Consider the following 144,179-nt stretch of genomic DNA (forward strand, 5'->3'; position numbering starts at 1 on the left):
CTGGAATATAATTCAACTATGTTGGGCAACCGGAACTGTACTCATTCAGAGTAGACGTATGCTCTCTTCCCATTTTCATTCCCCTTGAGCATCCATCCTCTCTTACTTAGGTTCAGTATACCCCCCTTTTGTTTTAAGCTTGCTTTTACTCACAGCAAATATGGGTGCAAACTGTCAAAGATCTGTATTCTGTATTGTTGACTGCCAACAGCAAGGCGATCCCATCTTTTATTTTCTTCTTCCATGTGTGATTTTTAAGAGCTTTTTTTTTTTTTTTTGGTGCACTTAACATTATGTGTGCTCAGTACTTCCTTTATTCATCAAACATTTATTAAGTTCCCTACTTTAGAACAGGCACTCTGTTGAGTGAAGGACACATAAAGACACATTTCCTTCCTTCAAGGAGACCATGACCTAGTGGAAGAGACAGACAAGTGGACCTATGTCACTGGCAATTAACAGCTTCTCTGCAGAGTACAAAAGAATGCCACCTCATACAAGCTGTATGCTCCCAGAGGAGATGAGTGCTGGGATGCTTTTTGTGGCTTTGTCCTTCGTAACATCATTCTCGTTATGCCATGTGAGTCGCCTATATTTATCCTGAGTTCTATGACCTTCTTCCAATCTTTGTTTCAAGCCTTCCTGTCTTTTTAAAATCACATTTATCTGAGAGCTACTCATGTAGTCAGATGGCTCTCTTCAGGATATTGATCCTTCCCTTACTCATCAGAATAATTTGTGATTGCTGAAATAAAATTTCATTTGTGATCATTTTTTTTTACCTTGTAGAAGCCTCATAATACATTGTGATTCATATTTCTCATGTTTATCTTGTTGACCAACAAATTCAGGAAAAAAGTACCCTTCTCCATCCCTTCTAACATCCGTATTCTTTTCTCTAATATTTTCCTGTGCGATAATTACTAGTGTCACTGGTGCACTACAATATAACAAGTGAACAGATCACACAGGGGAAAATGTTGGCAATGGATTATAAAGAAAATAAGCACAAATTGTTAATAAAAATGTATTACTGTCCCTAGTGTGAAAAGAAAATATGAAGAGTGAAAGATGCTTTTGGATTGTTAATCTATGTCTTCAAGTTTTGATCATGATTGATCATAGAACTGGTAGTGATATCTTAAGCTTTTTATTGGCTAATTTGTATCTATTTAACCCTTGAGTAATCTGATATTCTCCTTTATTTTCCATGATATATTTGCAGCATAATATATTTCCATAATACATTAGAAACTCAAGCTTCTAGACAAATCATATAGAAGCCTTTTGTATCTTGTGGCTCTACCTATGTCATCTGAAGTCTTCATAGACAGAAACTTTTGAAGATATTTAATAAAGAAAAAAATCACTGAAATTCTAAGCCAACATCTTCTTTCATATGTCACCACAATTTAAATTTTAGAGAAAAATAACAGCTTTTTCACCAAATAATAATAGTGAGTATAGTATAGTAATCTGGATCCATCTACTTACTTTCTTTCAAATAACTGAAAGAGCTTTCATGAATATTATCCCATCCCGAAGATGGAAGTATTGGTTTTATGGTCACCATATTTTCTCTTCAAACAAGCCTATGACATTCCTGTTCTTATTTTGAAATTAAGTAACTGTCCTATCTTCTATAACAAAAAATGACATAATATTTTGCTTTTATCTCCTTTTACTTCCCATACATGTTGGTACTTAATATCATCATATGCCTCATAATATTTCTCAGAGTGTATCACCATCACATTGTTAAAAATCCTTCCACAGGAACCAATCTCTCTTAAAGAATTAGCTTTTAGCTCTCTGCATTCTCTATTTTGCTTATTATCTATTTGAGCCATGTAATCTAGCAAAAGTAACTAAATGACATAAAAATCTTATTTATCATAAGTTAATTATATATAATACAATTTATATATTTTACATTAGGAAGTATATAGTATAACTCATTATACTATATACTTCCTAATGTAAAATATAAATGTAAATGTAAAACATGTAAAATGTAACAACATAACTTAGGTTTGTTTTTCTATACCCCAGAGGACATACAAAGTCAAACTTCCACTTTGCTTTGGTCTAGTCCCTTTTGACAACTTATCTTCTCCCTTAACTGTATTAAACATACATGTGATATCTGGGGAAAAACCAATTTTCTATCTACCTTCTGCCCTGATGGAATCTAGCCAAGGTGTGGAGGCTTCACCTCCTAAATAAATTCTGGGGCATGTTGTCACCTAAATCAGAAAAAAGGAAGTGCTTTTCTGAGTTTGAAAACTTACAACTTTTCTAATCTCATTAGAATGTATTCTGTTTGAGAACAGGCAAAGAAGGGGTGGAAGATGACCAAAGAAGCTCCAAAAAGAAAAGCACTAAAGCAAGCAATCTGGTGTCATTAATGTGAGAGCTGTCAGGAGCATAGCTTGTAATAACAGGAACAGATAGTGCCTTTTTCAAAGCCTGAACTTAAAGCTTCAAAAGTAAGCAGGGAAATGACATTTACATTGAGATGTAAATTGCGGCCAATGACACTGTTCATTTATGTAAGAAGAGTTTATTTTGGTGTTTGGAAATATAAATTGAAATCCTGTGTTTTCTCTTAGAAGGACTTACTGCTTAGAAAGTAAAACTTAAACTTGTTCCTGACACATCAGGAAAATGTAAAGGCCATTTTATTGCTGAAATGTATTAATGCAGGGCAAAGGTAATTCTGTTTAAGAGGAAATCTAAATTAGTAAGATTATTTCTAAGTTCTCTTGGAAAGGCCATTGCTTTTGAGGCAATGGAAAATCTATAAAACAGCAAAGCCTCCCACAAGAAATATGCAGACTCATCTCTGTTATCCCTGAACATTAGGTAAACAGCTTCCCAACAGTGTGCTCTAGGGACAAGTGATGCATTTCCAAGAACTAAGAGAATGAAAGAGAATTTGAAATGCTATTTAATTTCAATTCCTATCTCCTGGCACAAATACATTATGGATTTTTTTTTTCCCATACAAATTGCCAGAGAAGATGATTCTTTAATCCCTATTGTATTGTATCAAAGCAGTCACAACCTTTATCATAAGAAAGTTTCGAAGATCGATCCTAACCCCAACTCCTTCCACTTAATACATTGACTAAAACCTTCCTCTGTGGAAACCCAAAATGATGATTAGTTACCATATTCTGTGCATTTGAATTTGCCCCTTCAATAACTCTCCTCATGATTCTATCAGAGCACCCATCACCTTGAACAAAATGGACCCCTTCTCTCTCACCTGCTGTATTGGACACTCTGAGGCCAGAGAGTGAGCCTTCACAGCGCCTAGCTCAGTATCTGGAGCACAGTCCGCATTCAATAGAGGTTCAGTTGCTATGTTGTTTGTTATGTCACATACACGATATTCAAGCTAAATATTTTCAAGCATTTCAGATATTAAGTGGAGTTATTTCTCAAACCTTTCTGGAATTCAGCAACATACTTTACCAACAGCACCACAATGAATGTTTTGTGGTTACAATAATAATGCAAAATATAGTTTGTGAGTTGCTTTGCCATTAGTTTTAAGACCTGTCAGGTTGTCATGTTATTCTGTCTACATTACCATCTTTGTGGATGACTGATATATAGACCATGATTGACATAATTTGGGGGGAAAGTAAGTGCTGTTAGGTACAAATCATACTGTTCTTGTGGTCCCGCCCCAACCTTCTGCTATAGGCCCTGGTTATGTTGGAATAAAAATGATCAGGGCAACTTGAATAATAAAAGAAGGCAAATATGAGTAACAGCAATAGTTAAAGAAGATAGAGATAATGTCAAAGCTACTTCTAGAAGTCATATTCTAATTGCTTTAGAGATGATGGCAATCTCTTACTTGGCAACTAATCAGACCACCCCCTTCCACCACTTTTCCCAGTTGCACATCCTGTGAGGCTTTGGCAAATCTTGCACCAGCCTTACCATACCCTTGTTGTCCATGCTAAAACAAGGGTATTCTGAAATAACGTGGAATTCTCCCAACTCTAGCTCCAACATGATCAAGATTATTAGTTCATTCATTCAACTAATATTTTTTAAGTCATTGTCATACATCAGATGTGTTTTGGACACTAGACAATTCATTAGAAAGGCCTTTTTTTTTTTTAAATTCTTACTACGGAGCTTATAGTTAATACAGGCAGACCATAAATATATACTCAACAAATACACAGTATATTAGATGATGATAAGTACTATGAAGGAAGATAAACAGGCTAAAGTGACCATATAAATCATTGGGTAAAATAGGAGATTTTAAACATAAGAGGAAGGAAGAGTTTTTATAATAACACTAGTAGACATAAACCAGAACTGCCCCATGCAACCAGGGCATGTAGTCACCATAGTTGAGGGACATGAGAAATATGAAGGGTACAAGAAAATGGCTTAATTTCTAGGATCTAGAGACCTGAAAATTAAGTAGCTAGCACAAGTTGGGTTGCAGAGACTGTTTATAACTGTTCTCTGTAGTAACTCATTTAATCATTACCATAACATTATGAAGTAGGCATTATTATTATTTTTATATGATGGGTTGGGAAACATATGCATATAGATTCAAGAGCAGGATTTTCCAAGGGACCCTTCTCTCATTACCCTCTGGTTCTCTTCCTCTTCTGGATCCCCTTCTCCATTTGCCTGAAATACCCAGACCCACGATTTTCCTCTCAAGGCTTCTGCATACAATTGAACAAGACATACAAACATGGTAAATTAAAATAAAGATGCTGAATTCTGGCCATAATTACTGTGCATGTGAAGCTGGGGAATACACTTTTCATGGGTCCTCTTTGGTATTTAAATTCTTTAGATAGAACCTAAAGCCTTTGTGTTTTTGTCACAAAACTATGTGTTTGTCTGTTCATTTTTTTATCTCCATATCTTTCCACATTGAGATTTAACACATTGCTTTCAATAACATATGCATTGTTTGTCATTTTTAAGTTGTGTGTGTGTGTGCTTCAAGAAATTCTTTCATATTTTGAAAGACTATGTGCCACAAAAGTAGTCTGATATAGAAATATTAAACTTAAAAAAAGAAGAAAATACAAAGTTTTGTTATATAAATATCCTTGTGCAAACCATGGGTATTAATGGGAATTGGAAGAAAAATAAAAATAAAAATAAAGTAGATTTATTAGAATTGCAGGGTTGTGAGTAATTTTTAATGAGTTTTCATTATTATTAGAAGATTGCACAATAAATAGAATTTTTTTTAGATCACTGAACACAAGACTTATTCATGTCTAAGAGTCACCAGAGAGGCAATTTATAGTCCTTAATTTTCTAGAGGCTATATAAATTACATGTTCCACTTTTATATTATACTTGGAATGGTTTAGGGTCTTATTTATCAGTTAACCATTTCAAACTTATATAGCATAAGTTAGAGAAAGAGAACACAGCCGAGTAGAAAAATTGTTAAAGTGCTCTGATGAAATCGGTAACAAGTGTAGACTCTGAAGAAGTAGTTTAATAGGAACCTATTTCAAATAATACTCTATGATTTGATATCCAGTCTATTCATGGATTTTGAGGAGTGTCTGGAGAATTTCCTGGTACCCAGAAGAGAGACAGACACATGATACTGGGATAAATAAATGTCTCTGATAGTTCTTCACTGATAAAATTTGAAGGTTATCTGTACCCTACAACTCAGTTTTATATTAATCACTCTAAAGCTATAATAGCCTTTATATAACTCTTCAAGTTGAAGCTACATAAATAAATAAATATATAGTTTTAAAAATTTCAGTTTAAATATATTCAAAATGGCCATTATTTAAATAAATAACATATTAATAAATCTGTATTATAGCTCATATAATATATTAGTATTTAGTATGTATGTCAAATCACTAATTCTTTTCAAAAAGGAGTAATTTTTTAAAACAAGCAAGGTTAATTATAAGGCTGAAATAGAGAAGTGAGAAATTTTACATGCATTATCCTTGCATAGAAACTATAAATTTTGCCATTCAGTATTTAGAAAAATAGCTCTTTGGCTTTGATGTTTTAAAAAACACTGTATGCATATGTTCATTTTTTTCAAATGCTGCCTTATCAATATTGTATAGGAAATTGAGAAAGTGCTTTCCACCAGTGTTTTATTGTGGAAGATAATGAATGAAAGCAGATATTGACTTGGGAATGGAAAGGTCACTGCAAGATATGTGTATGTGAGTGCTCTGGAAAAGGAATAAAATGGGATATACTTATATATAGACATCAAATATTATTTGGTTCAAAATGTCCATTAAATTTAAACAAATGTTATGCTAGGCCTTGGGATATGGCTTTTAAGGTGTCTCATTTTCCAAATATTACTAAATTTTGTCAGCTTCAGCAAGGCAAATAATGCAAACCTTCAGCAAGATGAATAATGCTTAAGCATCCCCCAGCTCCACAGTCCTGGGTAAGTCTTAGGAAGTTAGGAGATAGGAAGACTAAGCCCCAGTCTGAAGCTGGTTTTTTTCATCTGGCCAAGATCATGGAGGGACATTCTCTGAAGGGACTTCTTCATTTCAAATAAACTTTTGAGAACAATGCTCTCCTTAGAAAGAAATCTACCCGTACTCTTAGATTGAGTAACTCAACCATAGTTAAGCTCTTGTTCAAAAAAGATTATTACATCCATTCTGAATCTCTTAATCAGTCCTTTCTACATCAGAGCCTGTGATTGGGGAATGAAGGACTAGGGAATGAAAGACTAGGGAAGGAGGGTGTAAAATCGCCTCCATTTCTATCTTCATTTTTTGAGTGCAGACTTTTTCTCAAGAGTTAGTACAGTTCTATTAGGACAACGTTAAAATATACCCCAACCCAGAATCTCAAAACCAATTATCATTTGGTTGGCACTTTTACTAGAATGAAGATTAGCACAAGAATAACCATGGGAATGAAGTCCATAGGAACAGGTCACAGTGCCACTGTTTGCCATTGGATCCATGTGTTTGAGGAAATGATTTACACATGCATCACTGCTTTACAAGACATTTTTCTATAGAATTAACAGTGATGTTATGAACAAATTGAGCTAAATTGCTAGTAAGCAAGCAAAATAAAAAGTTCAAGGTAAACCAATACTTTTGATGTAATAGGAGTAAAAACGTTCCAATGCATTTAACCTAAGTATGTAAGTTTTACTAACAAGAACATTTGCTTAGTCTTTTCTATTAGGTTTTATTGCTAAATTGATTGTGAAACTATAATAAAACCTTGCTGAGACTTTATAACCAAATAAAATGTACTGATAAATGAATCACCCATCACATAATGCATAATGGGTGGTGGCAACTACTTTTTAAAGACCTAAGCAGGGACGCCTGGGTGGCTCAGTTGGTTGGACGACTGCCTTCGGCTCAGTTCATGATCCCGGAGTCCCGGGATCGAGTCCCGCATCGGGCTCCCAGCTCCATGGGGAGTCTGCTTCTCCCTCTGACCTTCTCGCTCATGCTCTCTCTCACTGTCTCTCTCTCAAATAAATAAATAAAATCTTTAAAAAAAAAATAAAATAAAGACCTAAGCAAATATATTGATCAATAAATAGACAGCTATTTCCTAAACACTGTATTAGGCACAACTGGTATCATAAAAGAAGCAAATATATTCAACACAATCTATAATATTGAGTACATGTTATAGAAATATCTCTAATACCGCAAGAAATATGAGCGACATGTGATGGTAGAAATAACAAACAATAGAAGAACTCATGATACTTGAGTAGGAAAACAGATTTAATGATAAAGAATGCACCTGAGATAGACAATGAAGGATGGAAATCAGGAGAGGTAAAACTAGAAAGGAAATTCAGTAGGGGATACTATGCACCATGTCCTCTGACAGTTGACAAACTGGAAAGAAATTGTTACAGTTAAAAAAAGACTAATGATTTACCTTAGCATAATTAAGGAACGTGGGTGAAAGAGGAAGACAAGAAGTCTAATATGGATATTAATAGGCACCAAAGGGGAAAGTATATGAAGATATATATGACTTCATTATGAAGAAAGAAATGAAATTAAAACTGTACTGAATATCCCTCCTTGCAAACATTATTTAGCAAAAATTAGAAAATGTGATAATACCAAATATTGGTGAGAATGTTGGGGACCAAGCATGCTAGTACATTACTGACGGAAATATAGACTAATGCAGTTATTTGAGGAATTGATGAAATAACACTAGCAGGATCCTATCACTAAGAAATTCATTCCTAATTTCATACCTCAGAGAAACTAGTACACAAACACCATGTAATCAAATTGTTGTTACTATTGTGGTTGTTGCTGTTACAATATTCTGACAACAGGGAGTTGAAAATAATGTTTCATTTTGTTTTGTTTTGTTTTGTTTTTTAAGATTTACTTATTTATTTGGGGGGGGGAGGGCAGAGGGAGAGGAAGAGAGAAAACCAAGGGGACTCTACCATGAGTGTGGAGTTGGAGATGGGGCTGGATCTCAGGATTCTGAAATCATGACCTGAGCTGAAACAAAGAGTCTGATACTTAACCAACTATGCCACCCAGGTGCCCCTAAAGTAATGTTAAGTGTCTACATAAGAAACTTAGTAGAGAACTGAATAAAGTAAAACGTGATGGAAAATTATCTGAAACATCTGAAATATAATACAACCATTCTGATAAATCTTACATATATATCAGTAAGTTTAAACAAAAAGAAAAAAGATCAGATTTCTAGTACAATCCAATTTATGAAAATTTAGACATAAATGGGCATGGGCAAGATGGCAGAGAAGTAAGAGACCCTGTTTCAACCGGTCCCCTAAAGTGAGCTAATTATCTACCAGAACACTCTGAACACTAATTTATGTAAACTTAAACTACTTACATATATAAAATAATATTATATATAATTTTCCCAAGATACATAGAGATAGAAAGCAAACACAAGGAGTAGTTACCTATAGTAGGAAGAGGGTAGACTAAAGTAGGATTCTGAGTTAAAAAAAAATAAAACTAAAACAGAGATTTGCAGAGACGAAGATAAAAGATGAAGATGGAGATTTAAAAAGGGAGCCATAAACTGGGTAGCACTCAACTCTTAATACACCAGGCCCCCCTAAGAAAAGCCAAATGACCAGCCTCTATGTTTTCTTGTCATATACTTGTAACTCTCTGCAAAAGTAACCAAATTTGGTTTGACATTAACTTATATTTTTAACAAGTACTTTGTAAAACATGGCTTAAATTAGCAGGATTATAAACCTAGAAATTTTGTGTTTTTCTTCCCTTAATATAGATCTGAGAAAAACGGGGAGATGGGCTAAGTTCAGAACATGCACTGTTTAGGACACAAGGGCTCTGGGCCAGAAGATGCTAAGAGTAACAGGTCAAAGCTGAGGGGAAGAAAATTTCCCAACTTCTTCCACAGAATATGGATGAAAACAGATTGAAAGAGTGAGAAGAAAATTTGGGGCAGGTAAATCTGTGCCATTCTAGCTCTTTCCACATGAGCATTGGAAGTTAATTGTGAAGATCCTTGACAGCTGACAAAACATTATCTTTCAACTCTTAGCTGCAAACTCTTGTAGTATGCTTGATTTAAGGTATAAATGGAGGTTTCTACAGGTTACTCTTCACCTGCATGGAGCCGGCATAATTAATGAAAAAGGAGCTTTTATTTTACCTTTACCCATCCTCTTAAAAAGAAAACAGACATCACTAAAAAGGTATGGAAGGAAGTAAAGACATGTAATAAAGTCGGTATTATTTTTCCTTCATGTCCCCATATGGTAACTCCTTTATGTAAATCATTCTTTTCTTGTCCAGCTCCTTTGTGGAGTCTCAAAAAAAAAAAAAAAAAAAAAAAAAAAAGACCAGACCACTGGTGGAAGCAGCCACCACATGATGGTTGCCCTAAAGGAGGCAGGATTGCTGCAGGCTGGTTGAACCCCAAAATGATGATGGAGGCTTCAGATCCCAGCTTTATTAAAATCAGAGGAACTCGGGCTTTAATGTGACTCCAGATCTGTATGCTGCCTGAGCACTGGCATGGAAACCCAAGGCAAGTTCTTCTTCCAGCTCCTCCTCTGCTCAGATCCACCCATGGCATTCTGTGGGCTGTGTCTCTCTCCCCTTTAAGCCCTATCTTGGGCTCTTGGCCTAAAATTTCATCCTCTACCTCAATTCCCAAAATAATCCCCCCATTCTTAACATACTGATTCTATTATAATCATTAATGTCCCAGGTACCATTCTGTTTCTGTGGTACAAGTCTGCCCTTTGATTTTTCTCTTAAAGCATGCAAGTATTTGGGGAGTTGTGAAAATACTGGGTTGATGCTTTCATGAAGGGTTAAATAATGGCTAAATAAACATCGAGGAAACTCCAGAGTCTAAGGTCTTACTTTGTTTGAGAATTGAAGTGGAATCTTCTTTCCTTGTCTTCAAATGATATGAACTTGATTTGGTCCTATCACATGAATGACCAGAATTCACAACACTGCTTGAGAAGCCTCTCATCGTGTCACTAAGAAAAGGGAGTGTCAGGACACTATATGAACTCAAAATGTCACAAAAAGTATTGTGATTATTGACTTTCATGTGAGTTGCTTACAATTTTACACCTAATTACTGTGCTGTACAATAATGATTATGTAGACCATTAAATGTTTCATTAACATTTTATGTCTTTTATTTGATTAGTACAGCAAAATCTACTCATGTGTGCTCCATGTTCAGTTTATTAAATATACAACATAGTTTCCTGCCCATAGAGTTTGATTTCCCCTAGTCTATACAGTAGGAAATGTAAAAAATATGTAGTCTTTTTTTTTTTCCTTTTGCCTTTTTATGCCTTGTTTTGGAGCACAGAGAAGAAACCATTAGAGTTACCAGAAATTTCATATGAATATAACACATTAAAAGCTGACTTAAAACATTTTGAGAAAATGAATAATTTGAGTATTGTGATAAACGAATTGAGTCTTTTGGCATCTCAGCTCTAGGACTTGGTGACATATCTCGATATATCAAGATTCATTTTGCCCTCATATCTATGCCCTCATTCTGAGTTCAATTAATCTGACTGTGTGTTAATTGGCAGCATACATTCTCAATGATGACAATAAAGAGAACCATGTCCTTCTAAGCAATATAAAGTAACCTAGGCTTAAGAATTTTATAATAATTTATTCATTCTTTTTAATAAATCTGAAAGAACTCTATTGTACAGTTTGAAACATTTCATGTACTTGTTAAAATGTTGATTTCACGTAATTGATTTATAATAATAAATTCAAATTCAGGCTCAATTTTCAGTCTTTTTTTTTCCTATTAGAACCACTCCAAACGTTGCCACATATAAACCATTTTAAGAGAGTAATTTCAATTGAGATTAAGGAATTTGCACAGTTAAATTAATAATTCAGTGGAGATTATATTTGAACTCTTAGCTGGTAAAACCTAGTTCTCACTCAGCTTTCGAATTTCCTAAAGGGCTTCAACAAATGGATCTCTAACCCTCTGCTCATGCCCATTGTTCTAAATCCCTTTATATAGCAGTTATTTCGTTATTCTGCTTTGCTTGCTTGTTGATATCTTTAGTTTCTCTACAATAGTTTTAACAGTTTTTTTTAAACAGTTCCAGATCTACACTGACCTTTCAGCATATTCATACAATCTCACTTCCATTAATATTTAATTTACATGAGAATTTATTCTCAACTCTCCCACCAGTTTGAGATATTTTTCCCCCATCTTTTTTTTTTTTTTAAGATTTTATTTATTTGGCAGAAAGAGATCACAAGTAGGCAGAGAGGCAGTCAGAGAGACAGAGGGAGAAGCAGGCTTCCCGCTGAGCAGAGAGCCGGATGTGGGGCTTGATCCTAGGACCCCGGGCCTGAGCCTAAGGCAGAGGCTTTAACCCACTGAGCCACCCAGGCACCCCTCCCCCATTTTTGACTTGGCTTCTTAGAGTAATGGAATGAGGAAGTATGTGATTTATTGTAATTCTAAGACATCTTATCTTTCTTTACCACTGTCACATATATTATAATGATGTAAATTCCATTTGTTGCAAGAATATGAGAACAGTTTGCAAACAATGAAATAGAGCACTTGAAATTTAAAAAATAATTATAAAAAGTATACACACAGTGCATTTCTGCCAAGTTTGTCATTCCCAAATAACAATATGAAAACATATTGAATTATCCCTTTAAAGATAAGAAAATACAGTCACAAGAAGATAAAGAAACAGTATAAACAGACTCCCCTTAAAGAGCTTTAAGTAGTGAGCAGCTCAGCATTAATCAGAAAAACAAGGGGGCTTGATCACTGTAATGGTTAAATTTATGTGTCAACTTGATTAGACCATGGTAACCAGTCAAACACTAATCTAGATATTTCTACAAACCTATTTTCTACGATGTGATTAATATGTACAAGCAGTTGAACTTAAAGTAAGGTAGCGCATGGGTGGGCTTCATCCTGTAAGTTTGAAGTGTTTAAAAGACAGAGGTTTCCTGAAAAAGACAGAATCTTGCCTCAAGCTAGCAACATAAAAATTCTCCCTGAGTTTCCAGCCTCTGACTGGAACTCACAACTGTAACATCAACTCTTACCTGACTCACCAACCAGCCAGCTTGCCCTATTGATTTTGGACTTGCCACCTGCCATCTCTGAAAATGAGGTGAACTGATTCCTTAAAATCAACCTCTCTCTCTCTGTCTCTATCCCTCAGCCCCATCCTATTTCCATATTGGTTCCCTTTAGAATTCTAACACAATGGCCACTACAGAATCTTCCAAATTTTATTGTAAAAAACAAATAAGAGTCATCCATATCACAGGCAAAAATTAAGATATAATAAGATATGTAATAAGATATGTTCTCTCCTTAAAAGGTTACCCCTCACTTGTGATCAAATCATTTTCTGGGCAGAGGTCTCAATTAGAACCATCATTAACAAAGGGTCATTAACACAGGTATTGGTAATTGTACCCTGAAAGTTGATGTTATATTAATAGAAGAAATCTTGTGATGTTTGATCAACCCATGGTACATTTTACTTTCCTGAAAATTTCCCTCCCATCCTACAGTTAGACCACCTCCCATCATATTTGCATTGTGTGAAACCCACCTTTAGTCACCACAGACTGGACCAAAAACAGACACCTGATTCAGGCTGGATTCACCCTATCTTTCTCTCTTAAGGATCTGCAGGTAGGTTTCAAAGTCTATAGTCTCTGTAAGTCTTCTTGGGAATGGAGAGAAACCTGGTTTAAGTAAAAGAAGAAAATAATGAAGCAAATATTTAATAAGAAGTAGAGACAGTAATATCTCAAAAGCCAGAATAATGAAACTAAAATGCTAAAAGTTAGTAATTTTTTATTGTACTTAATAATTATATTTTGTAAAGATTGAATCAATAAAAAACAGTTTCAGTTCCTGAGGGGATTAGAAATACATCTTTCTTCAAGGTCCATGAAATATCTCAGTAAACTTATACTAAATCCTTTCCTACTTTTCATCCTTTTCCTATTTTTTTTTTTGTTTTCTTCCTCTTCAAGATAATTTGAGTGGCTTAATCATAAGAACTACAATTAAGATAGACAACCAGTTTCCTTTTAACAAAATTAACCATGACTTTTTTTTTTTTAAAGATTTTATTTATTTATTTGACAGAGAGAGATCACAAGTAGGCAGAGAGGCAGGAGAGAGAGAAGGGGAAGCAGGCTCCCTGCTGAGCAGAGAGCCCGATGCAGGACTCGATCTCAGAACACTGAGATCATGACCCGAGCTGAAGGCAGAGACCCAAACCACTGAGCTACCCAGGTGCCCAACAAAATTAGCCATGACTTATATCATTTGTTGTCTTCCTTTTTTTTCTTAACCATTTTGAAGAGATAAAAATCAATGCCTTATTTTTAATCCACCATCATTTTATGAATCACATCATCATTTTTCCTAATAGCATTGAAAGTATTATCTAACACACACACACACACACACACACAACAACTCAGATGATGCCAGTGAAGGTTTTGATATTTACTGATTGTTTTAATTAAGATCTTAAGAACAGAGAATCACAAGTCAAGCTGTGAAAAGTCTGGAATTGATTATATCATGAAACAGCTGCAATAGTCCAAAACACACTGAGAAAATGATTCAAAATAATTAGTAAAAAAAATTTATCAAGGAAAAAAATGTGATAAGAGCTTAAATTGGTAGCATTTAAGGTAGGAGTTAGATATGTGGTAAATTGGCAAATATTTCTTATGTAGTCCTCTGAAACCATCCAATCTTAGCCAGTGTTATTCAATCGAGAAAGCACCCTTATTATGGGCAGTGAAAGAGCTCCACAGGAACAGACCAATGAAGTGTAGAGTTACTGCATGGCAATTTTGGAAACCCATACATTTTTAGGACAGAAAGCCAAATACCCTTAGCAATTATCCAGCTTACCCATTGTTTCAGTTTAAGCAAGAAACTGTATGTAGAGGCCAGCTAATACTGACCCGGGCTTCCTCAAAATAGAGGTTTGGGTCAGGAAAAATCTCTCTGTCCCTGTCCCTGACATATGGTTTTCTTTTATGACAAAAGTTCAGAAAAAAAGCAAAATCTTGACTCTTTCCCAGAAAATATGTTCCACCCCAGAAGCAATAAAAGTATTTGTACAGCATGTTACCTGAGAGAATATTTAAGAGCAAAAAATAAAAATTATCGATTTTACTACTCGAGAGAGTAAGTGATATAATGACACTAATGTATATAAAGTGTAGGAATGAATAGCTTTAGGTAGTTAATTTGTCATTTCAGATGTGTGTGACAAATTTTCAATAAGCCAATAAGATCTGAACGTTTCTAAATAATAATTACACTGACGTCAGATATATTTAGCTGATTAGCATATCAAAATCTCTTCAAAGTAATTCATAAACAATGCACCATTTCATGGGCTGAATCTGAGAAGGAGAAATTCAGATATGTTTACTTAAAAAGCATCTTCTTTTTTTTAAACAATTTTATTTATTTATTTGACAGAGATCACAAGTAGGTAGAGAGGCCGGCAGAGAGAGAGGGGGAAGCAGGCTCCCCACTGAGCAGAAAGCCCAATGCGGGCCACGATCCCAGAACCCTGAGATCATGACCTGAGCCAAAGACAGAGGCTTAACCCACTGAGCAAACCAGGCACCCCTAAAAAGCATCTTCCAAAGGGGTATCTTGGTGGCTCTGTCAGTTAAGCATCTGCCTTTGGGTCAAGAGCTGATCCTGGGGTCCTGGAATTGAGCCCTGCTCAGCAGGGTGTCTGCTTCTCCCTCTCCTTCTGCCCCTACCTCTGCTCATGCGTGCACTCTCTCTCTCTTTCAAATAAATAAATAAAATTTAAATAAAGTATCTTCTAAAAGTATTCCTGAATGTATTTCGCTGCTTACCTGTTTTAAAAATCTTTGTATTTATAGGGTATTTGTGACTTACATGTAAATGAAGATGTCCATTACCACACAATTCCACTGAATAAAAACTTGTTCCTTGATATGGATTTGGTTGTTTCTTTGTAGCAAGGCAACTGTGGCATCAAGCATTTCTTGTGCAACTCACAAGAGCTTAGTAGTATTTGAGTCTAATATAAATATCCTTATAAATCCTAAGTGAAGGAAGTCAGTCTCAAACTCTTGGTCCAATCACAGTGGTCGCTGGTTGAATGAAGGGCACTGCTGAATACAATACAGCATCTACTGTGCAGACCTGTCCTATGCACTCACACCCATCCTCATGGGCCCACAGGTATCCCAGGGAAATCTTCAATTAAAAAGGAAAATAACTTAAGAGGGTCGTTCACATAATGCTTTCTGTGAGATATAAGAGCAAAGAAACAAATGATTACAGACACAGGAGAAATGGGTTCTCTTCAATGGTATAACACTGGCCTTGTGCTAGGCAACTCTATATAATGGGGTGTTAGTGACAACAATAGTGGTGGCATCAGGGTCTGATGACTGGCTTAAGTGTAGGTGGTAGTCGTTGGGGCTGCAGTGTCTCTATCTTTGCTACAGCAGTTTCCTTTCATTGAAGTTTCTTGGAAGTATAGCACAGGCTGGGAGATTTTCGGGTGCTGCATTGTAGCAGCTTTCACCACTTTGATGACAGTAAGATCCAACGTTCAGATGACTCACTACGGGACCAGCAAGAAAAGGCAACTCAACAGCCAGCCGTAGTGGCAGGAATGAAGATTCCTCCATAAGGCTTGTGGAAAACAAAGCCTTCTGAATATACTTCAGCCTTTAATTAGTAAGTCTGATCCTTTCATTGGCCACAGGCACTTTCCCAACTCCCCACCACATATGTGTCTATGATGCTGTTATACTCCTTCAATGAGCACATCACACTTTCACTTGTTTAGTGCCTGCCTCTTCTCTTTGTTCACAATTGGCAGGAGAACATTTATCTGGTTTGTCTTGTTCACTGCTGTTTCCCCAGAGCCTGGCATATAATAGAGGCTCAAAACCTGTTTGTCAGATTAATAAAAAGGATATACTGGTGGGGCCAATCCCAATATCCCTCTAGTTCTTCCATATGCAATGAGCAAACAAAGCCACTTTCAATATAATAGAATGTTCTGTGGCACATTAATAGGGGTTGAGCTCTATCTCTTAATTAGGCATAGGAAACCCCTGAGAAACTTAAACTATGTCCCCAGTCAGGCTTATACACATGTGCATATTGATGGCCAAGATGGTACTAGAGAGGACAATGGTAGAACTAGAGCTAGTCAGATGGTCAGGACACCCAACTTACCCATGGGGTAAATTCACCCTTAACCCCAATGTTCCCTTGGCCCTTATATACATGGACCTTACATAATGACAATTACACAAATTGCCCCCAGATCTGTTGAAAAAATAACACAGAAAGATGGTGACAGAAAACGCTCACAGTGCTAAGTGAGAAGCTCCCTGCCTTTCACAGTTCTTCCAGGGACAGAACCAGCTATATGAATGTCTTCAAGATTTAAGAGTCAGATCTTCATGAGCTCTTTGTACAGCTACCTCTCACCCTACCTCTGGTGGCATCAATATTGTTTCCATAATCTGTGTAAGAAACCAACCTCTCTTGTCTTGAGCATATTTTTCCCTGCAGCTCTCTCAAGTGGCTACTTGCTGATGTTCTAACGTACATTGTGGATATTACCGCAACAGAGATGGTTTTTCCTTTTTTATTTATAAACATAGAAGCAATGGAAAGAGAATTTACATACTGTCCCTAAGTCACACTTCCCAATCTACCTGAATCTAGAACACAGACTCATGTTTCTCTTGTCACAGAGATGAACTCCCCTGCTTCTTCCCTGGATTCCAATATCTCTCACCCATTTGTCCCTCCTCTTATCTTCTTGTCCTCAGTAAATGATATCTCATCTACCTTCTCAGGCTCCTTCTGGTCCTTGACACCTTGTTCTCCTTTACCCTACAGATTCCAATCCAACAATAAGCCCTGTAAGCTCTGTCCCTAACTATATCCCTAAGCATTCACTTTCTGCCACTTCCACTGCCCACAGTCTAGCCCAACCACCATCAAAGACCCCAGCATGAGAGATTCCTCCCGGGTCTTCCTCATGCTGATCATGACTCCCAGGACTTATTTTTCATACAGCAGCAGATATTTATGGTATTCATCTGAGCAGACCAGTTCACTGCTCAAAACCCTCCACTGACCTAACCCTTCCCCATACTGAAAGTGTTAACCGTTCTGCATGGACGACAAAGCCATACGAGAGCTCATCCCTGTTTTTATATGTATCAACAATATACAATTCTGATCCACAGATTCATTTTAAAAACATAAAGCTTTTTCCACTTCCTCTACCTCTCATTTCTGCCTCAAGCTCTTTCTTACCACACTGCCTAAAATATTCAGTCTAAAGACCTTAAAATGACTCATTTCTCCAGTTTACCCAAGGATTTTATTTCAATGTTAACATATTCAGAGTTCAATCAGAGAGGCAATAAATAATTTTTTTTTTAAGAGAGAGTAAACTTGTTAGAGAATGGCTAATGTGATTGTGGAGCTGGTTTAGTAAGTCTAAAGTGTGTAGGGCAGGCTTTCAGAAAGGGAAGATCATGAGTAGACTAACTCCACAGGCATGAAATTGTTGTCATGTTGCTGAGAATTGGTCTTGTCTCTTAAGGAAAGACTGATTTTAATTCTCATTCTAAGGCCTCCCAGCTGATTAAGTCAGGTCCATCCATAGTAATTACTTACTAAAGTCCACTGATGAACAACTTTAATTACATCAGCATAATTTCTTTACAGGAGCATCTTGATTACTGTTTGGCTGAAGAACTGGGGGCAGCAGCTTAGCTGCTTAACATATCACAAAACCATCACAGTCATCTGTTCAGAGAGACCTTCCATAACATCATGGCCAGCCATATCAAGACCCTGCCAATCTCTTCATTCTCTGTCACCTGTTTTCTTTTTTCAGAGCATATATCACAAGCTGACATTATGTATTTATTTTATGATTCTCCAGTAGCTTCAAAAAATCAGAGACTTGGTTTCTTTCACTACTCTACTGTCATTTTTTTTTAAATTAATGAATGAATAAACTGATGACATGATCATAATAAATATTCTCAGAAAGGGGGTAATTTTTCAGAGTATGATGCAATTCTCTACTCAAAACTCTGTTCTCATTGCTTAGCAATGAGTATTGTTTGAACTTTTATTAAAGGACTTATTGGTAAGAAGAATATTTAAAGGTGTTTTTATCTATAACCTGAAGTTACACAGTGGGGACTGGTCATGATACGTTCTATCTTAGTCTAAAATGTTTTAAAGGAACTTGATTTCTAATGTATGATTATTTCACTATGATCAGGATTTCTGATTTTTTTCTATAACTCAAATCTTAGTGACTCTTTTGACCATGAAAGAGCACCTTTTGTAGGTATAGAAATTAACAATGTAGTTTTTAGTTAAAAAGAAAGGAAAAAGGAACAAAAATAAAAGAAGGAAGGAAGCAAGCAAAGGGCCTAAAACTAATTGATGGTCCATTTCAATTGTTTTGTTTGCTTATTTTTCCCTTTAGAGAAAATCACATTGCTTTTTGTAATCTTTGCATCTTTATTTCAAATAAGTGTCTTTAAAGGTAAAAAAACCACTGTTGTCAATAAATTTTATATTATTTGGTCACCCACTAAAAAGAATGATTCGTTCTAAAAAAGGTTGAGTTGGGGATGTGATGTTAATTCAACTAATTTGTAGCATATACCGAAATTCTATTACATGACAGGCACAAAATAGGTAGTGTGAGGGATTCAAAAAAATGGCCTCTGCTTACCTGGAACTCATATTTATTACATGTATAAATTTTCCTCTGGATTTACTAAGCACAAATTCCCTTTGACATACTTACAGTTGTTTTGCAATTAACTTTAGCCAAATAAATAAATAAATAAATAAGTCGTCACAGACCCAGTTAAAACATGTATCTTTGCACAGGGGCCCTATAAAAACCATTGTTGATGTGGTAGATTAGAGTATAAAAAATCAACGCCCAAAGCAAAACAAACAAATAAATACTGAGTCCCTTGAAAGGAAAAAAGCTGTGGGTATACTGAAAATAAATACTTTATCCACCAATTCTCTGAGTGGATAAATGGATGAATCATTCTCAGGGAGCAGTAAGTTGCGTCCTTTCAATGGTACAGTCTATCTCTTTCAGGCCACTCAAGATCTATTCAGAAAAGGAGGCCGCTATATATAAAGTACACCACACAGGAAATCAAAGCTCCTCCATATCTCACTCACCAGGAAGATCTGGAAGATTGAGAATTGTTCCAGAAGAAAGCACCTTAGACAACAAAAGTCTCCCTGAATCATACCCACTGTGGGAAACGGGAGATGTTAAGAAAAACTCCTTTGAGACTATCAGTACACAAAAATTCTTAGCAGAACAAAAGTCAGGGTTCTTAGAAAAAAAAAAATATTCTTAGTGGTCTAACACCTTGCATCAAATTCCCACTAAAAGAATTTCAAAGCTTGCATGAATGCCTTCCCAAAGCCTCCTAATTGCTACTCTCTAGATGGAAGGTTCTTAAAACGTTGCATTTGTTGCATGCTTTCAAATACAGACATTTTCCTCTAAGCCAAGTTTTCATACTGCAAATTTGGTATGATGTGATCAATTAATGTTTTAAATTATCATCAATTTCTACCATATAGAATGACATCATAAAATCTATTCTATTCAGGGGTTCATAAGAAAAGACTCTTATGCAAAACTCAGAGGCAATCAAACAGTCATTCTATCAATGAGATTTATATTAATCTATAATGATTAAAAATAAAATTATCATTGAAACTTCCTGTGAATCACTGGCTAGCCCACATATGATAGTGGCATTTTGCTACCATTAAGAAAGAAGCACCAACAATTTTAAGCCCTCTTTCCTTTTATATGAGATCCACCAGGATAAACACAGGTTATACATAAAATAATTCTAGAAACACTAACAGAAAATGTTTATCAATTTGTTGTAGAGGACTTCCCTGATCATCTGAATTGTAATAGTGGATATGCATTGAGAACTCACTAACTTTCTTTCCAGTTACTGCTTTAAGAAATTGACATACATTTATATATTCTTTCTATCCTCATTTAACTCTATGAAGCAAACAATGTGTTATTATCATTTCATAGGTGAGAAAACAATATACAACAAAATCAGGCAATTTGCCCAATATAACAAAGCTTGGAAGTGGAGGAACTAGATCCCAAACAGATTTCAGAGGGTAAATTCTTAATCACTATATAGTATTTCTTTTATAAGGCCACTTAGGTGTCCTCATTTTATTAAAAAAAAAACCTTCATTCATAACATTTATCACAACTTATAATTATACTTTCAGTTGTTTTCATTGATTTTGTATCTGTTTCTCCCTGTGGTTTCTGGTACCCTGGGCTATATCTATTTAATGCAGTTTCAAACATCATCACAAAGATGTATTAACATCTTAATAAATATCATCACAAAGATATATTAACTATGTGAATGAATAAATGAAGAGACAAATGCAAAAAAAAATACTGAAAATTATTTTACCTAATGTCATTTTTCAATCAAAACAATTGCAAGCAAAACTTCCTTGGATGTCAATTAACCTAGGAATCTTTTGTCAATTGATAGTCATATTAAGGGACACATTTAAAGGGATCTCATGGCACCTATCAATTACTGTCTATATTCAATGAATCACAGCTCTGTTCCCCTGCCAAAATAGAACTAATGCTTCTTCTTAATTACAAGGCAAAATTCTTATGATTTTATATATTACCTGCATACAGCTTCTATAGCTCTTCAACCTGCACTACCCAGACCTCTTTCCTTTTCCTCTTAGCAGGTAATCTACTGAATTACATTTACAATGACTCAGCTCCTCAGTCCACATCAGAAACATTGTCATGATGATATTGGCCTCAATATAGAAGAAATATATATGTTTTATATATTCATCAAAGATATAAAGAGAAATTGGTAGTGGTGTTTAAAAAGAGTAAAAAGCATAAGAAAGTAAAAACAAGAAAAATATGAGAAAAAAGTAAGACCTTGGAGATATCAAAGGAAAAATTTCCTTCTGATCTGCTTAAGCTAATCGGTGACGTTTTTTTTGTTATTACCAATTTCCCAGATCCTCACTTTTCATGATTTTTTTAAAATTTGAGGTTATCCTGTGTTCTTTAATATACTGCAAATGCCTTAATGTTAATGGAAGAAACTATCTTCTATATATGTAAAGATGCTTAAACACTGGGAAAGTGGTCAGTTCTCATGGCAGAGCCATGTACATACAATATCCATACATATACCTATGCATACAACACTTATCTTGAGGCCTGTACATGGTGGGTGTATAGGAGGAATACTGTGATATGCCTCAACAGCAAATAGGAAGAGACAGTTCACAGGCATGGGGGACTTGGGTTGCAGTGAAGGAGCTGTGAGGGTGAGACAAAGAGGAAGGTGTTCTAGGTGCTCCTGAGAGAGAGAGAAACATGTATAAGACAAATTTTAGAAATACTTCTGTATGATTTATCTGCATTCAACTTTTGAGAAAACCTTTAATAATTTAATATCTCAGTTATTCTCTGACGTCTTTGAGTTCAAGCTGCTCTTTCTTACTTTTTTTTTTTTTTTTTTTTTTTTTTTTTTAATGTAGGCCCCACGTCCAGCATAGAGCCCAATGTGGGACATGAACTCAACCCTGAGATCAAGAGTGAAATGCTTCACAGACTGTGCCACCCAGGGGACACTGGCTGCTCTTCACTTACTATAGAGTTTGGGCAGTGAAGAAGGTGGGGAATTATGTGTGATCTACCTGTGGTTTCACCTCATAAAGCTCAGGCATCTCAATAGTGTTTTTGGATTCAACAAATTACTTGGAAGTAAAGAAGAGTAAGAAAGCTGGCCTGAACAGAAACTCATAAGTTCTTATTTTTCTTAGCAAAAGCGGAGATATCCATGTAAGATAACTCACTGTCTTTTTATTTAGATTATCACATAAAAAAAACTACACTGCATTCCAGACTCCAATGTTTAATAGAAAGATGTTCAGTAAATATACAAAATGAAAGATGATCATTGAAAATAGAATATAGTATTTTATTCAAAACACAATAGATATATAAAATCAGAAAAAGAAGAATTTTCTATTAACAACCATTAATAACAAAACAGAATTAAAGGAGTTGAGGCAAATTAGGCCTTGTTGGGATAAAATTCAAATTCAAATCTATATCACCTAGTTGATACATACCCCTAAAAGCAACTTGCTTTTCTCCCATGATATGATAGGTGATATAATAAAACTGAATAAATTTGAATAAAATTAAATAAAATTGAAAATTATATATGCATAATTTTAAATCATATATTATAATATATAAATATATTATATGTAAATATATATTTATAAGCATATAAATATATATTTATATTTTATATATTTTATTTTGTTATGTATTGTATCTATTTCATATATTAAATATATAAATATATATACAATTTTATATATATATATATACACACAAAAAAATTTTTAGTGTGCTATGCTGAATTGATACAGTGTGAACTGATATAGTGACAGATTTGTCTCTTTCATTTTGGGGAAAGGAGTAGGGTTTACCAATTATAATAATCATAATGAAGATCTGGCTCAGTCCCCAGTATCTCCCAATCTGAGACCAGACTTTAAAGCCTGTGACCTGTTGCAAAGTTCCAACCTTTGTAGAAAGTTTATCAAATGGAAGTTGATGTGCACTGCTGCCAATATCTTCTACTTCCTTGTTTTAATCAACAAGACCTGTCTTAGCTGAAAAATGACCAAAACCTATTTATTAGCCAATATATTGAATTACTGCTTTCTCATTTTTAGAAATTGTCTTAGATCATTTAATTATCCTATAGATCAAAGGTTAGCAATCTATGACCCACGGATTGAATACCATTTACTTAAGGTTCAAAAATGTGTTTGTAAAATCATTTTGGCAGCAAACATCTCAGAAGCAGAGGCTCTACTACTCAATTTGTTTATACCTAACGCTATTGAAGTACTACGCATATGAAGGGATTCCAAAATGATGTATATGCAAGCGTCCCAAAATTTGAATTACATTATTTTCCTAGCTGAGGAACTTAGCTTTCAGAACACAGAAATACAGCTCATGCCTTGTCATTTGTTACATTTAGGCATGCCATTGCTGTGCAGTTATTCTGATGGTTCAGAAACAGAGACTCCCAAATAGAGCATCCTTAGAAACAAACACATTATTGCTTGGGAAGAATTCTGAGGATAGGTATGGTTTAGGCAAGAGATCAAAGAGTGTGGATATATGTCAGTGATGTATGTCCGAGCAGAGCCTCCATGTTACACCGTTCTGTAGCACAAAAGTCAAACTGAAATTTTGCTATAGGGGGAACAATTTGCATAGACTAAATGTAAACTGCATTCACGTTTTGCCTCCTGGATTTGTTCAACTCTGCAGCAGCATCAGACAGCCCACCCTGGATTTTCTCTGAAAGCCCACCACAGGATTTGCAGTTGAGGCGCTGAAGCTTGTTTCAGGCCTATGAAGCCAATTCCTTCTCTGAGTTTGGGATCAGGCCGCCTTAACACTGAATCTCAAGAGTCCTGAAGGTCACCAGCTTACTGTGCCTTGCTTTTGCTGATCCAGCACTTAGAATTTTCATTTCCATTTTGAAACCAATAAATCAGCATATCTTGCCAGAGGAGTTTTAACCTCTTAAGATGCAATCAAATTGCTCAGTCAGAATGACTCCTGAAAATTGATCTGCACATTGTTAAGAATGGAAGAGAACTTTTCATGTTTCTAAGGAATACATATTGCTGATTTACAGAATAATGTTAGCTGGATCCTGCAGAATTAAGTAATACTATTGTAATTAGAAAGATCTGAGATTATCTGTTCAAAAGAGCAGAAAGTTATCTATCAGTGATACTGGCCAATTATATACAGTTAGATAACCAAGATAATCAATGTGTTTGCTGATACACTGTTATGTAATTATCTTCATGTCATTTTGAATGTTTACTGTCTTTGATCATTGTTAAGAACCATAAAAAAAATGTGACTGTAATTTCTGAAGTACCATCCTTATTGCTTTATATAACGTACCAAAGGCTTCGAAGTTGCTTTTGGTTTTTATGGTGTTTTGGGAGGAAGGAGCTGCATGATTTCATTATTTTTATCCTGTTTTTTCTAGTTTGACCCAACAAACTAGCAATAGATAATTTTCTCCAAAATTAGGTCTTCGACTAAAGCAATTTAAATTTTAACAGAATAATTTTCTTATTCAGTATGTGTTGTAAAGCAGTAATATTATTGATGTATCGCTTCTCACTTTTTTCCATCCCAATCTTGTCCAATTTCTTTGGTCAGGGCTGCCTCAGCCTCACAAGGGAATCCTAAAGAGATCATTCATCTCCCTGCTTTAACAGTGGGAGGGAGTTGAGAAATGACCACCTCTTGAGACCCTACATCTCCCTTTAATGAAGCAATATCTATCTAATTAATTTAATCAGACTATTACAAAGATTAGCAAGGTAGCATGTCCCAAGTGCCCTGTGTTATTTAGAAAAAGTTTTTATGTATATGGAAGGAACCGCATGATTTTATGCATTATTCCCTCAGCCCTTAAATTGACTGGTTTTTAGCTTCATTGCCCAGAATCAAGTGAGCATAATGTCAGTGTAAGACTCAGATAAAAGAACATGTGAATCAGCAACCACTAAAATCACTAAGTAATACCCGCAACTTATGAACATGAAGAATCAGTCTGCTGTTGGAAGTCTCAGAATGACATTTTTTTTTTCTTGCAGAATTTAGTACTAATTTCTCCCTCTTTTTAACTGCTGGATGTCATATAAAATGTAATCTGTGCATGTTTTCCTAAACTAGCAAAGCAGTTGGTATTATTTCTTTCTTTCTATAGAAAGAAGTGCAAACTTCCCCCATCGTAAGTGGGGTAATCAGGTCAGTTCAGTGGGACACTCTTCGCCTCCAAATTTTGCATTGTTGTGAGCAGAAAATAATAACATGTTTTTTGCTACTATCGTTACCACCAACTCATGTTCTGTTTAAAGGCAATTCTTGATAAAATGTAAGTGGGTAAAGGGAATAGAATAATGAAAGGAGTCATTAAAAGAGGGTTGTGAGCAAGTCTAGTAAGACAGCTGCAATGCATTAAGTTGTAGTTTAATTATTTCAAAGTTTTCTTCAGAATACTTAAGGGAGAATTGGAGGGATATTGGAGAGGAAAGGCCAAGCTGTGTTAGGCATTCTGAATAAAAACATAAGATTCTCTACCTCCATTATTTTTCCATGTGTTTTCTGTAGCCCATGGGGGAAAGAAAGGAAAGAATGTTTACTGCTCCCATCTTTATGCCCCAGTTCTCAGTTGCAAAAGCAACAAAAAACACTGTCCCTTTGAGCTTAATCTGTAATTATGGTATGGACTCTTTCATGAAGGACATATGAAAAAGTCTAAAGAATAATTTTCTAATATCCCTTTGCCCAGAAATATCTTCATCTCATCAGAAACTATGCAAATTCCTTCTTGATCCCTCCAGAGCTGCAGAAGTTAAAGCTGATATTAGGAGAAACTTCATTCTTGTTCACATTTATGAAACTTTGAAAAAGCCTACATATGAAAAGAGAAATATCAGCACTGGGTAGGGGGTTAGCTCTGACTGGTTCCCACAAGCTAACTGTTGAATGTTCTGGAATTTTATAAGTCAACTGTGAAGCCACTGGTAGCTTTAAATTGGGCTTGGTAGGAATATTTACACCATGGAAACTAATAAATGCAACATAGCAGCCCCCTCGTTGCCCAACATCCCTGCAAGGTAGGAAAGCTGAAGGGACTCTATTTTAGAAAGGCTCCATTTCTGCTGTTTTTCCTGCTCAGCCCCATTTACTCATGTTCCATATTTTGCCTCTGAAGAAGACAAAGAAGCTATGTTTACACTTCAAGGAGGAAGCAAGAAATTTAACCATTCTCTGAGTTTTGTCCTAGGCCCTAAGACCTAAGAAGAGCCAGATCCCCAGTATGTTCCAGGACACTAGCTTCAAATAGACTTCAGCTAACACTAGCTTCAACATCTGCACCTTTAGTAATTTATAAAATAACACCTATTATTCACCTGACACTTGCTTTGACTGGACACAAGTGTGGATTCCTGAAGAAACATGTACCCTACTCTTTCCCTGTGTTAACCCTTAGCTCCAAGCAACGATGAGACTCATTCTTCTCTCCTCTCTGAATCTCCCAGACACTCCATCTGCTGCTATTCTCTGTCACTCATGCTATTCAATAAACTGTTTTCACTTCCTCTGGATCGCATGTGATTTTTATTCCGTGTGAAGCCAAGAAACATCTTGGGTGATCCTGTGGGGCCCTCGACAAGATTCTTAGACCGAGCCTGCCTGGATCACCAGCATGCTGGAAAGAGGCAACTGGAATAATATTGGCCATGCAGACCTTATGTACTTTAGTAAAGACACTTGCATGTAAGAGGATTAGTGTAAATACCTGTTACTCCTATAATAATCACCACAGAAGCTTTCAGAAAGGAAATTAATAGCAGGATGATGCAGAAGAGAACTAAAAAAAAAAAAAAAGTCTAAAAAAACTTAAAAATGCTCTTCAACCATGTGTGATCAGTACCCATCCCAAGATAGAAAACTTCACCTTTAAATACCACCATGCTTAATTGTCTTAATTAAATGTTGTACACAAGTGCATGTAATTTAACCAAATTTTCTCCCCATCTACCCCCACCTCCAGATAATTCTCTTAGTGGTGATCCACACCCCAAATCTCAAAAAAATCCTTTTAGGTGTTACTAAAGCAAAATGAACCTGAACATTCTAGAAGTCACTGTCTCAGGCTTTTGTAGACAAGAGCCTAAATGCATGCCTGAGAAAATTTAGTTTGGTATCTATTCTCATGAGTGGACAGTAGATTTGAAATTAGATTTAACTAACTGTACAACCAATACAGATTTGAAATTAGAGTTAACACTTATACACTGCTTACTATGTACCATAAGTATTAACATACTAAGTGCTTCTAAGAGCTCGTGAAGTAACTACTGCTATTTTACAGATGAAAAACAAAAATGAACAAATAAAGAAATAAAAGCCTGAGTCACAGTAAAATCACCTTGCTATCTCTCAGCAATAAATTTGGAATAAGCTATGAGTCCTGGTCTGGCTCCAAAAGGTAAGAACTTAAGCATTACACCAGTGCTCTTCAGGGAACCATGATGTTTGTGATATTCAGAAGTTCTATTGCTTAAGAATGTTCCCATTCAGTTTTTCTTTTTACTAGAATGCAAGGTGTATTATATTTTTCTTTCTTTTCTATAAAGAATATTAATTTATATGTAAAGATTTTGATATTTTCGTCAATGGCTATGATTATTATACTCACCTGTATAAATGTGAATATACTCTAATTCAGTCTGATTTAATAAAAGATTAAGAATTTACCAGAAACTAAGGATGCCTAGGTGGCTTAGATGGTTAGGTGTCTGGCTTCAGCTCAGGTCATGACCCCAGAGTCATGGGATCCAGCCCCACATCAGGCTCCTTGCTCAGCGGGGAGCCTGCTTCTCCCTCTGCCAGCCACTCCCCCTTTTGTGCACTCTCGCTCTCTCTCCTTCTCATACACAAATAAATAAATAAACAAATAAAATAAAATCTTTATTTTTTAAAAGATTTTATTTTATTTATTTGAGAGGGAGAGAGAGCATGAGAAGGGGAAGGGACAGAAAGGAAAGCAGGCTCCCCGCTGAGCAGGGAGTCCAATGTGGGACTCGATCCTGGAACTCCAGGATCATGACTGGAGTCAGAGGCAGTCGCTTAACCAACAACCACCCAGGCACCCCTAAAAAAATCTTAAAAAAAAAAAAGATTTGCTAGAAACTACACACTCTACTGAGACTTATGAAAAACAGAAAAGCAGTATAAACAGTAATATGATATCTGCATCAGGCTTCATTACAATAGAAGTTGACGGCCAGCACTTACACATTTGAAACATTTATAGACTGGAAAAAGTTAAAATACATTGCAGTGCTTCCTCCAGGAAAGTTCATGTAAGAGACAATATTAAATCTATGTGCAATAAAGATTCCTATTTAAAAAAGACAAAATAACTAGATATTAGCAAAACAGTCGAGAAATAAAATACCACTTTGCTATTACAGAGTCACATAAAGGTGAATAAAATAATTTGTGATGATAATCAAAAGACATTCTAAGGAAAGTTGATATTGAGGGAAAAAGAAAATCTGGACTAGATAAGAAATCAAAAAAAAACATTAAAATCTTGGATGATTGAAAAAGAGAGGTGCATAATGTAAGAAGAAAAAAGAGCTGTAAGTATAATACAAAGCTGGGGTTACAAGGGAAAAATTTTAAATTAGAAATCCAAGAAGTACCAGCTTTCTTTCAGTGGGCTGACACAGCTAGGTCAAAAGCACTGACAACTCTCAGAACAGACAAACAAAGGGTGCTTGGGTGGTTCGGGTGGTTAAGCATCTGCCTTCACTTGGGTCCTGATTCTGGAGCCCAGCTCATCAGGGAGTCTGCTTCTCCCTCTGCCCCTCACCTTGCTTGTGTTCTCTCTCTCTCAAATAAATAAAATCTTTTTTAAAAAAAGAAAAAAATAGACAAAAAGCGTGTATATTCAGTGAAAAAGAATATTTTAGAGTAATATTGATGAAAAATAAATTTTGGCATTAGATACCTTTAATGATTGCTTTTACTCTAACTTTAACTTGAATTAAAATAAAAACGAGATGATTGAATCTAAAGAATTATAAAATCAGTTTCTTAATTTGTGTCCATATTACTGGAATGATTAAAGAGATACTAGGCATTCAGAAGATGAAGAAAGAAATCAGGACCCATAGAGTCATTTTTGAGGAAGAAATTAACTCAGAAAAAAAATGATGGAATTGAAATATACTAAAATATTCCCAATTAATTAGGAAATGTATCCAATACTCTTTGAAAGCTTAGGGGTATACACAAGAGAGTAAGGTCAGAATGAAATGTATGGGAAGAGAAATTCTAGAGGAATCAAGCAATTTTCATGAGGAGAATGGATGCTTTTTGACCCTGTAAGGACATTTATTGGCAAATTGATAATAGAAAGCACTGGTGAAATCCTGAAACCTATTATTAAATTGACTTTTATTTATTTACAGTTGTATGTACACATTGATTAGGATAATGGCATAATGTATTTGTTAAAGTAAGCAACTCTAACCGTTGCAACAAATAAATTCTGAAATTTCAAAGGCTTAATAAAAATTTATATCTTACACGTGTGATTTAACACAGGTCAATCAACCTTCCTCTGCTTTGTACTTACACCATCTGTGATACTTGGCCTCCAGAGTCACCACAGTAGAAGAAGTCTGATCTGGAGATATATGCAGAATTTTTTGTTGTTGTTTTGTTTTTTTTTAAGTTCAGGCCAAGAAATAGTACACATAATAACTGTACACGTCTTACTGGCCAAAACCCAGTCTCAGTGGCACAACCTAACAGCAAGGATATACAGACTTCCTCTGGGCCCAGAAGAGAATAAAGTAAAGTAACAAACAGCATCTGCCAATATATATTATTTAAGATGTAAGAAACAATAATAAATTTATGCCTGGAGCTCATTCTGCTTTCACTACTTGTGACTCAAAAGAGAAAATCAAGAAATGGGATAAACTGGAACAATTATCACCAGTGTCTTCACTATGAATCTATAAGATCCCTGAGCAGAGCAGTGTCTGAACAATGGGTGATGAGCCAGTCTTTACAAAAGAGGAGTGCTAACTATTAACATAAAACACACACACACACACGCATGCACGCACGCACGCACACACACGTGTGCACACTTTCTATAAATCTGTTAGGTTCTGTGTCCCTGTACCATTCTATGTGCTCTTTTAAGACTTGCCAAGAAGCCATCCGATGTAGAATTACCTGATTATTGAACATAGAAAAATATACCAGAAGAAATAAGTTGATGTCCTCTTTAGGATTCTTCAAAATTTGTCTCCAATCTGCACTGTTTTCCTACCTACTGCTTAGTTCTTAATACCTCGCCTTCCCATATTCCTCACACTTTTATTATACAAAGAAATTTACCTTTAGGATGATGCATTCATAAATCTGAATAATTCATGGCCATCAATTTATCCAAGGGAGAAAAAAAAAGCCTGATGTAATTACAGGTCTCTCACCCTTTAGAAATGAGATAGGTAGTACACAAACATGTAAATGTATTTGTATGTTTTACTGAGAGGGAAAGAGGGAAGGAGAGGGAAGGGGAAAGGGAGGAAGAAAGGAAGAAAGGGAAGAAAAGGCTAACTTGGAAGATCAGACAACTCTATCCTCCATAATAATTGAATCACGGATGGACCCATTATCCAGAAGCCAATTTGGGTCACACCAGGAAATTTTTTGAAACTATCAAGAAAGACAGAGTCTCTCGCAGTTTGCCAACCTGAGATAATGTAAGACAGTAGATAGAGAAGGCTCTTGTTCCATAATATATAGAAAATTAAAAATGAATTCAACAAAAGTAAATAAAATAGCTGAGAGATGAACAATGAGAGAGAGAAGGGAGAAAAGACAGAGGGAAAGGGAGAGAATCTGAATCCTATGATCTGTCAAGACTGAAGCCATTTCTAAACTTTTTAGTTATTAAGCTAATAAATTCCTACATTATGCTATCTCAGCAATTCATATAAAGGATTATATGATAGATGCATATCTATTTAAGAATATTTTTAAAGTTTACAGGAAAAAAATGTACATAAGCAGAAACAAAGAATGAAACAAACTGAATTTTAAAAAGCAATACTTAAAGAAGTTTCTTGTGTCAAGTAGTACTTAAAACGCCTTGTATTTATACAGCCCTTTTGTACTTAAAATTTTTCCTCTAAGTTATTTAAGCTTAATATAATCATCTAATAGTTATTACCGTCACAGTCTACAAGAAGCAAACTCATGGCTCACAGAAGGAAAATGATTTGTTCAAGGTTATGTAATAAGAAATGGAACAGTAATTCAATCCGATGTCCTCATTCCCACTGTATGAATACAAAATGTTCATCTTATTGCTGAGAGCTGTGAACTCTAAGTTAAACGTAATAACATACAGTTAAGAGAATTTACTTCCACCTCAAATAAAAAAGTTATAGAGAAGAAGTCATCTTAGTTGCCTTGGTCTGAGTTCACCTGAAAGCAGAGCCTGAGGTAAGGACTTGGGTTCACATATTTTATATGGGATGTGATCCCAGATTGCTAGAGTAAAGGAGAGGAGAAAAAGAGACAGGGAAGGAAAAACAATACAGGAGAAATTATTGTGCAAGTCCTCAATGTGGGCATCTGGTGCTCAACCTCACTTGTGACCACCTGATAAATCTTATTGTAGATACTCAAAACTTGTGCCTGAAGGATTGGAAGCTGCAGCATTTATCTACCAAGCCTGATTCCTACAGTTTATAGTGGCCACACTCTTGCTGCATGAGCTCTTCCACCAGCTCCCTGATGCCATCCTGCAAGTGGGCCAAGTGGTTATCCCTGCTGCTTAGAGAAAGACTAGAGGCAGAGTTGGGAAAACCTCAGCATGCTAGTGAAGAGCCCTCACAGGTGTCAGAGGTGGGACAACCAACATCTGCTACAGTCTTTCCCAAAATAGATTAGCATTAAAATCAATGTGCTATCATTTCCCTGATATTTGATATGAACCCAGAAACGACAGAGAGAAAGCACAATGAAAAAACCTATATTAACTCTCACAGAAAACAGATAACATATTTTTCTTCCTAATCAATTAGAGTTTAGCATACATCTCTCCAAAACAATGTGCAGTTTCCAAGAGATTCAATCTCCAGCTTAAGTGGTAAATAGAATTATTCATAAGGAAATAATGAAAATGAGTAAGGAAAGGATCAAATTATTATACATAGATACAAATATGTATCATTTCTGTCTTAATTAGAAGTTCTAGGAGCGCCTGGGTGGCTCAGTCGGTTAGGCATCTGCCTTCTGTTCAGGTTATGATCCCAGGGTCCTGGGACTGAGTCCCACATCAGGCTCCCTGCTCAGTGGGCAGCCTGCTTCTCCCTCTCCTTCTGCCTACTATACACCCTGCTTTTTCTCTCTCTCTCTGCCAAATAAATAAATAAAATCTTTAAAAAACTAAAGATGTTCCAGCAGATATCACCACTAAATATGACTAATACCTCATAGACTAAATTACCTTTAATGTATACATCAGGAGGATAAATTATTTTGGGCACTAGACAAAAAAATATGTAAATATATCTGAAGAGAAATATAAGGATTTATCACATTTTTATGGTGTTACATATTAAAGACAAAATAAATTGCTTAATGTTAAATTCGAAATTTGTACAGGAATAAAGTTTATATAGTTTCAAAAGAAATTGGGATTGTAGAAACATGTCTTTCTATTTAAAATATTTCATTTTTCTTTTATAGTCTTTTATAGTCTTTTTTTTTTATTGATTTGACAGAGAGAGATCACAAGTAGACAGAGAGGCTAGGCAGAGAGAGAGAGAGAGAGAGGGAAGCAGGCTCCCTGCCGAGCAGAGAGCCCGATGCGGGACTCGATCCCAGGACCCTGAGATCACGACCGGAGCCGAAGGCAGCGGCCCAACCCACTGAGCCACCCAGGCGCCCAATAGTCTTTTATAGTCTTAAAAAAGCCTTTCTTTTATAGTCTTTCTTTTATAGTCATAAGCATCAATACTTCCACAATATTATTAGTATTTGCAAAAAAGTTAGGACAAAACAAATAATTAGAGATTTCTATTGGAAAGTAATTTATTAATACTTAAAACATTTTCTGATGTGATGTTAACAATGACAGTTACTCAAATTTCATTTCCATTCCTTACTGAATTATGCTCCTATAGACCTCAGGAGTTGATATTCAAGATCGTATAATAACAACTAGAAATCATTTAGACATACCTCCTATGATAATTTTACTTGAAATAAATTAAACAAAGCAAATCATAGGAAAACTATTAAGTGGAAGTAGCATCTAAAATGTTATAAAATTTTTAATCGAAATGCTTGAAATGAGAATGATGTTATGAATGTTTCCTACTAAAGTACAAAAGCCTCACACAAAGATTATAATTCAAAAAATAAGAAAAATAAGTATATTTCCAATATATTCAATTATATCTGTATAGGTATTATTAATATATATTTTTAAAGTATAAATAAACTCTACTGACATATAATCTATATTCAACAAAATATACCCACTTTGAATGCAGAGTTTGTCAAGGTTTGACAAATGTATTCCAGTAACTACCACACAGTCAAGGTACAGAATATTTCTATCACTTCAAAAAAAGTTCCCTTATCTCCTTAGCTAGTCAGCCTCAAACTACTATACCATGACTGGCTCTAGGCCATCATTGTTATATTTTTTTGTCACTGTCCATTATCTTTGACCATTGAAAAATTGTATACAAGTAGAATCATGTGTATTATAATATCTTTTGGCCTGCTGATGTAAGGTCCCAAACATGGAATAAAAATAGGCTGGGAATTACTGTCCTCCTCATTGAAGAATGAGCTAGAGCATGGAATTTCCCCTTGGGAATGGCCCATCAGAAGCTCTTAGGGTATACAGGTGTCAATAGTGATGATTGGTTGCTTGTTCCAAGTTTTCATTTGGTAGATCTCCCTTCCACTTGGGGAGACTCTGAATAAAATAAAGTTTGCTTCTAAATCATTATAGTATCTATTTCTCTTTAAAGTCCTTGTTTTAAAATCTGCCAAAATCTAGACATTGTTCTTTCTGGAATAGACAGTACTTTGATCCATCTATGCACAATGCACAAAATACTTCATAGCATCTACAGGCAAATCTGATCAAAGGGAATCACATAACAATGCATTTCCTGTCAAAATTCAAACAACATCCTAACATTGCCCACACAGATATCAGTTCTCTGCCTGAAGAGGGGAAATTTCAGTTTTGTCAGGGGATCCTGTACTCTGAGCAATAGTTGCTTGATAATGATGATCAGAGAGAAGGCAAAGGGGGGCTGAATGAAGGTGCAACAGGTGGGAAAGTAGTAATCTTAACCTAGATTTTGCTTGGGTCAAGTGTTTGGGCCTCTACTTACCTCCAAATCTGCTGAGTTATATACTTGCAAATTCTCATTTTACATTATGTGTGACTATTTTTTCCTTAATCTAGTGGGGACAGATACATATATAAAAAGGGCAAGCCATCTGAGTTTCTATATAAATGAATTTTAAATATGGAATCAGCATATGTTATTTATTCTCCCTCACTGAAAACATGTAAATGTCTTAGGGGAAAGGTTGCAGTTAACTTTGAAATATCTTAAGAGTGATGTTTATCATGTTAGCATCATATACCCCCCCCCAAAAAAAAGGAAAAAAATCATTATGGGATCAGGATAATGGAATTTCAAGACAATTTGGAGAAGGCACCACCCAAGTTTTCCCATAATAATCTATATGGTCATTCATGTAAGATGAGTATTTTGTCTTAATACTGGAGGACCTCTCCAAAACTTTCTTTTCTTTTTTTTTTTTTAAATATTTTTCTTATCTATTTATTAGAGAGAGAGAGCATGAGAGGAGAGTCAGAGAGAGAAGCAGACTTCCTGCTGGGCAGGGAGCCAATGTGGGATTCGATCCCAGGACTCCAGGATCATGACCTGAGCTGAAGGCATTCACCCAACCAACTGAGCTACCCAGGCACCCCAAAACTTTCTTTTCTTAGATTTTATTTTTTAGGGTTGGTTTGCAGTATTTCTCCAAATTGCTATTTGTGCAATAATTTAAACCTACATTTCTTAGGAGAATCTGTTGAATTGTGTCACTGTCATTTAGTTTGAAGATCTCTGTCCCTATTCATCTTGATCTTGCCCTTCCTCCTCTGAAAACACTTACTATTTCCCCTGCTTAGATCCTCCCTTTATCTCCTCTTTTCAATGCAACACAAGGGTCGTTGTTAAAGTCCCATGAACATATAGTTAGGCACAGGAAAAATGTGTAGAAGAGAACAGAAAAAAAATTGGAGTCATTAGCATGCATTAAGAATAAGGAAGCTTGGGGCGTCTGGCTGGCTCAGTGGCTTAAAGCCTCTGCCTTCAGCTCAGGTCATGATCCCAGGGTCCTGGGATCAAGCCCCACATCAGGCCCTCTGCTCAGCAGGGAGCCTGCTTCCCTTCCTCTCTCTCTCTCTCTGGCTGCCTCTCTGCCTACCTGTGATCTCTGTCTGTCAAATAAATAAATAAAATTAAAAAAAAAAAGAATAAGGAAGCTTACTTACTCATGGAGACTGAGAAGAATAATGATGATAAGAGAAAAATAAAACTAAAGAGTCATGTAGGCAAGTAAAAGACATCATTAGAAAAGTGGTAGCAGTTAAGATTGGTGAGGTATATGGCACCAGATCGTGGATGCCCATCACTCCAGGCTAAGGAGTTGGATGTAAACCTATAGATAATGGACAATTGAACTTTTTGGGCAAGAAGGCAGTGTGAAAAAATACAAAGCTTTCTTTTAGAGAGATTGATCTGGAAGATGCTTGTAACATGGATTTTATATGTATAGACTTTCTTATATCACTATTTCATGTGCCCTAAAAAGCTTCAGCTGAGTTTGTTGTGTACATGTATGTTGGCATAAATTAACTTTAATCTATTCTTTAAGAGCAGTTGGTTAATTTGAATGATCCTAAGTAGGGATACTCACTCCAGAGCTTGTTGGTCAGCTAGTTGGAGTTCAAATTCCAGAACTGATTATAATATCTTCCATTATCTTTAGCTCCAACTACTGTAGTGGGTTTGTTAACCAATATGGAAGATGTTAGATATTAGAAATACTTTTGCATTGGTGATATGTGTAATTCAAGGTATCTTGATTTGTCCAGTACCTTTCAGAACAGTACCTTAGTACCAATACTGTTGATTCAACCCTTGGTTCAGACATTTAATGAAGGATTCAATCACTATATTCCAATCAGGCAACTAAATTCTGCTGCTAGAAGATTATCCATAATCCACCTTTTGTGTGGATTCTCACCAGAATGCCTAAAATGATGAACTACACTCCACTAAATTTATAAGAAAAAAATATTACTGTTTTTGACATTATTTCCTAACAGATTTTTCCATAAGTAGCAATAATCTGATACTTGTCTTTATCATGATTACTAGCAGGTAGTAGCATTTTTAAAAAAAGCAAACTGTGGCTCTCACTTAACTATTAGAGATGATTCATATCTATTTTTAAAAACAAAAACAAAAAATCAAAGAAACATTGATAGTTGTGAGTGGCCACATTGGCTTGAGCCTGCATGCAACAAAAGGAAGGTGCAAGGCCAATCTTGAAAACACATCAATAGTATCTATGAGAGGGAAAGATTGTGAACTAGTTATATGTGGGAACAGAAATATTTGAAAAAGACTAAACTCAAAGTCTCTGCAAATTTTAAACAAAAGCAATTTAACCTCAGATTTCATTAAATTTTTCTATTTAAGAAATATATTTTACTCAATAATATCAAATTAAGAACATTATTATAAAATGCAAAACACATGTATCTTGAACTTTATATAGTAATTTTGATTAAAATAATAAGAATTAGAAAGTGGAACTGGGAGAATAGAATAATTAAACAGAAAAAATAATTGGGCCAGGAAAAAGAAAAGTGGAATTTAAAAACTTGCCAGTGGTTTATCTAGAGGCATATTACAGGCCCTCTGAAACAGTATCTAGCACTATGTGGGATGACGGAATCTCACTGTGTTATAAAAACACAGCTGCACATCCTGTTCTATATAAAATGCTATGTGAGGGTGACAGATTGTACGTAGGTGCAGTGTGTACTCAGTTTGTTCTAATAAAGGACAATTTTATGTTTTGCCATTTCTAGCATAGTTTAGTCCATTCTGAAAATTACTCTCTATCTTCCCCCAAAGAACAGCAAGAGAATTTTAGACTAAAATATTTTTTAAAAAAAAATATGTAATTGTAGATTTAGAAAAAAAGAAGGTAAATATTTATCTCACTCTATATGTTTGTCCCTTAATGAGCCTTTTCTCCAAATTCTGATTGGTTCTATGGTAAGCAGAATAAAAATTACTTATACTAGACGATTCCAAAAATATGAAAAAAAAACCCTCTTGAATGCAAAACATTTCTAAAGTACTTAGTGCCACTATTATTATGTTTTGAAATGGAGAAATTAGCTGAAGCTATAGTTCAGCATATAAAAGTGCTGCCTGGAGCACAGTAGGTATCAGTGAATCACGTTAAATTTAAATGTACATATTGGAGCAAGAAGTAGGGTAAAAGATAATCAGCTCCTATTTAAAAATCAGTACAGATTAATTTGTTGCATTAGCAACAGTTTGTTTCTAGGAGAACTAGCTTCAAGAAACGCAAAGTAGGATGCAGTATGTCTGAACCTTGTACAATGACACAGGGGTGGCAAACTGGGCAGGTGGAGTCAGGGAACTGCCAAAAAGCTAATGGGTATGACCCAACTTCATTAGTATCAAGTTTGAATTATCACAATACTAGAAAACATTGCAAATGCTCACATGTATTTTGTTATTAACATTTACTTATAGAAAGAAATAAAATGCTTGATTTGCAACCATCTTGCTCAAGTCCACCTAATCATGTTTAAAATATTCCAATTCTAGTTAGTTATTGAAGATTAATACAAATTCACTTTTAGCTTTTAATTTTTCTTTATCTTTTAGCTTCCTATTGGTAGGAACTTATTAATTGAGTTCAGAAGTCACAGTTAATTTTTGTAAGTAGGATCTGGCAAGTCAGTTCCTGGATTTTATATAAAGATAAGAAAAACTTTTATATCTATAGTTCTAGAATAAAAATTCTGACAAAATAGACATTCACTCAATAAAGACAAATTTTATAGTGATGGGTCTTTCTCCTTCCTAACTATAGAGCAAAGAGAGGGTATCTTTCCAAAACAAGGGCATTTAAACATGCCAGAATACTGTAAATGTAAACAAAAAAAAGAATATACATACATATATATATATGTGTGTATGTCCTATTCATAAGCATATCATAAATTTTACTATTAATAGCTTATTTAAATAATGAAAAACACAAGAGACTTCAGTAAGAACAGTGATCTCTGAAAGATGAAACACAAATAAGCTGAGTCCTACAATTGCCCAGCTTACTACTAGGAAAATGTCCAGGCTGCAGCAGAGACAGAAGGAACCCAGAAAAGAGCCAAGAAGACTCCCTAAGGTGAGGACAAGAAATGTGGCTAGAAACCAGAGGGCAAAGAAACACAGAGGACAGAGATAGACAGAGGAAGAACTTGAGTCATCTTCTGAGGCTCATCCTCAAACATTCAGGGGCATACTGACTGATCTGTGCAAAGACGCAGGGAAACCACTTGAGACCAAGGAAAGGGCTGACCCAAAACATTAGAGTAGTAATTTTCCACTGGGACAGTTTTGCCCTTAAGGATATGCTTGCCAATATCTCCAAATATCCTTGTTGTCACAACTTGTAGGAAGGGTGCTACTACTATCAAGTGGGAGAGGCCAGGGATGCTGTCAAACAAACTACAGTGGACAGGAGAGCCCCTCACAATAGTGAATTATCCAGTCTAAAATATCAATAGTACCAAGGTTGAAAAACCCTGTATTAAGGAGAGATGGAGGGCTCATGGAGGGCTGGAATATCCCCATACCTCTTCAGTAGAAAACCTCCTAATTCAGAGTATCAAGCAGAAAAGTGAGCAATGAGATAAATGTACCTAAGATCAGATGTTGACCTCATTTCATCTAACAAAACATAAGCACCCACCAACAAAATCTTAAGCCATTTCCAAGTAACTTAACCACATTGTAAAACAAATCTCAATAATATTTTCAGGCAAACAAAACACCCAGCACACAAACAAGATAAAACATACTATGCTTGAATCCAAAAGAAAAATTACAGAGCATTCAAAGAAATACAAATATATGACTCATGAAGAAGAGAAAAATAATTAATCAAAATTATCTCAGAAATGACACAGAGGATAGTATTCATAGTCCAGGAATCAAAACAATTATTATAACTGAATTCCATACATTCAAGAAACTAGAGTAAAGACTGAACATATTAAGTAGGGATGATGATGTAAATTTAAAAAAATAATTAAAAAAATAAAAGGCCCAAATTGAACTTCTAGAAATGAGAATAAAATTTTGATATAAAAATTATACTAAAACGGATTAAAAAGAGTCCTCGTAGGAGAAAAAAAAAAGTGACTATGAAGACTTAATAATAAAAACCATCAGGAATGAAACACACAGAGAAAACTGACTTTAAAAAAAAAATGGGGGGTGCCTGGGTGGCTCAGTGGGTTAAAGCCTCTGCCTTCGGCTCAGGTCATGATCCCAAGGTCCTGGGATCGAGCCCCACATGGGTCTCTCTGCTCAGCAGGGAGCCTGATTCCCTTCTTTTCTCTGTCTGCCTCTCTGCCTCTTTGTGATCTCACTCTCTCTCTAAAAAAAAAAAAAAAAAAAAAAAAAAAAAAAAAAAAAAAAAAATGAATAGAGCATGAGTTGAACTGTGGGAAAATTTTATGAGGCCAAATATTTTTTTAATTAAAGACTCCAAAGGAGAGGAGAGACTGTGAGAACTGGAAAAAAGAAAATTGAAAAAATTCTGGTTAAAATGTTTCAAGACCTGACAAAAAATAAAGGCTCGTATATCCAAAAATTCTCAACAACCCCCAAGCACAAGAAACAAAGAGAAAGATACACTAAAGCGTATCATCACTGAATTGCTTAAAACCAATGATAAAGAGAGAAATCTTAAAATGGGCAGAAGATATGAACAGACACTTCTCCAATGAAGACATACAAATGGCTATCAGACACATGAAAAAATGTTCATTATCACTAGCCATCAGGAAGATTCAAATTAAAACCACATTGAGATACCACCTTATACCAGTTAGAATGGCCAAAAATAGCAAGACAGGAAACAACACGTGTTGGAGAGGATGTGGAGAAAGGGGAACCCTCTTACACTGTTGGTGGGAATGCAAGTTGGTGCAGCCACTTTGGAAAACAGTGTGGAGATTCCTCAAGAAATTAAAAATAGAGCTTCTCTATGACTCTGCCATTGCACTACTGGGTTTTTACCCCAAAGATACAGATGTAGTGAAAAGAAGGGCCATCTGTACCCCAATGTTTATAGCAGCAATGGCCACGGTCGCCAAACTGTGGAAAGAACCAAGATGCCCTTCAGCAGATGAATGGATAAGGAAGATGTGGTCCATATACACTATGGAGTATTATGCCTCCATCAGAAAGGATGAATACCCAACTTTTGTAGCAACATGGACAGGACTGGAAGAGATGATGCTGAGTGAAATAAGTCAAGCAGAGAGAGTCAATTATCATATGGTTTCACTTATTTGTGGAGCATAACAAATAGCATGGAGGACAAGGGGAGATGGAGAGGAAAAGGGAGTTGAGGGAAATTTGAAGGGGAGGTGAACCATGAGAGACTATGGACTCTGAAGAACAATCTGAGGGTTTTGAAGGGGCAGGGGGTGAGGTTGGGGGAACCAGGTGGTGGGTATTAGAGGGAGCATGGATTGCATGGAGCACTGGGTGTGGTGCAAAAACAATGAATACTGTTACGCTGAAAAGAAACTAAAAAAAAAAAAAAAAAGCAGCCAGAGAAAATAATCGATTAAATACAAAAGAACCAAGATAAGGATGATGGAGGAGTTCCCATCATAAATAGTATAAGATAGAAGACAGTAGGAAAACACATTTAAAATACTAAAAGAAAAGTACAGTCAACCTAGAATTTTACCTAGAGAGCATAACTTTTAACTATTTTTTTAAAAGATTTTATTTATTTATTTGACAGACAGAGATCACAAGTAGGCAGAGAGGCAGGCAGAGAGAGAGGAGGAAGCAGGCTCCCCACTGAGCAGAGAGCCCAATGCAGGACTCTATCCCAGGACCCTGGGATCATGACCTGAGCCGAAGGCAGAGGCATAACCCACTGAGCCACCCAGGCACCCTGAGAGCATAACTTTTAAAATTGAGGGTGAAATAAAGGCCATTTCACACAAGCAAAAGCCTACAGAATCTATCAATTCCAGAATGATATAATCAGTAACACTGAAGTCCTACAAGTAGATGAACAATGTTACAAGAAGGATGCCTGAATAAGGATTGAAGAACATTTGTTATAGAAATTAAACGAGTTGCTCCATTAAAAAAAAAAAAAGGAAAAAAGAAAAAAAGACTTAAGTTTCCTTAAGGAAAAATCAGCTATTTAAGCAAAAATAATACCAGAGCACAGTGGGATTTATAATACATGGAGAAATAAAATATATGGCAACAATAGCACAAAGGCTGGAGATATAATATTTTAAATAAATAATTTAAGTAATATTTTGAATCTCTTATTCTATAATAAGAGCTTTATAAAAGTACCAGTGAAGTAGTATTGTATGATTCCAAAGTATGCATAAAGATGCATAGTCTAAACTCTCAAGAATCACTAAGATAACAAGAATTTGTTTTAAATTAATGAGTTCAAAATATTTTTTTAAAGTAAAATAGTTTACTATAATCTAAATAAGAAAACAATAAGTTTATGTTAAGGCAACAGATCAAATGTAATCATAAAAAAAAATCCTCAATTATTCTAGAAGAAGGCAATTGTTTCAAAAGGAAAACAAAAACATATAAAAAGGATAATATATAATAAGCAAGTGAGATTTCCACTAGGAATAGAATATTGGTTAGATATTTGAAAATTAATCAGTGCATGTCACCACATTTACATATATACACATGACATCTCAATAAGTGGGTAAAAAAAGGGAGTAAAAAAATACTAAACATTCGTTCCAGATTAAAAAAATATACATATATGCAAGCAAACTAGAAGCAAAACAGAATTTTCTTGACTGGGAAAGAACTTTTACATCTACAGTTAATATACGTAATGGTAAAAGATTAAATTTTTTACCCCTACAATCAAGAACAAACTCTCTCCGGTGCTTGGTGGCTCAGTCACTTAGGCATTTGCCTTTGGCTTGAGTTGAGATCAAGTCCCACACTGGGCTCCCTTACCATCATGCTTTTCGCTCTATCCCTCTCCCCATTCATGGGTGCTCTCTCTCTCTCTTTCTTATAAATAAATAAACAAATAAATAAATAAACAAGTAAAATCTTAAAAAAAAAAAAAAAGAATAAATCCTTTCAACCTTTATTCAAAATTTTACTGGAAATTCTAATTAGTGTAATAGAGCACAAAAAGGAAATGGTCGCCATTGAGATTTGAAAGAGAGAAGTAAAATTTTTTATTTGTAGACAGTATAATAGTCAATGTAAAAAAAAAAAACTGATGAAATAGACAAAAAAGCCATCAGTGAATTTTAGAAGAATGTAGGACATAAGATCAATTTCAATGGAATTCAATAGAATTTCAAAAAATTTCATTGTATTTCTATAGATCAGTCACAATAGAAATAAAAAATAAATGACACAATAGCATTTACAGTAGCATCAGAAAATATGTTATGCTTAATGATAAATCTGACAAAAGATGTGCAAGACCTGTGGACTGAAAACTATGAAACATTACTGAGAGAATCAAGAAGACCTAAATAAACTGAGATAGATATTCATGTATTAGAAGAACTAATATTTTTAAGATGCCTATCTTCCCCAATTTAATCTATAGATTAACATAATTTCAATTGAATTCCCATCAGAGGTTTTGTGTAAATTGACAAGTTCTTTCTAAAATACAAATGGAAGTAAGAAGTACCTAAATGTACATAACCTAACATAACCAAAATAAAAAGAAATAAATAAGTATTGAGAAAAAAAGACTGAAGGACTACCAGATTTCCAAAATTATTATAATGCTATAAATTATTATAGTCCAGGTATTTTGGTACTGGCATCAAGATACACAAGATCAATAGAACAGAAGAGAGGGTCTAGAAATAGATTCCAAAATACATGAACAACTGATTTTTGATAAAGGTGAAAAAGCATTCAGTAGCGAAGTAATAGTTTTTCTAACAACAAATGGTGATAAAAATTGGATAGCTCTAAAAAAAAAATTATAATCTATACCTTGAGATAAAAGTAGTTCATAAACTTAGTGTAAAATCTAAACTATAGAGGTAAACAGAGAAAAAAAATTCAGTGATCATGATTAGGAAATGACTTTTTGAGTCATTTTTAAGTCACAGCAACAAAAGCATGCTTCATAAAATAAAATATTGGTATGTTGGACTGCATAAATATAAGAACTTCTGCTCTGTAAAAGACACTGTCAGAAGAATGAAAAGACAAGCTACAGACTAGGAGAAATATACTTGCAAAGCATATATCTGATAAAAGATTTGTGTACAGAATGTATAAATAATACTTGTGAATTGAAAATAAAATTTCAATTAAAAACCGCACAGAAGACTTGAACAGATACTTAATGAAGGGAGCTACAAATTAGCACATGAATGGATGTTTAACATCAGTAACCATTAAGGAAATGAAACATTAAAACTACAAGGAGATACCTTTACATTCCTATCATATGGCCTATAACACCAATGTAAGGTAATGGTGTGGAATATAGAGAAAGCGGAACTAGTTCCTTTGCTGTTGGAAATAATACAACCATTTTGGAAAACAGTTTGGCAGTTCCTTAAAATGATAAACACATACCTACTGTATGACCCAGCCATTAGCCCTAGGTGTTTTCTAGAGAAATGAAACATATTTCCACACAAAGACTTGTACACAAATGTCATAGCAAGTTATTTATGGCACCCCCAAACTGGAAATGACCCAAATATCCATCAACAGGTGAATCAATAAACAAATTGTAGTATACTACTTCAGTGGAAATCTATCCAACAATAAAATTAATATTAATTAATTAATATAATGTAATCAATTAATTAATTATTAATTAATAAGTGATTAATATAAGCCACAACATGAATGATTTCAAAATAATTTGCTGAGTGAAAGAAGCCAGACAAAAACCAGTACCTACTATACTTTTTTTCTAAAAATCTAGAAAATATAGGCTAGTCTATATGCTAAACAACAGCAACAAAAACAGATCCACGATTGGAAATGAGGAATGTGTGAAAAGAGCTAGGAGAAGGATCACAGAGCAGTATGAGGAAATTTAGAGAGAGAGTGATGAATATATTCATTATTTTGAGTGTGGTTTTATACATACACACATATTTTACAGTTAAACCATGTGAAGTTTATTGTATATCAATTACACCTCAATAAAACTGTTATACAAGACATGCTTCCAGCTTCTGTAAAATAACTGCATAAATCTATAGAATTTCCTATGAAAGCATCTTGCTGCATAGCTCATGTTCCCTTCAAACTTACAGAAAAGAATGAATTAAGAATAAAATTATGTGGCAGAAAATCAAAAGATATAATTTAAAATATTTTTTTTGCTCTTGAAAGAAACCACAAACACTAAACAACAGAACAATAATTCCTAGAATATTGCTGAGTTCAAAATCACAGGAAATAATATAAGAGAGAAACATTAAATCTAACTGCAAATTGATCAGGTGAATAGAAACGCAGAATCAAGAAATGGTAAATTTCTTAACATGTTGCTTTTTTTCTGCCTTAAAGTGAAGATTGCCTAAGTACAAACTGAAAAAAACATACTTTCTACTGCTAGGAAAACTTAATCATAGTCATTTAGAAGTAACTAAGGAAGGGGTTGGAAAGAAATGAAATGTTTAGACCTATTCAGAGGGTTCTCTATAAACAGCCAATACTCACAGGTCCTAAGGAGATCCAAGCACAATGTGAGCTGCCTTATAAATGTCCGAGTAGTGAAGAAAACTTCCTAGACCATTAGTCAATTTTTGTGCAACAAAATAAAGATCATTCCTAAATGGAATGACACCCTGGAATTGCTACAAATAAAATATCTAGATGAATTCATAAAGCATTCGTAAGTGCTTTAAGTCAGGGCCAGGGAGACTGAGGTCTCACTGTTTTTGTTGTTGTTTTTGTTTTTTGTTTTTTTGAACCAATGCCAAACACAGGTATATTCGTGGTACTCAATAACTCTTGGCTAAACTATGTGGTTTGTTTTTATCTATTTATTTTTATTTTGGAAATCATAGCAGAGCCTAGTTTTTGGCAAATCAAGGTCTTACATTGGGCAATATTGGTATAATAATTAATAATAATAATAAATCATTTATCTTCTCTGGCAGCATATTTCTAATCTTCTACAAGTGATATTAACAAAGTAAATACAGGACAACATAAAAGAAACCAAATACAATAGCGATATCACCAAGACAACCAGAATAGAGAATTTAGTTCATTAAGATAGAAGCTAACAAGCTTAGAGTTAAAGCATGATAGAAAAGCAATAGGGGGCACCTGGGTGGCTCAGTGGTTAAAGCCTCTGCTTTTGGCTCAGGTCATGATCCCAGGGTCCTGGGATTGAGCCCCGCATCGGGCTCTCTGCTCAGTGGGGAGCCTGCGTCCTCTTCTCTCTCTCTACCTGCCTCTCTGCCCACTTGTGATCTGTCAAATAAATAAATACAGATCTTAAAAAAAAAAAAAGCAATAGAATCATAGAGATGGCAAATAACCTCTGAATTAGTAAATCAATCTGATGCAAAGAATCAAAGGCCTTTCATAATTCCAAGGTGTTACACTACTGAGAATAGCAATAATACAGAGCAAGGGAATAATGCAATAGTTAAAACTAGTCAGATGAGAAACTAGGGGATCTTAATAATAAATGGCAGTGGAATTGTTAAAGCACAAGGAATAGCAAAGAAATTGTGCAGATATAAGATCTGATGAAAGGTTGCCCAGCAGACAAGGGGACTGAAAGATTGGTAAGGAGAGTAAAGGATATCAGGCTGGGTACTACTTTTCAGGAATATTGGGTGTGGTGCTCAGATGCATATTAGTTTAGAGGGTGAGAGTTGATTAAGGATCTGAAGTAATTAACTTTTATCTTGACCATTGAAACATATGTAAAAATGAATTGCTTAGATGCATTAAAAAAAAAAAAAAGTAAGCAGCCAGAAACTGGGGAGACCAGAACCGTGATCATTTCAACATATCTTCCCTATCTAATGCCAAAAGCAGCCATAAAATAGTTTTTCATCACACTTTGTAATAGTTTCCCAGGGCTATCATAACAAATTACCAAGAACTGGTGAATTCAAACAAGAGAAACTTATTTTCTCACAGTTCTAGAGTCTAGAAGCACAAAATTAAGCTGTTGGCAGGACCGTCCTCCCTCCCGAGGCTCCAGGGGAGAATATGTATTTTGTCTCATCCAGCTGCTGGAGGCTGCAGGCATTCTTTGGCTTGTGGCCACATTAGTCTACTTCCTGCTACCAGGGTCACTCTGCCTCCTCCTTCTTTCTGCTTCCTCCTCCATGTGTCTGTTTTATTACGGATATATGTGATTGCATTTAGGGCCCACACAGATTATCCAGGATAATCTCTTTGCAAGCAAGATTAAGAAATACCTTTTTTTTTTTTTTTCTATCTTATGTGTGTGATACTCCTAAATTCTGGGAATTAAGACATACCTGTTGGGAGAACTACTATTCAACACACTATGTACTACCTCTCTGAAAAAAATGTGTATATATAATAGGATATATAGCCGTAATTTACAAATAACAATAAAATACATAATACTTTTTATTGTAAACTCTGTTAGTTGATTTTCATGGAATGCTTTCATTGATTTTTGCTGAACTCATATCCTTGGCCAAACTACAGTTTCAATTCACAAAGAATGTTGGTCAACATTTTAGTTTATATATATATATATTTTAAAGATTTTATTTATTCATTTGACAGAGATCACAAGTAGGCAGAGAGGCAGGCAGAGAGAGAGGAGGAAGCAGGCTCCCTGCTGAGCAGAGAGCCCGATGTGGGGCTCGATCCCAGGACCCTGGGATCATGACCCGAGCCAAAGGCAAAGGCTTTAACCCACTGAGCCACCCAGGTGCCCCAACATTTTAGTTTATATTAATAAGATGAAGGTAAAATAATGGAGACAAATGTGGGATCTTTACTCATTCACCAATGCAGTGGGCAAATTTTTATTGAATTGACTAACAGATTTTTAATTCTGAAAGGATATCTCCTCAAACATTTTTATGCTAGTCATAATGTAACAGCTACAGACAGCACATATCTTGAAGTTTAATCTGCATTATTAACATTTTCTCCATAACTTTCTTAAGTCCAGACAGTCAACAAAACAATAAATCAAGTCCTGATTTGTGGCATTTGATGATTTCAATAAATATTTCAATATTTGTTGTAAGTATTCCTACCATGATTGAATTCAAACTGCTAATATGAAATCACTAAAAGCAGAGTTGGGAAGAGATATTTGGTAGCCTGTAATTATATAGTACTTCCTCCATTTAGATACCATAATATAAGAGTATACCTTGTAGTACAGAATCAGATACATAATATTATGTATACATAGAGTATATATAATAGTACAATTGATTAAAATAATTAAGAAATTATAAACTTTGATATTTACTTTGTTTTCAATATAGTTTTTAAATTTTAAGTTTTAATTTTGATTTTTAGTAATGGCTATGTCTAACAACTCATTTGCAATATTCCTGAAAATTGAAGTTGGCTCTCACCCATTATTATGAGTTGGTTTCAACATATCACATGATGGGGAAGAATCAACAGAAACATTTTCAAATTTTTACATCAGCTAAACTGAAGTTAATCAATGTTTACCACTTTTAGTCAGAGTAAATGCATTTTAGAGTCTTCAATCTTTTCTAGGATTATTGATACAACCCCCACTCAGAGCTGGCTCCAAAGAAAAACACTAAGTTTTATATTAAAGGTCTTAATACTTCAATTATAACAAGCAGAACAGGAAGCCAACTTTCCTGCTCTATGTTTGGAAAGTTTCAGCTGTGCCTACTGATGAGTCTCCAGGTAAATTTCCTAAGAGAGAGCTTACTGATGAATTCTAATTATGCCTAATTTCATATTCACCAACAAATTCACAGCTTTATTGTGTGGCATTAGGCAAGTCACTTCCTTTTTCCTGGCAGTTTCTTAATCTAAAAAATATGGATGTCCTACCCCACAAGGGTATAGTAAAGTATAACAAATTAAAAAATATTACATACCCAAAATGCAATTGCACCATTAAAAACAGTAATTAAGAAAATTAGTAGGAAACTATGACAACTCCTTTGGAACCAAGCCATTAATTTTTAAATAAGGAAAGAAGAAACATAAAGGAACAGCCTCATCATGATCTTTTATAACTTCTCTCTTGGGAGAAAGGAATCATGCAACAGTTACTCCCTCACAGAGGAAAGTAGAGAGAGGCATGTGACCCCAGCCTGTTTCTATTATGCTAGCATCTGCAATCATTAGGTTCAAGTGGCATTTTAAAAAACTATTTTCTGCAGAAGAGTCCCAAGGAAACAATAATTATCATTTAATGGGATTCACAGTGGCACAATAAATATCACTGCTCTTCCCCACCTGAGTTCTGAACCAATTGAGAAAGGCAGATGGGCGCCAAAATATCTTCTTTATTACTGATTATGGAGAATATGGCTTTTATTGGAGAATAAGTGGGCTTTCTTAGGATGAACACGACAATAAAATAGACTTACCCACTACAACAAAGGCAAAGGGGGTTCACTACATCCTTCTGTCCCAGAATGAGGCCCTTGATCACTTAGAGCATGGGGGATTTAGACAGGATATCTACTTCCTCAGAGAGAAGGGTGGGAGGAGGGGAGAGAGAGGAAGAGAGAGAGAGAGAGACCCCCCCATACCTAGCTTCTCTTTCTAAGTTCACCCAGCAGGTAAGTCTCTCCTCTTTAGTGGGGGATAAATGGATGACGAGGAACACCAAGATCCAGATTATTATGTTAAAAGAGCTCCCTCTATAGGAAGGAAAGTTCAGGAGTAGAGAAAGCTCATCTTTCCCAACCCTATCTCACAATCACTCAAAATTATTGGTGTAGGAAAAGAGAAAGGGGTAGGAGTTGTCCATGGGGTATCACCCAGCACAGTATCTGGGATCAAGGAAGAGGGCATTTCCCCTTAGTTCACCTCTAATCAATGCCAGACTCAGTACGAGGTGCTCAGAGAAGTCAAGCAACTTAAGTAAGGTCACACAGTCAGCACTGGTATTTGACTAGATTACATGCTCTTTCAATGCAGAAATTATACCTTGATAACTATTTAATTACAGTAGCTTAATAACAGCTTGACACATTGCAAATGTTTGTGGAAGGAAAGAAGGAAAGAAATTCAAACCCAGGTCTGAATGCATACTCCTACCACTCTACATTGCCTTGGTGTAATATGATAGCTGGGCTTTGATGACTTCTAGAGTCTTATTACTCAGAAAGGAGGTACTCTTGAACGATCATATTCTTATTCTTCAGAATAGTAATTCTCTCTAAAGGCAATGTGCTCAGTGTTCCAGCTAGCTCAAACATTGTACTGGCTGTATGCTGAGATGATATATAATCTCACGGATCCTCAAACCAGACTGAGAAAAAAAATAAATTGCACCTAATACATAATGGTGTTTATAATCATACTTAAGATCAGCATGTTCTGCCATAAATAATAATGTAACTACAAGCTTTCATTAGCATATTTTAGGCATTTTTTTCTCAACATAATAAACAAGGCTAAGGTTGTCATTCTTTTGCTGTTTGTTAAAGATTGTTCTTACAACATTGACAAACATTGATATATGGGATTTATCCATTTAACTTATATATTCAGGAGATGATTCTCCAACATGTCCATAGCTGTATAAGCAAACAATAAATACTATTAAAAAAAAATCACAGGAATGGGCACCTGGGTAGCTCAGTCGGTTAAGTGTCTCACTACTGTTTTCAGTTCAGGTCATGATCTCATGGATCATCAGGCTCCATGCTCAGGGCAGAATGTGCTTGGGATTTTCTCTCTCCTCTCTTGCTGCCTCTTCCCCTGCTCATACTGCCCCCCTCTCAAATAAATAAATAAATCTTAAAAAGAAAAATCACAGGCAATCCATTGGTCAAAAAATTTAGGTAAGCAGAAAAGTCAGTCCTGGAGCTCAAGTAGTTTTTCTCCTGTTTACATTTTCTGGGAGTTAGGGGTCTATTTACAAAGAAAAACTAACCCCTCAGTATGTACAATGAGCTATTTAAATATTAAAATGAAATTTCAAAGTCCTTCATATTAGAGGAACAGATACAAAATCACCTAATCAGTAAATGTGAATCTCTCCTTTTTTGAAGTTTCTTATATAGATGTGTTATTAGACCTGCATTTCAGAGTCTACTCTGTTGATGACTAGCCTCACTACCTTCGACAAACAATAGCTCTCTTCTGGGTCTCAGTTACAGTTTTTGATCATAAGGTCGCTAATCGTGAACATGGTTACAGGCAGACCAAGGCCCAGACCAACTGACCTCTTAACTTTCATAGCCTTAAATATCAATCTATGGTGACTATGTAAACAGTTGCAATTTCAGACAAGTGGGATCCAAGGCAGTTCAGTGGCAAAACTGCCATTCTCATCCAGCTGCCCTCCTGCCCCCATAGCAGCTTCAGAAGCAGTCTGCCTGGCCCTGATTAGTGTGTCAGCTGAGTCAGCATCTGCTGCAGTGGTATGAAGGATTACGACTACGTGAGACCTGCTCCTCCAGCCAGGAAAGCCAATCTCCTTCAGGGCAGTAACACTCCACAATCAGCCCTGCATTGCAATTCAGCCTCCATAAAACTTATCCAAGTCCTCTTTAGTCTGTCGATCCCCCTCAGTAATAGTCTCCCATTCCTGCTGTAATAAAGGACCGCCAATTTAGGGGCTTAAAACATCACAGATTTAATTTTAGTTCCTTAAGGAAGAAGTCCTTAAGGATTATGCTATAGGCTGTACTATAATCAAGACGTTAATAGGGCTGTGTACGTTTATGGAGGCTCTGGAGGAGACACACACCCTCTCCCAAAGGCCACCCCCAGTCCTTGGCTCATTTACACCCTTTCCTCATACCAGCTACACCCTTGCTCCCCGGTTTTTCTTTCATAGTCATGCTGCCCTCTAGCCACAGCCAGGAACGACTCTCTATTTTAAGGATCTCTGTGATTAGACTGAATTCACCTCAAAATCAAGGATTATCTCATCTCAAATCCCTGCTCTTACTCACATCGGCAAAGTCCTTTTTCTCATTGTATTAGTCCAGCGTCTCCTGAGCCAATGAAGTGTGTGTGTGTGTGTGTGCGCGCGCGCGAGAAAGAGATTGAGAGAGAGAGAGACAGAAAAGAGAACAAGAGAGAAAGAGACTTGTTTTAGGAATTTGTGTAATACAATTGTGTAGACTGGCAAGTCTAAATTCTGCAGGATAGACAGGCAGGCTGAAAACTGAGGGAAGAGCTAATGTTGCCCCTGCACTCCAAAGGCAGTCTGAAGGTAGAATTCCCTCTTCCTCAGGAAACTTCAGTCTTTTTCTCTTAAGACCTTCCACCAATTAGGGGCATCTGGGTGGCTCAGTGGGTTAAAGCCTCTACCTTCGGCTCAGTCACGATCTCAGGGTCTTGAGATCAAGCTCCGCATTGGTCTATCTGCTCAACAGGGAGCCTGCTTCCTCCTCTCTCTCTGCTGCCTCTCTGCCTACTTGTAATCTCTGTCGGTCAAATAAATAAAAAATCTTAAAAAGAAAAAAAAAAGACTCCACCAATTAGATGAAGTCCAACTCTTATGGAGGTTAATCTACTTTATTAAAAGTCCACTGATCTAAACGCTAATCTCAACTGAAACAACAACATCTAGACTGGTGTTTTTAATCAAATATCTGGATACTGCTGGCTAGCCAAGTTGACACAAAATTAACCATCAGGATATGTAAAGTAAGATAGTCATAGGTTCCAGGGATTAAAACAGAGATATATTTTGGAGGAGAGAATATTATTCATTTCTTCTATGAAACTTCCCATAACCATTCTAGTCCTTACTTATTAGATTGTGCCTTGCACTCTTGGTGTTTATCTCCCCCATTATTAAGTAATTCACTCATTACTGCCTTTTTCAAATCTGATTGTTTTAAATGTGCTTTGATAATTTTTTTTAAAGATTTTATTTATTTATTTGACAGACAGAGATCACATGTAGGCAGAGGCCAGCAGAGAGAGAGAGACAGAGGAGGAAGCAGGCTCTCCACTGAGCAGAGAGCCCGATGTGGGGCTCGATCCCAGGACCTTGAGATCATGACCTGAGACGAAGGCAGAGGCTTTAACCCACTGAGCCACCCAGGTGCCCCTGTGTTTTGATAATTTTAAACTTCCTGAAAGAAGACTTTCTGTTCTATGTGTCCTGGGTCCTCTCACTCTTTCCCTATCACATTTACACTGCAGAGTATACAACAATTACCATGTTTCTTAATTATCTCTTTAAAACCAGACATGTTTTTCCCTTTCAAGACACTTTAAGTTGTATCTTTTTTTTTTTTTAACCCAAACTGAGCACCAGAAAGATCAAGTGAACACCAAAGGTGACATGGAATAAGATAAGCATTCAGGATCCTACAGGCACTATAATCAGTCAGTACTCTTTCCATCATTTCGAGTTAAATTCTTAGAAGTAAAAATCTTTCAATAATCATTAGATAACAGATAAGGATATTGTACATAGGTATGTATTTCCCGTGATTTATCAGTATGAAAGAATACCATTTTCATAACAAGTTTCATATATAATTCTGAAAAAAATTAACAAGAGAATATAAAGAATATTCTAAATACCAAGAGACCCTTGTGATTCAGCATTTTAAGTTTTGTTCCTTTAAATTCTTATTGTTATGTACTGCTGGTTTTTAACATGGGTTAAATTCAATGTAGTTCACAGCAATGAAGTCTTGGTGAAGTCCTCTGATTCTCTGCCAATATTTCCGTGATATCCAGCATAAAAAGAGAACCTGCTGACCATCCATGCCCACTGAAGAAAGTTTTTGGTTCCTTTGCAGTTGGGCCACTGAAATTTGACTGGTATTAAGGAATTTTCTGGGACAATATTTAAATACCACTGAGGTTAATCACCAATTCTTCAGGAATTTATAGCTGGACTAAGAGGTAAAACAAGAAAAACAAAACAAAAGCAACACACACACACAGTTTCTAATTTCCCACAGTGAAAAAAAAAATTGATAGAATTGAGTTTCTAAGTGAACTGGATTTGACTTGAGGACATAGAGCCCTTGTTCAGTTAAAAAGTGATAATGTCTTCATACAAACACAATCTGAATTTAAAATTCCATAATGTATTGAGGCAAATAATATTCACATTTGCTATGGATGGAATGTGTTCCCCCCAAATTCATATATTGAAACCCTCCTTAACCCTCAAAGTGACCATAGCTAGACATAGGGTTTATTTTGGAGGTAATTAAGTTTAAATGAGGCCAGAAAGATGAGGTCATAATCTGAAAGGACTGCAGGTTTGTAAGAAGAGGGTTATTAAGAAGAGAGTTTCTCGGGGCGCCTGGGTGGCTCAGTGGGTTAAAACCTCTGCCTTCGGCTCAGGTCATGATCCCAGGGTCCTGGGATCGAGCCCCGCATCGGGCTTTCTGCTCAGCAGGGAGCCTGCTTCCTCCTCTCTCTCTGCCTGCTTCTCTGTGATCTCCGTCTGTCAAATAAATAAATAAAATCTTAAAAAAAAAAAAGGAAGAGAGTTTCTCTTGCCCTCTCTGTCATAGAAGGACACAGTGAGAAGACAGCTATTTACAAGCCAAGAAGAGAACATTCACCAGAAACCAAAACCTGCTAAAAATGTGGTTTGGGACATCCCAGCCTCCACAATGGTGAAAAAATAAACTTCTATTGTTTAAGCCACCCAGTCTATAGTATATTGTTATGGCAGCTTAAGCAAACAAATATAACATTTAATTTATAAAATGGCTTCAGTGGAAACCTGCTATAATTAATCACAACAATTTGTGCAATGTAACTCTTTCTCCAACAGTAATAAAGAAATCTCTAATTAATAAAACAGGAGAGGATATCCACTGCAAAATATAAATTAGACACGATCTTAAACCTTTCACAAAAATTAACTCAAAATGGATCAGAGACTTACATGTAAAATACAAAACTATGAAACTTCTACAAGACAATATCGGAGAAAATCAAGGTGATCTTTAGTTTGGCAATGATTTCTTAGAAACAATTCCTAAGGCACGATTCATAAAAGGAAGAATCGATAAATTGGACTTCATTACAATTAAAAACTTCTGCTATGCAAAGCACACTATTCTCAGAATGAAACAAGCCACAGACTGCAAGAAAAATCTTTACAAAACTTTCATCTAATGAAGGACTGTATTCACATACATACTGTTAAAAATTAACAGTAAGAAAACAACCCAATTAAAGTGTGGGTAAATTATCTGAACAGACATCTCACCAAAGAAGATATAAGGAGGCAAATAAGCATATACAAATACATTCGAAATGTGTGTCATTAGGGAATTGCAAATTAAAACAGCTATGATATATCACTACATACTTACTAGAATGACCAAAATCAAAACACTGACAACACCAAATGCTAGTGAGGATGTGGAGTAACAAAAACTCATCCATTGCTGGTAGGAATAAAAATGGTACCACCACTTTGGATGGTTTGACACTTTCTTACAAAGCTAAACACAGTTGAGCATATCCTTGCTATGTGCCCAAATGAGGTGAAAACTTATGTCCACAAAAAACCTGACATAAATATTTGTAGCAACATTCTTCATAATTACCAAAACCTGAAAATAACCAACATGTCCTTCAATAGGTAAATGGATAAGCAAACTGTGGCACATCCATATAATGGAATATTATTTGGTGCTAAAAAAAGAAATGAGCTATTAAGCCACAAGAGACATAGAGGAACTCTATATGAAAGAAGCCAGCATGAAAAGGCTGCATAATATAGGATTCCAACCATATGATATTCTGGAACAAGCAAAGCTATGAAGACATTTAAAAGATTAAGGTTGCAAGTGGTTTGAGGGGGATGAACAGGTAGAGCATGGGGGATTTTTAGGGCAGTGAAACTATTATTATGCTGTAATGGCATATGATTGTATAATGGTGTATACATGGCATTATGCCTTTATTAAAATGAAAAAAAATACAACACAAAGAGTGAACCCTAATGTAAACTACGGACTTTAATTAATAATGATGTATCAGTATTTGTTTATCCATTGTAACAAGTGGACCACATGTTTGCAAGATCTATATAATAAAGGTTGAAAAAAGAATATATAGGAAATCCCTATATTTTCTGTTTAATTTTGTGTAAGCCTAAAATTGCTCCAATATTAATTAAAAAAAATAGGCAACCTCAAGGTAGAATTTATAGCAAACAAAGTTTTTTATTCTATAATGAAAATGGTGAACATAAAAGGAAGATATTTTTTATACCCTTTATATGCATATGCATATACACAAAAAATACAACTCTGTGGGATGTCAACTTAAACTTAATGGAACTGAAACCATGGAGTACAGAAGAAATAAACACAACTATAATTCTATGAGTGAGGTCTTGAAAAAGGAATATATTTATACTCTATGGCTTCTATAGAGCATGAAAATGAACTACTTTTAACTCATAAGAGTAACATAAAAGTAGAATGACAGGAAGAAATAATATTTGAATTCTTAATAGAAAGGAAATCTGTTACCTTGAGCAATCAACTGAACTAGAGTGAGCTCAGTGAAAGGTTTCAGAAATGCAAATTGTCCTCTGTACAATATAAGGGAAGCTATTCATTATCCATCTTGCTGCATCCACACACTGGGAAAAAAGAATGTCTTTGTCCTTCACTCATGAGCCAGAAGGAAGAAGTTTTGTGAGCTCTTGTAAAGTTATAAATGACATGTGTCATCTCAAAAGGGAGATAGAGTAAGTACCAACAAAACATTGTAACTTTTGTGACTCTTCCTCATTATTTTTATTTACACTTATAACAATTTTTAAGCTCTTTCATTCATTTGTTCATTCATTCATTCATTCATTCAAAAAATGACACTGGAGCTCCTACTCTCCATTCTAGATAGACACTGACAGTAAAGAACCAGTGACCAAAGTGGACCCAGTCCTTGCTCTCAACAAAGTTAAATAAATCCTTTACTAGTTCTTTCAATAAAACCCTGCATATGGATGGATCACTCCATTGTCTTCTGGCATCCACTGTAGGAAATGAAATACCTGTTTTCTGTTGGTTGGTACTTAAAAAGAATCCATTTTCTCTTGTAACTTTCTCTTTTGTCTTCCAAGTTGCATAGTTTCATTGTAACACCTATAAATGTGGATTTGTTTTTATTTATCCTGTTCAGAGTTTTGTGTGCTCTTCCAATCTGGCAAACTCTGTTGTCATTGTTTCCTAAAATAATCAGTGCACCTCCACTCTACTCTTAATTCTCAGACATTCTAGAACTGTTTGGGGATCTCTTTCTAAGCACCATGCTTCAAATGCTCTTTCATATTTTCAATTTATTTTCTCTTTTATGCAATACTTCCCAGATACTTCTAATGCATTTATTCTCCCTCTTCTGGCATCTACTGTTTAATTCATCCATCATTAAATATTTACTTCTAGAAATTAATTTCATGCTAAGAGTACATGTTTGATATTTCACAAATTCTATGTTCCATGATTATATTTCCTTAAATAGTAAGTGATAATAAAACATGTAAAAATATGAGAGAGTTGCTGGTTATATTTAAGTAACAGAAGAGATGATGCCATGAGAGGGAAGATGGTATAAAATGAGATCCAAGAGGTAGGTAATGAACCATCAGATTGTGCAGGGTTACCTAGGCCATTTTAAAGAATTTGAATTTCTAAGTATGATATCAGTGTTCTAAGCTGAGGCATAGTGGAACTTCATTTACATTTAGAAACATGCCTTCTATGAAAATGGGGAAGGGTGTAGGGAAAAGTGGTGGGAGGCTATTTCAGAAGTGCAGAAGAGATTATAGTTGTTTAAATTAGATCACTATATTGCAAATAAAGTGGAAGTAATCTTTAATATACACTGGCCAGTATTCATAACTTTATGCACAGTATCATTTTTAATCTTTACAATTGTTATCATTAGTCCAATTTTGCAGATGTGCAAACAGAGGCTCAGTCATGCTACAAAACTGCTAAATTCACACCAGCTGCTGCAGAATGTAAACCATTTTTGCCTGAAGTCTCACAGTCTAGAGACTCTGATAAGAAAGAACAGTCTCGAACAAACAAAAGGCAAGGTGTATTCAGACTGTGATAAGCGCTGTGAAGCAAACGTAGTAGGATAACCAAAAGTGACCAGTGGTTGAGAGAGAGATACTTAGCAAACTTTGAGCTGAGAACTGACAAGATGGTAGGCATGAGTAAATGTAATAGAAGGCTCTTTGTGAGGATTTAAAGTTGAGATTTTTATAAAACTCTCAGCATAACATTCTTGGTACTATGAATGCTTTGTTCCACCTAAGAGAACTTTTTTTAATGTTTTTACTTCTATCTGTAGTGACCAACACTTTAGTCCCTTCTGCCAATTTCACTTCTTATCCCTGTGTTTCTTAATGACAAATCCTTCAAGAAGAAGAGAACCTCTTATCTTGGCTTTGGGAGCAGCACAAGGAGGCTGGTGTGTGTGTCCTGTGAAAGGAATAAGGGGATTGATAAAGGTGATTGGATCCCAATCTACAGACATGTGTGATGGAGAATTTCTAGAAAGATAACATAAATGACAGCTGCCTGCCTTAAGAAAAAGAGGGAAGAAAGCAGATAAGGCTGAGAAGGGAGCCTTGCCTTCTAACAATATTTCTTGAATGAATGCCCTTTATAGAATTTACTTCCCCCCTAAAAAGGTTTTAACATTTTAAGTTGTCTGCCTGGGTTTTTATATTCACTGGACAAAGCAATCTGCTTCTAAGAAAAATAATTAGTATGTCTAAGTTACATAGCTTTAATTGTTCTTCTAAAAATCTTTGCTTTGGGAATTGACCAATATTAGAAGAGGCAGAATTAATAATAAAAAGTGTGGCCTGATGTAAATCTCAGTATATTTTAAATTTCAGAGAAGTTATATAATTACAGAAGTAATATATGAACATACAGGTACAAGTATATACATACACACATGAACACGTACAGGATGTTTCCATCTGGCAATCTTTTTTTTTTTTAAGATTTTATTTATTTATTTGAGAGACAGAGAGCACGAGTGGGGGCAGGGAGAGGTGGAAAGGCAGAGGGAGAGGGAGAAGCGGACTCCCTGCTTAGTAAGGAGCCCGATGTAGGGCTTGATCCCAGGACCCTGGGGTCATGACCGGAGCCTAAGGTGGACACTTAACCAACTGAGCCAGGTACACCTCTGTCTGGAAATCTTTTATTGACTGATAATAGTCAAACTGTGTATTTTCTGGCCTACCCTTATGGAAATACTAAAGAAACTGAAAAATCACTATTTGACTTGATAGATGACAGGACTTGGAAACAGTGTTCACATACTTGACTGCTGTGGCTGCAGTCATTTTCACTCAATGATAAAGCACAAGTCTATATCTGGGAATATCTTATTCAATGTTCACCAGCTATAAAACCAAAGACAATGTTCTCCCTCATCAATAGCTCTGCAGAAAGAAAAAGAACCTATGTAGATAAGGGGAACGGAGGCTTTGCTGCAAACTAAGGCCCTGGCACTCTGCCCAGAACTCTATGTGCATATAAAAAACTACACTTTTTCTTTTCCACATGCAAGATGAGGACCTGTAGGAAATCCAACTATGCAGTATCAGTAGCTCACACTCTGGAGTCAGACTGCCTGTTTCAAATCCCCTGTGTGCTTCTTGTTAGTCGGACGTGCTTGGACACATGATAGAATCACACAAAGTTTCAGCTTCCTTCTCAGCAAATGGCTTGAATAATTGAATGCCCCTCCCCACATACAGGATGTTGTGAGGATTGAATGAGGATAATATGAATCCTTCATAATTGTATGTAATCAATAGCAACAATTTTCAAAGTACTTTCTTAATATGAAACCTGGAATAAGTAATCAAATTATCATCCTGTGATATGATCCTTGCTTATTGATATGGGTACCAGACCCTTGACTAAAATTATTTATTGGGTTGTGCCCAATATACATGACTATTTTAATGGTGTTTGATTTCCTTTCAATCCAGAACCTCATAAACACTCAGTTATAGCTGAAGCCACATTGTGAAGTAAACTACACACTGTTTACCAGACAATTATTAAATCAAACATAAATATGTATTTCAACAAACCACAAAGAGTATTTAATTTGGCACTTACATTGATTTTCTGTTTCCCTTTTCTTAAATTAGCAGGACATGTTAGCAGAAATCTCTATATATCTCTCTATCCTGGTTACATTTCTATTCCCATCTTTCATTGTTGATTGCTATGTTGTCTCAAATAATTCTCCTATGGATTCAATGCTGAATTAGAATTTTTAATATCAATTTCTGGGAATTTTTAGACCCTGCTTCTTCAATAACTGCTCAATGCAGTGCTGGAATTTAAGATTTTTCACACCTTCAGTGTTTTCTCTTTAAAATGCTGCCTGTAGATGTTTATCCCTTATTACACAGGATACAACCCAGGAAATGACTAGTCTCTTTATTTGCAAGGTACTGCATTTCTGTACAATATCTCTTGGATCAGAATTTAAGATTCTATAATCTTGACCCTGTGTCAACATGAAAATGGAAGGGGTTTTTATTACCTTGGCTTTCTGCCCAAAGCAAAGTTCTTTGCTGGGTGAGAATAACATCTAAGTAGTTAATGTGCTACCTGGAAGAAAAATCCTCATTCATAAGATGTGAAGAACTCATCATTTTCATTTTACAGTAGCACTAATGTGCCCCGACACTTTTTCTAAGAGTCATTAAGAGTTTAAACTTTATGTTGTTTTCTACCTACTTTCATTTTTGGTTTAGGTTATGCTTTAGGTTAGGTTATGCTTCCACATATATCATATGTTTAGGTTAGGTTATGCTTTCACATATATCATAAACAGCGGGTCTTCATAATCACTCTATGTGGTGAGCTGGGCAAGTGTCTCCCTGTGAGGACACCAAGGCCTGGGAGAAGCATTAGAGATGGCTCTGTTGGGAACTGGGAGGAGCCGAGATGTGGACCAGACCAGGAATCCACATCCAGGACATGTTTCACATGTCACCATGCTTTTGTCATGTGTAATTTAGATTGAACACCAGTCCGTTCATGATTCCTTGTTTTTAATCCAGCAAAATAAAGCTCACCATGGGAGAAACACATCTTACACTTCTGTTTTTCCTTTTGTTGTTATTAACCCAATTTCTAAATGACATTTAAAGCCTTTGAGCGAATACTAAGTATATTATGAGTTACTGTTGTTCCTACATAGCAATGATTGCAAATATGAAGCATAAAACACAATAGTACTCCTCTAAAAGTGATGACTCATCCTAATGGCACCTGGTATAAATTGGGGGCAGTTAATACAATTAAAAAAGCATGGCCTGTATGGGCAGAAAGGCTTGAGTTCAAATAAGCCTGCCTCTTTTTTGTTGCTTGACTTTGACAAGACATTTACCTTCCCTGACCTTTAGCTCCTTTCTCTGTAAAATGAGGATTATGATTCCTAATTTGCAAGGTTGTTTAACTGTAGTAGAGTATATAATGTGTGGTAAAAAGTGCATGACTCACATTTAATATTCAGTAAATATTAAACATTATGACAATTAGTTGATTATATGAATCAATATATCTAAGATACAGAGAAATAAGAAAGCTTCCCTAATGTCACAAAATAAGCCACCTCCAGGGCTGAAAAATGAACCCATATATTATCACACTAGTTTTTATTCATTTCAAATAATGCCAGCAACTGAGTGTCATATTTCTAGAAAAATTTAAGTAAAGTATTCTCAGTATTTTAGAGCATTAAAATCCAGGGATACACAGAAGACATTTGTTCTACAAAATATATGCTATACTGGTGATAAATCAGTTATGGAAAGATTACATTCTACCTTTTATTACCATAATTGGAAAAAAAAACAAAGATTATCTACATATTTCTAGTATCTAATTATGTATTCACTCTCTCTAAGCCTCACTAACTCATCTACAAAATAAAGATATTAGACTAATAAATCTTTTCCAGTTTAGTCATGTTGTTATCCCATGATTATAGAAGAAAACAAATTCTAGGATAAAAAGACAATATTTTGAAATTGATAGGAGACCCAGGGCTCAAAAGTATTTGGACAAGGTTGCAAAATATCAACTTAATTAAGTAGAGCTACTGACTCACATACTGGTAAGGAAATAAAGCTATTGCTGCTAACTTTAATATTTGATGAATTGATAAAGCTTTTTTACCTTTGAACATGATTGCTGTGTGCCAGGAAGTTAGAAATTGAGAAATTATGAGTCAACTAATTTACCTTCTCTTTTTAAAGCTAACTCTAATTTCTTATCTTTAAATATATGCCCTACTTATATTTAAAAACATGTCTTACTACAGAAGGCATCTCACACAGAAAGGAGAACTCTGGATTCTACCATGGGAGAAGCATTTTGGGTTTCCAACTCTGCAGGAAAATAAGTAGAGAATTTTTTCTCATTTCTTGAATTCAAAGACTTTATTGTTATTTTCTGAGAAGAAATATTGGAGAAACTGCACTCTAAGCTTAATATCATGTCAGTCTCTATGGGCAGTAAGTTTTCTCCCATAAGTTCATGTAAAATTCTTGGGACATATATACCATATCCTAGATTAAATTTAGTTAATCACTTAACAATAGGGAAAAAATACCTTCAGTATTCCATTAAAATGGGAAAATTTTATTTCCAAATTTTGCATAAGTTGCATTCTCAAGTTTAACTTAATGCTGTATAATTGTTATAATTGTATAACATAGGATGGAATTCAGGTCAAAACACATCACAGAGGAAACCTAACCAGTACAAGATGCCTGCTTAAACACATTTCCGCAATACTAGTCTTGGAATTGAAACAGCCCCCCTAGAAGACTAGAAAAGTTTGATTTAATGCCATGCCTAGAAAGGTTTGATTTAACATTATGCCAAGGAACAGATAAGAGCTTAGAATGCTTGTGCGCCTGAGTGTCTCAGTCAGTTAAGCATCTGCCTTTGGCTCAGGTCATGATCCCAGGGTCCTGGGATGGAAACCCCTGCTCAGGCTCCCTGCTCAGTGGGGGAGTCTGATTCTCCCTCTGCCCCTCTCCCTGCTCTCTCTCTCAAATAAATAAATAAAATCTTTAAAAAAAATAAAGATGGGAGGGCTGTCGCTGATGTAAATACTACAAAAATGTTTGGCACCATCTTGCCAGTGACACCATGGTTGGACATGACGGCAAATAGAAGAGTGGTTGTTTCCACTGTGTGCGGAGATTGAAAAGGATAATTCTTTACATTTAAAAGAAATATCTAAACATTTCCTGTTTCATATATGATTAATTGGTGGCTCCAATTCAGTCTCATTCAAGAATGAGAACAGAAGATGAAGGAGTCGCTATATATTCAAGACTCATATTTCTTTTTTTTTAATATTTTATTTATTTATTTGACAGACAGAGATCACAAGTAGGCAGAGAGGCAGGCAGAGAGAGAGAGAGAGAGAGGAGGAAGCAGGCTCCCTGCAGAGCAGAGAGCCCGATGTGGGGCTCGATCCCAGGACCCTGGGATCATGACCTGAGCCGAAGGCAGAGGCTTTAACCCACTGAGCCACCCAGGTGCCCCTCAAGACTCATATTTCTTAAAAACATTTTAAGGATGATTAATTTAGACATCTGAACCCATCATTTTAGTATATTTATAAGAATATTTCAGGGAACTCTACCAACTTAAGACATTATTTTCTCTAACTGCTAATAATACATTGAAAACTGATTTAAATATATGTATAATTAAGTTCTGAGTGTAGTAATCTCAAAAGACCTGCCAGCATATTACACAATAAAATAATCATATATTTTCAATATATTATAAATTCTAACTTCAAGAATATTGCTTTTCTGTTGCCTCTTTGTTTGCTTAGCAAATACTTTCTCATTTTGATGTAGCACCTCTTTGCAAAATTACACATTTATCTAAGAAACTAAAATGATATGAAACCTTATGATGTATTCAAATTCCATTAAATTGGTGCTTTCTATGCCTGCATTTTCCACTAAACTATTAAAAGAGTCCTGTGCAATGAAGTGCCCCTTCTGCAGCCCTAAAACAACTCATTTTTCATAACAGTGTATTTTCGAGCTGTATATCAAGTCTAAGATGAGCTGACTTTTTTGAGACTGGATGTATGAAAGCACAGAGAAGCGGAGGGAAAAGATGGAGAATATAAACACACATATGTCAGTAGGAGTTCACCAGAAGTGTCTTGCAAAGAGAGTCTGCCACTGGAAAACTCATTCCTTAAGAAATAATGGCAGAACCATCAGTGTGAATAATGTACGACTTACTTTACATGTTGTGTTCTTCCGATCATAGTGTCTTCAGTTCCCAGTCTAACTGAAAACATATTTTCTAGATAACAAATAGGAAAAAAGAAAGAAAGAAAGAAAAACTTTTATAGCCAATTCCCTAACAGAAGAGTGTTTATTACTATTCTTTTCAAAATACATTCAAGATAAAAATTACAGATTAAATTTGTTGTAAGAGTAAAATATTAAAGAAAATGATCATTTTCTTACAGATTATTTTGATGCAATGTGTTAAAAAAAGATGTTGAATGTTTATTCTATTTTAATTCTTGAATTCTTCATAGACTTTTATAATTGAATCCTAAAAAATAGTAACACACACACACACGCACACACACACATAACTGACGGATTTAATAAATGTGACTGGAGAAGTATAATCACAACTTTACAAATTCTCTCATGGTCTTTTAAAAGAACTTTAATAGAAAAAATATTTCTTGTTCTCAGCTTTTAAAAAAAAGTTCCATGATCACTAACTAATTATTTAGTTAGAAATGTCTAGTACCATAGCTTAAATCTTCATTGAAAATAGTTTTTGGTCACTTCTCTCCACAACTTCCAACTACCCCATTTCTCACTTTCAGTATTACTGAGTAACAAGTGGGCTGCCTCTTTTTTTTTTTTTTTTTTAACTTTTCCCTTTATTCTGTTTATAATCCCACCTCAAGATTTTAGCCTTTCTGGGCTGAATTGTGGGAAAACAGAATACAGAAAATTCATATTAACCTGTACTGTGATAATTGTTGTATTCCTTGGGTTTGACGTAGGTGGAGAATCAAATCTTGGTCTCATGGTTGGCTTTGTAGAAACTTCCATGATTGTTTACTGGAACCTTTGCACAATGACTGACATACGAACCGCACAATCTATCCTATACATCTCCTGCCCTAGCTAACCCCTCCCCCCACTCTACTTCCTACCCCCCACCCACCCACCACTTTCTAGTTACTCATTCCCACACAGTCTCTTGGGCAGAAATTAAAAGGGCCTCGTTTCACTCCTGCAATCTTCTGGTTGGCCCACTTTTTCTTCATGGACTATTCGTAAAGTGTTTTCTTATGAAAAGAAGCACCTACCACAATACTGTTAAAATCATTTGTTTTCTGCAGGGTCATAGGGTAGTTCTATTTTCAACATTTTGAGGAACCTCCATGCTGTTTTCCAGAGGGGTTGCACCAGCTTGCATTCCCACCAACAGTGTAGGAGGGTTCCCCTTTCTCCGCATCCTCGCCAGCATCTGTCATTTCCTGACTTGTTAATTTTAGCCATTCTGACTGGTGTGAGGTGATACCTCATGGTGGTTTTGATTTGTATTTCCCTGATGCCGAGTGATATGGAGCACTTTTTCATGTGTCTGTTGGCCATCTGGATGTCTTCTTTGCAGAAATGTCTGTTCATGTCCTCTGCCCATTTCTTGATTGGATTATTTGTTCTTTGGGTGTTGAGTTTGCTAAGTTCTTTATAGATTTTGGATACTAGCCCTTTATCTGATATGTCATTTGCAAATATCTTCTCCCATTCTGTCAGTTGTCTTTTGGTTTTGTTCACTGTTTCCTTTGCTGTGCAAAAGCTTTTGATCTTGATAAAATCCCAAAAGTTCATTTTTGCCCTTGCTTCCCTTGCCTTTGGTGATGTTCCTAGGAAGATGTTGCTGCGGCTGACGTCGAAGAGGTTGCTGCCTGTGTTTTCCTCGAGGATTTTGATGGATTCCTTTCTCACATTGAGATCCTTCATCCATTTTGAGTCTATTTTCGTGTGTGGTGTAAGGAAATGATCCAATTTCATTTTTCTGCATGTGGCTGTCCAATTTTCCCAACACCATTTATTGAAGAGGCTGTCTTTGTTCCATTGGACATTCTTTCCTGCTTTGTCGAAGATGAGTTGACCATAGAGTTGAGGGTCCATTTCTGGGCTCTCTATTCTGTTCCATTGATCTATGTGTCTGTTTTTGTGCCAGTACCATGCTGTCTTGATGATGACAGCTTTGTAATAGAGCTTGAAGTCCGGAATTGTGATGCCACCAACTTTGGCTTTCTTTTTCAATATTCCTTTGGCTATTCGAGGTCTTTTCTGGTTCCATATAAATTTTAGGATTATTTGTTCCATTTCTTTGAAAAAAATGGATGGTACTTTGATAGGAATTGCATTAAATGTGTAGATTGCTTTAGGTAGCATAGACATTTTCACAATATTTATTCTTCCAATCCAGGAGCATGGAACATTTTTCCATTTCTTTGTGTCTTCCTCAATTTCTTTCATGAGTACTTTATAGTTTTCTGAGTATAGATTCTTAGTCTCTTTGGTTAGGTTTATTCCTAGGTATCTTATAGTTTTGGGTGCAATTGTAAATGGGATGGACTCCTTAATTTCTCTTTCTTCTGTCTTGTTGTTGGTGTAGAGAAATGCAACTGATTTCTGTGCATTGATTTTATATCCTGACACTTTACTGAATTCCTGTACAAGTTCTAGCAGTGGGTATTTACCCTAAAGATACAAACATAGTGATCCGAAGGGGCACGTGCACCCGAATGTTTATAGCAGCAATGTCTACAATAGCCAAACTATGGAAAGAACCTAGATGTCCATCTACAGACGAATGGATAAAGAAGATGTGGTATATATACACAATGGAATACTATGCAGCCATCAAAAGAAATGAAATCTTGCCATTTGCGACGACGTGGATGGAACTAGAGGGTATCATGCTTAGTGAAATAAGTCAATCGGAGAAAGACAACTATCATATGATCTCCCTGATATGAGGGAGAGGAGATGCAACATGGGGGGTCGAGGGGGTAGGAGAAGAGTAAATGAAACAAGATGGGATTGGGAGGGAGACAAACCATAAGTGACTCTTAATCTCACAAAACAAACTGAGGGTTGATGGGGGGAGGGGGTTGGGAGAGGGGGTGGGGTTATGGATATCGGGGAGGGTATGTGCTATGGTGAGTGCTGTGAAGTGTGTAAACCTGGCGATTCGCAGACCTGTACCCCTGGGGATAAAAATATATGTTTATAAAGCTGTAAAAAAAAAAAAAAAAGAAAGAAAGAAAGGATGAATCCCCATGTTTTGTAGCAACATGGACGGGACTGGAAGAGATTATGCTGAGTGAAATAAGTCAAGCAGAGAGAGTCAATTATCATATGGTTTCACTTATTTGTGGAGCATAACAAATAGCATGGAGGACAAGGGGAGATGGAGAGGAGAAGGGAGTTGAGGGAAATTGGAAGGGGAGGTGAACCATGAGAGACTATGGACTCTGAAAAACGATCTGAGAATTTTGAAGGGGTGGGGGGTGGGAGGTTGGGGGCACCAGGTGGTGGGTATTGTAGAGGGCACGGATTGCATGGAGCACTGGGTGTGGTGCAAAAATAATGAATACTGTTATGCTGAAAAAAAATAAAAAAAAAATTAAAGTGGGAAAAAAAAAAAATCACTTGTTTTCTTAACCTGGGTCAGGCACATCTAATGAGTTCCCAAGTTGAGGATACTCCCTGGTTGGTCCCTTTGGGCTTTCTCTAACTGGCTGTGGGGTAGAGGGTAGAATCTCTACACACTTGAATAAAATACAGGGTGCCCAGTGAAATTTAAATTTCAGATAAGTAACAATGCAATATTTATCATAAACTTATTAAAAATATCACTCATTGTTTATCTGAATTTCTAATTTAACTGGATGTCCTGTATTTTATTGGATTACTTTATCTACCCTTCCCTTGTTCTTGAGTAGGATATAACAGCATCTCTCCCCAGAATTTCCTTTCCAATTCCACCCTCTTAGGCTGTATCTCTAACAAGTGAAGGCAGGAAACTTAGTTCTTAGATATTTCTTTCGACTAATGCATTTTGGTATATCTCACACAACTCATTAAGTATCAGAAATCTATCTTACCTCAGTGCCTCAATTGAAATTTTAAGTTTAGCTTCCTGTGTAATAAATGTGATATAATGTATCATTATAAGATATCTTAAAAATCCTCTATAACTTCATATTTTTAATGTCCCATAGATATGACTTCATGTATTTTTAGAATCACAGTGCATGGCCATTTGTTATTATGAGTATAGTAATAATTTTATATATTTGTATTTTATTTTTCTATATATATTTATTTTAATATTTGTGTATTATATTTATAATTTATATAATTTACATAATAATTATAATTTTTATACTAATGCCTCAATTCCTCCAGGAACTGCAACAGCAATCTCATGATCTTCCATGCCTCTATCCTTCAGTTCCTTTGACTGGCTCAGAATGGGTCTCTGACCAAAGTTAAGTCAACTAGAATTGTCCATGGTAGTTTATATTTCTCTCTGAGAGAAATCAATTAAACTAAACTTTTCCATATAAAATTCAGAAAGTGTATTTGATCATATTTCTTACTTTCTGGAGGTAACTATTTCAGTGACAATCATGGAGGCATCTGAGGCTTTGTTCTAATTATTTCTGTGGTCTAGGTACCACTTTTGACCTTCTTACACATGAAAAGTCTACACTTTTCTTGTTTTTTAGGCTGATACATTCCATTTTTTTGTCTACTCTAGTGGAGTTAAGATGTCCTTTCCTTGTAATCAATGGACTGCTTACATGTTGCAATGCAATTCATTATTTTATTCTTTTTTTAAGATTTTATTTTTTTAAGTAATCTACACTGAGTGTGGGGTTTGAACTTACAACCCCAAGATCAACACATTCCACCAAATGAGTGAGCCAGGAGCTCCTCAATTCATTATTTTAATATTGTGTCCAACAAAAGGCTATCAAGACTTTTACAAAGTGCTATAGATTAGGGAAGATGATAGGCTTAAAAAAGATCAACTAAAGTAAATGAATTGGTCCTATTGTAAAATATAGTTAGAAGAGGAAGAAAACAAATAAGCATCACAATAGAAATGGTTAATACCTGAAGACACAGATACGTCACCCCATACAAATTCCATACATATATAGTACTATAAATATAGTATATAAAGTATGTATAGCATATATGATAATTAAAACCATATATCCAATGAGAGGTTACACCTGAGTGGAATTCTATTTATCTAAGATAGGAAGAGAAGAACTAAGAGTACAGGTTCTCAGAATTCTTAAACAGATCACCAAATATTCTTAGTAACACATTTTTAATGTATTTTACATAAGGAATTAAAGTTAGAAAAGAAATTCTTGCATATATGAACATTGAGTAATGGCATACCCCTGCAAAAAAACAAAAACAAAAACAAAAAACAAAAAACCTCTCACAATGGCAGGCAGATAATTAGAAAAGTACGATTACCTATTTAATCTTCATTTTAGCATTAGATCTAGAGTTGGCTCTGAGGACTATTTTAGGTAAACGGTTTGGTTTTTTACTCTTTGTCTCTTTCAGAAGTTTTCCTCTCATTTCATTAATGTTCCTCCAATAGCTTCCCAGTGCACTTGTCCTATCCTGCTTTCTGGGACACAGACACTTGACCAGTTATTTCTGTACCAGCCCCAACTCTAAGTCTAAAGCCCCCACCCCATATTATTATTCATAATAGTGAGCAAATCATGACAAAAGTAGGTGTGAATTAGTCAAATCACCTTTCTAGAAGTTCAGTTAAGGTTTCTTTCAGGTAACACAATGAGGATATGAAATTCTGTCTATTTTACCATATTTCTTATTTCCATTTTTTTTCTATCACATTATTCATATTTTCTAAACAATGGAAGAATTGTTGTTCTCTCCCAGGAATAAACTTCACATAATTTTATGACCATGTAGTGACTCTTTGAAAGGACTTCAAAATTAACTAATATTTGCAAATGACTTTATGGATAAAGGGCTGGTATCCAAAATCTATAAAGAACTTACCAAACTCAACACCCAAAAACAAATAACCCAGTCAATAAACAGGCAACATGAACAGACACTTCTCCAAAGAAGACATACAAATGGCTAACAGACACATGAAAAATGTTCAACATCACAAGACATCATGGAAATGTAAATCAAAACCACAATGAGATACCACCTTACACCAGTTAGAATAGCCAAAATTAATAAGACAGGAAACAACAAGTGTTGGAGAGGATGTAGAGAAAGGGGAACCCTCTTACACTGTTGGTGGGAAAGCAAGTTGGTGCAGCCACTTTGGAAAACAGTATGGAAGTTCCCCAAGATGTTAAAAATAGAGCTACCTATGACCAGGAATTGCATTACTGGGTATTTACCCCAAAGATACAGACGTAATGAAAAGAAGGGGCACATGCCTCCCAATGTTCATAACAGCAATGTTATGCTGTTGCTTATTGTGGAACAAGCAAACCGTGAAGTAGCCGAGATGACCTTCAATAGATGAATGGATAAAGATGTGACCCATATATACAATGGAATATTACTCAGCCATCAGAAAGGATGAATATCTACCATTTGCATCGACATAGATGGAACTGGAGGGGATTAGCTAAATGAAAGTCAAGCAGAGGAAGACAATTATCATATGGTTTCACTCATATGTGGGACATAAGGAATAGCACAGAGGACTATTGAGAAAGGAGGGAAAACTGAATGGGAAGAAATCAGAGAGAGAGACAAACTATGAGACACTGGGCTCTGGGTACCAACCTCAGGGTTACTGAGGGTGTGGGGGGGGTAACCAGGTGATGGGCATTAAAGGGTGCACATGTGGTGATGAGCACTAGGTGTTATATGCAACTAATGAATCATTGAACACTACATCAAAAACTAATGATGTACTATATATTGGCTAATTGAACATAATAAAAATAAATTTAAAAATTAACTTATAGAATTATTATATAACTTATTTAATATTGGTTAAGCTGGTGTTCTATACCTACAATCATTTCTGATTGTGCAATCATAAAAGAAATACAAAGCATGATATGAGATGATAAAAAAATACATATATTTTAAATAATTGAAGTATGATAGAAAGTTGCCAATATTCCAATTGAAAAAAAGGTGTAAAATACCTGTAGTCTTAGGAAACCAATGTGCGGCTATATTGGGATGATATTTTTCTTTGGTGTTCATACTCATTTTAAAATTCAAGAAAAATATAACAATAAAAAGAATGCAAGACTGGGAGTCTGGGTGGCTTAGTGGGTTAAAGCCTCTGCCTTTGGCTCAGGTCATGATCTCAGGGTCCTGGGATTGAGCCCTGATTGGGGGCTCCCTGCTCAGCGTGGAGCCTGCTTCCCTTCCCCTCTCTCTCTGCCTGCCTTTCTGCTTATTTGTGATCTCTGTCAAATAAATAAATAAAATCTTAAAAAATATATATTGAGGAATGGGGTGCCTGGGTGGCACAGTGGGTTGAGCCCCTGCCTTTGGCTCAGGTCATGATCCCAGAGTTCTGGGATGAAGTCCCACATCAGGCTCCCAGCTCCATGGGGAGTCTGCTTCTCCCTTGACCTCCCCTCTCATGCTCTCTCACTCTGTCTCTCTCTTTCTCTCAAATAAATAAAATCTTAAAAAAAAAAAATATATATATATATGGAGGACTTTAAGAAAAACTTTGTCTCTGATAGAACAATAGAGAGGAAAGGGAAGGGTAATGATATATTCATTAGAACAGAAGGAAAAGAAAACAACAAAACAGTCTGTGAAACACAAGGAAGGAATCAGATTCTCCAGCAGGGTAAATTTGAATATTTGGTTAACATCACTGTTTCACATGTGGAAGTCATACAATTGGGGATGGGGGATATTGAAGTTAAAGTGTTGTTGTTGTTATTATTATTACTATTATTATTATTATTGTTGTTGCAATTTGTATATAGAAGGTAATGGCTGTCATAACAAGGGACTTTCTGAAAGGGCCAGACTTCAAAATAAGAACTAAGGTGAGTGTCAGGGTTCCCCTTGAGAGGGTAAGCATTAGGAACTCATCCTTTAGTTAAGTAATTAACCTAACAGCAGGCTTTACACTGAGACTACTTCAAAGCAAAAAAATATATATAAAGCAGGTATCCGAGGTGGGCTGTTATGGTACACTGCACTTAATTTCTCACACTATACCTAAAAAAAGAAGAGTTCAAGATATTTTATTTGTAAATTAAACTAGTTAATTTTACTTAAGAAAAGATAGGGAAAGTTGAAAAAAAGGAGAAAGTTGCATATTCTGGTCTCTGAGAAATTTTCCCACTTATATTTCTCTTAATTTATTTAGTTAATAAAAACATCAGTGTTCTAATTTCCACGTTGAGTTTAAAAATGTGTTATACAATGGGTGAAGTGAGCATTTGTAATCTTTTTAACATTTTTCCTTTTAGGGACCACTTCATCTCTATATATGGCTGAACCTGCAGTCGTAGTGACTTTCCCTGCCTTCATCTCATCCCCACCTTTATTACCTACTCCAACAAATAGTGATCATGTGATCCACAATGGCCAATGAGTGGAGCTGCCTTATGCAGTTTGTTGTACCTAAACATGTCTGGCCAAGGGAATGAGTGGGGTCTGAAATCTAGCCATGCTTCTCTCCCCAAGCTGTGTACCTTGGCATGGGGTATACATGCCCAGAGAAAGGTCACCTTTTTCTAATTCTCATAAAGGCTCCATCTGCTTGCCAAGCTGTTCACCTGCAGAGCTGCCTCTACCTAGTGGGGAAATTATTTGCTCATTTGTACAAAGGCTATGGAGCCATATGGGCTACCAGAGGTCCTGCCAATGAGAGAGCACCATATCCTTTGCCCCAGTGATTGCTTCATGGATGGACTAGAGCTCAAATCTGGTCAATTAGAATTATCCCCTGGACTTTTATATGACAGTTAGCTTGCAATATTCCATTTAATGGCAAGGGTTGTTATACTGAAAGGATGATCACAGCCATATCCCTGACTCCATGGAGAGTCTATTTTCAGTATTAAGTAAATGGAAAGAGAAAGGGAGCTGAGATATGGATAAAGAGAGAACAAGTTCTGGTTTGAACTTCTTGTCCCAGGCCTCACTGGTTTATCTACTGGCATTTCCTAGTTAGAGGAGGTAATGTTTTCTTCTAAATTAACTTGGTGCAAGTTGAGTTTGTCATATTCAAATGAAAAAGTTCTGATATACACCTGTGTTACAGTGATTAGTTCAGTTGCTGCAATTCACTAGAAAGGATGTTATACATAATGGAATGCTACTAATCTTCTTCTAATAGCAGTGCTACAGGTTACTATGTAATAACAAGCATCTGTTGCTTTGCAGTATGAACCTATATGTAAAAGCTGATGCTTTCAGAGTAAATGATGGATTATAGTGGGATGAAGTCAGTCAGGAAAGGATCTCTGAAGATAAATGAGTGCTTTTGCCTAATCCCAAAGTAATGAAGCTGGATCGGCATAAGAGTGAAATGAAATATTTCAGTTCGAAGAATATTATGAACAAAGACACAGAGGAACAAGTTAGAGATATACAACTTTTACATTTTGTGAAAGGTGAAATGAACTGTGGTCACTTATGTCCAAGACTGGAGCTGGAAGAACATTAAGGAGATGTGCCTTATGCACATCCTTGTGGGTAGAACTGTGAATTTTCAAATTGGGCCACAATGCAAATATTCCAAGGACTCAGCCCAAACACCTACAACTTGCTACAGTAAGAGAATTTGCTTAGTTACAGCCTTAGCAACCAATTATTTGCAGTAAAGATTAGTTTTCTATCGCCACTACCTATCAAAACTCTTTGGGAACACATATAGAGGCATTCCCTTTTGTCTTTAAAAGCCCTTGACTTTTGTTCCCTGTTGGGGAGGGGACAATATTTGGGTTGCTGCCCAAATCTATGTTCCCCAAACTGTAATTCTAAGATCCCAAATAAAGCCTTTTCGTTTTGCTTTAGCTCTGACTTTATTCTCAGTTGACAGTTCCAAATGAATGAATTTATTAGCTCAATACTGAAAATTTTCATGGGTGTCTGGAATCAATCATCTTGATTCATATTTACATATGATTAATAGGTCTCTCACTCACTTGTTCTCTCTCTCTCCTCTTGTACGAGGAACAATACCCTTTCTGTCATTCTATCAAAAGTCTTAGGATTAGTTGTAATTGACACTGCTTAAGTCATGGGTCCAACCTTCTGTGGATCGGACTGGCCAAAGATATATGCAGTTCTGATTAGTATCACCCAGAGATGAGGGTGGAGGAAGTTCCATCTGAACAAACACGTTGATAGGTGGTTGTCCAAGGAAGGGATGAGCCATTACTAGAAAAAGGAAAATAGGTGATGGGTAGGTAAACATCCAATGTCCAAGGAAGACAGTGAGCTGACTGGCTAGATTACAAGAAGTGAAATTTTTCAACAGCATAAAAAATATGGTTAAATAAATGAGAACAAGTTCAAGAAACAATGGAGTGGTGTAAGTGTGAGGTATTTGAACATCAATATTGTACTTACAAATGGAGTTTACATACAGTAATCTGTTTAGCATTGGAGAAATACCTGTGAAAAGGTATACCTATTTTGAATATGGAGCTTATATCATTTATATTCCAAGCTGGGACATTTTTGAAAGTAAAGGGAAATAGTCTTAATGACTATACCAGAATAAAAGGCAAATATTGGCCTTGCAAATGTCACTCTTCCAAGCAAAGTGGTCAGAAAGAGTAGCTCACACACACATTTCACAAGTAACAATATTTGACTCTGTTATCACAGCCAGAATTAATTCCAAGAATCTGTGACTAACCTTAAGGCAGTCACCTACAACTGAACATAAGAGGGACCAGGTGATTGGCCCGAAAACCTGTGCCAGAGTGGAATACTTGATCAGATGGTAATCTACAATGCCAACTGGATCCTCTCCCTTAAGAAATGTTAGATGCAAAATACACAGAGTAAGACTCCTCAGAATGAAGCAGAATTGAAAATAAACTCACAGGTAACATAGTGTATTAGTTGGTGTGGGCTAAAGTTCTATAAAAGCCAAAACCAAATATATGTGTCTCAACCAATGAAAGTTGAAAGTTGTATATCATTCTTGTGATAGGGCAAAATGTGTGTTCCTAGTCATTGGAAGCTCTCTGTACACAGTGATTCTGAGAGTAGACTTCTCCATTTTATGGCTCCCTTGTCCCCAAGTTGTGGATTACCATTTGTAACCATCCAGCAGGATATATAGGTCAGAAAATGAATAGATGAACCATTTTTCTTAAGAGTCTTGGCTTACATCATTTCCATTCACTTTACAATGATGAGAAATAGTCACAGGAGACACAGGAAAGAGGGTCCTGGAAAAGGTACTGTGGCTGGGACACCTGCACACCAGGTGAGGGTCTCTTAGAAGATTATTAGTCAGCTTTGCCTAGTAAGCAGAATCTCAGTAAACAACCTGAGAGGTGGAACTGTGGATAGTTGTGAGTGGGTTAGAAATGGACATTTGTTTAAGAAGCAGAGAAAAGTTGGCCTATACTTCTTAGTCCAGCCTCTACAAATTGGTGTTTGAAGAATTTTCTCCTGGCCTGCTTGCTTCATTTACAACAAATTCTTATGTGCTCATACGCATTAATCTGGGAGAAATTATCCGAAACTTATGGCTCAATCAAGCTTAGTAACTCCCACTTTCAACTCCCCAAGCAACATGGTCTACTTTTGTGGCTTCAATTATACTTTTCATAGTTGTTTAAATCCCCCATTTATTTCTCCAGGACAGAGCTCTTCTTGAGCTCCAGCCCAGCATACCTAGTAGAATGAAGTATCTCCACTATATCTTGTATTGCAAACCACTCTCGCATTCCACCCTGAATCCATCACTTACTCTCCTCCAGCCTGCTGCTCTTACATTCTTTATCTCAGTAAATAACACTACTGTATGCTCAGATGGGAAACTTGGGAATCAATCCTGAATCTTCTCTCTCTCACTCCTCACAAAATTGATCACGACTGGAGCCATGAACAACCAGAATAAATAGTGTTACCAAATTTAGAATCAGTGATTCCTGAAAGAAAGCTGGAACTTTTGCAGGAACTTGTCTGACAAGAGCTGGGACATGAGTGAAGAGGGTCTGGTGGGATCTGTAATCACAAGAAGATGCAGCCTCCTCAGAGTAAGAAAGGGGAAAACACCCTGGCTCCTCTTCTCTTACCTTGTACTCTAGCACCTTCCACCACTGAACTTACATGGAAGCCAAGAGGGCAAGGAAGCCTGAGAGACACACTTTGGGGGACACAAGAAGTTTGGGAAATGAATGCACATAGATTTCCTATTTTGGACCTGCTTATCTTGCTAGTCCTAGTTCTTGACACTGTTCTCTCTTTTGGATGCTCTGTACTTTATCCCAGGGACCTCATTTCAGTTCCTTAGCATATGCTCTTTGAACTCTCTGTGTTTGTATACCCCAGGTTAGGGGACTATAACTGTGACCCTCTCCCAATTGTCTGACTATCCATTCCTAACAGTGCTTTGGGTCTCAGCTTAAATATCATTGCTTTGGAAAGTCTATTTTGGTCCCCAAATCTGAACTAGTTATCCATAACATATGAGCCCTTAAAACCCTGTAAATCCCCATTACAGCATTTATAACAAACATTAAAACATAATATAAAAATAGATTATGGTTTCCAATTTGCTTGTCTATATCCTGAGCCAGTTCATAAATTCTGTGGGAATAGAGAAGGGGCCCACTGCTTACTAGTCACCATGGCACACAGGACCTGCTCAACAAATATCAGTTTATTGTGTGTGTGGATCAACAAATGAAGGCAAGTGAGTCAGGGAATAGCAGTGGCCAGTAAGGACTGGTGTAGGTCCCTGATCAGGCAACCATAGGAATTATAGATAGGACTTCGGTGTTCTCAGCTTTTGAAAGACAGCATACATTTTTTCCATTTCCATGATATTCAAGTGTGTGATTGCTACTTGGGCTTTAGTGTTGTCTTATTTCACCAGGACCCTTAAACTAAATTCCTAACTCATCCACTTAGGCAACACACATCATAGTACATGACAAAGATGAAGGAGAAAGACACAGGAAACCGGGACCCTGCCTAAAAGACCACTGTAGAAATCTAGGTATGAGTCTGTAGGAGGAACAAATTAAATACAAGGAAAGAAGAATAATGAGAATATTTTTTTAAACTTGAGAAATTGTTTAATTTGGAAATAATTCCACAACAAGTAATCAGAGACTTTGTTTACCTGAGACATTATTAGAAAAACTTATTACAATCTAGTTTAGATACCTCTTTAGTAATAAAGGCACACTTCTCATTTGAACGTGCACTCATTTGTGGGAAAATATCAAAAAGATTGACCAAAGAAAAGCTAGTACCACAGTCTGGGGAATACAGAGTTCCCTATAATTATTTTAAATACAACATATGCCCCAAATTACAAATAAACAAACAGTATGGTTTGGCTTTAATTATTATTTCCTAAGGCACAACAAAGTCGAGTGGTATCTCTGTCCTCATCTCTCTGTGACTTCTGCATATCACTTCTGCTGCTGGCTGCTGAGACAACCATCCTATGGAGGGCTATTATCACTCTGTTGGAATGATCATCTTTTATTATGATAGTCCATTTGTTGGCAGTTTTCTCCAGGTTGGTTCATAGGTAATCTCTTCCTTAGGCACACAGATTTGTTACTGCCTGCTACATTTCCATACCTAATTTCTGTTATACAAAATTATGACGCTGAAACTCTTCAGGACCTCTAGTGTGACTGAGTTAATATGTGAACGTGCTATGCTAGTAATCTTCTCTTCTGTGTTGGAGGGGATGTCAATTACTCCTATCTGTAAGCAGAACATCTTCTAGAGTAGTCCATGAAAAACATTTCTTGATATACAATGTCTTTTCCCAATGGTTTATTGTCTCTATACCATAGTTATTAACCTGAGCATCTAGAGATAAAATCTTCTGCTCTGTAATAAAACTGCCTCACTAGGTCTTTGCTTACTATAAACAGTTTCCATGTATTCTCAATATTAAATAAAGAAGCAAAATAAAATTGAAGTAGGATCTGTTTACAAAAAATTACAGAGTGCTCTCAGTCAGTCACCACTTAGTCACCAAAAAAACCAAAACCAAAACCAAAACCAACCAAACAAACAAAACAACAACAACAACAACAACAAAAAAGGTATGATACAGTGTTTTCTGTGTTCCCTAAAAAATACTACTTGAACAAATTCTGCGTAAATCTGACCTTGTAAAATGGGATACTCAAAATCAATAGCATATATGCATTAAAATATAAATTTGGTGATTTTCCTTTTACTCAAATATAAGATAATTATATTACTGTAAAACATCTGAGCAGTTTGAAACTGGTTTTATGAAAAATAAAGCGGTCCTCAAACCACAGAAAGTAACTTAGAAGTAAAGTTCAGCTGGCATGATTTCCCAGGAAAAACTTATATCTCAGATATCTTGTCACCCAATTGTCTACCCAAGTGCCCACAAAGCAACTTTGCAGCCAAGAAAACGAGTACCAAGTAAAAATATAACCATAAGAATTCATAGTTGGAGTTCCTAGTCATAGATGAGTTCTATTAAGGCAGATGATTTTATGATGCTCTGTGAATGAGAGAAAACACACTTTCCAAACACAGACATGACAATGTCACCTAAACATTTTGACTAGATAGCGTCCAGAAATTATTTTTATCTAATGGAGATAAATATATTTACCTCCTAGGGTTGTGGTGAGGATTAAATAAGAAAATGTGTATATAATACCTGTTGTGGGTTGACTGCATTCCCCCAAAATTCATATTGAAGTCTTAACCCCCATACCTCATAAGTTGATCTTATATGGTAGCAGCGTTGTTGCAGATGTTAACCATTTAAAATAAGATGAAGCCATACTGCAGTAGGGTGGATCCCTAACCCAATAGGACTGATGTCCTTATAATAAAAATAGACGAAAGCAGAAAATATCTTCATCTTCTACAAGCACCAAAGATTGCCAGTAAACTATGAGGAGCTAGAAAATAAGCATGGAACTAAATTGCCCTCACAAACCTTCAAAAGATCCAAACCTGCAACACTTTAATCTTGGACTTCTAGCCTCCAGAACTGTGAGACAATATATTTCGGTTCTTTAAGCCTCCCACTCTATGGCATTATGTCATGGCTGCCCTGGCAAACAAATACAGTACCTAAGACATACTAGCACTTAGTGGGGATTCCACTGGCACTGGTGCCTCTGTGACCTTCCACGTAGACACATTCATGTACAGAGAGGGATGTAGTAGTACATTAAGCATTGCAGTAAAAGTTTAATAATCATTTTGAGAGCTAGAATTCCCAATCTCTGTTCTAGTTTCCCAGGGGACAGAGGAGAACAAGACAGAAATCTGAGACCCATGAGAACTGAGATTTTTTTTTAAGATTTTACTTATTTATTTGAGAGAGAGAGAATGAGAGGGGAGAGGTCAGAGGGAGGAGCAGACTCCCTCCTGAACAGGGAGCCCAATGTGGGACTCGATCCCAGGATTCCAGGATCATGATCTGAGCCAAAGGCAATTGCTTAACCAACTGAGCCACCCAGGTGCCCCAAGAACTGAGATATTTAGCAGGGATCCCAGCACAGCCCTCATCAATACAGGAATTCAGCTGTTCATCCAATGGACAAGAAAGACCTTTGTTCACAAGGAAGAATGAAAACTTTGGTAGAGGAATCAGGGTCAAATGAGTTATACATCATTTATAGCATATTCGCCATACATGCAAGCATTCTGATAGGAGCAGAGGGCATAAGAGTAAAGGATTCCTGATCTTCCTATATAAGAGCTGACTGTCTAGCTGGGGGAAAGTCATTAAAATATCATTAAAAAATTGGCATAGGGCTATGAAGTGGAAATGATTGGTAATAAGTAAAATAATTCCAGATACACTGATGTTTAGGTGTGGCAGGAAGCTGTGTATGTGTACTGGTCCCAATTGTCAACATGAAGTTGTACTGAACATTAGAATACTTTCTGGAGCTTCTTATTTCTTCTTTGGCTAAAGGAAATACATTATTTGGGCTAAACTATAGTCACTAGAACTAGGTTAAATTGGTGAATGCCTGAGTAAGTAAATCATTATAATATGTTTTTTCCAGAGTTCTCTATGTGCCTGATACCTAAAGCAAAAGTGTTTTCGGTGGTGATTTATTCCTGCTATTCACCAGCATCTTTATTATAAGTACAAACATTATTTATCTAGACCTAGTTAAAATGTGAATATTTTTGCTTCTTAGTGGCCTTTCCTAAACATTCTACAAAAATACCCTTCAAGGCTGAACTCAAAAATCCTCTTCCTCTGGTCTACATCATAGAGATTAGCTGCACTTAATTCACAGCTATACAGCAGAATTTGCCACATTATACTGTGGTTTGTTATATCCAATCCTTTGTATTTAAACACTGTGTATGGTGAGGGAAAACAATTTACTTTTGCTCTTCTAAATGTGCTCTTTTTTGTTGTTTTTAAAGATTTTATGTATTTATATGACAGAGAGAGAAATCACAAGCAAGCAGAGAGGCAGGTAGAGAGAGAGGGGGAAACAGAAAGCCCAATGCGGGGCTAGATCCCAGGACCCTGGGATCATGACCTGAGCTGAAGGCAGAAGCTTAACCCACTGAGCCACCCAGGTAGTCCATATGCGCTATCTCTTTAAGAGTGGTATAAAAGTGGTATTTGAAACCCCTGAAATAAATGGATGTATCTGTACCTTGGTACAGTCTCTCATTTATTTAGTTTAAACATTAATATAATCCAAATGAATTTAATATAAGATACTGCCAATTTCAATGTAGAAAGGATGTGACAAAACACCTTGGGTAGTTCTCTTTGTGTTACTGCATATTGCTAAAGCAGTGTCACAACTAAAAATAAATTGTTTCCAAAGGTAAATCATTGTGGTTTATTTGCTAGTTTGCACTAGAGAGTTGACCTCTCCCAATGCAATTTTTCATTCTAAACTTGTATAAATAATAATTGTATAATATGTCTCCCTTCTACCTTGTAACAATTGCTTCAGCCTACATTACAAATAGCCACTAGAAAAAATTATATATAACAGGCATAATATATCAGGCACATATGTAATATGTAATAAAATTATGCTTTTTATAATATATTACAGTCTAATATATTGCTTTGTGTAAGGGTCCATACCATGAATTACAGCCTTTTATCATTGGGGAATGAGCAAGAATAAGACAAAGTCAGGTGCATGCAGTGGCAATCATCAGGCAGCTGCTCAGAAAGGCAGATGATTGTTATTGCACGGGGCCCACTCTTGGTAGACACGCATGGTGACACAGCATAATAAAACAGCCTAGCAGACCCCACGGTTAAGAGGTTCTACACACAAGTGATGGTGAGATGGTGGGCTTGGCAATAAGTTGTGAGGCTGGAGGTCCAAGGGCCAGAACTCTGGGTTCTGGGGCCTGTGATGAGAGTCAGAGATGGGACACAGGGGATGACAAAATGATTCCAGCTGTGGAGACTGGCAGAGGAGAAAAAACAGGCAGATGATTCCATGGACCAGAAAACAGGAGCAAAGGCTCTAAAGCGAAAGACAAAAAGCGTACAGGAGAAAGTCCAAATCCTCCTTAGAGGCCAGGACCTAGGTGGGAGGGCTGGCAACACATTGGGAACAATGAATGACAAGGCAACATGATGGCAAAGGTGATGACAAAAGAGTCTAATATTCCTCCTGCCCTCCTTCTAGGGACTAAAAATGGCATCAGCAGAAACACCTGGTTAGAAGAGGTGGCAAGGTTGCCAAAGATGAGCAAGTTTATGATGAAACATGTAGGTATTTAGAAAGATAGGATTAACATATAGTTTGTAAGTTTGAATTTTAATGATAGAATTTTGGTAACCATCTGAAAAGTTTAGAACTAAAATAATATAATCATGATTCATGTATGTAAGAGTATTACCACCCCCCTTTAAATAACGTATCATTTACATTTTTTAGGAAGAAAAAGATGATGGTGCCGGGAAAGCAGCTGTCATGCCTAAGTGTCTCAAAAATTCATTCTCTTTTTGGGCTAAATTCAGCTACTAAAACTTTATAGGCAAGCATTAAAATGTCTGGGGAAACAAAAGTTACTGGGCAGAGATCCTAGTAGATAATACCGGAAGAATGAGAAGGCAGGTGATTCTTCTGAGTCTACAGTAAGATGAATCATGAATATAGACTTAGAACTACACTTGAGTCATGAGGAAAAGCAGAGAATCTCTATATATTTGAAATAATAAGCAAATGTTTGGTTAAAAGAGAAAATATAAACAATTTAGGTAGATTAAAAATTCTGATCCAGGGTGCCTGGGTGGCTCAGTTGGTTAAGTGACAGCCTTTGGCTCAGGTCATGATCTAGGAGTCCGGTGATGGAGTCTGACATGGGGCTCCCAGCTCCGCAGGGAGTCTGCTTCTCCCTCTGACCTTCTCCCTTCTCATGCTCTCTCTCACTCTCTCCCTCAAATAAATAAATAAAAATTTAAAAAAATTCTGGGGGCGCCTGGGTGGCTCAGTGGTTTGGGCTTCTGCCTTCGGCTCAGGTCATGATCCCAGGGGCCTTGGAAGGAGTCCCGCATCGGGCTCTCTGCTCAGCAGGGAGCCTGCTTCTCCTCATCTCTTTCTGTCTGTCTCTCTGCCTACTTGTGATCTCTCTCTCTCTCTGTCAAATAAATAAATAAAATCTTTAAAAAAAAAATTTCTGATCCAACATTAGTTTATATTAGGGGAGTAGTTCCCAAAGTGTGTTCCTGGAACCAGCAGAACCAAGATCTCCTAGAAAATTTATTAGAAGTGCAAATTCGTGGGGCCCACCCAGATCTACTGAATGAGAAACTCTTAGAGTGGGAGCAGGAATCTGTTTTAACAAAATCGCTAAGCATAGAATTGCCACATAGAGCAAATAAAATATAGTATATATAGTTAAATTGAATTTTAGATAAACAATAAATAATTTTTAGTATATTCCATGCAATATTTGGGACATACGCTTCTACTAAAAACAAACATTGTTTATCTGAAATTAAAATTTAATTGAGTGTCCCATATTTTATCTGCAAACCTTATTCTGGTGATTCCAATGCAAGTTAAAATTTGAGAATTTTAAGGTAAAAACAATAACAATATTAAATATATATATATATATTATCTCTTATGTCCACAGAGTAGATAATGCTGCAAGCATTAATAATCTGGTGGCATGTTTAGTTTGGTTCTACAATATTTTTTTTTTGGCCCAATGTATTTGTTTCTATTTGTTCTTTGTATTTTGATGTTTGAATTAATTGAAATATTCAAAATGTTGTCAAATTTCACATAAAATCATGATCTGAATCACATATCAGAATGGCAATAATTGAGACTACAAGAAGTAGGGTCCCAAGTTCCACAGTCTCCACCATTCCCTGTTGCTCTCTACCATGTATCTAGGTATAGCCTGTCATCTTTATCTACAATTTGCCTATGTCCTCTTAGATATATAAATTTTCAACCTCTCCTTTAAAGGTTTCTCCCCACATGTGAACCTTTTGAAATATGAAATATCTTAAAAGACCTCATAAGGCAATACAAGAGTATTATGTCATTGGCTATATCTCCCAGAAAATAAGTTATTAGAATTAGAAATCAAGGTTGTGATAGAGTCCAGCAGAAACAACCAAACCTGACTTCCATAAAAGTCAATTTAAAGAAAAAAAAATTAGGTTTCTTTTGTTTTATTTAAACTAAAAATATTATCTTAGTGAAAATGCATATTCCAAATTTGATGATATGTTTTAGTAATGAAAAGAATATTAATATAAACCCTAACAATGAGGGGCACCTGGGTAGCTCAGTCAGTTAAACATCTGCCTTCCACTCAGGTCATTGTCCCAGGGTCCTAAGATTAAGCCCTATATCAGGCTCCCTGCTCAGAGGGGAGTCTGTTTCTCCTTTTCCCTCTGCCCTTCTGCCTGCTCATGCTCTCTCCTTCATTCACTCTTTCTCTCAATTAAATAAATTAAAAATCTTGAAAAAAAATTAACAATGATTTTAAGAACTAAAATGTTAACATTGGAGAATATTCATGAACCGAAACAGAGGCCGATTTCTGATCTTTAATGCTAAAACTAAATTTTGGTTTATATATTGAATCTAGGCCATGTATATGCACCCCAAGGATTGTGATTTGCTAATCATTCCTCTCTACCCTCTTGAACTAATACATAACTGAAGAGAATCAGTGGTAAGTGCTTTGTTGAATTTGGTCCCTGATATACCCAAAGAACTGGTGTGGTTGTTAAAGTCATACCATTTAAGCGTTGCTTGATTTATTTTAAATAATTAAAGAAGTACTGAAGAAAATTCACCTAGTTTGTACTTCATCCAACTTTGTGCTTTCATGATATGAATTCTGCAAAGTCACTTTCAATTCAAACTTTTGCGGCAATGTCCCTTTTACTATCTCAAGAGCTTTCCCAGAATAAATCCTTCCCTTTCCAGGCAAGGCTTGGAGAACATGTGCAATGCTTTTGTGACATATGGGCCTGTCTACAGTAATTAATTCCTAGTTTGTTTGACCTAATTGCTCCATGTTGGCAACTCTTGTTATTTTATTAAAGGCAACATTGCTAAATATGAGCAAAATATTGCCAAAAATAGTGAATTATTTTTTCAAAGTTGAACACATTTTATAATTCCTGTTATCAATTATTAAATTATTTATGTTCACAAAGGATTCCTAGCTTGTGATCTCAAATGCTATTACATGCTCCAGTTTAATTTATCTTTTTAATTATATTGATGATTAGTTGTGTTTTCAATCTATTGTGGAGGCAAAAATTAGATTCAATTTTCTTTTCCCATATATCCTCTGTTTTATTCATGCTTTTTAGGAAAGTAGAAAACCCAGGTGTTTCCTATTTTATGTAAAGTAGATCAATGTTTTCCTTTGCTTGGTTGATGAGAAAGGGCATTTTGTCCACCTTGAACTCCACCCCCCTTCAAATTAGTGGTTGCATCTCAGATCCATCTGGACTTTCTTCTCTACCCACCTGCATCTCCAACTAGTCCAAACTCCAGAGCAGTGACTTATAATGAGATATAGTAAACAATTCAGGAATTTACAAAGCCTGGTAGTTGTTGCTCTGTCACAGTTTGTAACAGAAAAAGCCCTGAGAAAATAAATTTTATTTATCTCTCTCTAGATTTGTGAGACCTTTTAAAAGCAATTCCCTAAGACTCATGTGGTATATTACAGGATGACATAATTCCACATGCCTAATTCTAATGTTGTCCCTTAGCATCAAAATATATTGGTTATTTGCAAATAGTAAAATAGTTATAAATTCACACTGTTCTCATTTACGAATTCTAATATACAAAGCTTTTGGGAAATCATATGGAATTTGTGTAGCCTTCAGAAGATCTTTTCATCTAAAGCAATTAATTACTCTAGACAGGACTTCTCAATTTACAAAAAAAATTTCAAAAAAATAATGACTCAACAAAGGAGTAGGTACAGCAATGGAAAGATAAGGTATTAGGAGTCTCTTCTCCCTATCTGCCCCTTCCCCCAGCATCATAAAGCTGGAAGAAAAAAATATTTTTGAAACATCTTCACTTGAATTTGAATATTCTATAAATCTTGATGTCATGTGAATTTCTCACTCGTTGAAAACAATTGGACCTGATATTTCAGAGAAAAGGCAAATAAGTGCTACACCAAAGTAGTTAGATTTCATTGTCGGACTTGATTTTGTAACAAGACAACAGGTTTCACAAGCAGGCTTTGTTAAGGGATGGAGGGTGGGGGATTCTAAACCCTTTCACCCTGAAGGATTTAGATCATAATTTTGTTTCTTAAATATGGGGAAAATGCACTTCCACTTAGGGTGTAATGTCATTGTCATAGAGATGGGAGGACAGGAACCACAGGAAGGGAAAGCCCAAAAGCTTGACGTCAGCCCTTCCAGTCCTGAAATCCGTGAAGGATGAGGGTACAAGGAAGACAAAGGGAAATAAGTATGTCAGGTACCCAGCTACTTGCCGTGGTACCTCCACCTTACTCTCTCATCCCAAGCCTGTAGGGATAGGAAAAGGGTCCTTTAGAAACATTCAGAGAGTTCTGATAGAACGCAGCACATAGAGACATACATCTTTGGGTGTGGGTGTTTGGAAGGGAAGAGAAGTGGACCCTAAGCTACTAGCTGAAGCCTTGCATAAGACTACTGGCAGGCTGTTATGGCTGATTGTGCAGTACTATTTGCATAAGGGAGACTGAAAGAAGGGAAGCAAGCTGAGATAGTTACTCAGAAGAGGAGGTATTTTTACAAAGAGAAATGCCAAGGTCGTAAGTCCCACCTTAAGCTTAGGACTTCCGGAGGTCATCTCAGGACTAACTCCATACTAGCTACACAGTGAAGTAACAGCCACTCAGATCATGAAAAGGAAGGGTCAGGGTTCAGTTCTTCCTGTCCATTTACTTTGTGATGAGGCCGGGTTTCAAACTTGCCATCTGCCCTTTGGGCAGACACAGGAACAGCTCAACCAGTTAAACTAAGCTTCATGTATGACGTTTTGAAGGGCCACAATGGCTCTGAGCCGTGGCTGGCTGCTGCGGGGATGGAGACGACGTGGTGGCGTCACCAGAGGTGGGCAGTCTTTTCCCTTGCCTTTCAGCACCTTCCCAGGGCCAGAGCTCCACAAAGAATGCATGAAAGAAGAATGCTCACTGGGACTGGGAGTCCAGGGTGTGTGGCAGCCTCGCTGGGGCTCAAGCTGAGTTCCCACCTCCTGCTCCCGGTGGCAGTCAACTTGAGTGGTAGAGCTGTGACTGAGGGGTTCCCAGAGAATGCACATACTCGAGTGACAGATGTGACTGGCCGGTCAGGCTCCCAGGCAAAGCTTGGAGAGCTCTGGCGACTGGTAGGCCTGGGTGGCCTCCGGGGAGCCATGACTTAGGGGCCTGCCCTGGCTGGTGCCCAGTTTTGTTGATGCACGAATTTGAGGGGCTTCTCACTTCCTTGCTAGCTTCGTCATGATCTCCTGTCCTTGCCATGATCCACACCCTGGCCTTGCCCAACAGCCAGACCCTGGCGTGTCTGGTGAGGTGGGCAGCGCACAAGCAGGATGTGCCATCCGGGACCCCAGGAGCCGGCCAGAGGCCTGGTGCGCTAGGCATGCTTGGTAGGGGACGACCGCCTAACAGCCCAGTGCCTCCTCCCGAGCTGCTTTCACAGCCCCTACTCTTCATCTGGGCCACAGTGCACACCAGCTGGCAGGTCAGGTGCCGCGCCTCCCAGGGGCACTGCTCCATGCGGTGACAGCCCCTGCCCTCTTGCAAGGTGCGCCCCGCACTCTTCAGCGCTGCCTCCTAGCCACCTAGCACCTCGCAGTGCCCTGCAGTGCGCGCCTTCACTGCGTTGGACGAGCTCAGTGGCAGAGCAAGGGGTACCCTTGTCTGAGAGAGGGACAAGCAGTGGAGAGGATCCCGAGCACACACAGATGTAAGTGCATGTATATGTTTATATATTTATATTTATATAAATAAATAGTCTTCTTTTGGGTAACAGCCAGAAGTGGACATACTACATAGATGTTGCGTGTATGTAGTTGATACAGTGTTACATTAGTTTTAGGTGTACAACGTAGTATAACAAGTTTATGCATTATGTTCACCTCAAATAGGTGCATATATGTTTTAAACTCTTGCAATGCAAGTGTTGCCTCCTACTGCCTCATGCCCCATCATATCTCTCTGGAAGTTTCTGAAGCATTCATAGCCTGCTAGTGGGAGTTTAAATTGGCACAATCACTTTGGAAAACAGTTTGTAATAGTTACTAAAGTTGAAGATTCGTGTGCCCCTGTCCCAGGAATTTAACTTCTGGTTATTTAACCTAGAGACTCTCATGCAGAAATGTACCAGGTTATAATTCAAAGAATATTTCTAGCAGTGTTTATAATAATCAAACACTAGAAAAGCATTGTCCATCAAAAATCAAAGTTAAGTTTGATATGGTCATATGGCAGAGTATGCTACAATTTTAAAATTATGTTTGTTATGTTCACACAATGGGATACAATTCATTAAAAAATAAACTAGAGCGATGTGCCTCGTATGGATTAATTTTGTATATACACCTTTTTTAAAAGATTTAGTTATTTGAGAGAATGGGGAAAAAGTGGCAGAGGGCTAGAGAATCTTAAGCTAATCGGAGCTCGATCTCAGGACTCTGAGATGATGACCTGAGCTGAAACCAAGAGTTAGTCACTTAAACAACTGCGCCACCGAGGTGTCACTAACTTTGCAAATATAATGTTAAGTGCAAGAAGCAAGACGAGTGTTTACTTATGGTATGATTTATTTGTGTAAATTTTAAAGGCAGGAAAATCTGAACTGTAATTTATATTGGTTTGGTGTATATATATTGGTGTTATATCTGTACAGAAAAACAATAAATTAACTACATAGTTTTACTGGGAGTTGGGAGTTGCAATAAAAGGATGGTTTTCAGGGGAACATAGGAGCTTCAAAGGTGTTAGAAATGTTCAAATTTTTTACCTGGATGGTGATTACATTGCTGTTTGCTTACAGCCATTCTTCACACAATTTATGTTTTATACACATTTCTGTAAATTGTTATAGTTTAAAATAAAAAGTTTTTAAAAGCTGGGAAGTTTTTCAGAGGTGGGTCCCCACATAATGGCTCAAGTTTCTTATAGCAAAAGATGCACAATGAACTGAAAGCCAGGACTGCCACCCATGGTTGTCATAGCCAGATGACAGGACCCCCCCCCCCCAACACTAAGAAGAACTAGATGAGACCAGAACAGTCAGAGGACTGTCAGGCCCTCTTGTGACAAGGGAAAAAGAAAACCATGAGCTGTACCAAGCACAGTCAGAGAGAGATACCAGCCAAATTTCCCCATGGAAGTTCAGTGAGTAGCCCAGACCAACCACACCTCAACAAAATCCAAAGATTATGCAGGGGATAGCCAATCTATGTATGGTTATCAGCTCCCTTCATTACCATATTATCCTACAAAACACATGAATTTTTACCTTGGAAAGAAGCAGGGTAGAGCTCTGAGTATTTATATTTTAAAAGGCTAAGCATTTACTAACAGGAAAGTTTAAATTATTATATCCACAATGCTTACTCAACTGGATTATAATTTAGATGTTTTGCCATTGTAAAGAAACTTACATCAGTAACACACAAAATAAACTACATTTTCTTGGACATCTAAATGTAGTTTGAGTAAATCTTTGGCCTAACAATAAACATGTGTGCATTTGTAAAGGAAAAAAGGAGAAGAGGCAGTCTGCATTGTTTTTTTGTTTGTTTGTTTTTTGTTTTATTTTTTAAAGATTTTATTTATTTATTTGACAGACAGAGATCACAGGTAGGCAGAGAGGCAGGCAGAGAGAGGAAGGGAAGCAGGTTCCCCGCCGAGCAGAGATCCCTACTTGGGACTCAATCCCAGAACCCTAGGATCATGACCTGAGCCGAAGGCAGAGGCTTTAACCCACTGAGCCACCCAGGCGCCCCAGTCTGCATTGTTTTTAAGGACTTCATTGGAACGGTGTTGGAGTCTAATTTACCCTGCTAATTAATTGCTATTGCAGATAGTTCTCTTACCTACTTTGATTCTCAAGGTTGTCCAGCTCCTAAATTTGCTGTGACAAAAAGGAGGTCTCGGTTTGCTTATATACTTTGTTTCTTTTAGCTATGGTGTATGTATGTATGGAGGTCTCGGTTTGCTTATATACTTTGTTTCTTTTAGCTATGGTGTATGTATGTATGTATGTATGTTAAACTTTATTATAATTAACACTTTAAAGAACATAAAAAATGAATATGGATATTTATGCTAATCAAATTATTGGTATCCCTTAAGAAAATCACTGGAATTATGATGTAAAATAATGAAGCAATAAATGATGTTTATGAGTCTTTGAGGAAAACAAACTGCTTTAATGATTTTAAAAGGTAAATCCGTATCTTATATGACATGCTATTGTGTTTTTGACCCCATAATATTTATTCTTATAGTATTAAAAGTAATAAATACTATTCTGAACTTGAATAGAAGCTTTCTATGACACACATGCTCACACGATGTATCTATAATGTAATGAAGTTGGCTCTGTATTTGGCTCTTTTTGGAACTCCTGTAAAACGAGAATCCCACTTAACATGGCTTTATACTTTCTACCCATGCTAAGATTCCAATCACTATTTGAATGAATGAATGAACGAACAAATAATGTGAAATCTTGCACATTCTAGAGTAGTAATTAATTTATTATTTACTTTTAAAGTCTATGTTTTAAGAAGTTTTAGTGTCTTTATATATTTTGGCATTTATACCCAGGTATCACATCAATTAAGGATTAAAAACCTTTATTTCCCTTTAGAGTGCCGAATCTTATTAAAAAAATTTTTAGTAGGGCTTCAGAGAAATTATTTTACTTTTTCAGACTTAATACATAGCATGTATATCTGAGGATGTCAGTACTTAACCATTTTCAAATAAGCTGGCCATCTTATCAATTGCACCCGTGAATGAGGGTATAAACTTTTGATGTAAAACTTTCTAGAGAAGAAAAGGACAAAGAGGCTGGAAATAGGAGTTTGGGTCAGGAGTGCAGTGAGATTCCGGTTGATAATCAGTGAAAAGAACAAGCTAAAATAAATGGCCACAGGGTCCTTAATCTCTAGGGGACACAAAAATAGTGTCTTTTTCATGGGAGGAGGGGATCCAAGTGTTGAATATGAGTGAAAGTAGCAAAAGGACCAAGTAGCCAGATCTAATTCAGAGGGATGGAGATGCACAGTATTGAATCAGATCTCTGATTCTGTCCCTGCTTGTATTTCCTAAGGAGTTTGAAAGAGGCAGGAGCTCAGCGCTCCTCAGGTTAGGGCAGATTTTGCAATTGCCATGAATACTAATTATGAAAGAGTCTGCCAGATGCCCTTCTCCTTCACAGTAAAAACAGTGTGCTATACAAATGGCAGCAAAATCAAGATTTCTAACTGACTTAGCAATCTCTTTTGATATTATTTGTTACTTTACACTTAAAAACTCTTATGTTTATTCATAAGTTAACTGGTTGGCTACAAAACTACATCAGTACCAACACAAAACCTTGAGGGGATTTTGGTATTAAAAGTAAGAAACTATAGGGGCGCCTGGGTGGCTCAGTGGGTTAAGCCACTGCCTTCAGCTCAGGTCATGATCTCAGAGTCCTGGGATCGAGCCCCGAATCGGGCTCTCTGCTCAGCAGGGAGCCTGCTTCCTCCTCTCTCTCTGTCTGCCTCTCTGCCTGCTTGTGATCTATCTGTCAAATAAAAAAATAAAAAAAAAATCTTTAAAAGTAAGAAACTATCTTAATATTTCTCAGTTTAGTTTCCCAGTGAACCTGAGACATATTGATTTAGACACTCCATAACTCTACACGTTCTCAGGCATTTTTATATGATGTAAAGAGATCTGCACCCTATCAGCATTTCTACAGACAAAGGAAATGAAAATCAGGCTTGCCATATTAGGATGGAAAATTTAGAAAAAGCCATATTATACAAGTAAGAGTTTATTAAAGGATTTTAACTTATATACTTTATCAATACTATTAACATAATTGCATTACTATTTTCCAGTTTGCTTTTTAATGTTAACACTGTGATTCTTATAACTAATCTGTAACATGCAGAGCATAGATTCTCATCAGTTGCTCTTCCCCTATAGAAGCCTACTTTAAAAAAGAAAATTTTGAGCCTCAAAAAAAGTCATTGTTTTAAAGCTGATTCGATGTTAGTCATCCTACCTTTATTATGGTTGTTATTTTCATGATATATCTTTTGCATCTTTTAACTTTCACCTATTTTATCATAGAATCTAAAGTCAATCTCATAGATAGCAAATAAGTTGGATCTTGCTTTTTAATCCAACAAGACAGTCTTTAGTTGAATTGGTTAATTCACTCATATTTAATGTTCTTTTTGATAAACTTGGATATATTGTTGTCCTTTGTTTTTCTCTGAGGATTCCAATTTCTATTTATTTATTTGCAGTCTGCCTAAAGGGTTTCTTTTAGTACTTCTTACAAAGTTAATCTGCTAGTAACAGATTCTTTTAGTTTTTATCTGGTAATGTCTTCATTTTGCCTTCATTTTTGATAGTTTTATTGGATACAAGATTCTTGATGAACTATCTTGGTTTCTTTGTTTTGAGTATTTTTATTTGAATATGTCACCCACTACCTTTGGCTTCCATTGTATCTTCTAAGTTGACAGTCATATTGGGGTTCCTTTATATATGACAAGTCATTTTTATCCTGCTGTGTTCAGATTTTCCTTTGTCTTTAGCTTTCAGCATTTTTACTATGATATGCCTGGTGTGCTCTTTTTGCATTTATCCTACTTGGAATTCATTGAACTTCTTAAATATGTAGGTTAATGTCTTTGGACAACTAGTGAAATCTTCACCTGCATTTCTATATATGTATAATATGGAGATATATATACACATGTGTGTGCATACATATATACTTATATACTTGTATTTATATATATTTGTGTGTGTGCTTATATATGTAAATATATATACATATACATATATTATATATTTATATGTCTGGCTTCTTCCTTTCTTACTCTCTTCCTGGTATTTCAAATACACATGTGTTGGTATATTTAAAGGTGCCCCACATCCTCTGAAGATGTTTATTTTTCTGCATTCTATTTTTTCTCTGTTGTTTGGATTACATAATCTCTGTCAATTTATTTCTTAGTTCATTGATTCTTCTGCCAGGTCAAATTTGTCATGGAGCCATCTAATGAATTTTTTATTTCAGTTATTGTAGTTTTCAAATACAGAATACTCATCTAGTTCTTTTGATGATTTCTATATCCTTTTTAACATTCTCTGAGGAGATATTGTCTTCATACTTCATTCATACCTTTCCCTACCTTAAGCATGGTTTCTTTGAACATGTTCGTAATGGTGATTCTCAAGGTTTTGTCTGTTAAATCTGACATCTGGTCTATCTCACAATTTCTGTTGCCTACTCTTTTTCCTAAGCCTGGGTCACATGTAATGTATCTCATAACTTTTGTAAAATTTTATACAATATATTTTAGCAATTCAGATGCTGATTCCCCTCCATTCTCTCTGGGGTTGTTTTTATTATTTTTTGTGTGCTTATTTGTTTTGTGATTTGACCAGGCTACTTAGAAAAGTCCATTCCCAGTGTAGTGTGAAGCCTTTGGTGGCACTCCTGGGATGACATTGGTTTTACCAGAGCTCTCTGTCTCTTTCTCGAGTCTCTCTGTTAAGTTATCCGTTTACTTTAGTCTCACACCCTACTCATTTAGGCTTTATTAATTACTGTCTGATTTCTCTATTGTTTTCATCATTACTCTAGAAGTGTAAATTGCTCAGGAGTCTGGTCAAATTAAATTCAGAAAATGGTGGTTTTTAAAGCCAGTTTCTAAGGCTTTTCCTGTCCCCAGGAGGCTGCTGTGCAGTTGTCTGTTTCCATGGTTCTCTCCTGAAAATTGGCCAATGGTTTAGCTTGTTGCTTTTAATTAAGAGGAGCTATTGTTGACAGCACTCCATCTTGAACTTTATTTCAAATAAAGTTAAATATATATATATACATACATATATATATTTTTTTTTAATTTGAGAGAGTGACAGACAGAGAGAATGAGCAGGGAGAGTGGCAGAGGGAGAGGGAGAACCAGATCCCCGCTGAGCAGGGAGCCTGAAGTGGGGCTGGATAGCAGGATGCTGGGATCACGACCTAAACCAAAGGCAGACTCTTAACCAACTGAGCCACCCAGGTGCCCCCAAAACAGTTATTTTATGTAGAGCTTCAGAGCTCTCTTTTCTTACGGACTGCATCTCCTCCTGGTAGAACTCTGAGCTCTGAGGGGAGCAGCAGCCTCTGGTTTTCGTGGCTTGCTTCTCCCAAAAGGGAATGTGTGCTCTAAGAACAAGCTGCTGTGAGAACCATAGGGACCTCGTTATTCACTGTTCCCTGCACATGGAGTAGAGCCTCTGCTCTATGAGTAGGGACTGGGTGGAAAAAAGAACCCAGCTGTTACCCAGCACTCTCCAGGAATTTAACCTCTTCAACTTGCACTTGGAATGGATGAAAAATACTGTTACCTTCTGGTGAGATATGGTAAAACTCAACCGGGATCTGAGGTCAGCGGGCACCTCAACTTCTTGGCCATACCTACGTATAGTAGAGCTTTCATCAAGCTGAGTTTTCTGGGTGGAGAGAAGTAGTGAGTCATGGCTTAAACACCAACCTTTCACTCTTTTGATTGAGAGAAGTAAGAACATCTTCCTTGATTCTTGAATAATTTTTTTTTCATTTGTTGTATACCCCTGGAACAATTTCTAGAGACTAATTTGTTTTTAGTTATATAATTTTCATTAGCTTTGCTTATTTCACTGAGGAGTGGGTCAGCAGACCACTTCACATTGTTATCCTGGACATGGAGCCCTATAAGCTTCTTCTTTAAAATTTTATTTTCAGTTATTCCAAGGAAATATAAGGTAAGATGTGAAGTGGACAAATACGCTCAATTTGTCATCTTGATCTAATCCCTTTTACCTCATTTTAAGAGTTTATCTCTCCTTTCCAGGTCTCCACTGTCCCCCAGGTATAAATTGATTTGTATGGTCATATACTGGCATTTGATAGAACCAGGCCCAAAAACTCTATAAGTAAACTTAGTTTCAAATCTAGGCTTCTGTACCTCCTGGTTATTTGACCTTAACAGCACATGTGTTCTTTGAATTTTTGTTTCTTCACTTGTAATAAAAGGAAAGAACACTTTCCAGGTGTTGCTACAGTTAGAGATAACTTAAAATGCCAATCTAAACATGGCTTTTAGAGAATTCAGGTCACTTCATTATACTTATGAGAAATATAGGAAAGACTGTGGGGAAAATGTTACTAGTTTCATTATCTAATGAGCTTCAGACTACTCTTAAATTTAAAAAATTATCTATGCACAAAGCAATTATTGCTACATTAAAATTGTTCCAAAAAGAATGCAATTCAAACCTATTTTTTGATTCCTGATTACACTCTGTAGTGCCTTGAATTCTCATGTAAGAAGCATTTAAGAACTCGTGACCGGGAAGAAGAATTTTCTTTTTCATATGACCATTCCCAGATATTTTGATGCTGTTTTTGTATAGGTTTAGACAGGCAGAATGATTTTAAGTAGGTTTCACACTATGTGTGGAGCCCAACCTGGGGCTTGAACTCATGACCCTCAGTTCAAGACCTGAGCTGAGATCAAGAGTCAGATGCTCAACCAACTGAACCACCCAGGCACCCCAAAACAGGCAAAATGATTTTAAAATGATAGTACAGAGGGTTTCATTTCAGAAACCATTCCTGTTTAATTCCACAGTGATGGATTCCTGTATCCAGAGAGCTTGATTTAATTTAAAGCTTTGTTACTTTGGTGTTTTTCATACTGTTAAGAAATGCCATATTATTATATTAAAATTTTACTGATTCTTACCCCATTTATTTGATATCTCTAAGAATTTACACACGGGTTGAGTGTAAATTTGCCTTTGCTTTTTTTTTTGAAATGAGCTTCCTAAAATTTTGCCAAGCACAATTTAATAATGAGCCCTGCATAAAATAGGTAGCCAGTAAATAATTGTTGTACTTAATAAACATGTTCCTGGGTGAGAGAAGCATTTGATAAGCAGAGATTTGTTATACATTTAGGCAAGTGACAATAAATTACAGATTTCTAAATATTTAGAGTAAAGGAAAAGCCTTCAGGACATGGACTAGCAGTATCTTCTTACATCAATTCGTGCCTGAGAGCTGAAAGTAGCCCTATTATTTATGTGTTCATGTGGTTTTTATATCATTCACCAATAAACTCTTGCAGATTCTACAAGACTCCCTAGTGACAGAAAGTGGTGGTCTAGAAGTGGGTGGCATTAACTGTAATGACTTTCAGGGACACATTCTGCTTTAATCATTGAGCCTTTACTTGTGTTACATATAGACTTCTGTATAGTGTTTCATTCATTCAAACAAAGATCCTTTGGGTGCTTAATTCTTCGTGTCACTTTGATGAGGCCTCCGTATCCTGAAGTTTGGTCAAGCACCAGCCTGAATATTACTGCAAAGGTAATTTTTAGGTGAGATTAATACGTCAATCAATAGATTATTACTCTCAATAATGTGTGGGTGGGCTGTATCCAATCAGTTGAAGGCCTGAAAAGCAGACTGAGATCTCTGAGGACGAATTCTACCCTAGTCTGCCTTTGGACTTGAGTTGCAATATCATCTCTTCCCAGGGTCTCCAGCCTGCTGGCCTGTTCTGCAGATTGTGGACTTGCTGGTCTCCAGAATCATGTGAGCCAATTCTGTAAAATAAATTTCCCAGTATCTTTCTCTGTTTCTATACACATTCACATACACACATAGGTGTCTCTGTATATGTTTCTATACACATTCACATACACACATAGGTGTCTCTGTATATGCACCCATATATATATATATATATATATATATATATATACACACACACACACACACACACATACACACACACACACATGCAGTACAGACACATCTTACTGCTTCTCTTTCTCTAGAGAACCCTAACTGATACAAATCTGTTAAATGTATTGATTAGGTTCAACCTCGTTTTTCCATTAAGTAAGCTAAGGTACACACAGTAACAGCCTCAAGATCATACTAACATTTTGTAAGTGATCTGGGACCAGAAGCTTTGGTTTCTCCTATCAATAGAGATCTTTCTTTAAGCTATTATTCTCCAGACTTTAGCATACATCAGAATCTCCTGGAGCTCTTATTATGATACAGATTACTAGCTTCACTCCCTCCCTGCTAGAATTTCTGATTCAGTATGTTCAAGGAAGGACCCTGAAATTTGCATTAATTTCTAATGAGTTTCCATGTGATGCTGACCCTGCTAGTATAGAGACCACACTTGAGCACAACTGCTCTAGACTAGTGTAAAATGTGGGGAAGTAATGAAGGAGCTTCAGTATACAAGAAAGGAAGAAATGGTTAAATAAATTATTTGGTGTAGCCTTTTTTTTTTTTGTTTCTTGACTGTATCTACTGAAATTCTCATCCATATTCCTGGGCCTCAGATTTCTTATTAATAAAATAAGGACTTTGGAGCAAGTAATATTTGGCATTCTTGCTGTTATAATAATTTATAGGATATTATAAATACTACTACTTACTTGGGAGAATTAAAGACAATATTTAAGAAAAAATTTCTGGAACTGTTTCCCTAGAACAGTAGGTAACTGTGAACTTTGCAAGTAACTGTAAGTTAAATAAATTGTTTTCTCACATGCAAAAATGTCAGAAAGCAGACAACTATCATTTGTGTTTTCATTACTGCTGGTTGGGTTCTCTGGAAGAGAGGCCAAGATGGAGTTTGGGGTGTTAGATGTTTCATAGGGATCAACACCTAGGAGGAGTGAGAGGAAGCAGGATTGGGCAGATAAAAACTGCAATGCACACCCAACAGAACCTCGGACATTCTGACAGGGAGCCCTACAGTGACTACTGCCAGCAGAGGGTCTTGTGTTGGGCTGAAATGTCTGGGTCTGCCTCAGGGTATAAACCATCTTGCTCTGTCACTGGAAGAGTGTGGCCACACCAGGTGGCTCTCAGCAGCAGAATTAGACCCTGAAGAGCTGATGTTTGCATGCTGTCTGCTGATCCCACTCTCTAGAGCAAGCAGCCAATCCTCCCTTAAGGGGGGTTGTGGGCAGCACATCTTATGTTTATCACACATATCAACACAAGTCCTCTGTGAGTCTTTTAGCCTTTCTCATGTTCAGAAAATGGCTCCCACAGTTGCAAGTGTCACATGCTGTTCAAAACACCAAGGAAGGAAGAAGCAGTACTCTCTATTCCTTTTATCAGGAGATCAAAATCTTTCCTAGAAACTATTAAGTAGATTTTGCTTATGCTTTGGATATTGGAAAGTTATCACATGACTAGGTCTAGCTAGAGGTTATAAAATGGAGTAGTTAGTATCTCCAGTCACTGCACTGGAGAAATAAAAGGGAAAGGTGATTTGGAATAGATGTGGACTTTGTCACTCACTTTACCAATCACCTAAAATGCCTTCCGAGTTCCTCTGCCAGGTACCATCAGTTAAGTTCCATAAAGAGATGCAACATCTGTACTAAAGTACTATTCCCAATTCCCAAGTAAAAGCCCAAAAGCTAAATCCTTGCTTTTTCCTATACTTTTTTTGCTCTCTCTCTTTCTCTCTCTTTTTTTTTTTTTTTTTTACATTTTCCCCAGTCATTGTCATGGCACCCAGAGTTAACAGTCTAAGGCTTTAAATAATTCAGTTAACAGCAGTAAAGGATATTTTCTGGTAATATTAGTAGAATGAAGTTTTGCCAAGAACATGTACATAATCCTATTGGGGAAAAAAATAACATTCACTAAGCTTAGTGTTTTAATTTTTCCTTTGGGGCTCAAATAAGTTTTATTCCCTATCATGGGAAAATGTATGCAGGCAACTCACAGATGTGGCAAGGAAAATGTATGCAGTACTCACACGTGTGGCATGAAATTACAACAGGAGTTGTAATTTGCATCAAAGCCACACCACCAGGACTTCTGTCATCTCCTTTTTAAGGCAATATTATCTTATGGGATGTGCTGTTTCACTGTTAAGCCAAGGAATTTGTACTCAAACATGCAGCTACTAGCTAACAATTTAACAAAGAGATAGTAGGTGGGAGAGAAACCCTACCAATCTCAGGAATCCCTCCTGCTCTTAAGTGACAAACATTACCCCAGCCCTCCCCCACTGCTATCCCACACTTTGTGCTAATATACAAAATGAAGATGAGGAGTGACCAATGATACATATCATCCAGTGAATAAGTTATAACTAAAAATAAGGACTGTGCTTTCACAATTGCTGAAGTGCATAGGAAGGAGGAGGAATATAATTACCTTATCTCTGAGACTTGTCTGATGGAAACTCACTGTTCAGTACATTTATCTGTCAGGTTAGCAAATTTGACATAGGACTTGAAACTTCTTTCCAAAAATTTAGAGACTATATCAGACAGCAGAATAATATCAGAATTATAATTTAATATTAAAATTACTGTTGTAATAAACATTATGTTTTAACAGCAGTCTGTAACTTTTCAAAATAATTCAGATAGCTGTTGTTTATGCTGTTCTTTCAGAAATTAAAAAAAATAAATATTTTGGTGTATTGGGCAAAGTGTTTTCAAAATGAAATAATAAAATGTCTCTCTTCTCCATTAACAACCAGAATAAACCAATCAATGAGCACTTTTCAGTGAACTGACATACAAGACACAAAATAAGGTATGGCTTAAAAACATGTTATTTTAAGTAAAAACAGTAGAGGACTCTGAAAATGATGAAACCATCAACTCCAAAAGCTGACTATTGACTATTGACCATGTGCGACACATTACATAGACATTATCTCATGTATAAGAAAGGTAGGGAAACTCTGAATAAAGGAGTCATAAAAAGCAAGTTGTTTATAAATAACTTTTCACATGGTATTACTGTTTTAAGCCATTCCTTAACTATTTTTTTATTGTTCCTTAATTAAAATTTTATTACTTCCAGAAAGATTTCAAACATACATACTCTTGGTGTTATTTCTTTAGGGATTAGTAGTCTCTATCTTGTTTCAATATTGATTGGCTTATTTTCTTTTCTTTTGTCATAGAACATCAAGGGATATATTTTTTTAAGGAGCTACTTTTCTATATTATGTTACAATGGAATTTTTCTATTTTTGTCATTAAAATTCCAGGAGGTATTTTTCACAAGAATAGAGATATATTTTTTAGTGTCCTCCTTAATGCTACTAAAAATAATTACATTATTTTCCTAATTAATTGCTATTCACCAAGGCTCCATGGTCAGAGAAATACATTAATTTTGACTCAGTATTAACTTTGTATACATATTTCACTCAGGGTTAATTTTCTAAATAAAGTCTATATCTAGTCAATGTGGAAAATATGTTTGGAATGTTATTTTTAAGACACAATTATTTGGTAATTATTAAGATGGAATCAATTGATTATATCAATTCATTATAATTAGTGTACAGCATTCTCCTACAGTAGATAATTAACAAGCAACAACACAGCTGAACGTTTAAATTGCTTATTTTTTCTCTAAGTTCCCAAAGATATATTTTTAGCACAGGAATGACAACTTTAGAACCACAAGCACATGCAGAACCTAAGATAAGCCTTTAAAAGGAGTTGATGACATGTAACCAAAGAGTTGTAATGTTAAATACTTGTGCAGTGTGAGAGGTGGTGTAGTGTTCTAGTGTGCAGCACAGACTCAGAACAAGACTGCCTGAAACAAAGCCAGGATCCACTCACCATCTGTGTGCCTGTAGGCAAGTTGGCGCCTCTCTGTCAATGTGGAATATTACCATACTATACTTACTAACTATTAATATACCACTGCCTTAAAGCATTACTTCCAAAGGGACCTATTTTATTAATAGGAGCCCAGTTTAAATCCAAGGGGAATTGAGTTCAACTAATAAAGGATGGTTAAATGTTTCAAAGTATGTGCATGCTATTCCCACTTTTAGACTATGAATATTAGACCACAGTAATTTACATATTCAAAATTTCATGTTTCTGTTCTTCAAAATTCATCTTTTTCTTTTCCATCTTTTACTTTTTCCTTTCACCTATAATTTGACACAAAAGCAGGACAAAATGAAACTACATACTCCTAGAACTTTTCCTAGAAATCATCTAAGTCCTGTGAACATTATACAATGACCTTTTAAATTAGAAGATTAAGAAAAATATGCCAACTATAAAAACCGAAGGCTACTCCTATTCTGTTTTATTTCCTTCCTAGGAAGAAAGTCAGAAGTATTAGGATTATATTCGAAATAAATGTATGAAGAAAAACTGAACGCATCTTTTTTCTCATTTTCCTCTACCCTTCTTGTCTATTTTCATCTCTCTTACACATAAAACTTCTGTTAAACTAAAAAGATGTTATGTCAGTTTTTATTTTTCACTATGCACTCTCAATTAGCATGTGACACAACTAACAGTGCTGTCAGATGATATTAAAGATAGGCAAGATTCTAAATGGACACAAATTGAGCAGTTTAATTATCTGCCACTGGTGTTATCAGGGTACCTCTGTTGTGCTTCTCTTCATCATAGGAAACAGCTGCCTGACCAATTATTCCTACCCATTTGTAGAAACTCAAGACTTCATTTTCTATCAACATAGTTACTGGCCAACTTGTGATAGGTTCTTTTTCTAGTTTACTTTATAAGGCAAACCCTAAAAGGATTATTCAATCAATTATAGGAGGATTTAAGTAAAATCAGTTTATTTTAGAAAAGGATTTATTGTTACAAGGTATAGGCAAGAACTCAGGTTAGCTGTATATATTTATCTATATGCCTTCTCTTACAGCAATGAAGACAAACAAAGATATATTAGCTGTAAAAATCTATAGCTCAAGGAAAGACTTTTCTTTTTTGTTCTAGGGAGATAAAACAATCATTGAACTAAATAAGAATTTCATGTGTGTGTGTGTGTGTGTATACATATACACATGTATTTATACATATCTATAAAATTGCAATATTAAATAATTACAACTTCACTATGGGACTTAGTTATAAGAAATACGGGGTCTTTAAGTCTTCTGATTGGCATTGAAATATATAACAAGTTAAAGAAGAAAACAATAAGAAAATACTTTTTGATCTTACACTGTAGAATAACCATGGCATAAGGATAGGCAGAATTGCACCTGATTTTAAGTTTTATTAAAATTATTTTATAAATCTTATTTAGTCTTAACATTTCTGCTCTGAAAGATAATTGAGCATGAGGAAGGAAGAGAGAAGCTTCAAATACCTTAGCTCTACTGTCACCGCTAGTAATCTTTCTATTCTATTACTCAAAGGCTTTTGCATTTAGCAAGAGTCACTTAACAGAAGAGGAAAAACACTTATTTTCTTTGAGACACAATTAATTGTCTTGTACAGTGATGGGCTTTGGTTAGATCCCCTCTTAGTCCCTTTTATCTATAAACTCTATGATTAAAATATAGTATAAAAATTACCACAGATCCAGAATAGAGACACATGCAGATATTAATATGATCACCTAAAAACAATTAAAAGGGAGAAAAGGACTGAAATCTGTGTGGATGAGAGACTTTGAGGTATGAATGACAAAGTCATTGTTGAATTCTTCTTTTTTACATCCAAGTGTATTTCAGGGGATTTCAAAAGTGACTAGAACCTAAATAATATTCATATGCACTCATTCATGTTATGAATGAAAAAAATTTGACTTAGGGGGGATAAGTGGATTAAAGTCGTAACACTGGCCTTTTCATTAGTTCGCATATTCACTCATTTAAATAAATATTTACTGAACACTATTGCACAGGATACTGTGTTAAACATTAGAGAACAAATACAAATGTATCATTGTCCCTACCCTCAGGAGTATTCTATGTTCTCAGGATAAAACAACAAATTCAAGTGGAAAATATGTCTATGGGAAATACCATGACTTTATATCATAAAAACAAAAGGGAAAGTGTTCATAATTAAAATATAGTAAAAATGGGATACCTGAAGGCCTCAGTCAGGTAAACATCCGCCTTTAGCTCAGGTAATGATCCCAGGGTCTGGGCTTGAGTCCTACAGCAGGCTCCTTGTTCTGCACAGAGCCTGATTCTCCTTCTGCCTGCTCCTCCCCCTGCTTATGCTCTCTCTGTCTCTGACAAATTAATAAATAAATAAAATCTTTTAAAAAATTAAAAATAAATAATATATAGTAAAAGTGTATGTTAACTAATTAGAATTTAAATAAAAATTTGAAAAAGAAGACATAATATATTTGCATGAAAGAACATTATAAGCACATCAATTTTAGAAATTATAGAAGTAGTTTAAAATGCTCCATCAAAGAACAGTCCAGTCCCATGTGGCTTCCCTAGTGAATTCTCCCTAACATCTAAGGAAAGAAATACCAATTCTGTGCAAACTCTTTCAGAAAATAGAAGAGGAGGAAATAATTCCCAACTCATTTAATGAAGTCATTGTTAACCTGATACCAAAACTAGATGAATACATTTAAGGAAGTAAACACTACAAATATCTTTCATGATTCTTTATACAAAAATCCACAACAAAGTATTACCCAATCAAATCCAGCAATATGTAAAAAGGCCAATAACCAAGTTGGACTTACCTCAGTAATGCAAGATTAGTTTAACATTCAAAATTCAATACAATTCCCAATATTCACAACATAAGAAAAACCGTATGATCATCTCAGTAGATGTCAAGTGCTTTTAACAAAATTCAGCATGTCATTTTTAAAACTGAGCCACATACAATAGAAGAGAACTTCCACAAACTGAGAAACCTACAGCTGACCTCATACTTAAGGATAAATATCTGATACTTTCTCCCTGGGATTAGGAATAAAACGATGTTGACCCTCACTATTATCATCTGACCTTGTACTGGAGGACCTAGGTTTGCAAAAAGGAAATGAATGACATGTATGGTATAGCAATTAAAAAAAATATAAGCAAAACAGTAAAAATGTTTTTATTTGTCTAAGACATTATTGTTCACATAGCAGAATTTTAAGGATGCCGCAAAGCAGCTATGGCTGACCCTTGAAAAACACAGGGGGTAAGGCATTGACCTCTTTCATCATCCAAAATCCACATATAACTTTTGACTCCCACAAAACAACTACAAATAGCCTATAGTTGACCAAGCCTTACTGATAACATAAGCAGTTTATTAACACATATTATATATGTTATATGTATTTTATACTGCATTCTCACAATAAAATAAACTAGAAAAAGAAAGTATCATTAAGAAAATCAGAAGAAAGAGAAAATACATTTAGAATATTGTATCCAAAGGAATCACATATAAGTGGGCCTCCTCCCCAACATACAGTCCAAACACCTGCTGTTCCAGGGTCTACTTCATTAAAAGTAATAGTTTAGTTTCCACAAAGTTAATACAGAAAACTCTCCATTTTATGTAATAACAAAAATAATTAGAAAATAAAATAAAGAATATTCTAGTCACAATAGTGTCAAAATATAAAAATAACTAGTAATCAATTTAACAAAAGATAAGCAAGGTTATACACTGAAAATTATATAGCACAATATTGAGAAAAATTAAAAACCCAAATAAATGGAGATATTTGCTATGTTCATGGATTGGAAGAATAAACCTTGTTAACATGTTAATTTTTCTTAAATTGATCTATAGACTTAATGCAATCTCAATCAAAATCCTAACCACGTTTTTTTATAAAAATCAGCAAGTTGACTCTAAAAGTTATGTGAAAATGCAAACAAATCAGAAGGAACAAAGTAATTTTTGAAAAGAACAAAGTGAGAGGACATACATTACCTGATTTCAAGACTTGCTGTGAAACTATAGTAATCAAGACCTCATAGCACTGGTAAAAGAATAGATATATCAAATGGTCAGTAGAACAGAATAGTGGATCCAGAAAAGAACCTATACATACATGGTCAATTGATATTTGTCACAGTTCCTAAAGCAATTCAATAAGGGAGAGAAGGTCTTTAAGAAATTGAGTTGGAACAACTGGATAATCATGTAGAAAAAGATAAATGTGAAATTTTAATATACAAAATATACAAAAATTAAATCAAAATGTATCATATACCTAATTGTAAGTGTAATATAAAACTTAGAGCAGGAAAAATCTTTGAAAACTTGGATTAGGCAGTATTACTTTGGATGGAACACAAAAGGCATAAACCACAAAAGAAAAAAATGAAACATGAGACTTCATGACAGTTAAGACATTTAGCTTTTCAAAAGATACCATTAAGAAACTAAAAGGCAAGCCTTATAATGTGAATTATAAGGCAAGCCTTACAATAGTAGCTAGTAATTGGAAAATGACTTATAATAGTACCAAAACCATAATATAATTGGGATAAATATGTACTACGGAGAATAATAAAGATGATTTATAATTCATTAATAATGATAATAAATAAGTCAATTAAAATGGGCGTAAAGATTTGGACACATCACAAGAGAAAATAAAATGGGATGACCACTAAGCTCATGAAAAGATAATGAACATACATTCATAAGGAAAATATGAATCATAATGAGTTATCCCTATACATTCATTAGAGTGGCTAAAATAAATGACAGTACCAAGTATATGGAATGTAAGTGAAACAACTGGAAATCTCATATACTACTTATCAAAACATAAAAGTGGAATACCACTTTGTAAAACTTTTTAGCAATTTCTTAAAATACTGAATACTCATCTTCAATATACCAGAGCTATTGCACTTCTAGGAATTTGCCCAAGAGAAATAAAAGCATAGTTCCACCCAGACTTGTATGCCAGTGTTCATATTAGCTTTATTCACAATAGACAAAAATCCTACACATAGCATGATCCTACACACACATGCTATAAATTAAAATAGCATATGATAGGGAAAGGGAACTTTTTTTGTCTTGGTCTCCATCAGATAGCTGAGCAGTCCTTATGCTAGGGTGTTTTCTGTTCATGGAGCATCATGTTTAGAGTCTTACAATGTGTCATAGGGTAACAGGGGCAGGTGGTTTTGTTGCTTCAGAGTAGCACGATGGTCATATTAGCAGTGGAAAACATCTCCTAGAAGCAGTGAAACAGTGTGAAATACTGACCTGAGTGACATGTTGTAAATAAAGTCCAGTGAACAGTTGAGTGGAGTAGATAAACATGAGCTGAGGTGGGAGAAGCAAAGAACAGAGGCAGGCCCATGCTGGATTTCATCTAGCTTGAGGGCATGTGCCCAGACCCATAGAGAGGTTTGAGGTTCTCCTCATAAGAGTGGATAATGAGGGAATTCAGTTTGGACACTAACAGTAATGTGATCAAATTTTCATATTCTAGTAGAGAAGTTAGGGGGAAATTTAGGTTAATTAAAAATGCATGAAGGTCATTTAAGGGCAATAAATTTGAGTTTGATAACTCATCTATATGTTGATAGAGATTTTATAATTTTTTATAAAAGTTTTATAAAAGTTTCTTCTTATAAAAATCACAAATTGAGTAAAAATGTGGGTTATAAGACTCGATATTTAAAGATATAAGTATCATCAAAATGATCTAACTTATTTACATGATCCATTAAAATCCTAGCTTTTTTTTCCAGAAATTGACAAACTAATTATAAAATTCACATGAAAATTTAAAGAGCTAAGGACAGGGATGCCTGAGTGGCTCAATCAGTTAACCATCTGACTCTTGATTTTGGCTGAGGTTATGAGCTTAGGGTTCTGGGATCAAGTCTCATGTAGGGCTTCCCACTCAGGGAGTATCTGCTTGTCTTCCTCCCCCTCTATCCCTCCCCTGTTCACTCTCTCTCTCTCTCTAAAATAATTTTTTTTAAAAAGAGCTAAGGACAAAGATGAAGCTAGAAAACTTAAGCTACTACCTATCAAGACCTATTGTAAAGTTACAGAAATTAAAATAATATTATTGGCACAAAGACATGCAAATAAAAAAAATGGAAATGGATAGAGAGTTTCAAATCATATCCACAATTGGATTGTCATTTGATTTCTGACAAGATACCTGTGATCAGAAGCATGGACCAAGGATGAAGTTTACAGTAAATAATGCTGGATTAATTAGCCATCCATATGAATGCTAAAAATCTTGGCCTGCAATTCATGCTATGTGGAAAAGTAAATTACAGATGGATTGCACATCTAAATGTAAAAGTTAAAATATAGAACATCTTCATGAATCAGGACTATATAGCAATCTCTTATATAAAACACTTTAAAAAAACCTCTTACTAAAATCACATATTTTTATGTAAAGACACTTAAAGACTGAAAGTGAGAGGATGGAGAAGCATCTATCCTGCAAATAAAAGTGAAAAGAAAGCAAGAATAGCAATACTCATATTGGAAAAAATAGACTAAAAAAAAAAAAGACTGTAACAAGAGACAAAGGAGGGCATTATATAATAATAAAGGGGACAATCCAGTAAGAAGATATAACAATGGTAGGTATTTATGCACCCAACCTCGGAGCACCCACATATATAAAACAGTTAATAACAAACATAAAGGAACTGATCAATAATAATACAATAATAGTAGGGAACTTAAACACCCCACTTACATCAATGAACAGATCATCTAAACACAACATCAACAAGGAAACAGTATCTTTGAATGACACACTAGGATCAAGTGTATTTAACAAATATATTCAGAGCATTCCATCCTTAAACAGCAGAGCACACACTCTTTTCAAATGCACATGGAACATTCTCCAGAATTGATCACATATTAATCCACAAGGCAAACATCAACAAATTCAAGATCGAAATTATACCATTCATATTTTCTCACCAACGCTATGAACAAGAAGTCAACCTACTAAACAATGAATGGGTCAACCAGGAAATCAAAAAAGAAATTAAAAAATACATGGAAACAAATGAAGTTTATAGCAACAAAGTCCTATCTCAAGAAACTAGGAAATCAAAGAAGAAATTAAAAAATACATGGAAACAAATGAAGTTTATAGCAACAAAGTCCTATCTCAAGAAACTAGGAAATCAAAGAAGAAATTAAAAAATACATGGAAACAAATGAAGTTTATAGCAATAGAGTCCTATCTCAAGAGACAATCTCAAATACACAGCGTAAGGTTGTACCTAGAGAAGCTAGAAAAAGAACAAAAAATAAAACCTAAAAAGAGCAGAAGGAAGGAAATAATAAAGACTAGAACAGAAATAAATGAAATAGAAACTAAAAAAACAATGAACAGATCAATGAAACCAGGAGCTTATTCTTTGAAAAAATTGATAAAATTGATAAACCTATAGCCAGTCTTATGAAGAAAAAAACATAAAGGGCTCAAATAAGTAAAATCACAAATGAGAGAGGAGAAATAACAACACCACAGAAATACAATTATAAAAGAATATTATGAAAAACTACATGCCAACAAATTGAACAACCTAGAAGAAATGGATAAACTCCTAAAAACATATAAACTACCAAAACTGAAACAGGAGGAAATAGAAAACTTAACCAGATCAATAACCAGCAAAGAAATTGAATTATTAACAAAAAACAAAACAAAACAAAACAAAAAAACTCCCAGCAAACAAAAGTCCAGGACCACATGGCTTCACAAGCAAATTCTACCAAACATTTTTTTTTTAAGATTTTATTTATACATTAGAGAGAGAGAGCGAGAACACGTGTGTGTGCACACGTTCTTGAGTGGGGGGAGCGGCAGTTAGGAGAAGCAGACTCCCTGCCAAGCAGGATGCCCTATGTGGACTCCCTCCCAGGACCCTGAGATCATGACCTGAGCCAAAAGCAGATGCTTAACAAACTGAGCCACTCATGCTTCTCTCTACCAAACATTTAAAGAACAGTTAATGCCTATTCTCTTTAAACCATTCCAAAAAATAAGGAACGAAAACCTCCAAATTCATTCTATAAGGACAACACTACCCTGATAACAAAACCAGATAAAAACATTACTGAAAACAAGAACTACAGGCCAATATCCCTGATGAACATAGATGCAAAAATTCTCAAAATACTAGCAAACCGAATGAAACAGTACATTTAAAACACACATGCACACACACACAACAACAAAACAAAACAAAACACTCACCACAGGGACACCTGGGTGGTTCAGCTGGTTAAGTGTCTGCTCTCAGTTCAGGCCTTGGTCCTGGAGTCTGGAGATCAAGCCCCCCCAGATCAGTCCAGCTCCCTCCTCATGGGGTAGACTGCTTCTCCCTCTAATTCTGCCTCCATCCCACTTATGTTCTCTCTCCTTCTCTCTCACTCTCTGTGTTAAACCATAAAAAAGAACAAAATCTTGCCATTTGCAGCAACATGGATGGAGACAGAGTATACTGCTAAGCAAAGTAAGTGAGTCAGAAAAAGACATATACCATGTGATTTCACTCATATGTAATTTTTTTCACTCATATGTAATTTAAGAAACAAATGAGCAAAGGGGAAAAAATAAGATAGACAAAGCAAGAAAGAGACTTTTATTATAGAGAACAAACTGATGTTTATCACAGGGTAGGTGGGGGATGGCATGGGTGAAATAGGTGATGGGGATTAAGAAGTGCCCTTGTGATGAGCACAGGGTTTTGTATGGAAGTGATGGATCACTATATTGTACACCTGAAACTAATATTACACTTAATTAAATAATTAAAATAAAATGAATTAAATAAAATAAAAACTTAAAAAACAAAAAATCACTTATTAAAATCTCATAAAATAGTATGGAAATAAAAATGAAAAAAAAAGAAAAATGACAAACAGGACAATGATAGGACTAGAGCTGCTGTCATGATGAGATATCATTAAGGTTTTGAAAGATGGAAGCCAGAGGAAGGAAGAAGATACAATGTTTCACAAGTAACTTTTAGTCAGAGTATATAAAGAACTACAAAAAATTTAGGGAAAGACAGGAAAACCAATATGAAAGAATAATAGATTAGTAAGAGATTTGAATAGGCACTTCACAGAGTAATATATCTAAATGATAGATAAATTATTCAAAAGATTGTTCATTTTATTGGTGACTAAGAAAATACAAACTAAAATAGTAGTATAATACCACTACACAGTCACCAAAAAGGCTATATAGAAGAAGGGAAAAAATCAAAGATGTTTAACAATGGGAATTCTTATACACTGCAATGGAAGTATAAATTGATGCAATCACTTTGGAAAGATATTTGTCAAATGTATATATAAATTGTGTATATATAATACAATATAGTACTGTATATAATCATATGTACTATATATAGTGTGTGTGTATATATATGTGTGTGTGTGTGTGTGTGTGTGTGTGTGCATATATATACACACAGATTGTCAAATGTATATAGGACAAATGCATGCCCTATAACCCAACACTCCACTCTGAGGTATAGATATATATATTCACTGAAAGATGTATAGGAAAATATTTATAGGAACACTATTTGTAATACATAAAAGCTGAAAACTAGGAGGAGTCAAAATTGCAGAGAAGTAGCAGGCTGAGATGACATCAGGTAGCAGGAGATCAGCTAGATAGCTTATCAAACTATTTCAAACACCTATAAATCCAACAGGAGATTGAAAAGAAGAAGAACAATTCTAGAAACAGAAAATCGACCACTTTCTAAAAGGTAGGACCAGCAGAGAAGTGAATCCAAAGCGATGGGAAGACAGACCGTGGGGGAGGGGCCAGCTCCCAGCAAGAGGAGGAACAACAGAGCACAATATCAGGACTTTTAAAAGTCTGCTCCACTCAGGGACATCGCTCTAGAGGCTAAACAGGGGTGAAGCCCACACAGGGCCAGTGTGGCCCCAGGTCATGCAGGGTCACAGAAGGATCGGCAGTGTCTGAGTGTCGCAGAGCTCGTAGGTATTAGAGCAGGGAAGCCTGCTACAGAAACAAAGCCTAGGAGTGAGCTCTCAACACAGGGTTACCTTGAACCGGTCACAGGCTGGGTGAGCTCGGGGGCATGACCGGAGGCCAGGTAGATGGGAGTGATTGAGCGCTTTTCTCTGAAGGCACACTGAGGAGTGGGGCCCCGAGCTCTTGGCTCCTCTGGGCTGGAAAATATTTATAGGAATACTATATGTAATACATAAAAGCTGAAAACTAGGAAGAGTCAAAATCGCAGAGAAGTAGTAGGTTGAGACGACATCAGGTAGCCACCTGATTGGGAGGCCGCCATTTTCATTCCCGTCCTCTAGAACTCTACGGAAAGCGTTCAGGGAACAAAAGTTCCCAAAAGCGAACCCAAGCGGATTACTTAGCCTGGACCCTGGTAAGGGCAGTTCAATTCTGTCTCAGGCAAAGACACTTGAGAATCACTACAACAGGTCCTTCCCCCAGAAGATCAACAAGAAATCCAGCCAAGACCAAGTTCACTTACCAAGGAGAACAGTGGAATTCCAGAGGAGGGAAAGCAAAGCATGGAATTCATGGCGTTCTCCCCATGATTCCTTAGTCTTGCAGTTAATTTTTTTTTATTTTATTTTTTTTCTTTTGCTAAATTTTTTTAACTTTTACCCTTTACTCTTTTAACATTTTTTTTTAAGATTTTATTTATTTGACAGAGAGAGATCACAAGTAGACAGAGAGGCAGGAAGAGAGAGAGGGAGGGAAGCAGGCTCCCTGCTGAGCAGAGAGCCCGATGCAGGACTCGATCCCAGGACTCTGAGATCATGACCTGAGCCGAAGGCAGAGGCTTAACCCACTGAGCCACCCAGGCGCCCCAACTCTTTTAACATTTTTTAACTAGTTTATCATAACATACCTTTCATAAAAAAAAAATAATAATCTTTTTTGAAACTTCATTATTATAGTCATATTTTATCCTTCATTGTATCTAACTTTATTTTTTGTATACACATAGGGTTTTTCCTTCTAAAAAATTTGGGGTACAACTTCTTCAAAATGTATGCTAAATCTAGCTCCAGGCTTGTTCTAGTCTCCACCCTGAGCAAATTCTCTCCACTTTCTTTTTCTTTATTCTCCCAACCAACTGACTTTATCAACTCCTTTTTTAGAAATTAAAAAAAAAATTTTTTTCATCTTTATAGGCATATTCCATTCCTTCATTGTGTTTACCCTTATATATGTTTTTCATTCTTTAAAATTTTGGGAGGTAGTTTCTTCTAAGAGCCCAAAATATTCCCAAAATTAAGTGGGTGGCCCTGTTCTAGTCAGCAGTCATATATATATATATATATATATATATATATATATATATAATTTTCCTTTTTATATTTTTCTTTATTTGTATTCTTTTTTTATTTTTTATTTTTTATTTTTATCCTCTTTCTCCCTCTCACAATTTGGGGGCTCTTCTGATTTGGTTAAAGCACATTTTCCTGGGGTCTTTGCCACCCTTTTAGTATTTTATTTACTCCTTCATATATTCTTATCTGGAAAAAATGACAAGGTGGAAAAACTCATCACAAAAAAAGAACAAGAGGCAGTACTGAAGGCTAGAGACCTAATCAATATGGACATTGGTAATATGTCAGATCTAGAGTTCAGACTGATGATTCTCAAGGTTCTAGCCGGACTCAAACAAGACATGGAAGATATTAGAGAAACCCTGTCTGGAGAAATAAAAGCCCTTTCTGGAGAAATAAAAGAACTAAAATCTAACCAAGTTGAAATAATAAAAAGCTATTAATGAGGTGCAATAAAAAATGGAGGCTCTTACTTCTAGGATAAATGAGGAAGAAGAAAGAATTAGCGATACAGAAGACCAAATGACAGAGAATAAAGAAGCTGAGCAAAAGAGAGACAAACAAATACTGGACCACGAGGGGAGAATTCGAGAGATAAGTGACACCATAAGACGAAACAACATTAGAATAATTGGGATTCCAGAAGAAGAAGAAAGAGAGAGGGGAGCAGAAGGTATATTGGAGAGAATTATTGGAGAGAATTTCCCTAATATGGTAAAGGGAACAAGCATCAAAACCCAGGAGGTGCAGAGAATCCCCTTTTAAATCAATAAGAATAGATCCACACCCCGTCACCTAATAGTAAAATTTACAACTCTTAGCAACAAAGAAAAAATCTTGAAAGCAGCCCGGGAAAAGAAGTCTGTAACATACAATGGTAAAAATATTAGATTGGCAGCAGACTTATCCACAGAGACCTGGCAGGCCAGAAAGAACTGGCATGATATATTCAGAGCACTAAACGAGAAAAACATGCAGCCAATAATACTATATCCAGCTAGGCTATCATTGAAAATAGAAGGAGAGATTAAAAGTTTCTGGGACAAACAAAAACTAAAAGAATTTGTAAAAGAACTAAAATCTAAACAAGATGAAATTTAAAAAGCTATTAATGAGGAGCAATAAAAAAATTTTTAAAATGGAGGCTCTTACTGCTAGGATAAATGAGACAGAAGAGAGAATTAGTGATATAGAAGAACAAATAATAAAGAACAAAGAAGCTGAGCAAGAGAGACAAACAATGGCTAGATGAAGAGGGGATAATTCAAGAGATAGGTGATACCATAAGATGAAACAATATTAGAATAATTGGGGTCCCAGGAGAAGAAGAAAGAGAGAAAGGGACAGAATGCATATTGGAGCAAATTATAGCAGAGATTCCCCTAATTTGGCAAAGGGAACAAGCATCAAAATCCAGGAGGCACAGAGAACCCACCTCAGATCAATAAAAATAAGTCCACACCCTGTCATCTAATAGTAAAACTTACAAGTATCAGTGACAAAAAGAAAATACTGAAAGCAGCTCAGGACAAGATGTCTGTAACATACAATGGTAGAAATATTAGATTGGCAGCAGACCTATTCACAGAGATCTGGCAGGCCAGAAAGGACTGACATGATATATTCAGAGCATTAAATGAGAAATATGCAGACAAGAATACTATATCCAGATAGGCTGTCACTGAAAATAGAAGGAGATAAAAAGTTTCCGGGACAAACAAAAACTAGAAGAATTTGCAAACACCAAATCAGCCCTACAGGAAATATTGAAATGGGTCCTCTAAGCAAAGAGAGAGCCTATAAGTAATATACCAGAAAGGAACAGAACAATATACAGTAACAGTCACTTATAGGCAGTCCAAGGGCACTAAATTCATATCTTCCTGTAGTTACCCTGAATATAAATGGGCTAAATGCCCTAATCAAAAGACATAGAGTAATAGAATGGATAAAAAAACAAAACCCATCAATATGCTGCCCAGAAGAAATTCATTTTAGACCCAAAGACACCTCCAGATTTAAAGTGAGGGGGTGGAAAACAATTTACCATGCTAATGGGCATCAGAAGAAAGCTGGGGTGCCAATCCTTATATCAATATAAGGATTGATATATCAATTAGTTTTAAGCTAAAGACTATAATAAGAGATGAGGAAGGACACTGTATCATACTCAAAGGGTCTGTCCAACAAGAAGATCTAACAATTTTAAATATCTATGCCCCTAACATGGGAGCAGCCAACTATATAAACCAATTAATAACAAAATCAAAGAAATACATCAACAATAATGCAATAATAGTAGGGGACATTAACACTCCCCTCACTGAAATGGACAGATCATCCAAGCAAAAGATCAACAAGGAAATAAAGGCCTTAAATGACACACTGGACCAGATGGACATCACAGATATATTCAGAACATTTCAGCCCAAAGCAAAAGAATACACATTCTTTTCTAGTGCATGTGGAACATTCTCCAGAATAGATCACATCCTGGGACATAAACAGTTCTCACCTGGTACCAAAAGATTGGGATCATTCCCTGCATATTTTCTGACCACAGTGCTCTGAAGCTAAAACTCAATCACAAGAGGAAATTTGGAAAGAACCCAAATACATGGAGAACAAACAGCATCCTTCTAAAGAATGAATGGGTCAACCAGGAAATTAAAGAAGAATTGAAAAAAATTCATGGAAACAAATGATAATGAAAACACAATGGTTCGATACCTGTGGGATACAGCAAAGGCAGTCCTGAAAGGAAAATATATAGCAATACAAGCCTTTCTCAAGAAACAAGAAAGGTCTCAAATACAAAACTTAATCCTACACCTAAAGGAGCTGGAGAAAGAACAAGAAAGAAAGCCTAAACCCAGCAAGAGAAGAGGAATCATAAAGATCAGAACAGAAAGGAATGAAATAGAAACAACAACAACAAAAAAAAGAACAAATCAACGAAACTAGGAGCTGGTTCTTTGAACGAATTAATAAGATTGATAAACCCCTGGCCAGACTTATCAAAAAGAAAAGAGAAAGGACCCAAATAAATAAAATCATGAATGAAAGAGGAGTAATCACAACCAATACCAAAGAAATACAATTATAAGAACATACTATGAGCAACTCTACGTCAACAAATTTGACAATCTGGAAGAAATGGATGCATTCCTAGAGATATATAAACTACCACAACTGAACCAGGAAGAAATAGAAAACCTGAACAGACTCATAACCAGTAAGGAGATTGAAACAGTCATCAGAAATCTCCAAACAAACAAAAGCCCAGGGCCAGACAGCTTCCCAGGGTAATTCTACCAAACACTTAAAGAAGAATGAATTCCTATTCTCCTGAAACTGTTCCAAAAAATAGAAATGGAAGGAAAACTTCCAAACTCATTTCATGAGGCCAGCATCACCTTGATTCCAAAACCAGACAAGGATCCCATCCAAAAAGAGAATTATAGACCAATATCCCTGATGAACACAGATGCGAAAATTCTCAATTTTCTATACTAGCCAATAGGATTCAACAGTACATTAAAAGGATTATTCACCATGACCAAGTGGGATTTATTCCAGGGCTGCAAGTTTGGTTCAACATCCACAAATCAATCAATGTGATACAATACATTAATAAAAGAAAGAACAAGAACCATATCATACTCTCCATAGATGCTGAAAAAGCATTTGACAAAGTACAGCATCCTTTTCTGATCAAAACTCTTCAAAGTGTAGGGATAGAGGGCACATACCTCAACATCATCAAAGCCATGAAAAACCCACCACAAATATCATTCACAGAAATGGAGAAAAACTGAAAGCTTATCTGCTAAGGTCAGGAACATGGCAGGGATGTCCATTATCACCACTGCTATTCAACATAGTACTAGAAGTCCTAGCCTCAGCAATCAGACAACAAAAAGGAATTAAAGGCATCCAAATTGGAAAAAAAGAAGTCAAACTATCACTCTTTGCATAAGATATGATAATATATGTGGAAAACCCAAAAGACTCCACTCCAAAACTGCTAGAACTTGTACAGGAATTCAGTAGAGTGTCAGGATACAAAATCAATGCACAGAAATTAGGTGCACATCTTTACACCAACAACAAGAGAGAAGAAAGAGAAATTAAGGAGACAATCCCTTTTACAATTGCACCCAAAACCATAAGATACCTAGGAATAAACCTAACCAAAGAGGCAAAGCATCTATATTCAGAAAACTATAAAGTACTCATGAAAGAAATTGAGGAAGACACAAAGAAATGGAAAAATGTTCCATATTCCTGGATTGGAAGAACAAATATTGTGAAAATGTCTATGCTTCCTAAAGCGATCTACACATTTAATGCAATCCCTATCAAAATCCCATCCATTTTTTTCAAAGAAATGGAACAAATAATCCTAAAATTTATATGGAACCAGAAAAGACCTTGAATAGCCAAAGGAATATTGAAAAAGAAAGCCAAAGTTGGTGGCATCACAATTCTGGACTTCAAGTTCTATTACAAAGCTGTCATCATCAAGAAAGTATGGTACTGGCACAAAAATAGACACATAGATCAATGGAACAGAATAGAGAGCCCAGAAATAGACCCTCAACTCTATGATCAACTAACCTTCAACAAAGCAGGAAAGAATGTCCAATGGAAAAAAGCCTCTTCAACAAATGGCGCTGGGAAAATTGGACAGCCACACGTGAAAAAATGAAACTGGACCATTTCCTTACACCACACACGAAAATAAACTCAAAATGGATGAAGGACCTCAATGTGAGAAAGGAATCCATCAAAATTCTTGATAAGAACACAAGTAATCAACCTCTTTGACCTCAGCTACAGCAACTTCTTCCAAGGAACATCGCCAAAGGAACGGAAGCAAGGGCAAAAATGAACTATTGGGATTTCATCAAGATCAAGCGCTTTTGCAGAGCAAAGGAAACAGTTAACAAAACCAAAAGCAACTGACAGAATGGGAGAAGATATTTGTAAATGACATATCAGATGAAGGGCTATTATCCAAAATCTATAAAGAGCTTAGCAAACTCAACACCCAAAGAACAAATAATCCAATCAAGAAATGGGCAGAAGACATGAACAGACATTTCTGCAAAGAAGATATCCAGATGGCCAACAAACAAATGAAAAAGTGCTCCACTTCACTCAGCATCAAGGAAATACAAATCAAAACCACAATGAGATACCACCTCACACCAGTCAGAATGGCTAAAATTAACAAGTCAGGAAACGACTGATGCTGATAAGGATGTGGAGAAAGGGGAACCCTCCTACACTGTTGGTGGGAATGCAAGCTGGTGCAACCACTCTGGAAAACAGCATGGAGGTTCCTCAAAAAGTTGAAAATAGAGCTACCCTAACACCCAGCAATTGAACTACTGGGTATTTTCCCTAGAGATACAAACGTAGTCACACAAAGTGGCACATGCACCTAAATGTTTATAGCAGCAATGTCCACAATAGCCAAACTATGGGAAGAACCTAGATGTCCATCAACAGATGAATGGATAAAGAAGAGGTGGTATGTATACACACACACACACACACACACACACACACAATGGAATACTATGCAGCCATCAAAAGAAATGAAATTTTGCCATTTGCGATGACATGGTTGGAACTAGAGGGTATTATGCTTAGCGAAATAAGTCAGTCGGAGAAAGACAACTATCATATGATCTCCCTGATATGAGGAAGTGGAGATGCAACATGGGGGGTTTGGGGTTGGAAAAGAATAAATGAAACAAGATGGGATCGGGAGGGAGACAAACCATAAGAAACTCTTAATCTCACAAAACAAACTGAGGGTTACTGTGGGGAGAGGGGTCAGGAGAGGGTGGTGGGGTTATGGACATTGGGGAGGGTATGTGCTATGGTGAGTGCTGTGAAGTGTGTAAACCTGGCTATTCACAGACCTGTACTCCTGGGGCTAAAAATACATTATATGTTTATAAAAGAATTTAAAAATTTTTTAAAAATCTGAAAACTATACTCCATAAATGGTAAAACAAATACATAAATTATAACATTTACACGATGGAATACTGTCTGTGTAGAATGAAAAGAAACTATAACCATAGGCAAAGATAAGGACTAATCTCACAAATACAATTTTGAAGCAGATAAACAAGGAATATATGTTTCTATTTATAAAAACTACAGAATCAGGCAGAATCAGGGTATAGTGTTACATGAAGGTATTCTTACTTGGGAGTGGATGTTTGGAAAGGGACTTGTTAGGACTTGCAGTGGTAGAACTTACCCAGTTGTAATGTTCTGTTTTTTTGCTCTGGGTACTGATTAGAAGGGTGTGTTCAATTTGTAAAAGTTGATCAATTTGTATACTCCTGATCTGTATCTGTATGTATCTTATACTTTATTAAAAAGCCTAAAATTTTCCAGATCTTTGAATATGATGTTTTTTTTCTATATATTTTCTCTATTAAGTGAGTTCAAATAGTTTGGTTAATATGTGTTTAAAAAAAAAACTTGATTTTAAATAGCATGTGGGGAGTGTGGCTAGGATAAATTATGATAGCAGCTAGATCCACAAAGCAAAGTTGAAATTAAAAAGTCCTTTTTTCTTGTAAACTTGGGAGTGGAGGTTAGGGGGATGTCAGTCCACTTTAGCTCAGGAAAGGCTACCCAATGGACATGAAACCTGAAGGGGGTATTAATGAATCAGCTGCATGAAGTGGCTGAAGGATCAGCCTATACAAAGACCCTGAGGTAGGAGAAGCTTTGGTAGTTTGTCAAACGAAAAACTGTGTCTCGCATAGAGTGTGAAAAAAGGAGAGTGATATGCATTGAGACTGGTGTGCCAAGCTAGAACCAGATCATGGAAAGCCTTATGGCCATGGTAAGGAGTTTGGGTTTTATGCTTATGATAGGCAATCACTGAAGTATTTACACAATAAAAAAGGAAAGAGGGGCACCTGGGTGGCTCAGTCAGTTCAGGGTCAGCCTTTAGCTCAGGTCATGATCCCAGGGTCCTGGGCCCTGCTCAGTGGGGAGTCTGCTTCTCCTTCTCCTTCTGCCCTTCCCCCAACTCATGCTTGCTCACTATCACTCACTCTCTCTCTCTAATAAATGAATAAAATCTTAAAAAAAATAAAAAGAAAAGAGTTGACATATATTTTTAAAACATGACAGTAGATAGCCATGAGAACAGACTGGAGAGGGACAAAAGTGGAAAAAGTGGATCTGTTAGAAGTCCACTGTAATAATGTGTAAGAGATGATGAGGAAGTTTAGAATGCAAGACATAAAGATATACCTACTTCTAAAATACCTGTGTTTTCATTATAAACATTCTTGTAATTATAATTAGTTATCTGACTCATTTGTTATCTAACCAATTTTAAAATTAAAATATGTGTCCAGATTTTTCTACTTTACCAAGGAATGTTGAACACATACCTAGTCACAAATATTTCTCAAGAAGATAGGGTCTTTCTGTGACCTTTTCATGACTGTGGGGAATATAGAGGAATGCAATAAACCAGACTTCCACTTCAGCATCCTTCAACATCATGCCAGTCAGTGTAAGATCTGTCCTAAGGGTCCCAAGGTTTGAATCTACTATTCAATCTCTCAAATCTGTGACAAAATAGAAATACCTTTAAAATGGTGACATATCTTTCTAAACTCAAAGGGCTTAGATATTTTTGGAATAACCCACAGCTATGTTAAGAAGATCTATTACCTGGCTCGCTAGTGTTTTAGTATACCACCTTATAGGTTCAGTTTTCTATTTAGAAGACATTTAGCCTTAGATCCTACTATAAGAGCAATAGCAGTTGACATGCTAAGCAAACAGTTCTTTACAGAGGCTGGTACATCCCGTAGGCTGATCTCATTCTGTGTAGCTGAGAACTATAAAAGGAGAATGTATTGCCAGACAGCATAATAGGTATACCATATATATGTGTTGAATTGAATGACCCTCTATTTGTTTCCACTATAATTTCTGAGATATTTGCAGAATAAAACATCTAATCCAATGCCCAGTAAAAAGAACAATGAAATCGTAACTACTTAGTGGCAGCATGGTGTAAGACAGAAAGAGACGAGGAGCCCTGTGGTTTCATTCCACCCTCTTTCACTTTCTAGCTGTGTGACCAGAGCAACCACGACAAACTCTCTGAGGCTAAATTTTCTTATGTGCACAACAAGAAACACTAACAGCATCCTAGCTCCCAAAGCGGTTAGAATGATCAGATAAGAAAAGTGCGCTCGCGCACACACACACACATGCACAATTGAACTCAGTCAGTGCTGTTAACTTTCACTACTGAAAAAAGAATTTTGCATTTGCCTATCGTAAATCTGTTTGAATTTAATTTTTCCTCATAAGTCCCAGGAAATGATTCAAATACTTTTTAATTCAATCCATTTAATCTTGTGAATTTTAAAAACATACATTTTTAAATAACACATAACTATAGCACTTCATTAGGGTCCCTCACTGAGTTCATGGATTTTATTATTTAAAAAAAAAACTTTTTATGTCATAATTCTAGGAAGTGAAATTCTCAATGTAGGAACTCATATGGATGTATTTTTTGTTATTTATTTATTTATTTATTTATTTATTTATTTATTTATTTATTTATTTTAGCAAAGCATAAAATAGCCAGACAGGAGCATTTCCTTTTTATTTATTTATTTATTTATTTTTTTAAGATTTTATTTATTTATTTGACAGAGATCACAAGTAGGCAGAGAGGCAGGCAGAGAGAGAGAGGAGGAAGCAGGCTCCCTGCTGAGCAGAGAGCCCTATGCGGGGCTCGATCCCAGAACCCTGAGATCACCCCACTGAGCCACCCAGGCGCCCCAGCATTTCCTTTTTAGACTCTGATCTGTTTTCTGTGAAGGGCACACTTACCTGTTCTTTCCAGGACAGAGAGAGGAGTAAGACAAAATGCACATTTCAGGGTGCAATATTTCACAACACTGAAAAGATGTTTTTACTGTGGAGCTTCAGAAAGCTAATGAAAAGATTATTTGAGGTTGGAGAACAGCAATGTCTCTCATTCCTCCACTTTCAAAGAGGGCAAGGGTTCTGCTTACCCCAGGAAAACAGAGAGTGAAACTGTATCTTCTCTCTCCTACAATTTACTTAATCTTTAATACTGAAGCTAAAGGTATTAATATGTGTTGGTGCAAACACTGTCCTAGTGTCTGAAGCCTCAAAGCCCAGGAACATGTTCCATCCCCACAGTTCTCAACATACAGGTAAGAAGGCAATGGCTTCTTAAGAGTTTTTACATGTGTTAACTCATGAAGTTTTTCCCAGAGCCCTGTGGAATAGGTCTTTATAGAGGAGGAAACTGAGACATAGAGATGTTAAGTGACTTTCACACAGTCTTAAAGCTAGTAGATAGTGAAGGCAGAAACTACATCTGGGTCAGGGACTCCATCTTTCTCCACTCGTCAAGTGACCTGGTTTGTAAAGTGGCTGAAAGCTTGCAGATAGATGTATTTGAAAACTACTTTGCAGCCCTAGCCATACCAAGAGGAAATTCAGGGAGGAAGGGAATGTCTCTATTTTGCCTTACGTTGCAGCCAGCTTCTACAGTATAGCATTACTGGGAGTTGCCATTGCATCAAGGATGAAACCCATATTGAAATCTTCATTTGGCACCTTGTGTCTCTCCCTTTGTTTGAAAGATCCTGGAGGAGAAGCGTTGGCTAGGGCCCTCTAGTTACCAACAAATTAGATGAGAAGGATGAACCTAATGGGGTAGAAACACACACGTGTACATAGGTACACATACTTACCATAACATGCAGAGAAAATTACAAACCATGTACATTTGTGCACTGATTATAAAATGACTATTAATTGCATAGTAGTAGTTAGGGTCCCATCCTCCCTACGTCTTATTTTTCTTTATTGGTTTATTGGGGTTTTGTTCTTTTGTTTATTTAGGCAGTGTTTATTTATTTGTGATAAACTATAAATTTTTATGTACTATCCAGAATCGTCAGAGATTAGTATCTTGAGTTTAGGTTTTGCATACTAAAGAGAATTTGCAGTTTGTGTAAAATCTAATCTATTTCTCTTAAGTTTTATTGAAATTCAATTAACTAATAATTAGTGTATCATTAGTTTCAGATGCAGAGTTCAGTTATTCCTCAGTTGCATATAACACTCAGTGCTCATTACATCACATGCCCTCCTTAATGCCTATCACCTTATTACCCCATTCTGCCACTTTCCTCCCTTCCAACAATGCTCAGTTTTTTTCCTGTAGTTAAGAGTCTCTTATGGTTTCTCTCCCTCTCTAATTTTGTCTTCTTTTGTTTTTCCCTCCTATCCCCTATGATCCTCTATTTTCTTTCTTAAATTCCACATATGAGTGAAATCATATGATAATTGTCTTTCTCTGATTGACTTATTTTGCTTAGCATAATACCCTCTAGTTCCTTCTATATTGTTGCAAATGGTAAGATTACATTTTTTTTGATAGCTGAGTGATATTCCATTGTGTGTGTGTGTGTGTGTGTGCTTACCGCAACCCCACATCCTTTTTATCCATTTATCTGTGGATGGACAGCTGGGCTTTTTCCACAGTTTGACTATTTCGGACATTGCTGCTGTAAACATTGGGTGCAGGTGCCTCTTTGGATTACTATATTTGTATCTTTGGGGTAAATACCTAGTGGTGTAATTGCTCCGTCATAGGATAGCTCTATATTTAACTTTTTCAGGAACTACCATACTCTTTTCTCTGGGGACTGTTCTAGCTTGCATTCCCACCAACATTGTAAGAGGGTTCCTTTTTCTCCACATCCTTGCTGAAATATTATATAAAATGCATATATATTTAAATTCAAACCTCAAATGGAAACAAGCTAATATTAATCATATCCATATCATGTCCATTTTCTCTATATGACCACAAGAACCAAATAAATTTGATACTGTTATGGCCAGTTTTATAGATTATGCATTAGAAATTAAGGATTTAAAAAATGAGTCTAGAGAGATTACCCTTTTGCCAGAACATACAGTAGTGAATGATGGAGCCAATATTCCAAGCTTTGTGGACACAAAAGACTATGCAACATTACCTCTGTGATCAGGGATTCATTTTATCTACTATTCCTTTTTAATACTTTCCAGTGACATTAACTGCCAAAACCTTCCAGATGCAAATCTCATCTGGAACATCATATGTAGAGTATATTTATGGTTGATAATTATCTAGAATACTTTCATTCATAGCTGATAAATAATTGTCTTTAGTGTTGTTTAGTACCCTTTAAGTTTGACTTCCTCCTGTTGGGCTGGAATAAGTAACTATTTACTTTTAAAAAATGCTGTTGCTCCAGGGTTTGGTAAAGTAAACTCTACATTGCTATTGTGTGCCTGTATTATATAGAAGGTACCTGACTTCCCGTAGTATTACTGCCTATTCACGTAGCTGCCAGTCAATACATTTCAAGTCTGATAGTTCTCTGAACAAACTCAATGTTAAGCTAGGCATAGAGAGAATCTAGATGGCCTTTTTGAAAAATATTTTCAGCCACATTTCTAAAATTATCAAGAAACCCAAGCCATGTTTTTTTTTTCATTTTTTTAAATTTCTTTTCAGTGTAACAGTATTCATTGTTTTTGCACCACACCCAGTGCTCCATGCAATCCGTATGTTTTTTAAGCAGTTGTGGGGGGATAGGGAGGGGCGGAGAGTAAGGAAAAGACAAAAAGTGTCCCCTCGTTTTAAGGAAGTTCCTTTCAAATGACCAGAGTGTCATTATCCCCCCTTTACTTTAAAGTAAAAACTCAGGGTGCCTGGTAGTTCAGTCAGTGGAGCATCTGCCTTCAGCTCAGGTCATGATCCCAGAGTCCTGGGATTGAATCCTGCCTTGGGCGTCCTGCTCTGTAGGGAGTCGTCTTCTCCCTCTGTCCCTCCCCATTACTTGTGCATTCTCTCTCTCTCTCTCATTCTCACTCTCATGCTCTCTTAAATCAATCAATCAATCAATCAATCAATCAATCTTTAAAGTACGAACTTCATGAAGGTAGTAGTTGCCATAGAGGAAAAGAAACTAAAGTCACCCACCAATCAATCCCCAAAATCTCAGGGGAAAATATTGCTACTTAGTTTTTGAGGGGCCCCTTTGACAATGTTGAAATCTGAGTAAGAAATAGCAGAAAAAAATGTAGTCAGAAGAAATATCTAGTTTTAAAAGAATTGCAAAGCAATTAAAAATGTTGAAAGACTATGACTGATGCTGTGATATATTTATTGTTGCAGTGGACATGTCTTCCCTGAACTAAGACCATCACACTCTTTCAAACAACCCAGTAAGCACACATTACATGATCACAGCTTTCAGTTGCTTTTGATTTAGGCTGAATTGGAACCAGTGACCTAGAAGCAAAGAGTGTCATATTCCATTACTAAATGTCTTTGCTCGTCAGTTACCCTCAGTTCTTTTTTCCCTTAATCATTTTTATTAGCAACATTCCCAATTTTATCATCAGACAATTTGAAAGATCTCAAGAATGTGCCCTGACACAAATTATAGCTATTGTTTACACTACCTTCTTATAAAGACAGACTATCCCCAAGTGTGAGATTCACCTTGAATTATGCCAGCTGCCATCCTATTTCAGTATTTGTTCTTCTTTTCTTCTCTCTTATGGTCTCCAAATGACATTAGATGTGGTTGGAATGACAAGTGCCTTTTCAGCTCCACAAGTGAAGGTGAATTCAAGAAGGAGCCTACAGACACCTGTCCATCATAACCAGGGCAACCTAGCCCCAGGAGTAGACTTATGTAAATTGATCTCAAAATGCTCTTTTTGCTCTCATTGGATATTTTTTTTTTCATTTTCACCTCACAGCCTTCAGAGCTTTCTAGTATGCAATGTAAAAAAAAAAAAAAAAAAAAAAAAAGAAGGAGAAAAAAAAATCTCACCCTTGTTCCTTCATATTTTTTCCGTGGACTAATGCCAAAATAGAAGAACAGAAACTGGTGTTCTTTTTTTTTCTTTGGGCCCTATATATTTTTCTGTAGACTTACATTTCTTGGAATGCCTGACATGTCTACAGTGATCTGTGAAATAGAATGCCTAGATAGAAAGGGAAGTAGATCAATATTGCTTTAACAGAGAAAATGCTTCATGAAGACACACTGGTACATAATTAAACATAACAAACATTTCCCAAGGACAGATCTCTCTAACTCAACAAAATCAAACTCACATTCCCTTGTGCTTTACCCTGATGAGAACTTCATAACTTCAGAGTGCTGTAAAGGGATTTAGAGGACAAGTATGATAGATATTTATAGAAAATGATAGGCATCCAGCTTTGAGAGAAACTTGAACATAAAACAAATATCTTTAGAGGAAATGGTATGGACAGTGTAAACATGAAAGAATAATATACTGAAGCAAATGGTTTGCACTTAATCTTAGTTTTTGAGGTTTCATGCTTCCCACAGTTCCTATAGTTGCCATTTATTGCAATTTCCTTACTAAGTAAAAAAAAGAAGACTCATAATCAAATCTATAAAGATGAAGATATAAGAACAGTGTTTTTGTTTTAGGGATAATTTATATCAACACATCATATTTCTTACAACTAAAGATATTTGGAACTGCGATACATGGATATATCAACTCCACAATGTGCATTTCTTAATTCGCATCCTTCAAAAGCAGGTGCTAAAGAAAAGTATTAGAACACAAGTAGAGTATCTGGAAGATGATCTTTGGGAACACAATGAAGGGGTTAACAGGTGAGAAATGAAAGGGAGGAAAGCCAATAAAATTGTATTAATGAGTGGGTTACTGCTGTGGGAAAAGGAAGCTCAGTCCCACTCTGGACTCTCTAAGAGATTTCGTAGCATTATTTCACCAAGAGAAGACAAGACCAAAGTACGTACCCACTGCCATTGATTTGTTGAGCAGTGCTCCTGGTGGCATTAACTCCCTGCCAGGCACAGTCCAGAGGTAAAGACTGGTCCTTGGAAAGGGGGAGCAGAAAGCTATAGGTATGAGTAAAATTTGCTTGCCAGAATAGAGCCTGAGGTCAGAGGTAACTGGGGGATATAAGAGGAGTTCCCACATGGTCAGTATACCGCATACGGTAAACCCTAATGCAAGGGAGAGCAGGACAAAGGAGGCCACTATCTAGATAGATGATATTTTTAAAATTTGAGAGAGCTCTCAGCAGTAGCAGTAAAAGAGGGTTACAAGTTCTCATTTACCCCAATGTCATTATCTGTATCTATTTACAGTTTTGATGGGTAAGAACTCCCTCAAGAGAAAACCCTCTTTAACACTTTCCCCTTTACTACAAATATTTAGAGGCATGATGTTTGTTGTTCACTAAATATCACTGTCAAGCTGTCAAACTCTATTTTCAAAGGCAGCTCATTTTATAAAGATATATGACTTCAGGCTCAAGGGAGGTTTAAAGTGATTGACACCAGCGTACATGAGTACAGGTGTCCAGGGCTTCTATCTGCTCTCTGGAGTTGAAGGGGACCCTTGGACTATTGACTAGGTAGGGCTGTTTGCTCTGGAAGCCCAGTGCAGATGGGGTTGAGTAAAGTTTCAGGGCTCAGGCTGGTGTCAGTGCTACTGTGTAAACAATGAGAGATATTCTGACTGCCGTGAAAGGGAAGTCTTTTTTTTTTTTAATAATACTGAAAATCACTGCTGATGTGCTTCCTTAGCATGGTGATATAGTTTCGATGCTCCTGTGATGGTCTGGGACACTGGCTTATCTCCCACTTGGCTTCCTGGAAGCAAGAAAATGGACAGTTCTCAGATGGCTGAAGAATGGACAATCCCTCACTGCAGACTTCAGTCCACATTGCCATTCCTCTTCTCTCTCCTACAAAAGTCCACAGAGCCATATCCTTGTTATACTTCCTTTAGCTTTAGACTTTCTATTTCTTGTGGGTATGAGGGAGGAGGAAGTCTGGCTCATCTGCTCATCTTTTCACTCTTCTTGTGGTTTAAACTTCATCCCTAGTGACTATAGGGCTCAGACTTTTGGACCTCACTCAGAACAACAACAAATCAAAGACCTTAACTCCAATACCAATATTTGGAAAATAAAAACACCAAGAATTGTTCTCCTTGGTCTCAGATTTTTTGTAGCATCCATTACCTGAAACAGGCCATTGGAGTGACCCAGATAGCTGAATGGCAGGTGGGCCCACTGGATACCAATAAGGAATTGTTCTCCTTGGTCTCAGATTCTTTGTAGCATCCATTGCCTGAAACAGGCCATTGGAGTGACCCAGATAGCTGAATGGCAGGTGGGCCCACTGGATACCAATAAGGAAAATTTCAAATAATACTTCAGAGTTTTGGGGCACCTGGGTGGCTCAGTGGTTGAAGCCTCTGCCTTCGGCTCAGGTCATGATCTCAGGGTCCTGGGATCGAGTCCCGCATCGGGCTCTCTGCTCAACAGGGAGCCTGCCTCCTCCTCCTGTCTCTCTCTGCCTACCTCTCTGCCTACTTGTGATCTGTCAAATAAAAAAATAAATAAATAAATAAAATAAAATAAAAATACTTCAGAGTTTTGTCCTCCCACAAAAATCAGCTATAACCTGGAATCATAAGCAATCTCTATATACATTACAGACACAAGATGATAAGGAAAAAAGTGTATAAATTGGCATACATCGAAATGGCTTCAGTTGGAAGTTTTATTCACTATGTGGTTTAGCTAATAATATGATTTAGACTTAAATTTTATTTTAATGAACCAATAATGATATTTTAAAATGTACTTGAAATAAGAGTCCACACATAGCTTTATAAAAAGTGATGATCCATATTTCACAAATGTATTTCTTCTCTTATGACTTCAAGATAATATACAGGTTTGCAAATTTGTTTCTGCTCCACTAAGTTATGTACAAAATACCTGGCTTCTTAATTTTTCTATTAAATTATCTGATCTTCTTCACAATATCCTCTCCCCATCCCCCACATGAGCAAAACTGAACTAAACTTAGTATATGTTGCTTATCTTATAATTTAAATATTTAATTTGACTTATTTTAAATTATATTATATTTATATTATATATTTAAATTATAATATATACATATATTAAATTATAAATTTAATTTGACTTATTCTCATTTAGATGAACTGGAAAGCTTTACAAATTTCTCACTGTCCCCTTATCTCCAAGTCCTTATTGTTTTGTTTTTTTTTTCCTAGGATGGTGTCTAGATGTGAGGGACTCATAGCACCATATGTGATTAGCAGGAGGTGGGTAGTTCTCTAGAAGTCTGTTAATCCAGGTAGGTTTTCAGGGTCCTGACTGGTGCCCAGTTCAGTGTGACTGGTCTATGCTGAAAGCCAGACTAGTGACAAATGAAGGGTGCTGCTCTACCCTTCGGCATTCTGGAAGGGTTTGCTGGTATAATCTCCAGGATGTGTATCCCTGTCAGAATAGCAGGTCCTGGGCTGTGATCCTCCTGAGTTGGGGACCACCTTAGAACAATTTTTTACCTCCTTACGTGTCTGACTCAGGCTGTCTGCTGTGTAGTCTGTGGCTTCAGTCCACATTGCCTCTTCAGTGGCAAACTCCTTAGTCAGGACCTCTAGTCAGACTACTCACTAACACCCTTAATACACTATGATGCAGCTTCTGAGCTGTGTTTACTCCAAAAAGTAGATGGAAGCATCTGCCCAATAAGATGTACCACAGAATTTACTGCTTACATGATTTGTGTGAGAAGTTTCTATGCCATATTTTCCTTTCAGAGTCTGAAAAGGAAAGGAGAAAGCCCTTCTGCTCCTAGCATCTCCCAGGTCGGCATAGATGTTTCTATAGATTTCTGGCTTCCCCAGGTTATAAGTTTACATGCTTGATACAGTCAGTTCTGTTCTGACAAAAGGGAATAGTGAGCTATCAGAATCTGTTATTCTAGAATTTAGATGTGACAGATTCAAGGAATGGGTCTGTATGGTTTGTTGTTTCACCACCTCAAGGGCTACACATAATAAGTACTTGATCAGTATTTGTTGAATGAAGGTGTGGATGAACGATAATAACTTATGATTTTTTTCAAAGTGCACAAGTGGTACAAGACTTGCTTCAGAGGTGAAGGAGTTCACTTGTGTCACAGTGTTCTTTGCCTGAGACCAGGATGTGCTCTTCACGCGTCATTTTCCTAAAACTTTCCTTAAGACCCTAAAGAAGAGCCAGTAGCCTTGCTGTGAAAGAGTCTCCAACAGAAACAGAAAATGGCGCCGACAGCCTTGTTTGTATTGGTCACCGGCAGGCATACTCAGAGCTCTTTGACTTCAGCGGATGTTTGCTTCTTGAAATTCTGGCACATGCAGCTGCTGTGGAGCTGTCTCCAGATTGTGGACATCAGCATTCCCACACGGCAGCCGCGGTGTGGGGAGAGCTGTAAACGCTGCTTTCCACATCCAGCAGCACCCTCAATGAGCATGGCCAGTGTAGGTGCCGCTCTCATTAGCAGTGGCCACAGAATACGCCTGCAAGGCCAGTTAGAAGAGGCAGAGAGGAAACTGAGAAATTATGTGGACGACTAGAGGGACGGTATGTGCAGAGGATCAGAGATTTGAAAGAGGAATCTGAGGGCTTTTTTCAGAGAGGGTGACCAAAGAGCTAGAATGCTGTTTTATGCTTCTAATTGTGGTCAAATTTTTTATTTTAAAGGTAAAAGATTAAATGACCTAGAAATCCTGTCATGCTTGTGTGTGTGTGTGTGTTTGTGTGTGTGTGTTCAGATATAATTCAGTGACAAAACTGACAGCAAATTCAAGGTGCCAGTCCTATTTTTACTCCTATTAAGTTTTGAGCATCTGTATAATTACTACAGCTTTCAGAAATTCCATTTTTTTCATTTTAATTGAAGATATCAATACCTGCCCTGCTTACCTCATGTTCTTGTTATCAGGATAAAACAGGATAATGCTTATGAAAATCTTGATGAATTAGAATATGCTTTACAATTGCAAGAATTATTATAGTTTTCCAAATTAATTTGGTGAATAATTTATTGAGTAGTTTGGTAACAAGGAACAAAGATTCAATCAAACTAGCTGCAGAAAAATAGAATGACATTTTCTGAATACAGCAAGTCCATGGATCTCAAAGGCCAGGCGATAATCAGAGTCAGGCTTCATGTGAATAGCAACTAGAAATGGAAACGTGAAGGATTAAAGCTCTTCTCTCACTTCTCTGGGGTCATAGGATTTCTCTTCGTGCTCTGCTTTCTGTGAGTCTATCCCATTCATCTCTCTCTTAACTGTTTTCCTCTGAGGATTTTCTCCCTTGTAACCTCTCATACACAGTGACTCATATTTGCCATTGCAGTTCTAACTCTACCTTATTTTTTTACTTTTTTTTTTTTTAACTCAAGCATACACCTTTCGCTGTAACTCTCCTTTCTCTACCTATTGCTTCAAGTTTCTGAGATAGGGAGCTGTCACATAAATCATGAGTTATCAGTCACTCTGTGCCGTTAGATCTGATTAAACCGGAGTTCCTCAGTGTTCCCATTATCTATGGCTGGAACAATGTGATCAGGGTATTCCCTGTCTCCTCATGATGGCTATAAGGAGAAGCAAATTCTTTGAGAACAGGTTAGGGTAGAGCAAGCAGTTTGCAATGCAGAGAAAATCCTTTGCTAAGTCAGTTTGTGAGGGGGGGTCTTAGTCTTCCTGGGCTGCTATAACAGAAATACCCTAAACAAGGTGGCTTAAACAATAAGTATTTATGTCTCATAGCTCTATAGATTGGGAAGTCTAAGATTAAGGTGCGGGCAGATTCGGAGTTTGGTGAGGACCTGCTTCCTATTTCGTAGATGGCAGTCTGCATTCTCTTTTATAAGGGCACTAATCCCAATCATGAGGGTTCCACCTTCATGACCTGATCACTCCAAAGACCCCACCTCCTAATACTGTCACATCGGGGGTAAGGATTTCAACAAGTGAATTTTAGGAAGATACAAACTTTCAGTCCATGACAAGAGGGCAACAGTGGAATGACATGAGACCACTGGTTACTGGGCATAATTGTTATAATTGTGGAAGAAAATACAAGCAAAGAAACATTAGAAGGAAGAAAAAATGATTTCACCAACTTTAGAATTTTGCTTAGCTCTGCCTCTGAGTATTATCTTTCCTACCGAATATTTCATTTTTTTTTTTTGTTGACAGAAATGAAAGGGTACATGGATATAGGTAAATGAAATATAAAATATTATTGGAGTTTTTGTATTTTAATTTATAAAGGATTATAGAACTTTGATGTGGCAGCAGGTTTTCCTTCCTACTTATGTTCTGTTAAAGTGTATCCACCTTCTTTGGGTACACACATTATTAGCCTTTGGAAGTTATTAAGGAACCCATACTTTTTCTTAATGGATAGAGCAAATATTCACACACAAATGACTAAGCATTTACAACGTCACTAAAGTGACATTTGATGAAAGATGCCAAAAAACTTACACATGATTTTATTTTTTAACAAACATTTAACATTTTTCTCTCTTCAATATTTTATTTATTTTTTAATTTCTTTTCAGTGTTCCAGAATTCATTGCTTATGCACCACACCCAGTGCTCCATGCAATATGTGCCCTCCTTAATACCCACCACCAGGCTCACCCACCCCCCCACACCCCTCCCCTCCAAAACTCTCAATTAGTTTCTCAGAGTCCACAGTCTCTCATGGTTCGTCTCCCCCTTTTTCTTAATTTTTTTCTTCTCTTTGCAATATCCTTACCTTTCTTGTCCCTGAGGCACTTTGATTGAAGAGATTTTGCCCCTTGTTGCTTTGCACCTCTAAGTGGAGATCAGGTCCCATTGATTCCTCTGGGTTGACAAATGACACAAATGTTAGTTATCCTTTCTGTCTCTGTGTATGAAGTCCAAATGCATTATGTCATGGTGCAAAACTGCATATGAAATCAATAAACTCGAGGAAAATGGCCATAAAACAACAATTCTTTAAGTCAAGGGAAAGTAAATTGCTTGTGCTGCCCAGATAGTTTGGGATTTGTTGCCTATTTCCATAAGAGAGGTTTTCTTTCCAATAACTTCAGGCTTAGGAATTATAGTTAGTCACCATAAGCCTAAAAGTCTGATGCATTAATCATTATATATGTTCTTTTTCATCGCATCTTGTTTTATTCATGGAAATCATTTTGCTAGAGTAATACCATAAGCTATACAACTTGTTTTCATGAGGAATTGAAGTTTTAAAAAATAGATCAAAATAAAACTAGTGATGAAATGCCATTTGAAAAGTACCCTGAAGAAATTACTCTTTATTAGTTTTGATGAATGTGTCCCAGGTTTACTTAGAGGTTGGAAGTTTGGCTATATTTATAAATCATCATTTAACACTCTAGTGACTTTTTGAAGTTAACATTTTGGACCATCACTTCTTTTGTCCTAATCCCAAACTCGTCCAACTGTTTGTATCTTATATCATTTATTAAATAGCACCCATGAGAGCTTATCATAAAGGAGAGCATGTAAATGTGATAGGGAAGATTTTCAAAACTGTATTTCATCCCAGAACCTTCAAAAGAGAAAAAAAAAAAAAGAAAGCAATAATCTGATTGAGGTTGTGACTATAGAAATGCTGCCCATACTAATGTGAATTCATTTTACTAAAATTTCAAATGTAAAAATTTTAAGTGCAATAAATGCTTTATATCAATTTCTTTGTAGTGTCTCTAATACATGTCCAGTTGCCATATATATCTTCTCACTAACATGTGGGTTGTTCCAGTCACCTCAGCTTATGGATTCAACAATAAGAATTTTTTTTAAAGATTTTATTTATTTATTTGACAGAGAGAGATTACAAGTAGATAGACAGAGAGAAAGAGACAGAGAGACAGAAAGGCAGGCAGAGAGAGAGAGGAGGAAGCAGGCTCCCTGCTAAGCAGAGAGCCCAATGCGGGACTTGATCCCAGGACCCTGAGATCATGACCTGAGCTGAAGGCAGAGCTTAACCCACTGAACCACCCAGGTGCCCAACAACAAGAATTTTAATTAAAACATACTGAGTAATTCTCGTGAGTGAAGAATCTAATCTATATTGACTCAGGACCCAAGTCATAAGCTTTTCTATAAACTGGCAATCAAAGTTGCAGATATTCCATCTTATTACTAATAGATAATTATAATCTTAATGTTAGTAATAAGAAATTAATAGCTTAAAACTTATTTTTGTTTTTTAATTGCTAGTAACTCTATTATTAATTATTTATTAGTTGTTTTGTTTTAAATGAAGTCAGTTTTTGAAAAAATATTATCAATAGATGCAGGAGTCCAGAGACACACACATTCAGGAACAATCCTGGTCATTAAATAAGAAAAAAAATCAATAATTAAGATTACCAAGTTTAGGGGCACCTGGGTGGCTCAGTGGTTAAGCCTCTGCCTTCAGCTCAGGTCATGATCTCAGGGTCCTGGGATCGAGTCCTACATCGGGCTCTCTGCTCTGCAGGGAGCCTGCTTCCTCCTCTCTCTCTCTCTGCCTGCCTCTCCGCCCACCTGTGATCTCTCTCTGTCAAATAAATTAAAAAAAAAAAAACTTAAAAAAAAAAAGATTACCAAGTTTAATAACTTTCACTGAAAAAAATAGTTCAAATTTATTTAGAGTTTACTAAATTCTGAGCATGTTCTAAATTGTGTACAACCATCCTTTTGTGTCATCTTTATAATAATTCTATATAGTATACATAGATGTATCCATTTTATAGCTAAAGAAACAAAGCAACAAAAAAGTTTTTTCTCAAGGTTATACAGCTAAGAAGTGGTGAATCCAAGATTTAAAGCAAATCTGACATTCAAATCCTGGGCTTCATCCCCACACTTTTCTATGGTTAAAGAAAAACAAGTCTAGCAAGAGTTTTATTTTGATGTATTTAATGTGTGTATACAATAAAGTTAAATTCCCTCCTAACACTTCATATTTGGTATGCAGATAGGACATCTTGTTCTCCAGAAGCATTTGAGTGCCCCTTCTCCATGTTCCCCCATATCCATTCCATCCTTATCTATCCTGTTCTATGTTCCAAGATTCTGGGGCTGCCTTTCCCTCTCGCTTTCTAGTTGGATTTGGCAAATGGGAGGAATCAGCTAGAGGTAAGAGCTCTGGAGGAAAGAGTGCCTGGGATATTTTTTTCAAACCCGTTCCTTCTTCATGAAAGACTACTATTTTGGCAGTGGCTCACTTTCTATGATAGCAGCCCTTGTCCAGTTGTGTGAGACCATACCCTTCACTTGTCACTTCAGACCTAGGGACAGTAATGGCTTTATCTTCTCCCCAGCTCTGAAAAGCATCTTTTATTAAATTCTTCTCGGTTATCCCTCTGGGTGTGTAAACTCTTTTCTTCTGAGATCCTAATTAACATATAATCCTTGAGAGTAAATCAGGGAGCTTCTTCCCAGGGAGTGATTATTTGTTTTAGCTGGTATAGTCATGCTGCAAAAAAGAACAAATAGAAATTCTGGACAGTGTAAAAGAATCCTGGGAAGGATCTAGCAATATTAATCACCAATTCTAAAGTTGTACAGACTTGAATCTGGTTGTAGTCATCATCCATAGCCAAGAGGTGTTACTCATGGAGTCTTAGACCAGGGTTAGCAGTACATTTTCTAGGAGATAAATGGTATCATTGTTGTAGATCAAAAGATCCATCCAGGATAATTTGAAGAGCACTAAAAGAGATTAGGTAAGGTTTACTAAATATCCATATTGATATGAAGCTCTGTTTACCCCCCCTGGCACAATGGGTATAGAACAGTATCTTTGTATCATATCTGGGCAGTGTGCCCACAGGAACTAATTATTCTTGATGGAGACAGGGCAGGGGTAGGCAAGAACTCTTGTCAGAAATGCAGCTGTGTCTGATGAGGGGAGAGAACCAAGAAGTATTCTTCTGTGGTTGATCCTATACTCAATGAGATTTCACATTTTAAACAATGAAATTGATGACAGAATGTCAATGACACTAAAAGTGTAAGCAACACATCCAAAGAAGACATGAGCCTAAAAAAAACCCTAAAAATATCATTTTGCAAAAATATCATGAAATTCATTAAGTAGAGCTCAGAACAATATACTTAGCCAGAAGAAAATGAAACTATACAAAGTCTATATGAAGAAAACTTAGTTCTGGAAAAGGAAACCAGAAAAGGAGTAATGAGAACCATTCAGAAAATGACTTTAGAATGATATCCAATACATGATGTTAACTGATGCAATATCTTTAATGAATTTTAAATTAGAGTTTCATAAATATACAGTTTATAAACTATGCAAAGAGTAGTAGTAAAGATAATATCTTCAAGTATATTGTAAAAGATTCTATATATTAATTCCTTGGTAAAAAAAAAAAAATGCTGTCCTATTAATCCATTGTTACAAAACAAACCATTCCAGAATTGTAGTGGCTTAAAGTGACAACTCTTTATTTGTTCATGATTCTGTGAGTTAGCATTTGGGTTGGGTTAAATGGGTGGTTCTTCTGCTAGTCTCACCTGAATCATATATTTAGCTGCAATTATCTAGTGCCTCCAGGGAGGGTAGATGGTCCAAAGCCCTATACCCACATTGGGCATCTGTTGCACTTGTGGTTGGGTTTCTCCTTCCAGTGGTCTCTTATCCTCAAGGAGCCTATCCCAAGCTTCTTTACAGGGTTACAGGTTGTTCTGAAAGGTGTAGAGCAAGTAATCCCAAGGCCTGGATCCAGAAATTGCATAGTATCAATTCTACCACATTCTGTTGGTCAAATATCTCAGACCCAGCTCAGATTCAGGAGTGAAAATGGACTCTACCACTTGATGGAAAAATGCTGGTCACATTTCAAGGAAACATATGTATAGATACAGGAATTACCTATGGTCATCTTTTGCAACAGATCACAGATACATATAAATTACATATTATCCTTATTATATGCATAATTAAATAAAATTTTAAGTTCATTAAGGTATCAATCCTGAATAATACCCAGTCATAGGACTGATTTTTTTGTCTTTTGTATATTTGGGGAACACATATTCAAGTCTTTTCTGTTCTCACATATACAAAGTAAAACAAATCCCAAGACCATCATTCATTATTTTACATTTATGACCCCATGTACTAGTCTTTCTGATTTCCAGTTAAATGGGAAGAATCCCAACCAAAGACTTTAAATAAAACCACAAATGCAGGTTAAATTCTATCAGTTAAGATTATCATATTTTAAAAATTTTTCTTAAGTATTTGAAGTAATTTCATGATGAGAAATGTTTATAGAAGGTAATCTGTAATTGAAATACGTTGGAAAGATAGATTATGTGTCACACTTAGAGGCACTTATAATTTAATGACTTCCAACTGACTATCATGTTCTGTGCCCTCAGCAAACAGCAGCTTTTGCTCTCCAAATTGTTTTTCCTCCTCATTCTTTGGATGGCAGTCACTGGAGCCAGAGGCTAACAATGGAAGATGTTCTTCTAACAATAACATCTGGTTGCATTGTAAAATTAGCCATGCATTAGTAGCTTTTTGCTTTTAGTTAAACTTTAATTGTGAAGAAATGAGATGGATGTACAGCACTTGTTGAAGGATGTATTTTCTTCATAGAGGAAAAATGTCAAGATGTTTATATGCATGAAGTTAAAATGAGAGAACCACTGAAATGTTTATTTCCACAAATATTATACATTTTAGGGAATTATATCAGAATTATAAAATATTCTCTTTTTTGCTACAAAGAAAATGAAGAAAATGTGAAGTAAAATATTGTTGTCATTACATACATAACAGAAGCCCAACAACCAATATGTCTTCCAGGTTCCTGAAACATAATACCTTCCCTAGGGATTTCTGCTCTAGCTTTACCTTAAGAGAGAATACATCTGTGGCTACTCTCGGCATGAGAGAGAGAAGCTTCTCTGCAAACTTTGGTTGTCAAGCTTATTTCTACTTCACTCAGAGAGAAAAAGTAGAGAATCTGTGGTGTAGGTTATAGTGTCACTAAGACCAAGGAAAACATTGCTCTCAATAACTGAAGTTAACCTTAGGTACTATAGAAAGGAATTTAAGAAGAAACAGAGACTAAGCTAGATGTGTGGGGTGACTCTTTATCTAGCAATTGTCTTCAGGATGTCTCAGAAGCTGATAGATGTTTTGACTAGGTTTGGTGCCCATTTTTTTAAATTTTTTTTTAAAGATTTTATTTATTTATTTGACAGAGAGAGATCACAAGTAGGCAGAGTATAGAGGTCACAAGGAGGCAGAGAGGCAGGCAGAGAGAGAGGGGGAAGCAGGCTCCCCGCTGACAGAGACCAGATGCAGGGCTGAATCCCAGGACCCTGGGATCATGACCTGAGCTGAAGGCAGAGGCTTACTTAACCCACTGAGCCAGCCAGGCACCCCTGGTGCCCATTTTATACATGATATGAAATCTACTAATTCACTTATCTGGATAGCCCATGTAAAATATTTCTCATACTGTAAATGATCCAGATTATCCTCTTGCATATGTTTAGAATCAAATATATTTCTAAATATAAAAATAGTTATTGTAGTTGATATGGAAAACACAGACTTGATTATTTTTTCTTGCTCTCTATACTTCAGAAGTCAGAAAGTGAGTATTTCAGTTGTGTAAAGTTAGGAATTTTCTACTAAATTCTTTAATCTAGTTTCTCGTTTGAACTTTTTAAATTAATATATGAAATAAAATAGTTTTGTACAAATTTGCTTTTCTAGAAACTAATTATATGGCTACTGTCTACTTTATACTCTAAGAATATAGTATTCTTAGGAAAAATCCCCAAGACTTTCTCCACCCAAATTAGAAAACATGCCAGACTTACATCTCCGTTTTATAACACTTGCAAAAATAAATCTTGGAGAACCGTGTGCCCAGATCTGATTCTAACCTAAACTTTAGTACCTACAGTTTAAATCATTATTCAATACTAATGTGGTTTATATTATAACTTCAAGGGTAAGAATAATTTTCTTGGTAAAAGTTGCTGTTTCATATTAATTGAGTTTCAGATATAATTACATGTCAAGTTATTTACATGTTAGGTTTCTGAATTTTTTTCTTTCTTTTGGTATAAAATACTAAAAGTAAGTTATAAGTAAGGGGGAACCTTACTTATTTGACTTGTAGAGAGAAATGTCAACTATATGGAATAGGAGGTAGGTAAGAAAGGACTGAAAATAAAATGTAACATTGAAAAATAAGCCACCAGGCATCAAACCTCCTGCTTCTATTAGTTAGGTCTTCAGTTTGCAAAGTTTTTTCTGAAACAAAATTGTTTCTCAAGGAAACTTCAGAAACAAACAACAAAGAAAAAACAAAAGAAATTTTAAAAATGCTGTGGTTGAATTAATTTTGAAAATCAGTGCACATTTTATTCCTCATTATGGAGATTCAAGCATAAATTACCACATTAGAGACTCTGAAAAGTTTCTCAGAAAAGAAAGCTATCTTACTTTAACTCATCGTTTTCCAATATTTTATCATCACAGAACACCATTTTCTCATAATAGTTATTAATATCCTGAGGCCAAATGTTTCCCTGGACGCTTGGGAAATGTTCAGAAACAATGAAAATATCTTAGCCTGGATGCTTAAGACCTGATCTTTTATAGGAAAGTTTCATAGATTCTGATTATTTAGAAGCAAATTCATTTTAAAGTTGTCAAAATTTCATCCCTGGAGTGTAAAAGTATTGACTGAACTTATTATTCATGCAGAACAACCCAAGAGAATAATTTTAACAAGTGCAATTAAGTCAGATGCATGAATTAATTTCAAATAACAAACTATTTTTGGAAAAGAAGCATTATTTTTAAAAAGGTCAAGGATATCATGGTGTTTTAACTAATAACTATCCTACTTTGATTCTGGGCAAAAATAATATATGTATAAGGAAATTTAGACACTTTACTTAAAATTTTCAGGAGATCTGTGTGGTTTAACTACCCTTAGAGTATCCATGATGTTTCCTTAGACATCCTGAAGAAGGTATAGGTAAAATTAGGAACTACAGGTGCACTAACAAAACATTGTACTCCATAACCATTTCAGTAATCTGTTTAATTCAAATCAGTTAATATTTATTGAGTGACTACTATATGCAATTCCCTATGAAAGCTTTATAACAGCTTGTTTCCTATGCTTGACCCTACATCACTTTATTTCATTCTAATATCAGCACTCAGAAGCTATTCTCAGTACAGATGAGAAAGCTAAAATCCATAGAAATTAATTGCCTTGTCAAAAGCTTCATAGTTGGTAAGTGGTCGAGTCAAACTATAGACCCAGATGTTCTTGCATTATCTCCAGGGATCTGTCCACATGATTGTATATTCCCCTTCATAGATTTTACCATGTGAAAGATCTCAGGGCATTGTTATTAAGAATGTGTGCTTCAGAGACTGACTGGGCTCAGATTCTGTCACTGCCAATTCATTGTGTGTAGCTTTGGGAACATAGCTTAATTTCTTTGAACACAGTGTCATATTCATTAAATGGGAATAACCTTTAAAAGGACTGAGTTGATAAATGTGGAATACTTAGAGCAGCACCGACCACATAATAAATGCTCTCTTATGATTAGCCAGAACAATTTTAGTAGCTTTGGACTTTTGCAGGAAGGGGGAATCAATTAGTTATTTCTTCTTTTTTCTTTTTTTGTTGACTTTTTAATATTTATGATTATCTATAAACATTGTCAAAGATTCATGAAACTCTACAGTTGTGTTTTCTTATTAAATCTTAAAGACTGCTCACTTTGACTTTTATAATTTTTTATTTTGATATTTTCTTCTATACTTTAAATACCTTGCAATTTATTTTTATTTCTATATTTTAACAGTGTAAAAATTGTCATTGGACTGTCATGATGGAAGACTAGGATTTAGCTCTGTCATATAGCTACCTCTACACCACATAGTCACACTTCTAATTTCCCTTTTATCCCAATATAGAGAGCAATTTTTGGTCTATTTTGTATTCAACTTTATGTGACCCAGTGCTATTCATAGTAACCTATGAATAACTCTTCCTTTACTGCAGAACTTTTGTTTTCCTTGGAGTTAATGATCACCTCTAATTTTCTGCTTTGTTTTCCATATACTTATTACTAACTTATTCTATTCTTTTCCATTTATACAATTCTTTTATTAATATACAAAATGCATTCAGTATTCTATGAATTTTCATATTCTTAAGACTCTCTTCCAGAGCCTCCTTATTGGAAGGTAAGAAAGGAATAGACTTTTCCATCCTAAGGCTTCCTTTGTGATTGCTTTGTGCTTAAACTTATGACCTCTGCTTCCAGGTTTACTCCCTTGATTTGAAGATGTTCATCCTCTCATAGCTTCCAAAAATAAGTGCATTGGAGTACATAATTGAGACATTGCCTGTATAAAAATGTATATGTTTTTCTTTCATATTCAAATGATAGTTTAGCTTGTTTAGATTCTAATTTGAAACATTTTATGCTAAAAATATCATATTGTTCTTAGCTTTCAATGATGTTACAAAAAAGGTTCAATAAGAATAATTTTGAACTTTAGAGTAAGATCTTTTTTTCTCTTTCTCTCTAAAAACCTTTTCTTGTCTTTGTTCTAAAATTTTATACAAATGTGTCTTTTTTAATCTATTTTCATCTGATGTGGTAGCATTGGGTTATAATTCAATAAGTAAAATAAATGTCTATGAAGCCATACTGGCATAAACAAATAAAAGTATCTGTGGGTTTTTTAAATAGTAAATTTCCTCAAAATATTTTGGTAATACATTGTTAATATTCTTTCTCTATCTTCCCTCTTGGATTCCTGATCTTTTGAAGTCTCTTCTGATTTTCTTATCCTCTACTATTTTCTCTTCAGTTAACTCTCTACCATCTAGGAGATTTCTTCAACTTAATCTATAAATGCTTTTACTGAGTCTTTCTATTCTCATTATTTTAATTTGCAACAGGCATTTTTTTGTTCCATAAATGCTATTTTTATAACATTAGGCCCTTGTTTCATGGGTCAATATATTTTCTTATCCCTCTCCAAGTGTCATTAGCATTTCTTTTCCTTTTTAAGTTTTTATTTTGTAAACTTACAAAAAAGTTTCAAATCAGTAGTGTTGTCATATACCCACACTTATTCCCCTCTGATGCTAAGAACACCTTATATAACCATTGCACAATGATCAAAACTAAAAATAATAACAATAATAACCTTGATAAAATACTATAAACCAAACTACAGACTTCATACAGATTTTACCAGTTTTTTTCTCTAATGCCTATATTTTTTCCAAGATTCTCCATTGCACTTGATCATTATGTCTGCTTAGTTTCTTTACAATCTGTGACAGCTACTCAGTCTTTGCCTTTCCTGACCTTACTTTTAAAGAGTATTGATCAGTTGTTTTGTAACATATCATTCAGTATGGGCTTATGTGATGTTCTTCCATGATTAGATTGAGGTTGTGGATTTTGGATAAAACTGTCAAGGTAATGTGCCCTTCTCTGTTTACCGTATCAGAGATACAAGACATTGATATGTCTTATTACTGATGATGTTTACTTTGATCACCTAAATAGTCTAAAACTGTGTTTTATCCAATATAAAAGTAGTATTCTTTTTTTAAAACTTTGCAGTTAATAATTATTTTAGGGGAGATTCCTGAGACTGCAATATCTTGAAAGGTCATTTGCAGCTTCATTTTAGTGTCCATTGCCATTGGTGGATACTGTTCACAGTAATTATTATTGTGTTTAATTTCTATTTCTATTTTTGCATGCCTTCTGCAACTATTAAAGTTATTTTGTAAGGAAGAGTTGTGTCTTCTACTTCTTATTTGTTTATTTATTTATGTAAGTATACACTCAAGGATATTTATTTTATTCTTTCAGTTTAGTTCAGTACTATTATATTTTATCTTCTTGTTGTAATAGTTCTAGATTTGGTCCTTGGCAGTCATTTCAAATTTGCTCTGGTGACCTTTCAACACACATCTATCTATTTTTGAGTACTTCCTTACTTCAAAAATTTCACAAAGTACACAAAAAAACAAAAATTTGCTCTAGTCTCCTCTTGTGGTTACCCTCTCTCAAACCTGGAATCTACCACTTTCCTGAGGAGTCCTGGTTCTATTTATTAAATAATGGCATTTAGAAACTAAATCTTGGCCCCAAGGTTACCATTGCTTCTAGAACCTCTCACTGGCTAGACCTCAAAAATACATGTGCAAACAGTAAAGCATGCACATACATGCACACGCAAACATACATCTATATTCTCATGTCTGTTTAAGTGTGTGTGTGTATGTACACACATATATATATGTGCATTAATTTATATTGATAGCTTCAATTCTGATCTAACACTGCAGAGTTCATCTAGCCTTTCCTCTTTCTATATCTATAACAGCTTTGTCCAAAACAGAGAAATCTCTCTCACTGTACATTATTTATGATATATTCATTTATTTATTCAGCCTTACAATACGTGTAAAATAGCTCCAAAATTCTAACCTCATATTCCTGTGATAATCAAACTGGTTAACTAGAGTGCAGCATTTGTGCTCTATTTTGTTGTTGTTGTTTTGTTAGCCTTGTAGAATCCAAGCAAAATGCTATTTTCTAAAGTAATTTACTGTTATTAGCTTCCTACAGCTGCCATAACAAAGTGCCAAAAACTGAATGGCTTAAAACAACAGAAATTTATTGTCCCACAGTTTTGGAAGTTAGAAGTCTGAAATCAAGGTGGCTGAGGTGTCAGTTCTTTGTGATGGCTCTAGGGAGAAATTCTTCCTGCTTCATCTAGCTTATGTTGTTTGCCAGCAATTCTCAGTGTTCCTTGGCTGGTAGATACATCATTCTGGTTTTATGTCCATCTCACAGTGTATCTTCAAATTCTCTTCTCCGTGTGTGTGTCTGTGTGTCCAAACAGCCCCCTTTAATGAGAACACTAGTCATATGATTAGGGCCCATCCTAATGACCTCATTTTAATCTGATTATCTCTGTAAAAACTGCATCTTCAAATAAGGTCATATTCATAGGTACTAGAGATTAGGACTTCAACATATCTTTTTTAGGGGACACAATTCAAGTCCTTTACTATGGTGATATTATCCACATGTAATACATTTAGATTCATGTATTACAGTTTATATGCTCTTTTGGGTTCCACTTACATTCTGGTGATTTTTTAAAGTAGTATACAATAAACTTTATTCTTTATGATGTACAGTTGTGTGGGTTTTGGCAAATGCATAATGTCACGTATCCACCACCACAGTCATAATACTAAACAGTTCCATCATTGGCCAGTTTGTCCCCTATTACCCTTTTGTAGCTTCCCTCACCTCCAGCCACTAACAACCGTTTGAAGTTTTATTTCCCCTATATGTACTTTCTTCTAAGGTTTTGTTCTTTTGTTTGGTGTATCTTTTTGTTTGTTTCAGCTTCCTTCTTTGATATTACAGGATTTACCAAAAGTGATGATGTTTGGCTATCTGTTTACATTTAAGAGTTGGAGAACCAAATGCCAACTAGAAGCTCTGCCTATGTGATACTGTGTGATGTCTGTGAACTATGGGTGACTTCAGAGTAGAGTGTCTGGGCCATTTCCTTGAAAGAGCACCTGATGTTAATATATTTTCTCTTGACCTTGTCTCATTTTCTAGAGAAAGCACTTATAAATTCATGATAAAAAGGTTTAATCCTATCTGTAACCACAAAAATTCCTGGAGTCTGGTGGACATAAATGTGTAAGAGGTCACGGACATATATAACATAGCACTTACTTTATTCTAAAAAAAAAAAAAACTCAGGAGAAAAATGAAACAAGAAGAAACCAGAGAGGGAGACAACCCACAAGAGACTCTTAATCTCAGGAAACAAACTGAGAGTTGCCAGAAGGGAAAGGAATGGGAGGGAGGTGGGGCTGGGGGATGGACATTGGGAAGGGTATGTGCTCTGGTGAGTGCTGTGAAT

This window comes from Lutra lutra, chromosome 2 (assembly GCF_902655055.1).
Source record: "Lutra lutra chromosome 2, mLutLut1.2, whole genome shotgun sequence".
NCBI classification, from domain to species: Eukaryota; Metazoa; Chordata; class Mammalia; order Carnivora; family Mustelidae; genus Lutra; species Lutra lutra.